This window comes from Labrus mixtus, chromosome 20 (assembly GCF_963584025.1).
Source record: "Labrus mixtus chromosome 20, fLabMix1.1, whole genome shotgun sequence".
Lineage (NCBI taxonomy): Eukaryota > Metazoa > Chordata > Actinopteri > Labriformes > Labridae > Labrus > Labrus mixtus.
In genome coordinates, this window is record NC_083631.1 from 720,238 (window position 1) to 864,416 (window position 144,179).

The 144,179-nt window shown below is 39.5% G+C and overlaps 4 protein-coding genes across 11 annotated transcripts in view; 2 read left to right on the forward strand and 2 right to left on the reverse strand.

Annotated features, from left to right (window-relative positions):
- Nucleotides 1-13,973: 13,973 nt before the first annotated feature.
- On the reverse strand, nucleotides 13,974-86,357 carry pdxdc1 (pyridoxal-dependent decarboxylase domain containing 1). Of its 3 annotated transcripts, none has more exons than XM_061026307.1 (23): nucleotides 86,143-86,357; nucleotides 77,688-77,798; nucleotides 77,307-77,375; nucleotides 75,860-75,943; nucleotides 75,360-75,509; nucleotides 70,799-70,988; nucleotides 70,529-70,597; nucleotides 70,359-70,437; nucleotides 70,137-70,221; nucleotides 69,966-70,014; nucleotides 67,757-67,858; nucleotides 65,198-65,323; nucleotides 64,135-64,185; nucleotides 62,937-62,997; nucleotides 61,844-61,914; nucleotides 54,056-54,161; nucleotides 53,486-53,660; nucleotides 50,062-50,180; nucleotides 49,846-49,967; nucleotides 36,987-37,079; nucleotides 36,410-36,506; nucleotides 28,041-28,139; nucleotides 13,974-16,048 (listed from the first exon to the last, which is right to left on the reverse strand). In XM_061026307.1, exons 2-23 carry the CDS (start codon nucleotides 77,759-77,761, stop codon nucleotides 15,756-15,758), a joined length of 2,364 nt encoding a protein of 787 aa, XP_060882290.1. In that variant the 5' UTR covers nucleotides 77,762-77,798; nucleotides 86,143-86,357; the 3' UTR covers nucleotides 13,974-15,755. The 3 variants fall into 3 exon arrangements, with proteins under 3 accessions (XP_060882290.1, XP_060882289.1, XP_060882291.1); XM_061026306.1 differs by having other exon boundaries at nucleotides 50,056-50,180; XM_061026308.1 differs by lacking the exons at nucleotides 77,307-77,375; nucleotides 77,688-77,798; nucleotides 86,143-86,357 and adding an exon at nucleotides 76,048-77,281 and having other exon boundaries at nucleotides 50,056-50,180.
- A 2,596-nt stretch (nucleotides 86,358-88,953) lies between these two features.
- si:dkeyp-72e1.6 (transmembrane protein 238-like) lies at nucleotides 88,954-90,697 on the forward strand. Its single transcript, XM_061027251.1, has 2 exons — nucleotides 88,954-89,590; nucleotides 90,530-90,697. The coding sequence occupies exon 1, from the start codon at nucleotides 89,047-89,049 to the stop codon at nucleotides 89,572-89,574; it is 528 nt and encodes a 175-aa protein (XP_060883234.1). The 5' UTR covers nucleotides 88,954-89,046; the 3' UTR covers nucleotides 89,575-89,590; nucleotides 90,530-90,697.
- Nucleotides 90,698-95,981: 5,284 nt separating this feature from the next.
- On the forward strand, nucleotides 95,982-109,769 carry rrn3 (RRN3 homolog, RNA polymerase I transcription factor). Its single transcript, XM_061027250.1, has 17 exons — nucleotides 95,982-96,460; nucleotides 96,629-96,685; nucleotides 96,777-96,866; nucleotides 97,406-97,535; nucleotides 97,754-97,813; nucleotides 98,380-98,443; nucleotides 99,396-99,465; nucleotides 99,756-99,854; nucleotides 100,296-100,388; nucleotides 103,701-103,824; nucleotides 104,107-104,237; nucleotides 104,694-104,824; nucleotides 105,153-105,340; nucleotides 105,597-105,705; nucleotides 106,385-106,537; nucleotides 106,906-106,990; nucleotides 108,103-109,769. Exons 1-17 carry the CDS (start codon nucleotides 96,365-96,367, stop codon nucleotides 108,241-108,243), a joined length of 1,821 nt encoding a protein of 606 aa, XP_060883233.1. The 5' UTR covers nucleotides 95,982-96,364; the 3' UTR covers nucleotides 108,244-109,769.
- Nucleotides 109,506-144,179, reverse strand: part of si:dkeyp-72e1.9 (syntaxin-binding protein 4) — a 57,024-nt gene continuing 22,350 nt past the window's right edge. For 2 of the 6 annotated variants that reach the window (XM_061027243.1, XM_061027247.1), the window contains exons 4-22: nucleotides 142,099-142,168; nucleotides 141,922-141,996; nucleotides 138,732-138,811; nucleotides 136,558-136,677; nucleotides 135,693-135,816; nucleotides 134,101-134,242; nucleotides 127,182-127,288; nucleotides 126,860-126,995; nucleotides 125,697-125,769; nucleotides 121,050-121,138; nucleotides 116,889-116,985; nucleotides 115,959-116,086; nucleotides 115,675-115,767; nucleotides 114,769-114,834; nucleotides 114,448-114,645; nucleotides 112,702-112,818; nucleotides 111,524-111,573; nucleotides 111,305-111,435; nucleotides 109,506-110,395 (exon numbers count right to left, since the gene is read on the reverse strand). In XM_061027243.1, coding sequence (XP_060883226.1) covers nucleotides 110,307-110,395; nucleotides 111,305-111,435; nucleotides 111,524-111,573; nucleotides 112,702-112,818; nucleotides 114,448-114,645; nucleotides 114,769-114,834; nucleotides 115,675-115,767; nucleotides 115,959-116,086; nucleotides 116,889-116,985; nucleotides 121,050-121,138; nucleotides 125,697-125,769; nucleotides 126,860-126,995; nucleotides 127,182-127,288; nucleotides 134,101-134,242; nucleotides 135,693-135,816; nucleotides 136,558-136,677; nucleotides 138,732-138,811; nucleotides 141,922-141,996; nucleotides 142,099-142,168 — 1,985 coding nt within the window. In that variant the 3' untranslated portion in view covers nucleotides 109,506-110,306. Of the gene's footprint in view, nucleotides 110,813-111,304; nucleotides 111,436-111,523; nucleotides 111,574-112,701; nucleotides 112,819-114,447; nucleotides 114,646-114,768; nucleotides 114,835-115,674; nucleotides 115,768-115,958; nucleotides 116,087-116,888; nucleotides 116,986-121,049; nucleotides 121,139-125,696; nucleotides 125,770-126,859; nucleotides 126,996-127,181; nucleotides 127,289-134,100; nucleotides 134,243-135,692; nucleotides 135,817-136,557; nucleotides 136,678-138,731; nucleotides 138,812-141,921; nucleotides 141,997-142,098; nucleotides 142,169-144,179 lie in introns of all 6 variants that reach the window. The other 4 variants (XM_061027248.1, XM_061027249.1, XM_061027245.1 and 1 more) reach the window with 3 other exon arrangements.

The window sequence follows — 144,179 nt, forward strand, 5'->3', positions numbered from 1 at the left end:
AGCCAAGATTCAGAGTTAGGGATACATTTGACGGTTCAAACTTGGCAGAAGGAGATTTTTCATCAGTAAACACAACTTACACAAGTACAGGACAAGATCAGCGAAGAGATAAGAGGTCAAACTTTGTCCCCAGGGGATGCTAGTTGTAGGATGTTAAGCTCTCAGGTTCACAGTCATTTTGTCTAAAAGTGGAAATCATCCTTTGTAATTAGCATTTAAAATCAAATGTCATTATATATAATGAGCTAAAATAAGTGTATAAAGAAGTTTCTTATAAACATGTTTGCATGATTGTTATCCTAATTTACTTTACACACATTTATGCCATCATAAGAATTGTTTTGTATCCCAGCTCCATTGGTTGCCTGATAAATCTGTCAACAAAAATAGCTATTGTAGCTTTTTTTTAACACTTTATCATACTTTATAATAAGGGTATTATAAAAACTATCCCTTCATCCAGTGTATCCTCTGGAGTAACTAGGGTTCATCTTAAAAGCATGAGATATGGTGACTACACACCATCTTTATATGACTGAAATACATTTAAAAAAAACTACAACAGGCTGTATGGCTGATGTACAAATAGACTATATGAAGTATATTTAATTTCTAAGAACTCAAAGTTATATATATCAATACTGTTTTTTAGTTCATTAATATTTCACAACTGATGGCAAGACAATGCTTTAATTTTTTAGAATGAAATAGAAACAATGTCATAGGTGACAATATTATTGAAAGCAGCGGGTTGACTCTGAGTGTCATCATATAAATCATATGTAAGATATAAAATATGAGACAAAATGTATTAGGAATAACTATAAAATATTGAATTATATATATATATATTACAGAATACAATTATATTGTGTCTTGTTGTTAAGTCTTAATCTGTTGTTTGTGGCCACCTCCTCCCACTTACACATCCATAGAGCCCCATTGTACCAGGTCGCCCTGAAATCCTGGCTGCACTAGTTTCCTGTTAGGGGCTGGTGACAGCATAGAGTCAAGTGAAAAGTCAAATAACTTGCTTTTATGTTGAGATAACAGTCTAAAGAAGATAAAAATGACATATTTTAATGTTTGATGGTGTCCTTACTTAAAAAATGACAGACTTTGATATACATACCTTTTGAATTTTTGTTTCAATTTTCAATTTCCGCCTAAACTACATGTGTGTTTAAATGTGAAAAATTCAAAAATTGAAAATGGTATTGATAAAAACTTTGCATAATTGAAACTAATAACTATCTGTGAAAATCCTTTCCAAATTTGGTGAAATTCTGATTCTGGTTATGAAAAAATATGGTTGTGCTTTGTTCTACCTCGGGTAGGGGTATCTCAAAAACTAAAGCCTTTTGGGGGGGTTTGTTCCTCTACTGCAGAGGTCTCAAACGGCCCGCGGGCCATTTACGGCCCCCCTCCCCCCAATCCCCGGCCCGCATGTTAAAAACATAATGTAGTCAGGCCTGCAAAATATTTTTTAAATTAAATTTATTTATTTTATTTTTTCGTTCCTTCATGCTAATTAAAAATACAATTTCTTATGAAATTCAAACAAAAAAAAAGTAATTCAATAAAAAATATTTTGACAAGGTTGTAAGTCAAAGGCCAAAGGTACCCACACATGCCCAGAGAGGTTCACGGAGTGAGAGCGGTTGGCGCAAAAGTGTTGTGTTGTTGTTTGGCTGCTTACGTCAAAAAGTAAAGTTGACAATGAACACAGACAGTTTCAAGAACGATGGACATTACAGTATTTTTTTGTGGAGTTTAGTGGACATGCAACCTGCCTGATATGTCAGGAAAGAATTGCCGTTTTAAAGGAGTACAATCTCAAGCGTCATTACTGCACTAAACACGGAGAGCAGTATGAAAAGTACCAGGGAGAGGAGAGGAAACAACGTGCCATGCAGCTACAGAGAGGACTTCTTTCTCAGCAAAATCTTTTCCACAAATCCAAGAAGGAGGCCGATGCTGCTGTTGAAGCAAGTTGGTGAGTGAATTAATTGCCAGAACGGGGAAACCATTCACGGAAGGACAGTTTCTGAAGGAGTGCATGTTGCAAGTTGCTGAAATTCTGTGTCCAGAAAAGAAGAGTTTGTTCAACAATATTTCTCTATCGGCAAACACTGTGGCAGAGCAGTTATGACCAGTTACGTGACAGAGCAAAACGTTTCACTGCATACTCTGTGGCGCTTGATGAAAGCACGGATAAAACAGACACTGCCCAGCTGTCCATTTTCATCAGGGGTATCAATGACCAATTCGAAGTGACTGAAGAGTTGATGAGTTTGTGCACGGCTGCTCTACAGCTAAGGACATTTTTCAGCAGCTCTCTGACGCGATTGAGTGCGCGGGTTTGCCATGGAATAGACTGGTTGGCATCACCACTGACGGAGCCCCGTCCATGACAGGCAAAAAAAACGGACTAGTAGCGCTGGTACAGAGAAAATTAGAGGAGGAAAGTGCAGATCCAGCAGTTGTTCTGCACTGCATTATACACCAACAGGCACTGTGCAGCAAATGCCTGAAATATGAACATGTCATATCTGTTGTCCTGAAATGTATAAACTACATCAGGTCCAGGGGTTTACAGCACCGCCAGTTCCAGGCCTTTCTAGAGGAGATTGAGTCAGCATATAGTGATGTACTTTACTTTACTGAGGTGCGCTGGCTCAGCAGGGGAAACGTTTTGAAGACATTTTTTGAGTTAAGAGCAGAGGCTAAGAATGGATGTTCCTGATTTGCATGATCCTAAATGGGTTATGGACCTTGCATTCCTAGTGGACATAACACAGCAGCTGAACATCCTCAACCTGAAGCTCCAGGGTCCTGATCAGCTCATAACAGCAGCATATGAAAGTGTGAAAGCCTTCTGCACAAAACTGAGATTGTGGAAAACTCAGCTCTCTGCTAAAAATCTCTGTCATTTCCCAGCATGCAGATCTCTTGTGGAACAGGGCACAGCATTCAGTGGTGCTGAATATGCCTCTGCTATTGACAATCTTCTGCAGGAGTTTGAGCAGCGTTTTGCTGACTTCAAGGAACACTGGGTCACTTTCCGGGTATTTGCAGACCCTTTTTCAGCTGATGTTGAGATGTGTCCCAAGTGTGTTGCAAATGGAACTTGTTGACCTGCAGTGTAACAGTGAAAAACACATTCAGAGAGGCACAGGGGAAGGCAGACCTGACTGGACAGTTTCTAAGAGAATTACCTGCATCCTTCCTCCAGAGCTATCCAAATTGTTCAGTCGTGTAATGTGCCTTTTTGGAAGCACATATCTGTTTGAGAAACTTTTCTCGACAATGAAGAGAAGAGAAGATAAATGCAAGTACAGGTCCAGGCTTAGTGATGCACACCTTGAAGCTGTACTCAGGGTTTCAACTGTGACCTCCATCAAGGTAAATGTGGCTCAGCTGTGTGAGCAGAAGTGCTGCCATGTGTCTGGCAAGAAATAGAATGCAGGATTAATGTATTGGTATTTTGAGTAACTGCATTTTCTGGTTCAGTGCAGGTTTTATTTATTATTTGATTAAGTTATTTTAGTTATTTAAGTTATAAAGCAAACACAAAAGACTTGCACTACTAAATAAAAACAGATGTTTGGAAAAATTTATATAAACTGCTGTTTGTGTTGGTGATGTGTGACAAAATTTTGCGGAAACAAAAAGTGCATTTGCAAAAATATTGTCCTTTTTTGTGGCGCTTGAACTTTGTAGTGGCCCTCCTTTAAGGCGACAGTACTCCCAGTGGCTCCATGCCAGTTTGAGTTTGAGACCCCTGCTCTACTATCTCTGTCCCTTCAGCATCCAGGGCTGCAGGCCATGGAATCCCCAATTTGGAAGCAGCTCGCTTGCACTCTTCGTACAAGTTGCTGCCCACAGGGGAGGCAGTGTCAGATGCACTGGGCGGTCTGGAGTGCTGGACAGGAAATGTGGAGTCATCCTCCACATCTTCCATCTCGTCCTTGCCGAGAAGGTCAGAGCTGGCGTCGCCCTCTGCTTCATTGATGACCAGTTCCACCCCAAGGAGGTCCTCGAAAAGTGGAGGCATATATGGGGACTCATCGTCCATCATGTCCGCCCAGCTGCGTGCACCTCGGTGCTAATTGTAGCCTGTGGTGTGGCTGCTGGCAGGCATGGATCCTGATTGTTGCCCACTGTCACTGTCAGTCTCTGTTCCAAAATCTTTTCTGGCATCAATGTGCAATGAGGACACGTGTGGGGGTCAGCCAGGGATGCTTGGGCATGTTTAGTGACCATGCAGGCTATGCACATCGGATGAGGGTCACTGCCTGAGATAGATGCCCCGCATAGGCGGGATGCAGCCTCTTTAGAGTTCGGTTCCGATCCTTTGGCAGTAGGGGTGCAGAAATGCAAAATTTTCTCTTATCAATTACTCTTCCCATTGTTAAAGCGAGTACTCGAGTAATCGTTTTGTAGTTCTTTTTTTTTTTCTGTGATTCTTTTCCCCCACGGGAGGCCCCGCCTCCAACTATGACGCGATGTATCTATTGATTCATTTGAATCTTCGGGATTTTAATAATTGTTAGTAATAGGCCTTTGTATTAACATTCAAATTAGGACATTTCTTACTTCGACAGCAAACCTCAAGTAAAAATTCACACAGACGTATCTTATGACCGTTTTAACACTTTATTATAATTAGAGCAGTGAGTGTGGCGAGTGGACGTGCAGACATCAATGCGCACTCAACGCACGTTGAAGCTGTTTTGACAGCAACATTCTGTTAACAAAGACAACAGTCTGCAGTGTAGAGCACACTTTACTCTGGTAAATGAAGTTACAATAGAACAGGTGTTTGATTGTCTGTGTGTTTCATCTTTCTCCTCTGTGTGTAATGACACACTCGCTCAATCTCGCTCCTCCGTCCGCTATGAGCTATTTCTCCCTATGAGCTATTTCTCCCTATAAGGTTGTTCCGTTTTGTAGTTATTAAAAGAATAATCATCTAAAATTCCAAAATATAGGAAAACTAGTTATGTTGCTCTGTCCTAGTAACGCTAGCGACCAGAGTTTAGCCCGAGCTAGCGTTAAACGAGAAGCGGGGGGGAGTATGCTCTTCGCAACACGTTAGCAGACTCGGTAACCCAATTAGCCAAGAACACAAAGCTATCTTGAATAAATGTAGGCTCGCCATGACATATTAGCCTCTCAATGGTACTCCTGCACAGTTACTAAACAGTGTAGCCTGAGAACAGTTCGCCTTGAAGCGGAGACTGTTCCGAGACAGACCTACTTGAACAGTGCCTGGCTAGCTTATATTAGCTGAGGGAGCGCCCCTAATTTTCTCACGGGAAGAGAGCGAGAATGATTTGAGGTGGGTGGGTCGACTGTGATAGTATGAGGGGGCGTGCCCCGAGCACAGTTCAACCTGTCTGTCACTGACAGACGTGGTGTCATTGGAGCTTCCAGATTGGTCACGCCAAAGTGATTCCCATAGTGAAACACCGAACAAAGTTAGAAAAAGAACAGTTGAGCCCGTCTTGCTACATTGATTACCTGTTTTGCGATTATCTTGGACACACTTCCCTGACTGAACACACAATCGATACTGGTCAGGCAAAGCCGATAAATCTCCCTCTGTATCGCACCTCTCCTGCAAAAAACAACTCGTAGGAAAACAGGTAGAGTAAATGTTGCAAGACGGAATCATTGAGCCGTCCAGTCTTGATAGTTATACATGACAGTGTCCTTTGGTTCTGTGTGGACTCTAGAGGTTTGAACCAGGTCACATAAAAATACTCTAACCCCCTACCTTCTGTTGACGTGTCACTTGATTTTGAAGAGGGCAGTTCATCACAACAGTGGACTTAGCTCGTGTATATTGGCAAGTGGCGGTTGCAGAGGAATCCAGATCAAAGACACATTTCAGGGACTAATAAACAGTCTACTTGTGGTCTCATTTACAAAACATGTGCTGTGTACCTTGACAATATTGTTATCGCTTATCCCCAATCAAACAGCACCTGGCTAATCAAAAGAGGTGCTCAAAAGACTCAATTCCAACTACGGCCCCACAGATCTCCTACTAGATTATCCTGTCATTGGCAGTCTGGATCTTCGCACCCTGCCCTGTGTTGCTGGTGGATCATTAACATGCAAACATGCTCTTTGTTTGTGAGGTCTGAATTTTAATGTCTTAAGTTGTTATATGTCTTCTATTTTATGAAAATTGGGTTTGAGTCTGGGATGTTTTGCAAGTGCTTCATTATTTTTCGACTCTGAGATCTCTGGAGCTTATTTTTTGGACACTTTAATATTAATTTGCTCTGGGTTTGCTGAGGCCTGGTCCTGCTTATGGGCTGTTTGAAGCCTGGAGTTTTTTCTGGAATCAACCTGGTAGTGCATGGCCTAGCACTGGACTGTTTGAACTGTCTGGACTGTTTTAAGCCTTGAGCCATTCTGGAATCTTACCTGGTGGTGTGTGCTAGCAGCAGCTAGCTTCCACTAGCCCTGCAGCAGCCAGCTCCCACTAGCCCTGCAGCAGCCAGCTTCCACCAAGCAACTAGCATCCAACCTCCAGCCACCTGCCTGGCCTGCTAGCATCCAGCCTCTAGCCACCTGCCTGGTCTGGTAGCATCCAACCTCCAGCCACCTGCCTGGTCTACTAGCATCCAGCCTCTAGCCACCTGCCTGGTCTGGTAGCATCCAGCCTCTAGCCACCTGCCTGGCCTGCTAGCATCCAGCCCCCAGCCACCTGCCTGGTCTGCTAGCATCCAGCCTCTAGCCACCTGCCTGGTCTGCTAGCATCAAGCCTCTAGCCACCTGCTTGGTCTGCTAGCATCCAGCCTCTAGCCACCTGCCTGGTCTGCTAGCATCCAGCCTCCAGCCACCTGCCTGGCCTGCTAGCATCCAGCTACCACCATCAGCAGCAGCTACCTCCACCAGCAGCAGCTACCACCATCATAAGCAGCTACCCCCAGCAGCAGCTACCTCAACCACCAGCAGCAGCTACCACCACCAGCAGCAGCTACCTCAACCACCAGCAGAAGCTACCTCCACCATCAGCAGCTACCTCCACCAGCAGCAGCTACCACCATCATCAGCAGCTACCTTCAGCAGCAGCTACCTCAACCACCAGCAGCAGCTACATCCAGCAGCAGCAGCTACTTGGGCCAACTAGCCTGAGCCTGCTACGCCCTCCTGGAGCCTGGGCTAACCTGCTGGGGCCTTCTTAGCTAACCTGTGCAGCTCTCAAACTATAAACTATCTCTATGGATGCACTATAAGTTAAAGACGATGGCATTTTTCTTAAGTCTAGTATGTTTGTTGGCTGTTTGGGACCTGAGTCCAAGCAATTGCCACTTGGTGAGTACCTCTAGCTATGTGTCGAGCATGCAAGACACTTACTATAGTGGCACTAATGCTAATGTTGCCGTGCATCTTCAGCAACCACAGTCTCATTTGGTTTTGGCCTTAAACTTGTGGTTGGACCCGCCTAGGGACTTACCTAAATTTCAACGTTTTTTGCTCTATATAATCTTACTCTTTCGCTTAAGGAAAGGCATTGCCTGGCTTCAACATATGAAAAGACTGCTTCAAAATGTAATGTGAAACGAGGACTGATGATTGTCCTACTCTTGCTTCTGTCTGGAGATGTGCAATCAAACCCTGGTCCTGAGCTGCAATGTATCCAGACCCCCGCTGATCTCAAATTAATGTCTGGTCTCAAATTTGTTCATCTTAACGTGCGCAGCTTATTACCAAAGATGGACATGGTCAGAATTTGGGTTAGATCAACAGATGCAGATATTGTGATAATTTCAGAAACTTGGCTGACGAAATCTATTACAAATTAAGACATTAGCATACTCGGATACAATGTTTATCGTACCGACAGGCCCAAGAAAGGTGGTGGTATAGCCATTTATGTTAAATCAAGATTTGATGCTTCAATTGTTCTGTCTGAGTCTATCTGTAAGCAAATGGAATTTTTGGCATTGAAGGTGGAAATAGCCAAGTCCCTCTCTATGACTGTTGTCGGGTGCTATAGGCCTCCATCTGCCACAAAGGAGGCATTATCGTCCTTGAAGCATCTTTTGTCCAAATTAAATTATAATTAACTTTTAATGGCTGGAGATCTGAATTGGGACTGGCTAAATGCAGTTTCTGATGAACTTAAATCTTTCTGTGACTCTATTAATCTTAGCCAGCTGGTCAACCTACCTACAAGGCCAAATCTTAAAAGTTCTGATAAGTCAACTTTGATTGATCTAATTCTAACAAATGTTCCTCATAAATTCTCATCCTTGGGAGTCTTCTGCAATGATTTGAGTGATCATTGTGTTGTTGCTACTTGCAGGGACACTAAAATCCCCAAATGTAAACCATGCATTATTTTCAAGAGGAATTCAAAAAAAAATAATGAACAAGCTTATCATCATGATTTGTCTTTGGTTAATTGGGGGCATATAGGTCTGTTGCCGGATGTTGAGCTAACTTGGGCATTCTTTTCGGAAAATTTTGTAAATAAACATGCTCCATCAGGAAATTCAGGGTGAAGGGACGAGAAAACCCCTGGTTTTCCCCAGAGTTGTCAGATACCATCCATCAACGTAATGTGGCATGGACCAAAGCCAGAAAAAGTGATTTTGCCTCTGACTGGTCTATTTTCAGGCAACTAAGGAACAAATGCACTTCTCTTATCAAAAAGGCTAAATCAGAATATTACTTTTTTATATTTATATATATATTTTGTAGCACAGCCTCTAACAGTCCTTTTTAATCTCGCAATCGAAAACAAAGAAATTCCATCCGTCTGGAAGTCAGCTTTTGTTACCCCCTTATTAAAAGGAGGTGATCCAGCAGCTTTAACTAACTACAGGTTACCAAATTCTTGAATTTCTTGTGTGTGATCAACTAAAAGAGTTTCTAACCTCAAATGATCTTCTCTCAAAACTGCAATCAGGCTTCAGGAAAAAGCACAGTACCATCACTGCGGCTACAAAAGTGATCAATGATATACTTGTTGCTCTTGATAAAAAGCAGTACTGTGCTTCACTTTTTATTGATCTGTCAAAAGCTTTTGACACTGTGGACCATGCTGTTCTAAAGCATAGGCTTCTTTGTTTGGGTTTGTCAGATCATGTAGTTTCCTGGTTCACAAATTATTTGAGCGACAGGACTCAGTGTATTAAATATGATGGTCTGTGTTCTGAATTTGAGTGTCCACAAGGGGGTGCCACAAGGTTCAATATTAGGACCCCTCCTGTTTATTATGTACATTAATGATTTGGGAAAAAATGTGTTAGATGCTAACATGCATTTTTATGCCGATGACACAATTATTTACTGTTTTGGATCAACTCCTGCTAAAGCTGTTGAATCTCTGCAGAAAGCTTTTCAGACTAGCTAAAACTAGTCCTCAACACTGACAAGACTAAACTAATGTTGTTCTCAAATAGGACTAACACTAAGAAAGTACCTCAAACTGTCCCCACAGTGTCCACTCTTGAGGGAAATGTCATAGAGGTGGTTCATATGTACAAATACCTTGGTGTCTTGCTTGATGACTCCCTCACCTTCAAGCCCCATATTGACAATCTTGTGAAGAAACTGAAACTTAAATTGGGTTTCTTCTTCCGAAACAAATTTTGTTTCACTTTTGAGGTGAAAAAGCGGCTTGTCACTGCAACTTTTTTATCCATTTTAGATTATGGAGACCTGATGTATATGAATGCCTCAGCTAAATGTCTAAGTAAGATTGATGCTGTTTCTCATGCTTCTCTGAGGTTTATTGCTAACTGTGGAGCCCTGACCCATCATTGTGAACTGTATTCTCGAGTGGGATGGCCTTCTTTGTCCACCAGGAGGCTGGGACACTGGTGCACTTTTATTTACAAGGCCATGCTTGGGCTACTGCCCTCCTACATCTGTAACCTAATCACACGGAGAACTGTTGATTCCTACGGTTTGCGTTCAAATGATCAGTTGTTGCTGTCTGTTCCATTTGCCTGCACAGAGCTGGGAAAAAGGGCTTTCGTCTACTCTGCTCCTTCTACATGGAACATGCTGCAAAAAGAATGGAAAATAACTGAACTGATTTCTTTGAATGCGTTTAAATCCAGGCTGAGAGCACTTGAGACGACCTCCTTTACTTGTAACTGTTTTTTATAATTTTAATTGCTGTCTGTATGTTGTGAGTGTGACTGTGTAACTTTTGCTGCTTCTTGGCCAGGACGCACCTTGCTAAGCTATAACCACAACCACCCCACTGCAGGTCCTCTTGATGGTTCAAAGGCTCTTGCAATGCTGAGGTTCAGGTTTTTTCTGGCACAAATGGCGGCAGATGTAAAGCCATCTGTCAGCTCACCATGCTGTGCCAGAGAAAACTGGCTGGTGTCATGGTTCCCATCTTGCCTTAGAAGCCCTGGGAATACACAGGAGTGGATTTTGTTGGACCATTGCTTCGCACTTCATCTGGAAATGCCTATTTGCTGGTCTTTGTTGACTATTTTTTTCAAATGTATTGAGGTGTGTGCAGTCAGGAAAGCAACAGCACAAGTAGCAGCTTCAAAGTTTTTCAGTGAGGTGTTTTCCAGACATGGTGCCCCGACATACCTTATCTCTGACAGAGGTATGCCTTTTGTGAGTCAGTTGTTTGAACATATTGTTTCAACCCTTGGAGCTGTGCACAGGTTCACCACAGTGTACCACCCTCAAACAAATGCACAGAACGTGGGAATAGTGCTTATGTCAGTGACAAGCAGACATCATTGGAAAAGTTTCTTGCCCAGATCTCGAACAGCCCCCCACAAGAGCATTGGACTCAGCCCTTGAGTGATGCTGTATGGTCGAGCTGGACACCCCACTCGACCTCATAACACAACCTCCCTGTGAAGGCGCATTACAATTCCTTGCAGCCGCAACATTTAAAGCGAGTCGCGCATCCGACCATTCACAAAAATTAACGATGACTGTAAAGGGATGCAGATCAGGACATTTTTAGCCAAATGATGTTTTATTCAACATATTTCATGCACTTAAGAATGCTTTGTACAGTTGTACATTTGTATGCTTATAAAATATGTATATGTGTATCTTGCATAATTGTAACAATTCATTTCATACAATCACACTTATTTTGGATTAATGTTGATTTCTGAGTGGACAGGAAGGTGATGGTTTCACTTTTGTTACTCGTAGCCTGGTAGCCTATATGCCTTTTATTTCAATTCCTTGTGGTAATTAGGATTATTTCACCGGTAAGAAGTCACAGGAGAAAGTTTTTTAGATGCCCTTTTAGAAGTCCATTTTCGGAACGTTGTAGTTTCACCACAGCAGACCCACGTCATTAACCTCCGCCGGCCCGTCGCATTTAATGACGTCACCTAGTGTAAATGCGGTCGGATTGTCAGAGCAACGCAATCGCCTTTCCCTAAGTCCTTTATGAATTCTCCTAACATCTTTCCTTAACCTTGTGACGTTTTCCTTGGGGTTAGTGGATAGGGGATAAGAGGGGATAGGAGGGACAATTCGGACGCACCCTGTGTTGTGTTTCTTGTTTCTACTTAAAAGGTTAAAAAAAAAAAAACAAGTGTCCTGTTTCCTGTTTTAAGTTGATATTGTGCTTTAGATTCCCAGTTGAAATATGATAATGATTTTTTGCTGTTAAATTATATATTATTGTTTTAGTGGGAATTTTGTTCTTTGGCCTCCCTTTATGACTAAAATAGTTTACTCCAATTAGGGCGGGGCCAAGAAAAGCATAAAAGTAGACTCAGCCAGAGTCTGGGGGGAACACTTTTTGTTTGTGGCAGGTTGCTGTGAGACTGTGTTTTCTTTCAGTTTGTTAAGTTTAGTTGTATTTCATTAATCTACCCGGGACTGTTCTTTGGTGCTAATTTGAAATGGCATTTTCAAATTAGCTTTATCATTTGAATTCTGATCACTAGTCGCTTCCATAGATGTTATCCTAGATTTTGGAGTTCTAGTTGAATTATTAATTAATAATTATTTTAATAACTGCAGAACAACCTCTGAAAGCGAGTGAGCTCATACAGATACGCAAGAGTGTACCATTATGCACAGAGGTGGAGAGACTTGAAACTGTGAGCACATAGGTGGAGAGATATAGAACAGAAACTTCAATTGATAATCAGTTCTAATGTAAATCAGTTTAGCACAGAATAGTGGGATCTGCCCTGCAGACTGTAGTCTCTGGTAACAGACTGATGCTGTCCAAACAGCTCCAACATGTAATAAGTGTGCACTGATGTCCGTGTGTCCGCTTGTCACCCTAACTGCTCGAATTATCATAAACTATAAACTGGTCATAGGACATGTCACAGTGAACTTCGGCTGTGAGGTTTGCTGTCTGTTGAAGTGCAAAATGTTCTGAAATCAATAGGAGCTGCTGTTAATACTAAGTATTAATAAAATACTTACGTGTTTATAATCCAGAGTAATCAAATTAATTTATTAAATATGAATTTGCGCAGCACATATTATGACCTTATCATATAGAATGACATTTCTCAACTGAAAACAACCAAAATTATACTCAGAGAGAGCGCGACAAAGATAGACGCATGTCGTGATTAAGTTTCATCAACCAGTTCCCAGCCATCCGTTTACCATTCAGGCACTACAGCTCCATACCAGTTTCAACATTTACCTCTGCAGCCTTATACCCAGCCTTTTTTGCATCAGCCAGCTCCAACCTTTTATGCCCCACAAATAGGAGCTCCACTTAATCCCAGTTTCTCTTTACCAGTGGCTCCTGGACAGCCACTTATAAGAAGCTGTTGGTCTTGAACTGTAAAGAATCATCATAGTGCTTCAAGTAGTGCAAGACAAATTTGCATGTTCAGAGAAGTTCCTATCAAAATATTATATTTAGTGTGCTGTCTAGACATAACCCATATCTTCTTCCCCATAATGACACCAGTGAAAGGTGTGGTTTCAGTGATATGACAGGTCTGTAACATGTCAAACTATGAAATAGGGCTTTATACATGTTGGTAACAACCTTTGTCAGACTGCAAAATATCAGTTTTGAGGGCAAACAAGCTATGTAAAAATGTAATGTTTGAAAGTGTCTTCTATGTCGATTGTGGTTGGCAGGTGTATCTCTAAGCATTTCTGAATCAAATCAACTAGAACAAAAAGGCAAAATACACAAAAAAAATAAAGCTATGATGTTTTCACCCCTTATGTGACATTTGAATTATGTTCAGTGTAATTTCATCAAGGAAGTTCTTCTTGCAGGATGTTTTGGCAAATAAAATTAGACAGTTTATACCTGTTAAGCAACACTCCTCCTTGACATATAACCAGTTTTACTGACAAAGGAAAAATTAAATGAACAAAAACATAAAAAGAAGCAAAAAAACCCCAAAAATACACACAAACCCTGAACAATACTATTACTCTCGCTGTATGTGCAATAGTAAAGGGGAAAATCAACTTAATTATAATTACCAAAGCTATGGTTACAATTATTGCCGTTTTCAGCAATTATTTAAGAGTTTATAGAAAAAGTGTCATTATTTTGGCCAATGCAGACTACTGCAAAGGACCATAATTGAGTGTTTAGTTGATTTCCCTTCCTTAATTGTTCAAATATTGTTGCATTTTAAAAGGGGGTAACCTGTTTCTAAAATGAAAAAGAGTTGGCCAACACATCTTTTTTTTTTTTTTTTACATTTTGTGATGCAAAAACATAATTTGAAACATACTTGAAATTCCCCCTGCAGTATGTTAAAACCAAGACATACAAAATTTGAAATGCATATGAAACAAAAATCCATTTGAGCTTTTTTTGTTTTTAAACCAAAAGAAAGTCCTCCTCTAAATTAATTAGATTTCAATTCACAAAATATGTTAATAGAGCACCAAATCACAACAAAAGTTATCTCATGAAACTTTATGATTACAGCAGGTCTAGACGAAACCCCTAATATTATTGACAGAGACCCGACTTAATAAATGGATTGGCAACAGCGGCAAGGAAAACTTATTTTATAGGCTGAGACCTCATGCAGAACCAGATGTGTGTGTGTGAAAGGCAAGTTCCTAAAAATATCAGTTCCCTAATAGGCTAAATATATCTAGCAAATATTATAAGTTCATGGAAAAATCTATGACGTACTTAAGTTAATTTAGATAGGAAACATACACAAGTTCTGCATAACCACATTAAAGTACTGCAGCCTCACAAGTGTTTGACCTCTACTCTGAGTGTACTCTTACAACACTCTACTTTCGCCAAATAATAGATCATCCTTTTAATATCTTGTTTTTTAAATAAACTTTAAAAAAGTTTATCTCATAACAACTTCAAACTAATGTTTCTTAAATCGTGGATATACATCTTTATTTTAAAACATCACAACTTGAACTTATATTCTATATATACTTTGCGTTGTCTTTTTATGTGATCTTTTTTTTCCCTTGGAAAAAATATAGCTGTATTTATCTAACAGACTTTTTTCTAATAATCTTTAAGCCTGTTATTCTTTTTTATCTTACACTAATTGTTGGGCAGTGTACATGTGAAGGGAGTGTTTAAAACTCGTAGGCACATTACTAGTAGTATCAGTTGATATTTATTTGAAGTTTTAATTTTAATTTACATTGATGATAGTAATTTACTTTTTAGTATTTTGATGGCGAGATTTAAATCGTATGTGAATTATATTTACAGTGAGGACTAAACATTTAAAGTGTCTCTGCTGGTGTTATGGTTCAATGTGTGACCCTGGTATCTGACGACTTGACTGAGCCATATGCCTCTGAGGTTGTTGACAAAACAGTATTTGTGAATGTTACTTTGTTTGGTTTTCATTAAATACATATCTGATAAGTATATTTTGATTGATAATGAAAAATAATCAAAGAGGCATTCAAGAGAACTTTTTTCATGCAGCTGAAGGCCGCCTGTTACCCGTGTTACTCTTTAAACCGTAACACATGACAGCAATATGTGATGGTATGAGACAAGCTTATCAAAAGTGAAAGTTCTAGTTATGATAAAGATAAATTCCCCTGTTTAAATGAGCTGGATATACCGTACATTGAGTTGTTAAACCAGTAGATGTTTTAAAGTCCCGTGATGCTCTGCTGATGTTGAATTGTGGAGTAAATGGGTGAGTTATCTTAACTCCAAACGCCCCCCTATTTTTGGAACAACTCCTTAAAAAGGAACAAAAAAACCTTTTTAATAGCTAAATAAATTCTTAGTGCAATAAAGATATAATCTGCTCTTATATACAACAAGAAACCCCCAAGCCATTTATTAACAGAGAGATTAGAGTCAAAATAAATACAACGTTGGAAGGAAGTCTCTCTGATGACTATTTCTTTCTACGTGTAACGTAAGGATTTTTCATTTACATTTTATCATCTGATTTTGTGCATTTTTGTTATTCTTATGAATGCATAGCCAATTTCTGACGTCGTTACATGTCAAGACTTTTCTTGTACAGCTACGAGGACATTTGACAGCAGGACATCCCAGGATAGTTTACCCATGATCAGACCATAATGGAATTTCTTATACAACTGCTTATTTCACTAGCATGTATAATAAAAAAGTCTGATGCCAATCCAGTTTTGAATTGAAGTAATACTCCCACGGCCATTTTTTTGCAAGAAGGTAAAAGGCATTCTTGAAGTATCCCAATTCAAATACCTTTGACATCTTTTGATTTGAGTCAGTGGGACAAAGACAACCCAAATATTGCCCATAAGCTTTGTCAGAAACTTTAAAACTGGAAGAGTTGAATTCAGAATCTTGCAGAAACCCCTATATCCCTCTCTGATCCATCTTGGTCTTCAGAGTGCTTCTTGTCAGAGATCACATCAGTCTCCACTTGTGTTTGCACCTGCACAGATAACTCCGGTGCAACATAACTTGCCGTGTGTGAGTTTTCCTCAGATGCAGGTGGAGATAACGGTTGGTTGATTATTAAGCTTGGTGTGGTACTCCCCTCCCTTGTTGTCTCCTTGGCTTGTTTGATGGAGTTTGTTTCACTAAAGGAGTCCAAGCCTGCCCCTGAGCGCCGGAATAACCTCTGACCTGTGAATGAAAAGTTCCCCAAGTGCATTAGATTTAATTGACAATACATTTTCTGAATTCTTTGTGCGTCACTATGAAAAAGAAAGAAAATGCTTGGAGAATACAGAGAAAAAAATGTTTTCTTTTTTAATGCCCCCTTAATAAGAGAACTTTCAACAGCTTTTCAAGAACTATAGGCACTAGAAAGGAAAATATTCTTGATATAAGAAGAGTCAAGAAAGAACAGGTGATTGCTCTGCTTTGTAAAAATGTGAGATTTGCTTTAGAAATAATTGGATTCTCTCTAGAACATGTGTTGTGAGCTCTGATCAAACCATGTGTCCAAAAGATAAAGGTTAATATACTGTACTTAATTAAATAACAATGACATTATACATATTTTACTTTGCATTAAGGACTTGGGTAACACTTTACAATATGGTACACAAATTTTGCATTATTAATGGGCGACGAATGAGGAACTAACTATTAGTTAAAATGTATTTAACAGGTAGAAAAGGTACACAGATTTTTCCAGAAAAACTCAGGGGGCTGTATATGTGAACGCGAACAGACATTTCACCTGCCAGACCCCTAGTATTTTTTCCGCAGGAAGTCCGAGTGAGCTGATGTGAGAACGCAACTGCATATTCTCCCGGAGAATTCAGCTAGAGCCAATAGGACCCAAATGATGTTTATATACTGTGACCGCTGCACGGTGTAAAGAGTGTCTGCACACGACCACTATGATCTCTGTGCACGTAATTTTCTGTTCGCCAGTATGTTGTTCGCCGCTCTTTTGTTGATGTCATTCCGTTGGAATATATTGATATAAAGGCAAATATTGTCATTATAGCGTCGTGTAGGGGACTCTGTTGCTTAGTCCGCTACTTCAGCGTTGTTTTTTTACATCACATCTTACCTCCCGTCTGACAGGGATAGTATCCAGCTATGAGGAGTATATGTGAACAGCCAGGTTGGGAGAATCTCTGTAGCAGTCCTCCTGTAATTACCTAGATACTATCCGGAGTACACATGTGAAAATGGCTTTAGAGAGTCGCTCCAGACGCAAGAATGTGAGAATGTATGGGTTGCGGAGAAAGAATCACCAACGATGGTGACATTCGTGGAAAATCTGCTTTGAGAGGGTCTTGGTCTATCCAAGGACGTGCCCGATTTGTAGATAGAAAGAGCACACTGTTCAGAGGGGGCCACTGCTGCCAGAAGCACACCGAGAAGCGTGCAGCGAGCCCTCTGGCAAGTAATGGGAGCAGAAAAATGTTTGACGCCGAGAATATCTGGTATGATCCGCTCCAAAAAACAGCTGCGTCGCAGCCTTCCGCTTTCTCAGTGAGATTGAGTATGCAAATATTATTACGCCTGCCCCTGTTCTCCAGGTCGTCCACTCTGTCTTTGAGAGATTGGACCTCTTTCTCCGACTTCACGATGTGCTTGGTGGTGTCTTTAATGTTGACCTCATTTGCTCTCAACTTGGTCAGCTAGTGTCGACAGCAATGTTTACATTTTAGAAAGTGAGGACTGAATGGAAGTTGTTTTGGTGTCTATTTGTCTTGAAATTTCTTCTTTCCTTACTTTCCCGAATGGCCGGCATAACTGCGCCCAGAGTGAGGCTTCCTTCTTTAGGGGAGCCGGTCGCCATTTTGGTTGCAAGCGTAGGTCTGGTTGTCAGCAATGGAGTATCCTTAATACCCTTGAAGTTGTACTGTGCCATGTACCATGTCAAAGAGGAAATTATCTCAGAGGTTTTAACAATGTGGTTTTGAGAAATATATTAGAAAATATAGGCGTTTGTTGAGATGCACCCACGGGGCTCACACTTGCATAACCTTCCTTGTTGGCTACAAACCGGAAGTCCCAAAGAATTAATACTTTGATGCACAAAATAGTAATTGTGGATGTGCGGAGAGAGGTGAATTCGAATGGACGAGATTATACACACTATTCGTCTGCTCACAAAGTTTATTCTTGGATAGACTAATTCTTTAGATTTAAAAAAGACCTTTACAGATTACATAAACGTGGGATGGGTCCCAGCAGTCTTTCCGACCATAGTCCTGTCTACATGTTGATAATAGGACTAGGTCTTCTCTCTTGAGGTTGAACTCTAACATTTTAAATAACCCAGTTTATTAGAGGCAAAAAAATAGCTATCTCCTCCTATGAAAAGAAAATTAGACAATGAAAACTCAGAGGCTTAGAGGATGAACTGAAGGAACGCCAAAAAGAACATTCAGAAACCCTCAAGAATGACACCAAATCCAAAATAATACAATTAAAAAAGAAATAGATTAAATAAATACGCATGAAATACAAAAAAAGCTACTTATTTTTTACAAAACAACAATATTACGAGACAGGGGGGAAATCACTGAAGCTCTTATCCTACAAAAACAACAAGCTGATAGAATTATACACAAAATAGGAAACCCTACAAAAAATGTAATAGAAACCGGTCCCAAGATAATTCAACAATGCTTCGAAAAAATATTACGAAGCACTATACTCCCTATCACATATGAACGATGGGCACAAGATTGATGCTTTAATATGTTCAATATACTTAGAGACGGTCACAAATTAACAAAATGATAAATTAATAAATATAACAAAATAAGTAATAATATCGGCAATTGGCACACTAAAGGGGTGGGGAATCCCCAGGGACAGATGGTTTCAACTCAGAATGGTATAAAACAATGCAAGACCAATTCGTTCTGACACTATTGAAAATGTTTAACTGGGTGCTGGAAAAGAAAACCATCCCCCCTCATGAAGAGATGCAATGCAGTAATATTCATCAAAATGGGTAGTTACTCAGAACTGAATCATCCTTAATTACCTACTTTCTTTGGAGACCAGTTTATATTGTCGTTCAACTGTGAAAAAACTTTTATTTTTAAATACCAAAATGCTGTACTAAATAATAGAGAATAACTTTTAAAAATTATAGTTATAGAGGATGATTAACAACACATCAGGTTACATGCTCATGTTTTTTTTTAATGGAGAAAAAAAATTGCCAACAGTTGAAAGAATTACATGGGAAATGGTAAATGGACTTGAGTTTATAGCGCTCTTCTAGTCTTCTGACAACTCAAAGCTCATTTACACCGCACACCTACTCATTAACACCCATTTACACACTGATGGCAGTGGCTGCTATGTAAAGTGACGATTGTAACTAATCCCCCACTTAACCCTGAATTGCTACCTCTGCTCCGTCAGCGGCAGCAATTCAGGGTTAAGTGTCTTGCCCAAGGACACATCAGACACTAGTGATGTGAAAAGCAGTTTGCAATGTACTGAATCAGTAGAATCAGTTCAGTAAAGTGATTCGTTCAAAGGATTCATTCACAGAATCTTTCAGTGCTTCACCGCAGCTCTTCCTGCGAATCAGAACTTAACAAGCTGAAACACGGCCGGACGTTCAGTTCTGCTCGCGATCGTACTGAGAACGGCTGGTGGTGAATAATGAACCAATGAGCTGAGAATTTAGTTGGATAAAGCTACAGTTTGCAAACTGAAAGCTGCTAAAACAATCATATATATATTTCCCCGACCGTTCTGTTCAGCACGTTCAGTATACGAATCACTCACTGACTGAGCGGGAGAGAGAGACTCAGGGCGTGCTCAGGTGACAAACAGGCGGACTAGAGAGAGAGAGAGAGAGAGAAAGTCGAGTCCGCCTCTGCACATTGGTGAACAACACAGAGAGCATAACGGCTACTTTACTGACTTTTGCGACATAGCCATAAATAAATTAAAAAATTAAATAGACGCGTGGGCGAGTCCGCAGCCGCACATTGGAGAACAGCACAGAGAACATGACAGTTATTTTGTGGCCTATATTGAGTCATTTTAGTCGGATACAGACATGAAACTTTGGATTTCTCCATAATGAAGGCTGTCAGCGTTGTGTACCCGCATGCTTGTGCATGAAGTGTACCGTGCTGAAGCACACCTCTCCGAAGTGTGCCAAAGCCAAGGAAGTATACCGTGCCTGGGCACAGAGCGTTCACACTGGCCAAACAAACTGAACTTTAGGGTTGAAGCGTGCTTGGCCACGGTACGGATGGCCAGTGTGACCGCGTCCTCACTGACTGATGCCGCGGGAGAGAGAGAATCAGGACTCCTGCAGTACTACAGTTCAGTTAACGTGCGAGACTGCGAGTCACCAACCCCAGTCACACACACACACTGTACTGACTGAAACATGATCGAATTGAGACTGTTGTTAGTGGATGTTAAAACAGTCAGCTGAGTGAAATTAAGCTGATCTAATCTGGTTTATATATGTCCTCATGCTCATCTTTGTGAAGGCTAATGCCATGGCTTTAAGATCATGTACATATAAAAGTGAGGAAACCAGATTTCTGCCCAAATGTAAATGTCCTAAATTTAAACAGATTTGTTTTCGTCGTGTCCCCCACTGAAGGCAGTGGTATCTTTTAATGTTTGGCCACTCTGTCCCACTGATGGGGTGTGATGAAGAGGAAAAGTGATGTCAATACATGCCTTCTATTGTGAAACCATATGTTCTCATCAGAGAACATAGAGAACAAGTTAACCCAGTGGTTCCCAAAGGGCGCAATGACAGGGGGGGGGCACGAAAAGTTTTGGGGGAAAAGACGAATTCCAATTTCCAAACAATGCACTACAGTTAGCGCAACCAGCAAAGCATGGCAAATATTGAGAGAGGACCTCCAGCAAAACGTAAAGCTGACAATGAATCTTCATCAGATAGCACATCAAAATCAAAGACAAGAAAGTATGACGAGTCATATCTCGGCTTCACCTGTACAACGGTGGGTAACGAAGAGAGACCACAGTGTGTGTTGTGCTTCAAAGTATTAGCATCTGACAGCATGAAGCCGAACAAGTTAAAACCCCATCTAGAAACAACCCATCCCACACACACACAGAAGCCTGTTGAGTTCTTCTAAAAGAAACGTCTCAGCTGTCATCAGCAGAGCACCTTTACCAAAGCAGCCGTTTTGCCGTCAAATGCTCAACTGGCGTCATATAAAGTGGCATATAGAGTTGCTAAGTGTAAAAAGCCACACACCATCGCTGAGGAATTAGTACTGCCCGCCACTGTTGATATGGTCTCTACTATGATTGATGAAGCAACAGCCAGTAAATTAAAAACTATCCCTCTGTCAAACAATACTATTGCAAGATGTATTTATGACATGTCAAAGGACATCGAGGAGCAGCTTAATGACAAGATACGGGACAAACGTTTTGCCCTGCAGATGGATGAAGCGACCGACCGCAACAAGGACTGCTTATTAATAACTTATGTCAGATTCATCGACGCTGATGATCTGAGGGAGGATTTGCTTTTTTGTAAACGTGTGATGAATAGAGCCACTGCAACTGAGCTGTTTAATATCATCGACACTTACTTGAAAGAGGCTGATCTGACATGGAACGACTGTGTGGGCATCTGCACAGATGGGGCCCAGGTAATGGCAGGGAAACGGGGAGGGCTGCAGGCGCTCATCAAGCGCGTCTCCCCCGACGTGCAGTGGACGCACTGCATGATCCACAGAGAAGCGCTCGCTTCTAAACAGCTGAGTCCTGAGCTTAATGATGTGATGACAGATATTATTGCCACGGTAAACTTCATAAAGACTAGACCCGTCAAAGCCCAAATTTTTTCTGCACTGTGCAAGGAGATGGGCTCTGGTCACACTGCTTTATTGTTCCACAGTGAGTCCCGGTGCCTGTCACGTGGAAAGGTTTTGTCCAGGGTGTTTGAACTACGGGATGAGATCAGAATCTTCTTGGAGAAAGAGGGGAATGAACTTGCCCACAAGTTTAAAACAACAACTTTCTCATGAAACTTGCATATCTCAGAGACATATTTCAAAAACTCAATGAACTAAATCTGCAGATGCAGGGCACCAAGACACACCTCCCACAGGTGGCAGATGAAATTACATCTTTCACAAGAAAACTGGAGATGTGGGAGCAGTGAGTTACAGATGGGAATATAGACTCATTTGAAAGCCTGAAATAATTTATTGAGGTGAACAAGCTGCAGAACACAGTGATCCAATGTGTAAAAAGCCACATCTCTGCCCTTCAAACACACTTCCAAAGGTATTTCCCACTGCAAGATTCTGCAAAATATGGCTGGATCCGAGACCCTTTCAGTGCAACCCCAGCTGATGACTTCAGCACTGCAGAGGAGGAACAGTTCATCAATGTCACCTCAGACTCAACACTGCGGCTGCAGTTCAAGACCAAGACATTGTCTGCATTTTGGATTGGAGTAGGAAACGAGTACCCACTGCTTGGCAGTGCCCTGACCACACTTCTTCCATTTGCCACATCCTACCTATGTGAGATTGTTTTTTCAGCAGTTGCATCAATCAAGACAAAATACAGATCAAAGCTAGACATTGAAAATGAACTGAGAGTGTCTGTCTCACAGCTGCAGCCCAGGCTGGAGAAGATCTGTAGCACAAAACAAGCACACACAAGTCACTGAAATTCTTGCAGGACCGGGAGAATGGAGCTTGAAAGAAGATTTTCATTAAGTTTCTCAGAAGGAGCTGTTTACTTTCAGAGAGTCAAGAAATTGTTAAAAACGATTATTACTGTTGCATCTTAAAAAAGTGTTCAGTTGAATGTTGCAGTTATACTCTTTATTGCTACTTTAGAATTGGCTTGATATTTTTGTTTAAGTTTAATCTTCACACGTTGATGCTGCCATTCTTTTTCTGTTTTGGCAAATCTCAGATAAATTCTAAAAATACAGATATTTGACTATAAAGGATGTTATTGTCAGTATTTTTTGTATACACACACACATATATATATATATACACACAAAATGTATTCGGTAACGTGTGGGGGGGCCCAAAGCCATTTTTATGTTCAAGGGGGGGCCTGGCAAAAAAAGTTTGGGAACCACTGAGTTAACCGAATATTTTCCGTCTTTGACTGAACTTTTTTAACAATGACAGAAAAATCTGAAGGCTGTCTGTAGTTTAGACGGATTAGAATCACCGGGTATCCACCAAACATTAACCACGTGTTGGGCCACGCAGGCTTAGGACAGTCAAACAATGGACTTGGGCCTGCACCTCATTTGAGTTATTCACTGAGATCGCAAAGAGGCCTAAAAGGACTCTTAATCCCAGAATCCCCTGCGGTACTTCACCCCTATGCGTGAAGTAAGGGGGGACCAGAACCTCTCTCTCCTCATTGGAGGGGACCTGAGGTAGACCCCCCATGGAGCAGGACAGGCTACAAAGCTCCAAGACTTCCATTGCTCTCTCTCTTTCCACACGCTGACTTCAAGTGTTCGGAGACACAAGCTCACCTCCTGTTTCCTGCAACAATCTTCCTTTGTTTTAAATTTTGGCGCGCAGATAATCCACGGCCGGCAGTGTTCTAAATTCCGAGCTCGGATTGTCAAGTGAATGCATCTCAGTTTCTCGGAGCACGTCAGACTATAACAGATTATCAGAAAGATAACGGTCTTATTCCGTCCTGCAACGAAAGGACATCAACGGACATCTTTCCACTCGACGGAGAACCAACGAAGCCGCTCTTGCAGTAAGGGACCCTCGCCACCATCAGACGCCTCTGCACCAGGACGGACAGAAGATCTGTTATATCACCGGACTCTTTTTCCCTTCACCAATCAAAGTGATTCACAAGTGAGGCTTAATTAGGTCTGGGCAGAATTAGCTTTAGAGAGTGTTTTTAACAATTGTTTGATTGATGCAGAAGCTGTAATTTTTATCTTTGTTGGACCGCCGCGTCCTGAGTTTTACCTGTTTAAAACTCTTGTTGTTCCCGTTTCGGACCGCTGCATTCTATATGTGTTTAGCGCAGGGGTGGGTAAACTTTTTGACTCGCGGGCCACAATGGGTTCTAAAATTTGACAGAGGGGCCGGGCCAGGAACAGATGGATGGAGTGTTTGTGTGAACTAATATAAATAACATGTAAAAGCCATTACATGAAAGGATTTGGCCTTTAACAGCTAGCAAAGCATGAATATGCAAGGCTCATTGTACAAATTGATTTCCAAATGCATTCATTTAATTAATTTAAATTTTGATAAACACAGTAGAGAAACTCACGTTCAGTTTCGGTGGGAACAGTGTTGTTGATCTCCCTTTTTTGCCAGTGCTTTAAAGTCTGGAGTTAGTTTTGTAGTGGCAATTCTCAGGATAGAGCCGAGGTGTTGGTCAGTTAACTTGGATCTGTGAGGGGCTTTGTTGATGTTCATGACGCTGAATGTCTGCTCGCATACGTAGGTCGAGCCAAACAAAGTCAGCAGCTTCTGTGCCATCCTCCGGAGGTTTGGAAACGTGGCTTCGTTAAGTGAAGCATAAAAGTCATTCAGTTTAAGAGAGTTGAACTTCTCCTTTAAGACGGAGTCAGACTGAAGATCGATCAGTTCCAATTGCAGCTCCTGTGGTGCTGTTTCAGGGTCTTCTGACAGGGGACAGGACACCAGCTGAAGTGACTTTTCAATGTTTTCAAAATCAGAAAACCGACGGCAGAATTCTCCGTGCAGGTCATCAAGGGATTTGCTGTATTTCTTTGCATTTCGCGTCGCCTCTTTCTGCATGGCAAGTGTGGGGAAATGAGCGAAAGATTTGTTTGCAATTTGTCTGGAGAATAAAGTTAGCTTGGATATGAAAGCCTGTAACATTTTTGTACATGTCGTGCACAAACTGATCTTTCCCCTGTAGTTTCACATTCATTCATGTGTGAAAATATGTCCACAGCAAATGCAAAGTCACAAAGCCAGTTCTTGTCGCTTAGCTCAGGAAATTTGTCGGATTTCCCCATTAACTCCAAAAATGCGCTGATCTCCTCTTTCAGCTCCCACACTCGTTAAAACACTTTGCCCAAACTTAACCAGTGGACACGAGAGTGGTACAGTAAGTCCTGATGATCCGCATCGGTTTCCTCCAGGAACATAATAAACTGACGATGCTGAAGTCCCCTTGCTCGTATAAAGTTAACAAGTTTTACAACTGGATTCACGACATGATTAAGCTGCAATACAGACTTACACAGAGATTCCTGATGGATGATGCAGTGAAGGAAAATAACATCCTGGTCAGGGTTTTCCTCTTTCACTTTATCCTGGATTCTTTTCAGCAGCCCAACATGTTTTCCAGTTAAATTTGGCGATCCATCCGTTGTGACATTGGCAAGTTTACTCCAAGGTAGCTTCATTCTCTCGATGACAGCAGACACCTGGTTATACAAGTCCTCTCCTCGCGTTTTTCCTTTCAGGGACTTTTCCATGGTCAAAAACTCCTCCGTTATCTCAAAACGGTCATTAATCCCTTGGATAAAAATGAGGAGCTGAGCAGTGTCTTTCACGTCATTACTTTCATCCAGCGCTAGTGAATATAACTTAAAGGACTCAGCCTTTTTGTTTAATTCACTGGCTATATCTTCGTCAATCAGTTCCACACGGCGAGTCACAGTCCTGCATGATAAACTGATTTTTTCAAACTGGCCTTGGCTCTCCGGACACAAGAGACCTGCTGTCTCTATCATGCATTCTTTTAAAAACTCGCCTTCGGAGAAAGGCTTGCTAGCCTTTGCTAAATTGAATGCCAGCAAAAAACTTGCCTTGGTAGTTGACTCTTGAATCGCAGTTTGTTGGTGAAAAAAATGTTGCTGAGTCTGTAAATTAGCCTTCAACCTCTGAGCCGCAGCCGCCCGTTCTTGCGTGGACTGCTTGCTAGCGTAGTTAGCATGCTTCGTAGCAAAGTGACGGCTGATAATGTACTCTTTGAAAACTGCGACAGTTTCTTGGCATATCAGGCATACAGCCTTTGATCGGACTTCAGTGAAAAAATATTTAGTTGTCCACTCCGTATTAAACACTCAGCATTCACTGTCCACTTTTCTTTTCTTTGATCCGCTCATTTTTACAGAAGGGCTCATACGGGTTCATAGGGCAAAGCGAAAAAGTGAAGAAGGGAGTAATACACCACACTCTGAAGTGCGCCATCTATTGGGGAAACGCGGGCATTACAGGGGAAAACGAACAAGGTTTAATTATAATAAAATTTTATTTAATAATAATATAATTTGGACAAGTTCGGCGGGCCGGATTAAAAAGCCCAAAACCGTATATGGCCCTCGGGCCGTAGTTTGCCCATGCCTGGTTTAGCGTGCACGCACGCACGCACGCACGCACGCACGCACACACACACACACACACACACACAAGCCTTGCTTGATAATGTTTGTTGCTTAGATTAGTTTATGATAGTTATTTGTTTGATTAAGTTCATTGACTTTTATTGATGTTGCTTTGTTTAAATAAATTCTGTTATAATTTTAAGAGAGCAGTGGTTTGTGATTACTGGTGTATTTGCATTGTGATATAAGCTGGGTGTGAAGGCTTTGTGTACGGATTCACGCCTTCAATTTATTAAATATAGTTATTAATTATTAGTAATATTAGTAATTAAATAACTAATTTGAGACTGATTTGAGTGATATTTTGGTACAGTACAGGGTGGTGCCCCAAAACGAGATTAAACATAGTTTAATGATATTTTATTTATATTATTAATAATTAAATATAATTGTGAAAGAATATAACCAAAGTTGACTTGATACAACCCCAACACATGTTAAGCACCTGCAGTAGACTCCAAGTCCAGTTGGTGGTGAGTGTGCATAATTAATTACTTATCGTTACTTACGTTTTGTCCTGTAGGCTATCTGACCTCATGTGAATGACATCGTTGTCTAGCTGGTGGTTGTTTTCATAGCAGGGTTAAGCTATGTAGCTGGTGTGCTTCGGGACGTTACAGTTCATGCACGAGGATAAACAATGTTCACAGCCTTTTATCAGGAAAAATGCCGGAGTGTAATGACTGTATCTGACTGAAATAACTCAAAATAAGCCTATAAGAAATATCCGTGCTCAGGCCCGGTTAGTCCTGGAGCAAAGCGAGTGCCGGCCAGCGGCGGAATGGGGAGGGGGGACAATCGTGCTCAACCATGGTATGGGACAACTTTGCTAGTGTGAGTGCGCCCTAAAATTGTTTTGCAAATTAAACGTTTGATCGACTTGTTTCTATAATCAAATGCTATAATAAATAGTTAATAAATAATAGGCAATGTCTCACTATCATAAAAAATGCAAAAGAAATGCAAATGACAGATCATTATAGATTATGACAGAAATTTTACGACCCTGTCCATCAAAATGACAGACAATAACAAAGACTAGCGCAACCTCTGGTTCTCATATTTTGAGGACATTTTGAATAAACAGTTTTGCGTAAATCACAGTCTTTTTGGCTCCACTTTAAATTTTTCAGTAATTTAGGTAGAGTGATGCAAAATATCACATTGACCCATGTATCCTGAATCCTTGAATTTATCTGTGTCCTTGATGATGTAATTCCAAATGGACAGCATAAATGGCTGTTCACACCTGGAATTAATATGCATCTTAAATGTGTTCTGGGTGACTACTTGTAATCGGATATTACTTTGCATTTCTATATGCAAATAAACATGTAGCCCTGACCATTTTCCTCACAATACAGTAATGAGGTTTGTCAGCGAGTGTCCACATTCAACACGCATCCAGGTTATAAATATTTGTTCCCTCACTGGGCTGCATTATGATAAACTTTGATGGTACTTTGATTCGGTCTATCAAATCCCACTCATGTAATTCCAAGCACATGGAGTCACAGTCTGTGTTACAGTGGACTGTACTCTGAAATGTCATTTTCAATAAAGAACATTTCAGTCCAAGAGTTATCTCACCCTCTTCCTTTGCTCCCAGCATAATTCAGTCATGAAATGTACTGTCAATGAATTGATCAATACAAGACACAGTTTGAATTTAATACATTTTGGGAATGAATGTATCCTGGGTGGTTTTACACTTGTAATCAATGCTGTCCACTTGTGCTCAGATAATTATTACGCATTATATTCCAATGTAAATAGCCTCCAAGACAATCCTACCTGGAAGTTTCTTCAATGAAGAATTGGCAGGGTCCTGCAGGGATGGCTTGCCTGTCTGGACTTTGGTGGAGTAAGTCATCTCAGTGGAGTCCAAGGAACCTGTTGACAGATACCACCCACATGCATATGTAATGCACAAATACTAGCAAATATTTACATACTCTGATACTCTTCTTACAATTTGAATAACAAACAAGAGCAGTCCAAAAAGCATTGCAGAAGCAAGTTAACCTGAAGGTAATTGGTTGCATCTGACTGGATGTTTCGGAGCAAAGCACTCAAACCTCAATGATACTGGGGAAAAAAAGGCAGTGCAATATCTTTTCTGTCTTGAGTTTATATGGACAATGTTGACAATTCCCTATTAAATCATAACTTAAATATTTTTGACTTTATGTCCATTCGGCCTGCATGAATACTGAAAAACATTTGATTTGCATTAATATTGTTCAATATTGTGATGATAATATGAAATGCAGTAACTAAAATTATACGAAGAACACCTTTTGGCATTTATTTATAGTTATATGCAACATGCAGCATTTAAAAAAAATCCGAAAAGCTTTGTTTCACCACTAGGTTGGCACCAGTTAATCTAAGAGTAACTGATGGCTAGCATGAGCTTAAATAAAATGTACACATGCTGAGTGAGAAAGCATTGCTATAAAATAATATAAATTACAGATTAAATGCGATATATTCAAACTTATTGCAGTTTATTGTGCAGCCCTACCTCAAACCTCACATTTTTATTTGTAAATAATATTTATATAGTTGAATATCCCCCTTTCAGCTCACCAGACAAGAATGGCATTTTTGCTATACAAACTTTATTTGTAAGAACAAAATAAAGTGACTTTGGAGCTGCCATAATTATGAAAAAATAGTTCTGACTTCTGAGTCACAAATAAATCCCAAATTGAAAAAGGTATTAACAGAAGATGTTTTAGTTTGAAAAAACAACAACTCCAACTTGGAACAGAATAATACTAGTAGCATTTAGACTCTTATGTCTTTCAACGAAAATAACTGTAATCTGAAATAAAATCAATAAAACAATGAATAAATTCCCCCATCGACATACACCCCTCTGCTCTTCAAAAGTCCACACCAGCCTGCCCCGCATCTTTCTGTTTCACCCTAACTGTGTTTTTCTGGTGACTTACTAAAACAGCAGCAAAATCTCCCTAAAATATAACTTGCATCTTACGTTCTTGGATTTCTGAGCCCCAATCATTTCTTCAGGCAAGGTCAAGCCACCACTTATTTGAGCTGCTTGTTCCTTGGATCATTTTGTCCACTCCTCAATTATACCAGGAACATTCGTTGATGTTGAGATTGCTCCTTGCTGATTCCTTGAGGCCAACCGAAAGTCCTTCTCCAAAGCCTCCCCGAACTCCTCCCACACCCGGGTTTTTGCTTCCGCAACCACTGAAGCCACACCCCTCCGATACCTGTCAGCTGCTTCCAGAGACCCCAGGGCTAACCAAGCCCAAAAGGCCTCCTTCTTCAGCCTGACGGCTTCCTTCACCACTGGTGTCCACCAGCGGGTTTCTGAGGTTGCCGCCACGACAGGCACCGACGGTCTTCTAGCCGCAACTCCTAGCAGCAGCTTCTACAATGGAGGCTTTGAACATGGACCACTCGGACTCCATGTCCCCAACCTCCCCCGGGATGAGGGAGAAGTTCTTCTGGAGGTGGGAGTTGAAGACCCCACGGACAGGGGCCTCTGCCAGACATTCCCAGTTCACCTGCACTACACGTTTGGGTTTGCCAGGTCTGTCCGGCAGCCTTCCCCGCCATCTGATCCAACTCACCACCAGGTAGTGATCAGTTGACAGCTCTGCTCCTCTCTTTATCTGAGTGTCCAAAACATACGGCCGCAGATCTGACGAAACAACTACTAAGTCGATCATCGATCTTTGGCCTAGGGTGTTCTGGTACCAGGTACACTTATGAACATCCCTATGCTTGAACATGGTGTTTGTTATAGCCAATCCATTACTAGCACAGAAGTCCAACAACAAAACACCATTTGGGTTCAGATCGGGCAGGCCGTTCCTCCCAACCACTCCCCTCCAGGTGTCCCCGCCGTCGCCCACGTGAGCGTTTAAGTCCCCCAGTAGAACTACAGAGTCCCCAGGCGGAACCCCTTTCAGGACCCCACCCAGAGACTCCAAGAAGGCCGTGTACTCTGAGCTGCTGTTAGGTGCATATGCACATACAACAGTCAGAGCAACCTGCAGTCGCAGAGAGGCGACCCTCTCGTTCACCGGGGAAAACTCCAACAGAGCGGCGCTCAGCCGGGGGCTAATGAGTATCCCCACACCCGCTTGGCGCCTCTCACCTCGGGCAACTCCAGAGAAAGAGAGAGTCCAGCCCCTCTCCAGGAGTTTGGTTCCAGAACCGACGCTGTGCGTAGAGGCGAGCCCAACTATGTCTAGCTGGTAGCGCTCCACCTCCCGCACCAGCTCTGGCTGCTTCCCTGCCAGAGAGGTGACGTTCCACGTCCTTAGAGCCAGTCTGCGCTGCCGGGAATCAGAATGCCCAGGTCTCCGCCTACGCCTGCCACCCGGCTCTGCATGCACCCTTCCCCCATGCCTCTCCCTGCGGGTGGTGGGCCTACAGGGCAGTAGCTCCATGTGGTTGTTTCGGGCTGAGCCTGACCGGGCCCCATGGAGGAAAGCCCGGCCACCAGACGCTCGCCTTCGAGCTCCCCCCTGGGTCTGGCTCCAGGGGAGTGCCCTGGTTTCCCTCTTCTGGGCGAGGTGGCTTGCTCCAATGTATGCCTCTTCATAGGGGTATTTGTTGGACCACTTTGCCTTGGGAGACCCTACCCTATGTTAGAATTAAAGTTTCTAAATTTCACACTTTGCATTGAAGTGTTCTTAAGCACTCAATATACATACACATCGATGTGTTAGCACCGTTTACAAATTAGTTCCCAGGACTGGTAACAAAGAACAACCCTGTTAGAGGCCAACATCCACTGAATACCAATGAGACATTGGACCAAAGATGCAGACACCTCTCTCCATTTAGTTTTAAATCTTATCTACACCTGGGATCCTGCCCTTAAGGCATTATTGTTAATAAAAAAAAAAACCTGGATCCCAGAACTCTGTTTCCTAGTGTCACAGCTCCAGACTAGACTGATCTCTTCTGCCATTCCCCCAGTGTCTCACACTCAAGTGATTACCTGATGTGTCTCACCTGTATCTTGTTGTCTCCACCTCCCTTCAGTATATAGTCTCTGTGTTTCCCTCCCTCACACTCAAAGTCTAAGCTTCCATGTTTTCGACACCCCTCAACTTCAGTTAATCCTTGGTCTCCCCTGGCTGAAACTTAACAACCCTCACATTAATTGGGCCACAGGTCAGATCATTTCCTGGGGGAAGATTGTAAACCGAACTGTTTTTCCCCTGTGACGGCTACAACGGTTAGCGTTACCACTACTGCTACCAGTAATCCTGATCTCACCCAAGTTCCTCCCTGTGTCTATGATTTGAAGGAGGTCTTCAGCAAGTCTCGGGCCAAATCTCTTCCTCCACATAGACCCTACGACTGTGTCATTGACCTGCTCTCTGGGACATCACCTCCGAGAGAACGACTCTACTCTTTATCCGGTTGTTAAACTAAAGCCATGACTGAATACGTGGAGGAGTCTTTGGCCGCAGGGATCATCCGACCCTCCTCGTCCCCTGCTGGCGCTGGGTTTTCTCTGTGGAAAAGAAGGACAACTCACTGCGACCCTGCATTGCTTACAGGGAATTGAATGACATTACCATCCATTATTTCCACTGCTTTTGAACAGTTAAATGGTGCTAAGATTTTCTCTAAATTGGACTTACGCAATGCCTATCACCTTTTTTGTATAAGGGAGGGGGATGAGTGGAAAACTGCCTTTAACACTTCTTCTGGACACTATGAATATTTGGGTTATACCTTTCGGGCTCACCAATGCCCCTGCTGTTTTTCAGACTCTAGTAAATGATGTTCCCAGAGATATGCTTAACCAGTTAGTGTTTGTGTACATGGACAACATTTAGATTTTTTCCCCTGGATGAGATAACCCTGCAACGTTTTCTGGGTTTTGCTTATTTCTATAGGAAGTTTATTCATAACTTTAGTACCTCTCCCCTCCTTGCCCTCACCTTTGTCAGTGCTGTGAGACGACGAAGAAGAGGTAAACGGGCCGGCTCGCTAGTGTGTCTCCGCCAGCGCGGACTACGCATAGCTTCACCAGGCATCTTTCTCTCCAACGTGCGCTCACTGCAACAAACTGGATGAACTTCAGCTACTGATGGGAGGAAACAGAGACTTTTATACATCCTGTGTTTTGTGTTTCATGGAGACGTGTGTAACACATGTAGGATAATGGACTACATAGAGTAAAACAGACGATTAAATTTTGAATTATTATACCCTAATGATTCTGCTTAAGAAATGGTGTGAAGTGGAGTATTTCTATTGTCTATTTTATATTTTATATTTGTTTTAATCAGATGTTCGTTCTTGTGTTTTCACCCAATGGGGACTTTTGAAAAAAAATGGGTGACTGTCATTTCAGCCAATCAGAAGCCACCAACGGCAATTAGTCCTGCCCACCTGTTCAGGTTTGGGGGTAGCAGGGTGCTGTGTCCGTTATGTGTGTACAGAGGGCATAACGTCGGAGCTGAGCTGATTGAAGTGTGAATTAAACGAGGGAACTAGGAGATACATTTGAGGCGGATTCTGCTGAGGATAACAGGTATTGCCGGAGTCGTCGCTTGTTGAAGTGATTGCTCGTGGGTTGGTTCAAATCGGTAGCTGTGTTGACATGTTAGCCCCCGATTGTTAGCGCTAGCTAAAAATGCAAATTTGCTAACATGGAGATTTGATAGAATTTTAATTACGTACTGTTGCAGAGAGGAAGAAACCCTGTGGCATTACTGGGTGCTGCCATATTTTGTGTCCGCTCAGTTCACTCAGAGATCGGTGAGCATGATTATATTTTTTTCAATGAGGGAATTCTCTGTATTTTGCACTTTATGAAGTGACTGATTGTTCTGTTCTGAATTGTTTACATACATTTGATGAAAATATTGTTTAATTATAAGGTTTTCTCAGGGTTTTGAAGTTTATTCTGCACAAAAAGTTATTTCAATGGCAGCTAAATGTTTAAATCCATGATTCGAATTGTTAAATGTATACAGAAAAATTTAACAAGTGATGTTTACAGAAATTTCATGATGTTAAATATAATTAAAAGAGAAAAAGGATTAATATTTGCATATTAATCATACATAGATATTAATCATATTCCTCTGACCGTGTCTTTTGACAGGTCAGGTTTTTGTTTGTTTGTTGGATTGTTCTGGTAACCCGTCCAGTGAAATAGATGGCAAGCCTTCCCAACTGGATCTGAAGAGAGAGACACCTTGTGGTCACTGGACAGGTTCTGCCTCACTTTTTGGTGTGGTAGGCCCAGTTTTCGCTGACACCTTCACACACACAGCCCTACATACAATTACCCTTTTTCCCAACCACTTATACACACACTCTGAATACCCCAGACTTACTTTTTTTTTTCCTTTAACATCCCGGGAACTTTTGGACTGACACTTTTTGACGTTTCTTACATCTAAGACTAGATCTAGACTATCAAGGACGATTCAAAATACCAGCACCTCATTCTGGGGAACTGGGGAACCTGCGTCTGGCCAACAACCTGAACGAGTTCTATTGTCGCTTTGAAAGACAATGGGACAGCCCGGAAACCAACGACTACACTCCACAACTCACCTTTCCCACCACAGCAGGGATTCAGGACCCTCAACGACTGTCCACCCCAACAGCCCTCTCTCCCCAAACCCCAGCGACACCTCTCTCAGTCACTGAAAGAGATGTAAATAAGATCTTTAAGAGACAGAACTCCCGCAAAGCAACTGGACCTGACTCTGTCTCTCCCGCCACCCTGAAGCACTGTGCTGATCAGCTGTCTCCAGTCTTTACAGACATTATCAACAGCTCATTTGAGACATGCCACGTGCCAGCCTGCTTCAAGTCCTCCACCATCATCCCAGTCCCCAAAAAGCCAAGGACCACAGGACTTAATGACTTCAGACCCGTCGATCCTGTTTGTGGATTTCAGTTCTGCTTTCAAAACAATAATCCCGGCTCTACTCCAGGACAAGCTCTCCCAGCTGAACGTGCCTGAGTCCACCTGCGATGGATCACAGACTTCCTGTCTGACAGGAGACAGCAGGTGAAGCTGAGGAAAAATGTCTCGGACAGCAGGACTATCAGCACTGGCTCCCCTCAAGGCTGCATTCTTTGTCCTCTGCTCTTCTCCCGGTACACCAACAGCTGTACCTCCAGTCATCAGTCTGTCAAGCTCCTCAAGTTCGCAGACGACACCAACCTCATTGGACTCATCTCTGGTGAGTCTGCCTACAGGTGGGAGGCTGACCATCTGGTGACCTGGTGCGGTGAAATCAATCTAGAGCATAACGCTCTGAAGACAGTGGAGATGTTTGTGGACTTTAGGAAAAATGCAGCCACCCCCAGCCCCATCACCATTGATGAATCCATAGTGTCTACTGTGGAGTCTTTCCGCTTCCTGGGGACCATCATCACCCAGGACCTCAAGTGGGAGCTGAACATCAGCTCCCTCATCAAGACAGGACAGCAGAGGATGTACTTCCTGCGGCAGCTGAAGAAGTTTAACCTGCCAAAGACCATGATGGTTCACTTCTACACTGCCATCATTGAGTCCATCCTCTTCTCCTCCATCGAAATCTGGTACACTGCAGCCTCAGCAAAGGGCAAGTGCAGGCTGCAGCGCGTCATCCGCTCTGCAGAGAAGGTGACTGGCTGCAATCTACCATCTCTCCACGACCTGTACACCTCCAGGACCCTGAGGCGTGCAGGTAAGATTGTAGCCGACCCCTCTCACACATGGACTGTTTGAGACTCCCCCCTCTGGTAAGAGGCTGTGGTCCATCAAGACCAAAACCTCTCGCCACAAGAACAGTTTCTTCCCCTCTGCTGTCAGCCTGATGAACAATGTCCCTGCCCTCCCCCCTCCCCCTCCTCCCACATAACCCAGACTCTCCTCAGCCCCACAGTCGTCAGCTACATTGCACATTTTGTACATTTTGTGTTTTTTATATATTTTTTTTACATTTTATCTTACATTTTTTAAATTCTATTTTATATATTATTCCGCTTGGAGGATTACAGCCTCCATACATGGGGTACGAGTACTAACCACTGCGCTAGCCAATGACCCCTGTTTCCTTCCAGGGGGTCAGTGTGGACATTGTGGAGGACTACAAGTATTGGGGAGAGTACTTGGATTATAAACTGGACTGGTCAAAGAACACCAAGGCCATCTACAAGAAGGGCCTGAGCTGCCTCTACTTCCTGTGGAGGCTGAGGTCCATCAGCGATGCTGTTGGGTGTTTTGAGTGTGTGATGGCCAGTGCTAGTGAGGAGGATACTGTCAAAGTTTCATGTCATATTGGACATTGTTTCACATTCATGATGTGCTGGTCAGATAAATGAGCACATTTAGTGTTAGACTCATGCCCCCAAAATGCACCACAGAAAGTTATTCCTGCCTGTGGCCATACAATTCTTTAACTCTTCCCTTTGAGAGAGTCATACACTTGGTCTGTAAAATTTCCTGGACTTCTTTAATTACACTCTAAACTGGAAAGTTCTCCATTGTTCAATATTACTACAACTGTGCAATCAGTCTGTAAACTGGTCAATAATTTTCACTGTCTGTATTACTCCATGCAATATCTACACAGTTCAACACTGCTCATGTATATTTGTAAATATTGTAAATATTTTCATACATTAAATTTATTGTGCTTGTATATAGCTTACTATTTATTTGGATACCCTGTGCTTTGGTACTTAGTTCTGCTTATTCTACTTATATTTAAATTGTATTCTATATATATATTTCTATATTTCCTACTTTTATAATTTATATTGTGTTTGAAAGCTAATGTTATCACCAAATTTCCCCCCAGGATTAATAAAGTATTTTTCTATAATATTCCAGAACTTCCTTGAGGCCAACCCAACCTGGTACATGTCTGCTGCTTTTGGTGATTTTACAGTAAATCTCAAATTTGACTTCAATTTTCTGGCTGGTCTGAAACCAAAATGCACGTCTGGTCCATAGACTGTAAATAAACATGGCTGAAACCTGAGCTACTGAAAGGGGCTTTGGAGGCCCGATGATTAAGCTGGAGCAGGTTTTTGCACTTCCACATTAGCTTAATTTTTCAACACTGGAGGTTGGTGCTTGGTGTAGCCTTTTTTAATTAATGTGTAAATCATCTATATTTTGTCACCATTCAGTAACATACCTGCAGCCAGATTGAAGGTCCTGCCTTTTACGGAGCTTTGAACCGGAGCAAACCAGTTTAACATTGAACCAACCAAAGGAAGCTGTCTCATCATGCCCTATATTAAAAGGAGACAAATTAAGTCAAAAACAGATTGGACATTCATGCACTCTCACCAACACTCCATAACACAATTAAGCATGGGTGAGATAGGTGTTGATGGTTGGGAGGGTGTTAAGCAATGAGAGCAAAGGAATATGCAGAGCCTGATTTATACTTTAGTGTTGAATTGGCAATGCATTACCTGTGTTGCTTGACATTCACCCAAAGCAATTGTTGTTGGTTCGCTGGCTTAAATTGCTATCATGTCACAGACCCTATGGTGGACACTGTGCTTGAAGCCAGTTATGAGGCAAGCTTCAAAAGTTGTTCATTTTAAACTGAAGCTAAAACTTAAATGGTGATTGCTGTGTAATATGTATCTACCTTGATCCTGAATGAAAAGGCTTAACTCTGAATCAATTAGCAAATGAAATCATCTTTGTTAGTTCAAAAGTATAAAATTGAATAAACTTTAAAAACACACACAAGCACCTACCTCTTCCATGAGTTTCTCCTCATTGGCCTTTAGCAGCTGCAGCTCTGCCTCAATGATGCCCTTCCTCACCACCTCTGTCATGTTCTCCAACAGCTACAAAGGAAGGAATCAATTATTTTAAGAAATTGAGACAGAGACTACAAGAACACGAAGATCGTAGCGTTCAAGGATGAGATGAAGAAGGTGACTGAACAAAGGTGGAAGATCGCAGAGGGAAAGGAATGCTACAGGAGGAAGCTGGAGAGCCAACTAGAACAACATGTGGGTGGTGTGGAGTGGTATGAGGTTACAATGTTACAATTCACTTAGCAGATGCTTTTATCCAAAGCGACGTACATCAGAGAGTAAGTACAACACTAGTCCATCCAGTCATACACCGCCAGCTGGGGATGGAACCCTCAACCTTTCGGTTGAAAGGCGACGACTCTACCAACTGAACCACAGCCGCAGCTGGTTAATGGAGGTATAACCCTCCATTAACCATAACCGAGTTCAGCCCTACACTGCATAAAGGACGTGCAGCTCAGCTGTTTTGGGTGTAACAGCACAATTTTGCCTGAGCCTAAGCATGGGGATTTTCCCTGAGTCGTTTTCACATATGCACTCCGGATAATATCTACATAATTATAATAACATATAATGAGAATATTTGCCTTTATATCAATCAATCAATCAATCAATTGAAAAGCATTCTATTTGTATAGCGTCAACTCATAACAAGTGTTATCTCCAGACACTTTACAAAAAGCAGGTAAAAGACCTTACTCTTTGTCTGTTAACATTACAAAATTACATTATGTTACAAAAAGCAGATATTGCTATAAAAAATAAAAAATGCGATATTACAAAGACCCGGCCTATCCGTAATGAGCACTTTAGCAAAGCAGCAAAAGTTACAGTGGTGAGAAAAAACTGCCTTATTAAAAGTCAGAAATCTTCGGCCGGATCCCTTGGAAAGGGATAGGGGGAGATAAGGGATAAAATACAGGAAGAAAGATAGGGAGCAACGATCCGGTGGGGAGGGTGGGGTTGTTCTGGCAGGCCGTCAACCAACGATCTCAAGGAGCCTAAGAGAGCTCAAGAGCTCCCAGGAAAATAGGTGGTTAGTGACTGAGATTTACAGATAGATACCTGCAGTAATATGATGTACTGTATATGCACAGTGTGAGAGAGAGACAGAGAAGCTCAAGGTGCCAGTTCCCCCGGTAGTCTAAGCCTATAGCAGCATAACTAAGAGCTGGTCTACACCAGTACCAGCCCTAACTATAAGATTTATCAAAAAGGAAAGTTTTAAGTCTATTCTTAAAAATACAGAGTGTGTCTGCCTCCCAGACCCCGGCTGGAAGATGATTCCAGAGGAGAGGAGCCCGATAACTGAAGGCTTTACCCCCTATAGTACATTTAGAGACTGTAAGTACCACTAGCAGGCCTGCATTCTGGGACCTTAATGTTCTCGAAGGGTAGTACGGCACTAGTAGCTCCTTAAGATAAGATGGTGCCTGGCCATTTAGCTTTGTAAGTGAGAAGAAGGATCTTGAATTCTATTCTAGATTTTATAGGGAGCCAGTGCAGAGAAGCCAACACAGGAGTAATGTGGTCCCTTTTCCTAGTTCTAGTCAGTACACGAGCTGCAGCGTTCTGGACTAGTTGAAGAGTCTTTAGAGACTTACCAGAGCACCCTGACAAAAGAGAGTTACAATAATCCAACCTGGAGGTAACAAATGCATGAACTAGTTTTTCTGCATCATTTTGCGACAGAATATGCCTGATCTTAGATATATTATGAAGGTGAAAATAGGCTGTTCTTGAAATTTGCCTGATGTGAGAGTTAAAGGACGTATCTTGATCAAATAGAACTCCTAGATTCCTAACAGTGGTGCTAGATGCCAGACTGATGTCATTAGGGACAGTCACATCATTAGAAAAAGTCTCTCTGAGGCCTAGCACAATAACTTCAGTCTTGTCTGAGTTAAGTAGCAAAAAAATTCTGGTCATCCAGGTCCTAACCTCCTTAAGGCACGTTTCTAGTTTACATAACTGACTGGTGCCATCGAGCTTCATTGATACGTAAAGCTGAGTATCATCTGCATAACAATGAAACTGTATGGAGTGTTTCCTCATAATGTTTCCCAGAGGAAGCATATATAATGTAAAGAGAATCGGTCCAAGCACTGAACCTTGTTGCACTCCATGGCTAACTTTGGTGTGCATAGAGGACTTATCATTAACATGTACAAACTGAGATCGATCTGATAAGTAGGATTCAAACCAACTTAAAGCAGTCCCTGTAATTCCAAGTAAATGTTCTTGTCTGTGTAATAGGATTTGATGGTCAATAGTGTCAAAAGCAGCACTAAGATCCAACAAGACGAGCACAGAGAGAAGTCCCCTGTCTGAAGCTAGAAGTAGATCGTTTGTAACTTTAACTAGTGCAGTCTCAGTGCTCTAAATCCTGATTTCCGTATGTGTGGAAAGAGTTCTGGAGAAAGCAGGCAGCACCGTTAGAATTAACTTCATAGAGTTCTCCAGTGCCTTTTACAACAAATGACCTGCCCTGCTTAGAGAAAAAAATACTGGAAATACAGGTGGATGCTCCCCTCGTTGCCTTGATTACAAAGTACTTCACAGGCCGCTTGCAGTATGTGAGACAGAACTGCGTCTCAAAAACCACAGTGAGCAGCACAATGGCACCACAATGGACAGTGCTGTTCAAATTCTACACGAGACTTCAGATTCCACTCCCCTACAGACAAATAGTTTTATGATGTGATTAAACTCAAATGAGAATATGGATCAATTAGTGCAAAAAACTACAGCAAAACATTCGAGGATCAGTCGACAATAGGTAAAAACTGACAAATCAGGTTTGACCATGTAAATCCTTTGTTGTGGACAGGCCTACTAATAACACTGTTGCCATCCACAAAAAGAGTCTGAACCACCTGCATTTCCTCAGGAGACTCAGGTGTATGCAGAACAATGCTGCAGATGTTCTATCACTCCGTTGTAGCATGTGTGATATTATACTTTGTAGTTTGCTCCGGCAGCTGGTTTAAGACATTTTAAGACGCTAAGAAGGTTGTCAAGAAAGCTGGTTCTGTCCTGGGAGGGGATCTTGAATCTGTAGGGGAAGTGTCTGAAAGGAGGATGCTGATAGAACTGGTCAAGAAATCATCGGCCACAACTTCCACCCCCTGCACGCCACTCTGTAGTCCTAACAGAGCTCCATCACTTGTAAACTGAGACCACTGAGGAGCCCCATAAAATGTCACAGGAAGTATTTTCCACCTGTGACCATCAAACAGTTAAACTCTTTCTGCAGCAGGAGTAAATGGAGAATAACTTCAATTTCTTGTGCATTTGTGCAATACTACTTTAGATTTTTTACTGGACTATATTATGTTCATTATTATGTTCAGTGACTAATTTCACATTATGTGCAATATATTTTTTCATTACACATGCAATATTACTTATTTTCAATTCATGTCAAATATTACTTTTCCACATAATCATAGTGTAGTGCTGTATTACAGGTGTGGTCGCTGCCTGGAGCTTGCATGATTTGAGCCTGGGTCTGTGTCTGAACTCAATACCACAGTCAATAATCCATATACTGCCACACTACACTTTCTTACTTGATGTATTCCTCGAATGATCCTTTTTTAAGGCACAATTGTCTCTATTCATTTAATACTAAATAATACACTTTGTGTTTTGGAGTTGACTTATATTTGATGTTTTCGTGTTACTCAGTCTCCTTCATGATAAATACAGTTCTATCTTATCTTATATAAAATTACAATGAATTGTGTTATTCTTATAAACATTTTTCTATGCATTCTTGAACCAATTTTCAATCAAACAACAAAAAAACTAGAATATTTCAATTGTATTTTTGTTATCAATTCTTATTACATTCTTGGTTATTTTGATAAATTAAACAGCATATGTAAACAAAGAAATCTGGCACATATCCCATTAGTTTGGGACCTTTTCTGTGTGGAAACAGAATTATGGGTAATTTTGCCAATTCAAAAAAAAGTTATTGTTTAAATCTCCACTCATAAGTTGTAGTTTTTGCCACCCATTTGACAGTTCTTTGTTAAATTCAAATACATTTCTTGCATGCATTTGCGAAATGTTGTCTTCTTATTTTCTAAAGCAGGTAAGCCATGACACGAAAGTCACTTTAATTTAAGTGAATGTATTCAAATAAATTTGCCTTAGGTGATTTGTGTGCTCCAGTAATTTATTTGGATCCTGTCTGAGAGAAGGAGTCCAGTGAAATATTTTTAATGCCTAATGTCCTTTTCTAAAAGCACTAACCTCCATTTGTGGAGTGGCTGAATCTAAAGACTTTCCTTCGACCATCATAATCACTGTTATCAATGCACTCTTTCTCTCTAGCGACAAACCTGCTTAACAGTTTTGTTTATTTTAGCTACCTACTCTTAGCCTAGCTTAGCAGTTAGCTTTATTTACAATGGCTTCTTTTTCTCTCTCTCCCTCTCCTGCTCTACGTGTCAGATGTTAAGTTACTCCTCATCTTCCTTTAGTGATAATGATACATGTAAGAAATATAGTTTATTTTTAGCTCTGGAGGCGAGGGTGTCTGAGTTAGAGAGACGGCTCTGCACCATTGAGTCAGAGTCATCGTATGCAGCAGTAGTTAGCCAGCCACCTGTAGCCGGTGCGGGCCGACATAGCTTGGCTTCCCCCCGGTAACTCCCGAGCAGCCGGGAGGCGGCGGCTGGGTTACTGTCCGAGGGAAGCATAGTCGAAAATCGAAGCACACGGTTCCCCACCAACCACTTCATGTTTCAAACTAATTTTCCCCACTCAGTGACACACCCGCTGAGAATAAAACTCTGATTAATGGAGACTCCATAGTCCGAAACGTGAAGCTAGCGAAGTCAGCGGGCATAGTTAGGTGTATACCCGGGGCCAGAGCGGGCGACATCGCATTTAAATCGCTCATTTAAAGTTGCTGACAAAGACTAAAGGTAGATTTGATACAATCGTAATTCATGTCGGCACTAAAGACTCCCGACTATGCCAGTCGGAAGTCACTAAGGTTAATGTGGAGTCGGTGTGTACTTTTGCTAAGACGATGTCCGACTCCGTAGTGTTCTCTGGACCCCTCCCAAATCAGACCAGTGATGACATGTATAGCCGCATGTCATCACTCAACCGCTGGCTGTTGAGGTGGTGTCCAGCACACGATGTGGGCTTCATAGATAACTGGCAGTCTTTTTGGGGAAAACCTGGTCTGCTAGCTAGAGACGGCATCCATCCCACTTTGGACGGTGCAGCTCTATTATCTAGAAACATAGCAGAGGTTATTAGTCCAAAACCCTGACAACAACACAGAGTTCAGACCAGGAGGCAGAGCTGCAGTCTTACACGCTTCTCTGCGCCTCCCTTAGATCAGTCTCCCAGTCACTCATTAGAATCAAAACTACGAATCCAATTTTGCAAAAAAATCAGAAAATTCACTGCGGACTTTTGAACATTAGGTCCTTAGCATCCAAATCTCTTTTAGTGAATGATCTGATATCAGATCAGCATATTGATTTACTTTTTTTGACTGAAACCTGGCTGTGTCGAGATGAATATGTTAATTTAAATGAATCCACTCCTCCCAGTCATTTTAGTACTCGTATACCTCGAGACACCGGACGAGGTGGTGGAGTAGCAGCTATTTTTAATTCTAGTCTTCTAGTTAACCCTCGACCAAAGCTGAATTTTTCTTCTTTTGAAAGCCTTGTTCTTAGTCTTCCATATCCAGTCTCAAGAACCTTTCAGCCAGTGATAGAATAATTGTTGTAGGTGACTTCAATATCCATGTGGATGTTGAAAATGATAGCCTGAGCACAGCTTTCATGTCACTATTAGACTCTATTGGTTTCACCCAGGGTGTAAACGAACCTACTAATCGTTTTAACCACACCCTGGATCTTGTTTTAGCTTATGGCATTGAAATCCAAAACCTTACAGTTTTCCTAGAAAATCCTCTTCTATCAGACCATTTCCTTATTACTTTTGACTTTGTCTTACCAGAATTATCTCTGCTTAATAAAAATGTGCTCTCTAGAAGTTTATCTGATAGTGCTGTAGCTAGATTTAAGGAAGCTATTTCAGCTGTTTTTGATTCAGTACCGTGCTTCAACCCAGTTGGAAACTCTTATGATAGCTTTAGTCCCTCTCAGCTAGATCAGTTTGTTGATAGTGCAGTGGATTCGCTGAGAGTTACTCTTGATTCGATTGCTCCCCTGAAACAGAAGGTTATCAAACGGCAGAGACTAGCTCCATGGTTCAACTCAGAAACCCGTACTCTAAAACAATCGTTGCGAAATTTTGAAAGAATATGACGCTCGACCAAAACGGTAGAATCTCGTTTATTCTGGCAGGATTCTGGTCATTGAAAGTAGCGGTAATCAAACCTCTACTTAAAAAGCCTACTCTAGATTCAGGAACTCTAGCTAACTATAGGCCTGTATCCAACCTTCCTTTTATCTCAAAGATCCTGGAGAGAGTGATAGCTAATCAGCTGTGTGACTTTCTCCATGACAACAGTTTATTTGAGGAGTTCCAGTCAGGTTTTAGAGTCCACCATAGCACTGAGACTGCACTAGTTAGAGTTACAAACGATCTACTTCTAGCTTCAGACAGGGGACTTCTCTCTGTGCTCGTCTTGTTAGATCTTAGTGCTGCTTTTGACACCATTGACCAACAAATCCTATTACACAGACTAGAACATTTACTTGGAATTACCGGGACTGCTTTAAGTTGGTTTGAATCCTACTTATCAGACCGATCTCAGTTTGTACATGTTAATGAAGAGTCCTCTATGCACACCAAAGTTAGCCATGGAGTGGCTCACATCAGGCAAATTTCAAGAACAGCCTATTTTCACCTTCATAATATATCCAAGATCAGGAATATCCTGTTGCAAAATGATGCAGAAAAACTAGTTCATGTATTTGTTACCTCCAGACTGGATTATTGTAACTCTCTTTTGTCAGGGTGCTCTGGTAAGTCTCTAAAGACTCTTCAACTGGTCCAGAATGCTGCAGCTCGTGTACTGACTAGAACTAGGAAAAGGGACCATATTACTCCTGTGTTGGCTTCTCTGCACTGGCAACCTATAAAATCTAGAATAGAATTCAAGATCCTTCTTCTCACTTACAAAGCTCTAAATGGCCAGGCACCATCTTACCTGAAGGAGCTACTAGTGCAGTGCTACCCTTCGAGAACATTACGGTCCCAGAATGCAGGCCTGCTAGTGGTACTTACAGTCTCTAAATGTACTATGGGGGGTAAAACCTTCAGTTATCAGGCTCCTCTCCTCTGGAATCATCTTCCAGCCGGGGTCTGGGAGGCAGACACAGTCTGTATTCCTTTTTGATAAATCTTATAGTTAGGGCTGGTGCTGGTGTAGACCAGCTCTTAGTTATGCTGCTATAGGCTTAGACTACCGGAGGAACTGGCACCCTGAGCTCCTCTCTCTCTCTCCCTCTCTCTCTCTCTCTCCCTCTCTCTCTCTCTGTGCATATACAGTACATCATATTACGGCATGTATCTATCTGTAAACCTCAGTCACTAACCACCTACTTTCCTGGGAGCTCTTGAGCTCTCTTAGGCTCCTCGAGATCGTTGGTTGACGGCCTGCCAGAACAACACCCCCCCCCCGCTTTTTGTAAAGTGTCTCGAGATAACACTTGTTATGAGTTGACGCTATACAAATAAAAATTGATTGATTGATTGAAATTGAATGTCATCATCATTATCAGTACCATCACTTTCATTAGTTACATAGGTGTTTGTGGAAAAAACTGTCTTTAGCCTTTTCTTGTAAGTGGAAAGGGACTGTGTAGAGCAAATGGAGGTTTCTAATTCATTCCACAACAGAGGGACTACAGAGGAGAAGAGTAGGTACTCCAGGTACTTAGGGTCTTTGATGGCTATAGCATCTCACAAAAAGATCACTGTCATAAGCGGGATACCAAGAACTCCTGCTTTGATCTACAGATTTGACCAGATAAGGTACATTTGGCACCAAGGGTAAAGTACCTGGTACAATCAAGAGGCAATTTCTGGTGTTGAAAAATTAAGCTGATGCGGAAGTGTGAAATCTCGCAGTTCGTCTAGTGTCCGCTTGAGGCTGGCTGCAGAAGCACAGGAAGTCACACACACCCATTCAAAAAGCCTGTTTTTTAAACATGCTGACAGCCTGATTCAAACATCAAAATAGGTCTGATAGCCTGAAACAACGACATCGCCCGAGCCGTCGCCCTGTAGGCCCACCACCTGCAGAGAGAAGCATGGGGGACAGGAGTATGCGGATGCCTAGGCATGCTAATTCCCGGCAGCACAGACTAGCTCTAGGGATGTGGAACGTGACCTCTCTGGCGAGGAAGGTGCCGGAGCTGGTGCGGGAGGTGGAGCGCGTGGGCTCACCTGAATGCACAGCGTTGGTTCTGGAACCAAACTCCAGGAGAGGGGCTGGATGCTATCTTTTCCCAGAGTGGCCCAGGGTGAGAGGCACCAGGCGGGTGTGGGGATACTCACAAGCCCCCGGCTGAGCGCCACTGTGTCGGGAGTTTTGCCCGGTGAACCAGAGGGTAGAGGTGGGCCATATGGGAAAAATATCATATCACGATTTTTTTTTTGGCAAAATCCCGATCACGATTTTATCACAATTTTTTTCATACTAATCTTTAGACAAATTTGTAAGTTACTGACCAGTTCAACCAAACTTATTTCCCCGTATAATGTTTTTAAATGCACAAAAACTGTGCAGACAAGTTTAATCTATTTGAAAAACACATTTGTAGGAGGTCTGGAGGTCTCTCACCCAGAACATCTTTAGCAACAGAAATGTCTTTCCCTCGATTTGATCAATATTTATGCACAATTTGAAGGTTTTCCTCACCACTTTGAAATTATGATTTAGTTATGTGTCCTCTTTTTATGTTCATCAGGAACATTGTCACAGTGATGCATTCATTTAAAAACATAGACTTCAAGTGTTTCTGTTCCAGTTAGCCATGCAGAGTTCCTACAGCTGGAGCTTCATACAGACTCTGCAGCCTTTGTTGTTTTTTATGACATCATTGGATTAACTTTAGTTTGGTTTATAACCAAACATAATACAGAATGTGTTCATTCTGTGACACATGATCAAAGTAAGTTTTACTGACAGAAGAGTTTAATTCATAGAGGGGGAGGGACATTGTTGATTGACAGACAGACAGTCACCATGGTTACTCACCTGCCTACTGCACACAACGTGTAACGTCGTTTAGCGTAATCCCTATAAATTCCGTAATCACAACAGGTGAGCTTCGGGTGGAGAAGCTGGATAGTAACTTTTAAAAACCGAGAGAGCAGAAAACAGCGACAGCTCATTTTAAACACCAGGGTTATATCTCCCCTAACTGTCTGTTTGTCTGAGAGCTCCGCTCTGTCTGACTCTCTGCAGACTGTTAAGGTCTCTCCAGCTCGTTAAACGGTTTCTTGTGTAGCTATCCGAGATGTAAACTTAGCTGTGCAAACTATGCAGATAAGTTAACTATTGATCACGCCGTGTCGGTTTGGAAATATATCAGAACAATTGCATATAACCGGGATGGAGTTGTTTTTGCGGACTTAACTTTTAAGTTTTGTTTTCGTTTTCACCACTGTGGAGCAAAAAAAGGAGAGAGGGAGACGCATTTGTGTCGGAGTATAAACTGCAGCATGATAGAATAAACACATAAGCCCGGTTCTACGATCTCCCTGCTTTGGCAGATCGTCAGCATGTTAAAATCCTTCATGATCTAATATCATTATATCGCCCACCACTACCAGAGGGTCACCTGTCTTCAACTTCAGGTTGCTGGGATCATGTGGGGGGTACTGCAGGAATATGGGGTCTCGGGGCTGCTATGAGCCATCGGGTCCCTTTATGAACAAAGTGGGAGCTGTGTCCCTATCCTCGGCACAAAGTCAGACACATTCCCGGTGCGTGTTGGCCTTTGGCAGGGTTGCCCCTTGTCACCGGTCCCCTTTGTGACTTTCATGGACAGGATCTGAAGGAGCAGCCGGGGGAGGAGGGTTTCCAGTTTAGGGGCCTCAAAGTGTCATCTCTGCTTTTTGCAGATTATTTTGTTTTGTTGGCTTCCTCATGCTTGGACTTGCATGCACACACGCATTTCTTGGGAGAGAGTGATAGTAACTCCAACACATTCCAGATTATCAGTAGGCAAATCCATTTGTTTACACTTAATCCCTTCTTTAACAAAGTTCACAAAGTTGACTGAAAGTTAGGGTAAAGACAGCATTTCTAGCATAGAAATCACAGCTTTCAAAGCCCCCTGCAGTAACAGATGGGTGACATCACTCAGCCTTCAGCCATTAATATTTACAGTCTCAAGTAACAACACCAGCAGACACAAAAAAAACACTGTGATCCAGAGCCAAATGTACAGGTACACACTGATAATTCACTACTTAGAAACCCCCAAACAGCCAGGAGACGAGCAGACAGTTTGTAAAAATTGTTAGTTGTTGTCTTTTTTAGGGATCCTAATAAATATGCAGTTTTTTATATAATAGATGCTTCTGTGTTGCACTCATTAAGATCTTATCTGAACAGATGTCTGTGATTCAAAAAAATAAAACTGGCTCAGGTTGGGTCGGATTTTTTTGGCCACGAACTATTGTAAAGGTATTACATGCAAGAACTGTATCAGTGAGGATGTAAACGGGGGGTCCCAAACATTTCAGCTTGAGACCCCCAAAATAACTGCTAGAGACTGGGGACCCCCCACTGTCCCTATTTTAGTAATTTATTGTAAAGAAGGCCATAAGCAGAATGGTATTTTCAAACTACTTTTATATTTCACAACAATGGGTCAAATATGCAATATAAAATCATTACAAATATATATTTTTATGGTAGGCATCTCGTGACCCCCTCTCAGTTTTTCACAAGCCCCCAGGGGATCCCAATCCCCACTTTAGGTACAGTAGAGTCTGGAGGAGACTCAAACCTGGACCCCTGAGAGATTTGACAATGTGGTGCAGTATTTTTTATTAACTGGTATATTAAAATCAACATATAAAGCTACTTTTAAATATACATGTAAAAGGGGGCATGGCCGGTGATCAGACGGCGCCATCTTCAGCCCCCCGCAAGGCATCTCCACAACCTTATTGTTTCCTACTATCGTGTGTTTCTGTGTGTGCAGGGACCTGCACTCATGCCCTTTCATGGCCATTAGTGGGCAGTTACCTATGCTAATTGGGACAACAACAAGCAACAAGCCTGCGCTTTCAACACAATGTAGTAAGAACACAGCTGCAAACAATTTAGTCATTTAAGAACAGGTAAGTGAATCTGACGTCACGTCTTCTTAGAAATCTTTTTAAGAACAACTTAAGAAATATCTAACAAAAATTCATAAGAAGATATTGGTGGATAAGGCCCAATGTCCCTACACCACTCTGACCAAAGTTGGCAATAATCAGATGAAACCCGGAGGATGAGTGAAACAAAAAAATAAAAAATTAACTGTGTACTGTAAATCGCCCTAATGTAAATTCTCATCAATATGGCAGACTTCCTGTTGGGTTTTCAACATGATAATCAGAGGCTTTTATGAAAGCCTAGGCTGGACACAAATACAGGTAATACTAGGTCTTACCAATAGGTGGCACTATAAACATGTAGTGTTTGTATTCAGATATGTTCAGAAGTGGTCTCCAATCAAACAATTTCAGATTTAGGTAGTTTGGACCGTGTACATTTGAGAAGCTGTAACTTCCTGTATTATGGCGAGGCATCAAACTTTGACAATTAATCATTGCACACACCCGTTTTTTCTTCAAGGGACCTCAAGCTCTACACCAACTTAGGCGTGAATAGCATTCATCCCCTAACCTTCGGGTTGAGAAACAACTGACTATCACTGAGCCACAGCCGCCCCAAGAGGGTGTCCAAGAGGCTCTTTGTAGGTGTTTATTTGCATGTTTGATATGCCTTCCAAATTCCTAGATTCAATGTGCTGCAGGGGCTGAATATTTTAAATGTTGAACGTCAGATATTTTTTTTCAAACTAACATTAAATATTTTTTCATATTTACCAATGTGCTTGAACTGCATGTTCTGTCTTAAAGACATGTCTGCCAATTTCCACATAGTCTGTGCGCTCTGCGTTCCATCAGTGCCATGGTTTTGCTCAGTCGGACGGGACGCTCTGCCCCACTGGGTCCGTTTCTGGAGCGTGAGCGCAGCGGAGAGCAGCCAATAGCAGCCAATAGCAGCTGTACACACATCATAGAACTACAAGAGCACACGGGAATAAAGAGAAAAATGCTCCGGAGACGGACCAGAGAATAGAGTCTTCGACTGGAGTGGCAGCAAAAGGTGCTGTATGGACTATATGGAAATTGGCAGTGACAGTTCACAGCAACACCGCAATTAGAAAGTTTTTTGTCTCATAAAGTCACCATTGCAGCAGCACACTTTGTAAGTCCTGTTGTGAGAACTCTTTACAGCTGCTTTTCTTTCTTAACTTTCAGAAATGTTGCACATTCTTTTTGATATGCACACATTTTAATCGGTGGATCTCTAATGCGAGCCAGCTACTCCTGATTCTGCAGATGAATTGATGTATTATACTGTACATGTGTTGCAAATGGTGCGGAAGAAGAAGCACTGTGAAAATACATACAGAAGGAGAACTACAGCTTAAAAAGTGTGCTTCAAGCTGCGCACTGTGCAAGGCACCTTCCCCAGTGTAATTGTTCCAATCATAGCTGATAAAGATACAGTGAACACTAATCAGAAGTAGGTTAAAATAGCATTTACCTTTTCGCTGTCTTCAATGTCCCTCCCCAGGGCTGCAATTATATCCACCAACTCTTCAACGTTAATGTCCTCACCGACCATGCCAACAAAGATACAGTCCTTCTCTTTTCCAAACTCTGGCCCTAGTGAGATAGATTACAAAACAATAGTTAGGGAACAAATACTGTGAAGTACTTTTTCAAAGGCTTCTCTGATGTGGACAGCTCTTACACAAACCATTGGAGAAGATGATGTCAGTGTCAAGGTCTTGAAGTTTTCTCAGCAGCTCAGTGTTAATTTTCTCCAGTTCCTGCATTTTCTTGCTTTCATCCATTCCTTCAGCCTGGGGCTCATACCTGAATGTTAACACATTTGTCACATCATATGTTTGAAATCTGCATACTATTTGTCAATTATCAATTGTGTCCATGCTACCAATCTTAACTTGCACTGAATTTATCCGTTGTTAATGTAAGACTTACTCAGCCACTTACATTTACACAAAGAAATGGCTAATCCCATACCAATCTTCTATGTGGCCAGTAACTTGCAATTATTTTACTTGGATAAGAGGAGATTGTGCCTCATTTTCATATTTGACTCGCATCAGGGGAGAGGGACAATGCCATTGCTTGTGTCTGTGCGTGACTTTTGTGCCCTTTTGCTGCATTACAGGCAAATTAGACGTAAAATCCTGATCCTGTGTCGGTGCCTTCCTTCATACCCAACAAGCAACCATCTTTTTGCTACACAAGTTCAGCCTTTAAAATTGTTTTTAAACTGTTGATTGTCGTAATACGTATTACACTGAGAGGTGAGCTTTCCGTTTGACTCTAGGGAAGACCGAAGTACATTGCTGGGCTTGGCTCCAGGAATCCTGGGGCTGCTCTATATTTAGCCTTCAGGTCTGTTGAGATGGACGATGACAGATGTGGAAGGGAGATGGGGAAGTGATTTCATTATCAAACAACATACCGATACATACCACTGGATCGACTTTTCTCCTGGGCTATATGCCCTACAGTCTATTTTGCAAAAACACACCTTTATAAATGTACAAAAAGCCATACAGCTTTGAGAACTGGTGTCTGTTTGTCAGATAGCTCTGCTAAGTTAGCTGACCGGCTACTGGTACTGTTGCCTGGCGTGAGCAAGGGACTTTAGAATGCCGGGAGATGGAACTTGTCAGGCACACGGTTCTTGGTGGGGAAAGTGATGACAGGGAAGCTTATCTGCAGCCAGGAGTTTAACAGCGAGTTCAATCTGGACTATCAAAGCGGGGATGACGAAGACATGGTTGGTCAGGCTGACAGTAGCTGGCAGGGGTATGTTTTGGAGCTAGAGCTCTTTAGCCCCACAGCCAACACTAGCTCTAGGCATCCCGGGGCGCAGTCCGGGTTCACTTTAAATCTCCTTGTTGCTGTATTATTGACGTAATTCTGTGTTGGTTGACGATGAAACTTTCCATCTAAACAAAACTTTCCATGCCTGCTATGGCCTGGACTCCTTCCCTCTCTCTTGTACATAAAATGTCCCACAGAGCGCCCCTACAGGCCTGGAATATATACTTCTGTTGTAAGGGTGAACTTGCAGCATTTCTCTAGTTGCAGTTGTTTCTGAATTTATGTTTGTTTTGGCTTTTGCAGCATGTTATTTCTTTTGCTGTGTGTTTCAGCCGTGGCATTTGTTGTGGATGTTTGTTACAATGTTACAATTTACTTAGCAGACGCTTTTATCCAAAGCGATGTACATCAGAGAGTAAGTACACTAATCCATTCATACACCGCCAGCGAAGAAGAAGCAGCGGGAGCAATGCGGGGCTAAGTGTCTTGCCAAGGACACATCGGACATGTTGCTCAGCGGAGTATTGAACCCTCAACCTTCTGGGCGACAGGCGACGACTCTACCAACTGAACCACAGCCGCCCGTATGTTTGCATTTGGTTTTGAAAGAGCAGCTTTTCTGAATACACTACACATTTCTCTAAATGTATGTCATTTCAGCTGTTGCCGAGCCTATGCATCTACAAGCCACCTCCAATGCTGGTTCAGTGGCGGAACATCCCTTCATTCCAATTCCCACAGTCATCCAAATGCAACAGGGACATAACAGTCCCACCTTGAAGTTGTTGTGCAGACAGGGCTTATCGAACTTAACTCTTACCCCCCCTCTAGCAAACTGTTCAATGGTTTTCTCATTTACTCACTTTTTAAAAGTTATTAGTCTTTACTTAATAGCACAGTGGATAGAGTATGGAATTGGGGCTGCTATTGTGTCTATGTGTATGAATGGGATTAGTTCATACTGATCAGCTCTTACTACATAGCATCCTCTGCTTAGTGTGTGAATGGGAAAGTCTGACCTGCAGTGTAAAAAAAACGCTTTGAGTAGTCAGGGGACAAGAAAAGTACTAAAAAAAGAAAAGTAAATTGTTAATGGACTTGAGCTTTCAAGTCCATTAACAATTGACCATTTTGTTTGGATGATAATGTGTTACATTTTGTGAGTTTTAACAGCCTGCATATAAGAGCTATTCAATGTGCTCCAAGGACTAAGAATTTTTAATGCATTCCTTCCCTTTTCCCCCCCTGACCAGCTGAAACAGAACAGTCCCTGTGTTCCAGGACCTCATGGTTTACAAATAAACAACTGAATATAAAACTTACGCTCTACCAAAGTCTCATGGGGGAAACAAAGCTTTGCATAAAAACAGATCTGATCCAGTATGCTTTCTAAAACAACAAAGGTATGCCTCTTTTTTTATCAATACTTTAGTAGCAGCTAAATATATGCAGCACTTGGAGTTCAAGACTTAATAATTCCCCAAGGGGACAATAAAGTGTATTATATTGTATAATTAAATAGTATCAGGTTGCTGGTTATTTTTCTCCCTGTGCAATCTCTCTCTCATTATGTGTGTCTCTCTCTACTGTACCACACTCTCTGCATTCAGTTGTTTTGACATCTGTTAGTAAATTAAACATCAATTTAAAAAAATTTTTTAATTGATTTCCAATAAACCTAATCCCAGACACACATAAGCATCCTCAGATATTCAAAAGAATTAAAGAAAACAAAGTCATCAATCATGAAGACTTATCCAAGAGGACACAGATTAAGTACACACCTTGTTTTAATAATCAATAGCATCATGTTATGGGAGATATTTCTTCCAGTGAGATATCGCCCTCTATGTTTCCCTCTTTTTATCCTCTTCTCTCTCTTCACATTCATTTTGGCTGTTGAATATAAATGTAGGAACCATTTTAAACTTAAATCACCCCTGTATAATATTGAAAACAGCCTGTTAAGCGAAGAGTGATAAATATGTATATTTAATTTAAGTATAAGTTGAGCCTTTTCGCCTTACAGTATGTATGGAAACGAGCCATATTACATTTATGAATCCAATCATTTGTAATTATAGATAGTTTATGGCCCTAATTTGAGTCAAATTTTTAAAGAATCAGGACTGACACGCAGCCAACTTGCATACTGTAACATGATGGAGCGAGCAGGATCTGTTACGCAGCCAACATACTATTTAGTAGCTGCTTTATCGATAATATACAATAGCCAAATACAAGGTAAAAATGCAGACAAAAGTCAGTGTCCATTCAGTCTATAATTAAGTAGTCCTTCCAAGTCAACTTATTCTTACCTGACAGCACCCAGGCCAGGCCAACTGAGCTCCTCTATGTACATTAGCATGGGTGAGTGTCGTTGGGTTTCCTCTCTGAAGTTCAGTCTGAGGGATATTGTGGAGCTCACCAATGGCACCAGTTCTGACAGCTTCCCCACCAGGCACTCAATGTCCTCCTGCTGAGTCCCCAGGACTTCAGTTGAGGGAGAAAGTCATAAAATGTTGTTTTATTTCCTTCTTTTTTTAAATTAAATACAGGTAAGCAACATACACACAACAGTATACAGGCTCATCCTAATTTTGAGCGTATATGTTCATGAAGGAAACTAAATCTTCCCGAAGAGTCTTTATGAACAATTTTTGGTGAAAAATTAACCTGTCTATGTATTAAAATAGAAACTCCCCTATTTCTGCCTCATTGGTGCGTTGAGTGAAATACTTTATTGGCCTAAGATTTGTTTAGTTTGTGGTGCTCCGTTTCAGAAAGTCATAAATGTTTGCTGGTGGTGTTTTAACCCTTGCTAGCAGTTTATAACACATACTTATATCTAATGTCTAAAACATCACCTGAACTTTAGTTTATCTTACCTGCAGCAGTCTGGAGGGGACTGAAGCTCACATATGTACCCTCGTCTCCAAACTCCACGACATCTACACCACTGATGGGAACTTGCTGGAGCAGCTGTTCACCAAGCTACAGCAACACATTTTTTTTTAAAGGAATACAAGTACATCAAAACTGTGGTTGATAAATGTTTAGAACCTTCACAACTAAATTATTATTTCTTTGTGGCTAACCTTTTATTTTTTATTTTTACTACTTACAAAATGTCATGTTAATTATCTACTGTTTAGCAGCTGGGTTATACATGAAAGTTCTAAAAGCAGTGTCATGGAATGCAAAACAGAAGGAGCTTTTAACTTTTCTTCTGATCAAATGGTTATAGTCTATGTAAAATAAATGTAAAATGTAAGGTTTTTCACCTGAAACAGAAAAAAAGAAAATTAGCATAAAGATGTCTGATTCAGACCTTTATTTTTATAATATAATATAACCTCTTCTTAAAAAGCCTACTCTTGATTCAGATACCTTTCTATATCTAACCTTCCTTTTATCTCAAAGATCCTGGAGAAAGTGATGGCTAATCAGTAATGTGACTTTCTCCATGACAACAGTTATTTGAGGATTTTCAGTCAGGATTTAGAGTCCACTATAGCACTGAGACTGATCTAGGTAAAGTTACAAATGATCTACTTCTACAGGGGACTCCTCTCCATGCAGATCTTAGTGCTGCATTTGACACAATTGACCATCACATTACAAAGACTAGAACAATTACTTGGAATTATAGGGACTGATTTAAGATGGTTTAAATACTATTTATCAGATGGATCTCAGTTTGTACATGTTAATGATAAGTCCTCTATGCACACTAAAGTTAGGGGAGTTCGACAAGGTTCAGTGCCTCGACTGATTCTCTTCACCTTGTATAGCTTCATCTGGCTAATATTATGAGGAAACACTCCATACATTTTTATTGATATGCAGCATGCTTCAGGGTCATTAGGACCTCAACGGCCGCTGAGAGTCGGCAACCCTAACCCGACTCTTTTTTCTTTATTTCGTCTATTTTCTTTTACTTTTATTAAGTATTTTTGCACTGTTTCGGTGTTTATTGTTGGACACTGCTGCAGCGTTTTAGTTGCGGTATTACTCGTGGAATTACGTGTTTCTTTCGGGACTTTTTTTTCTACTGTTGGAATGATCACGTACACTCGTGAGGATCTACTGAGCTTCAGGCATGGAGCTGGTGTTCCTCCTACACGCATCCCTGAGGAGTTATGGAGAGGTGTCCGCCGGGGGAAGAAAGCCGGCGCTAAAGTCAGGGAGCGGATCGAGAGAGACAGGAAATTTAAACCCTTTCTACCGTCGGTCATCATGGGGAACGTCAGGTCACTCACCAACAAAGCGGACGAACTTACAGCTTTAGTAAACAGCCAGAGTGTCTACAGGGAGTGCATGGCTACATGGGAATATACCGGACAGTCACATCGAGCTGGCCGGCTTCACGCTGGTACGAGCGGACAGGGGGAGACAGAGCGGTAAGAAGAGAGGTGGAGGTCTTGCTGTCTTTATTAACTCTAAATGGTGTAATCCCGGACATGTAACTGTGAAGGACTGTGTCTGTACCCCAGACGTTGAAATGCTGGCGGTGGGATTACGCCCGTACTATCTGCCACGGGAGTTCTCACATGCCATTGCTGTTGCTGTTTACGTCCCACCATCAGCTGTAGCCGCTAGCGCGAGTAACGTCATCTATGATCGCGGGACTACAAACCCAGCATCCCAGCGCCCTCATACTGATCAGCGGGGACTTTAATCATGTCTCTCTCCCCTGTCCTGACGAACTTTAAATAGTATGTGGACTGTGCTACAAGAGGGAATAAAACCCTGGACCTCCTGTATGCCAACGTGAAGGGAGCATACAGCTCTTCTTCCCTCCCCCCTCTTGGGGAATCAGACCACAACCTCATCCACCTTGAGACCACCTACAGGCGAAGGTGAAGCAGCAGGTGGCCAACTCAAGGACTTTGAAGGTTTGGTCTAAGGATACAGAGGAGGCCCTGCAGGAGTGCTTCAATGTCACAGACTGGGAAAAGTTTAAAGAGGAATATGGTGATGACATTGAAGGCCTCTCTCATTGTATTACAGACTACATCCATTTCTGTGAGGACACCATAGTCCCTACCAAAAAGGTCTGCTGCTTCTCAAATAACAAACCATGGATCAATAAAAACATTAAAGCTCTCCTCAACAGAAAGAAGAGGGCCTTCATGACTAGGGATCGTGAGGAGCTCAAGGCTGTACAAAAGGAGTTAAAGAAGAAGCTGAGAGAGGCCAAGAACAACTACAAGAACAAGATTGAGGTTAAGATGGGACAGAACAACTCAAAGGAGGTGTGGAATGGCATGAAGCAGATGACGGGCTGCAGCAGGCCGGAACCCAGAATTAAAAGAGACCCGTTATTTGCTGCTGAGTTGCACCTATTTTTCAATAGGTTTGACACATCCCCCGACCCAGTGAGCTCAAATAGTGGGTCTATGTCTCCCCCCACCACCTCAGCCCCCATTCACACCTCTGCTGGAGACTCTGCTCTTCCTCCCATCAAGGTCCTGACCACCTCCCCCCCCCTCTCAGCTCCTCACCAGCAGAGAGTTATGTTCTTTGACTTCTCCAGTGCTTTCAATACCATCCAGCCCTGCCTCCTGAGGGACAAACTGCTGGATATGCAGCTGCACCCTGACACCACAGCTTGAATTTTTAACTACGTCACGGGCCGGCCACAGTATGTCAGAGTCGACGGCTGTGTCTCTGATGTAGTGACGGGCAACACAGGAGTACCTCAAGGAACTGTTCTGGCGCCTTTTCTCTTCACTCTCTTCACATCAGACTTCAGGTTTAACTCTGGTTCCTGCCAACTCCAAAAGTTTTCCGACAACTCCTCCATTGTTGGGTGCATCACTGATGACGACGAGAAGGAGTACAGAGGACTGTTCGAGAGCTTCGTCACATGGTGCGAAAGCAACCACCTGAAGCTCAACATCAGCAAAACAAAGGAGGTGGTAGTGGACTACCGGAAGAAGAAGAGGCCCCCTGCCCCAGTCATCATACAGGGGGAAGAAGTGGAGAGGGTGGACTCATACAAGTACCTTGGGGTCCACATCAACAATAAACTGGACTGGACTCACAACTCTGACGCCCTCTTCAGGAAGGGACAGAGCAGGATGTTCTTCCTGAGGAGACTCAGATCGTTCAGTGTCTGCAACAGACTCCTGAAGACCTTCTACAAGTGTGTGGTGGCCAGCGCCCTCTTGTTTGCTGTGGTGTGCTGGTGGGGTGGCATCAAGACAGGTGAGGCAAACAGGCTGAACAAGCTGGTGAGGAAGGCCCGCTCTGTAGTGGGTCTTGATCTAGACAGTTTGGAGACAGTGGGTGAGAGGAGGATGAAGGACAAAATCGTATCCATCCTGGATAACTCCTCTCACCCTCTACATGACGAGCTGTGGCAGATGGGCAGCTCCTTCAGCCAACGCCTCATCCCCCCCAGGTGCAAAAGCGCAGGAGCGCTTCAGGCTCCTTTGTGCCCACTGCCATAAGACTGTACAACAACAGCAGCCTATGACAACAACAACAACAGTGCGTCCTTGACACTAAACTTCACCCCCATAAAACACTACCCACATGACCTGCTTCATTATTATCATTGTATTATTATTATTATTATTTAGCATCAATATACATATATACTGTACATTCTATATATTTTTATTATATTATTATACTAGTCTATATTATATAACATTTCATTATATTACACTATATTGTTCATATTGCACTATATTATATTATATTATACTACATTATATTATATAACTGCACTCTGCATTACTGTGGTACAACACTGCCTCTCTTCTCTGCTGTTTACATTACTTGCTGCTATTTATCATACCATCATCACTTTAATCATCACTTGTCACTTTATCTTGTCATTCTCTGCAAATGCTGTCTCAATTCTCAATTCCCCCCAGTTAACTTCATCATTCATTTTGTACTGTATATACCCCCTGTTTTTATTTTTCTTATCTATTCTGTTTAATGTGTATTTTTGAGCTTTCTTGTCTGTGCTGCTGTAACGCCCGAATTTCCCCACTGGGGATCAATAAAGTATTATCCTATCCTATCCTATCCTACCTGGATGCCCAGAATGTTTTTGCTGCTTAACTCAGACAAGAAGTTATTGTGCTTGGCCCTCAAACCTCAGAGAGACTTTTTTTTTAATGATATAACGGTCCTCAATGGCATCAACCTGGCATCTAGGACCTCTGTTAGGAATCTAGGAGTTCTATTGGATCAAGATATGTCCTTCAACTCTAATATAAAACATGTTTCAAAGACAGCCTATTTTCACCTTCGTAATATATCTAAAATCAGGAATATCCTGTAGCAAAACAATGCATAAAAAATAGTTCATGCATTTTTTTTACCTCAAGGTTGGATTATTGTCATTCTCTTTCATCAGGCTTCCCAAGTAAGGCTCTAAAGACTCAGCTAGACCAAAAAGCTGCAGCTCGTGTACTGACTAGCACTGGGAAAAGGGATCACATTACTCCTGTGTTGGCCTCTCTGCACTGGCAACCTATAAAATCTAAAATATCATTTAAAATCCTTCTTCTCACTTATAAAGCTCTTAATGGCCAGGCACCATCTTATCTTAAAGAGATAATAGTGCCGTATTACCCTTCAAGAACATCCCAGAATGCAGGCATGCTCGTGGTACCTAAAGTCCCTAAATTAATTATTGGAGCCTTACATCTAAACATTGAAGTGAATCTTAGAGCTGCTCAAATTCAACCTTTATAATTAATATACTTAGTTGTTACGGCTAATACGACACATACATACATACTAACCATTATCACTAACATTGTAGCTATACATCTATCTTATTCATTGTAGTTATTGCTGCTCTGTTTGTCCCTATCCTTCTTCCTGAATCTCCCTCTATCCCATTTTTCAAGCCCAGCACAGTTTGGCAGATGGCTGTTCATAATGAGTTCAGTTTTTCCCAAGATTTCTGCCTCTTAGTGGATGTGTTTTCTTGCCACTGTATTACAATGAGTATGGTCTTTTACCTACTTTTTTTTTTAACATAACAATAAGTAAGGTATTTTACCTGCTCATTTGTAATATCATATTTTTAAAAAGTAAGATATTTCACCTCCTTTTTGTAAAGTGTCTTGAGATAACATTTGTTATGAATTGGCAATATACAAATAAAGATTGACCGATTGATTTACTATTGGAAGAAGCGATAGGGGTAAAACAGCAGTGAAAAGAGGTTAAAAGACACAAATACTTGACGCTATTAAAGAAAATTCTATAAAACTGAAGATGGCGCATGAAGTAAACAAGTAAGGAATCTCCGACGTAATTTAACAGACCATCAACTCGTCAAACACAACATGTTTTGAAAACTGCATGGGGAAAGAGGGAGCTATCATATTGTGGAGAATCTACTTTGACCAGACTACTTAACAAAGTTACAAATGCAACAAAATGGCTTCAGAAAAATCCAGAACCACCTGAAAGAAAAGGGTATCATATCATTTAGTTTAGAGAGTATATTCATCAGTACACTTTCTATACAGCCTAACAGAGATAGTGGAAGTGTTGACCACCGTCCAGATCCCTACTAATATTTTGAATTATAATTTTGTAATTTGTATTATATAGGTTTTTTTAGTGATGACAGGATTTAAATGTTAAGATTTCTAATACCATCTTTTGGCCATTTAAACCCACTCTGTAATTTGACTGTTTGTGAAATGTTACCACCTATATCCAAAGCCATGGTTTTGTCAACATTTACGTTATAACCTGAGAGGAACCCATTCGTGGAAATAAGGTATTTTAAGTGAGGGATTGTAGTTGCAGGATCAGCTAAATATAAAAGAATGTTGTCTAGTGCATGTCCATAGGATCCTGTTTGTGCATGTGTGTAGTATGTCTCAATAACAGAGTGTAAAATGTAATGTATCAGTTCAGTTGTCACTAAGGTAAGGAACTCCTTCATCATTTAGATGTGATGCATTTAACCTCCATTGTTTGGTTGAAGGCCTGTGACCTAGATCCCATATTAGTGAGAGGTGCATGGTCAGACAGAGTAATAAATAGAATCTTTCTATATGCTATCCTGTGTATCTCTGATTTTGGAGTGAAAAAAATATAAATTCTATTAATTAAGATTGACTTTATTGATCCCGCAAGGGGAAATTCTGTTTTTACACTCTGTAGTCATGCAACACACACACAGGCTGAAATATACACAAACAGGATCCTATGGACATGCACTAATGGAGAGATGTCAGAGTGGCGGAGCGGCTATGATATTAATTATAGAAGGTGTTATTTAAAGACACCAACTTCTTTTCCTACTTTATTAATATGTCTTATTAAGAATGTTGACTGTATAACATGTTTTTGTTCACCTACAGGCTGGGATTAACTGAGGATGTTCCCAGATGGTGTGATTTTCATCTCAACATGAATCTGATTGAAATGTTTGTCTAAATATATGACATGAACCTACATCAACGTGAATCTGATAGAAATAATATCAAAATGAATGTATGGTGACGTATATATGTTTAGATTCTTATTCTTAATCTTATTGAGTAAACTCGGTTTAGTTCAAACAATTGTCCTCCAGTCAGAATGGGAGTGACTCTTCTCCTGCAGACCCCCCTCTTCTCATCCAGCTGATAAGAGTCCACACTCAGCTCAGATCTCCAGTTTTAGTTTTGTTTTTGGTTTGTGAAGTTTAGAGCTTCAGCTCTTGCTCTCTTCTCTTCGGACTTCAGTCCGAATCCCTTCTTTTAAGTTTGTGCCGTAGAGACGAGTCTCTGCCGAACTTTCTTTTTCACGCACAATTTTTGGAACATCAATTCTTTCTGGCTCAAGCAAGGTTTTTGAACTTTCTTCTCCAAAGTCTTTTCCAGGCTCTTCAATTTTGAACAGCAATTCCTTAGTTTGGATTCATCAAGATGGCCATCCGGTTAATCTGAATTGGAAATCGACGTATCAAAAGACTCTTTAATATTGTTTCCTGTTGGATCCTCTTGGAGCTTCTGAGACAACGGCTGAACCGACGTACAATCTCCATCCCAGCTGCATACTCCGACCAAGTTGTTAAGGCATCTAATCTGGCCCGTGGACCTCTCTGGGCCTGAAATGAACCGCTTGCCAGAGACTGAAACGCGGGACCAGCCGGCGGAGTTCAATTGAACACATCTCACAGTAAGACTGCTGGTGGCAAGGGGTGTTGGAAGATTGAGTCTTGAGTCGTGTCTATTCAGAGCCCTCCTTTAAATCCAAATAGAATCCCAAAATTCCTTTATCAACTTTTTCTTTTTGACCATTTTCTGATTAAGTCATTCAAACACCGCATCTTATCTCATTACTAAATATATAATGTCACCATACATTATAATTGCATTATCCTAATCATATTCTTTATCTGTTTCATCTATACCTCATTGTTTACCCTTTTTTATATTAAATTATACACATAAAATTCAGGACTTTGTGTGTTTTCTTGTTTAACATTTCCAGAACTCACTTCTTTCAGGATATGAAACTGACTGATTAATTAATTAACTTATACCATTAAAGTTATTTTCTTCCTTCAACAGGAAGTGGTGCCCCTTCTTAAATCCGAGGTTAAATAAAGATATAACATCTTAATAACTTAATTACGCTACAAAAACATTTCGGCCACAAAAACTAGCATTTGACTAGCATCCCAGTACACTTACCCATCTGTTGATGGAATCAAGCAACTCTTTCTCCCCAGTGCTGTAACCTTCGACTGAATGCCCATTGGGTGCTTACAACAAAGGGAAACAAGTCATTGGAGAGTCAGAATAGAACTATACAAGAGCTATACTACAATTAAATTGGTGAATAGTGGCATGAAGGATCAGTGAGGACACTCTTAAATATAAGCTCCGTTCTTTAAGGAGAAAGCCCTTCCCACACATCATTCATCACCTTAGGTTGCAGTTACCACCCTAATAGGGAAACTAATGCCATTGCCATCACATTACATCTCTTATAGATGTAGGGGACAACACATCAATGAAACTGAAAAGACCTCAGACAGGAGTCTAAACTGACACCAAAACAGGGCATTTGCTGTATGGGAACACAACACCATAACACCTCACAGAAACCACTGGGAATAGAAGAGGTACAAGGTTAATTAGCAAAAGTAATTGGACAGCAGTTAAAAGGAGAACTTTCCAATGTGGCAACAGAGGCAATCTTTTTGAACAGATATACTGTAGATACTTACTCTGTTTATATTCATCCCCCTACTTCATGAGACCATAGCTCTATATTTTGGTCATTTGATGACAACTAAGAAGGTTACAACTACAAATGATGCCCATGAGATTCAGTTAGAAGCTCTAGAAACTAGTAAGTAAACCTGTGTGCCAAGAATATAGAATTACACAAATCCTTCATTTAGTTTGAACATTTGTTTTCAGGGCTAACATAAAAAGGTTCCCTATAGAGATCATATCCAGTAGTGCATTACTGTTTCACTATTGCTATTTTTTAAATGAAAAAGGTCAAAAAGCTCCAGCAACACTTGTACTAAGAATATCAACTTTATTATCGAATTTGACCAACGCGTTTTGGGTTGTGGCGTTCATCAGGGTCATTGGCCACAAGCTGAAATGCGTCGGTCTAATTGGTTAATAAAGTTGATCTTCATACTACAAGTGTTGCTGGAGCTTTTTGACCTCTTCAAGTTGGTCTTTAGTTGGTGAAGTTGTGCCAGAAAATCCCACTCTATGGGAAAAAACATCTATCCATGACTGGTCAGGAGAGTGTGATCCTTACTTGAATTTACTTCCTGGGAAAACTTGAATAGAACCACAGGAGAGCTTAGTTCATCCTCCATCTGTTGGGCACAAAAAAATCAAATACATGTCATCTGCTTTATGACATGCACAACCACAATCATCAGTGTACAATAAGACAACTTACACTTATGCCATGTTGTAGGAAAGAGGGCAAAACAGATGTTCAAAAACGATTTAAACTGGCACATTTACTGTAAGTTGCATAATAAACTTAGGGAGACATGGCAAACAAAGTTAATTAAAAAAGGATGATATAAAAGGGAGCCTTAACAAGAAGGAACGTGTAAACGTTACATGTACACCTCCTTAATCCCTCAGATACCGCCGACCCTCCTGCCTCCACACTTCCCTCACCCCTCCTGACCTGTTTCAGTGGCTTTATTTAAGGAAGAGACAGCAGCTAATAAATAAAGGAAAAACCTATATTTTAAATGGCATTTCAGTCCAATAAATATTAAGAAGATTATCACCTGTTTTCCTTCCCATTCTATCTGTTGACTCTGACGGCCCGTACTGGCAATCATGCCAAAAATATAAAGTTTCTGGGTCTCTGGTTAAGTGTAGGGCAAGGCAAACTGAGCTGATGTGCTTGGTCAATTTCAAAGCCCCCGATGGGTTCAATACCATGTGCTGTCGCAATAAAAGTTGTTTAGAAAACCAACTGTCGTCCATCTCCACTCCTTCTGGCCTGCGCCAGCGCCCAGCAGTAGCTTCGTTTAGCTTAATCACTGACATGCACCGGGAAAGAGGAGGCAAGGATAATACGCGGTGCGCTTGTTGCATATAAAAGATTTGTTAACGAGAAAAACAACTGTGATCAAACTTTGGTTGCCCCTGGAAAGTGAATATTAACTGGTTCATGCTTAGACAGGCATACACATTGCTATATGGTGATTTTTTTGTTTTCATATCACACCAATCCGTGCACTATGTACTGTACGTCATATCACAACATTCTACATTCGCCATGGCATTATGAACAAAGATTTGGCCATCATTTCATTTCTTTTTTGCTAACCTCACCAACAGTTGAATATTTCTGACCTTGTGACTTTCCTTCTTCTTGATAGTGTGTTTCTAAAAGACGCTCAAAGCACATCTGAAGTTAAAAAAATCTCCTTTTGGTAAGCTAAACATTATGTTATTTATGCTCAGAATAAAAAAAATACACCTACCGATGTTTTGATAGAGGCCAGCGTTTTAAGCTTCCGTAGAAGATGCTGGCTCTAAAAGGGAGAAATACAGTTGTAAAATAACTCATATGACCTTATAGAGACAAAAAAATTTCAATAAATGTCAGTTTTTACATGTTTTTAAGGTACTTTTTCAATAAGGTAGGACATCTGCTCATTTTCTCTTCCTGTGAGAAGGTCAATCAAGATCCATCATAAAGGTTCCATTATAAATGGATTTCTAAATTTGAGACAGCATATGGAAAATTCATCCTTGTAAAAGAAACTGGAAGCAGGGGGTAGGACCGCAGTGAGGTGTCGGGCTTGGCTCCAGGCAAGAACCCCCTCTCATCTATCACATCCCCTATGTCAAAATCCAGACCGGACTCTCTGTGTTTCTGTTATATTGATGTTATTCTGTGTCTTTTCAACGATACAACTTTCCTATTTAAACAAAACTTTCAATACCGGTCACTCTTACTCTCTCCCTTAAATAAACAGTTCAACAGAGCGCCCCTACAGGCCTGGAGCACTTCCGCTGTGAAGGCTGAACATGCAGTGTTTCTGTATTTGCAGTGGTTTTCTGAATATGGGAGTTTTTGACCTCACTCATTTTTTATGTTAATGCGGTTGTTTAGCCTTTTTGCAGTGCGTTTGTTTCTTTTGCAGCATTGCTTTTGAATGTGCAACATTACTGAATATGCTGTGTGTTTTAATAAATGTTGTTTCAGCAGCATGCTGCACTGTTCATGTTCTAACTGGCACTGTTGGTATTTCATCTCAGTTTTCATGTAGTGGTACATGTGGAACTCTCCTGACAAATAAAGGGGCAATCTATCTATCTAATCTATATATTCAATCTATCTTGTATTTTAGTGCAATGTCGCTGGCAATAAAGTACTTTGCAGATATCTTTGGTGAGCGCCATTTAGCCTTTAATTCTGGTACCATACCAGAAAATGTCACTGTGAGGAAAATACTTCTAAGCTTGTGACAGCATGTAAAACCTTATATGTACAATAACAGTTGAGTAAAAATTTCAGTATGTGGTTAATGGACAGCTCACCAGTTCAGTGGCATATCTGATCTTATGAACAATTCCATTGTGACCAAGATGCTGCAGAGAGAGCCAGACGGGCAGTGCTCGAAGCTTCACCACTGGCTGGCTGGAGGTCAAACCTGCTGCCAGAGACTGAGACACAAAACCATATACTGTAAGATAGATGGTGCATCTCTACTTCCTCCAAATGTAAGTACAAAAAATCAGGTGTGGGCAAATCAATCTTGCACTGGTGACAAAATTGCAAACCAAATTCTTTGCAGCAGGGATAATTTAGAGCTAGTCTGCTCTGTGCAGTAAGGAAAGGTTGATCAATCAATCATTATTTGTATAACACCAATTCATAACAAGTGTTATCTTGAGACACTTTACAAAAGAGCATATGGGATAATATGCAGTAAGTATTTTTCCTTTGTATTGCTCCAGTTGCTGTTGCCCTGAGGTGGAGGTTGGAGCAGGCCATGCATGAATGAGAACGGCGGTGGTTGTGGGGATGACACCCCGTTATCTAAAGAGGGCTAGAGGGACGGCTATCACAGGGAAAATGTGTTTGAACGGTCTACCATCGTTTTGATCCCTAATGCGTGATATGTTATAGCATCGGGCAAATTACAGAATACTCTTGAGGTCCTGGCCTTAGTATATATGCCCCACCCTCAGACAATGATGAACTCTTATCCAAAATTTCCTGGGATATTCCTAACCTTGCTGATCATCATATAATCATTGGAAGGTGATTTCCTTTAGGTCCAGTAGACAAAACTTGATAGGTCATCCACAAAGCAATCTACCTAGTCTAAGTCAGCTAGTTTAAAGTTTCACACAGACCAATCAGGCTTGACAGATTCCTGGAGGACTAAGAGTACAAATTCAGCAAAGTCTTCTCATTCTTGTCTACTCAGTAATAGACTACTTCCAAATGCACTTTCTTGTGAAAACCACAGCATAGTTCTTTCAGATCATGCTCCCACTTCTCTCAATAATAACTTTCCTCATGGTAAACCGTGCAATGTGCTTTGGGGATTCAATTCACATTTGCTATCTGAACCTGAATTTAAATACTTTTTTGGCACACAAATTAAATTCTTCTTTGAAATTAATGACACACCAGATATTGGTAGTAATACACTCTGGGAGTCCTTTAAAACTTACCTAGGCAATCAAATCATCTCATTGTCACCAACTTCAAAAAATCAGAACAATCCAAATTGAGGGAAATGGTAAATGGACTTGAGCTTGTAAAGCACTTTTCTAGTCTTCTGACTACTCAAAGCTCTTTTACACCACATGTCACACTCACACACTGATGGCAGAGGTTGCTATGTAGAGAGACCATCAGAAGTAACTAATCAATTCATACGTATTCAGTCGCCGGTGAAGAAGCAGCCGGAGCAATTTGGGGTTAAGCGTCTTGCCCAAGGACAAATCAGACATGTTGCTGCAGGAGGTGGGGATAGAACCCTCGACCTTCCAGTTGAGAGACAACGACTCTACCAACTGAGCCACAGCCAGGAGATCAATCCCAATGCACTACGCCATAGTTCGCTGCCACTCTACTAAACCTCCCCACTCACCTGGTACAGTCCCAATCCCCTTGATGTGTTTGTGTACCCAAAAGCCTATGAGACAGTCTGCTGGTTTGGTTGCGATAACCGTTTCAGAAGTAAAAAGAAGGGTTAAAATCCTTACTGAGTTACAAATCACCAAGGCCGGACAGCTATACCACAGATTTTTATAAAACCTATTCTAAAGTTCTCTGCCCTATTCTGGTCAGAGTATTCAATGATTACATGAACAAGGGCCATCTACCCCCTTATACTCTTATGACCTTCTGCTGTATGTCTCCAACTCAGCCCCTAGTCTCCCTAAAATCATAAATGTACAAGATAAATTTGAGAAAAGCTCAGGGTATAAGCTTAATCCACTGCCAACATTAACTCTACTGCCAACCATCTTCTTCAGGAATGTCACAGTTTCAAATGTTTGGTGTTCTAGTGCCAAAATAATTCACAGAGCTTTGAGTTGAGTAAATCCTTCTTTCCAAGCTTGAACAACTGAAGATCTCTTTTTGGGTAATAATCAGGCACAAATCAGTCGAACGGTCCTTCACCTTCCCAAATCCAAAGGTGGGCTAGCACTCCCAAACCTCCACCACTACCACTGGGCTGCAATAATAACAAGCTTCTCTTCGTGAGCTAATGTAAAACTTTGGGCAAATAGCCACAGTGGGCTCAGCTTGGAATTTCCTCCTTGCTTTGGTCAGTGGTTTGCTTTCAGCTATTTCAGTCAGAAAAATTGCCCTAATCCGGATTGTAACAAACACATTCAAGATTTGGAGTCAGTTTAGGAAAATGTTTGGCCTGCACTCACTATCAGGCCAAGCCCCTATCTTTCGCAACAACCTATTCATGCAATCCTGCTCCGATCTAGATTTACTGACCTGGTCTGCAGACTATTAACGACCTCTATGTTGCGCGGTAGAACCAGTGGAAGCACACACATTGACTAGCGGTGTGTGTTTAGCTTGCTCTAGAGGCCACTTATGAATGAAATAACATGCAGTACCAGTGCTGGGTCTTCCTGTCTGTAAAGGGTGACAGCTGTTTTTGAAGGCAGTCCCAGCCATTGACATGGTGTCAGTGTCATACTGTCACTTTTGTTAGCTGCCTGGAGAGAGAACAATAAACACATTTATAATGTACAAATCTCAAGATGAATGCAACATAGATGGTATTTTCTGGGTCAATGGCTACTATGAACAAAATGATTACAACATAGCAACTCATAAAATTCAATTATTATTCATAATTTTGCAGCTGTGGAAAACTTTCTCTAAAATAACTTCCATATCTATGTTTTACATTTTGTACATGTGATTGTACCTCTTTTCACAAATCGAATATAGTATTCTTGCGCTTTTAGGCTTAACTTACATCTTTGTTATAATTGTATTTTTATTCTAACAGGACAGCACAGTGACAGAGAAATCGTGAGTGCTTATGCAAAATAATGACAGGAAGGCAGATCCCTTTTTCTCTGTAAACTACAAATGAGTACTAGCCACATTAAGGGGATTTTTTTTTTTTTGATTTTGAGATTAAGTCATACATTTATAAGAAGAAAGTTGTAAGAGAAGAAAGTCATACATTTACAAGAATATAGTTGTTATTTTAGTCTATAGTCTATAGCAGCTCCACTGCGAAAAAATGAAATCTGGAGCATCTTATACTTTATTTTCAAAAATAAGGAAATACTTCCTTATTGTGTAGTCTGTAACACAGGTTGGCTGAGTATTAACTCTCCGTGGACAATTTGACAAGTTCTCAAAATATCACATAAGTTGTGTTGGGGCTATACTTATACAGATATGATACATCAGCATCACATTGTCATAAGTAGAAGGACCCTGAAAAGATACTGCTAGAAACTGGGACTTTTCCGAGAAAAGAATAAGACTGACTTTGAGGAAAATGTCTCTTTATGGCAGGAGAAATTACTTTGAGTGTTCCCCTTTCTTCATTTTCGCGCAGGCAGATGGCTGCTCTTCTGATAGGCCTAAAACCTTTCAGAATAATGATTTTAACCATACCATATAAATCGATTTACGAATTCAATATGGTAAATTAATTACTTTATTCTCGTAAATTTACGACTAAATGCTTGGAGATTTACGACTTAGGGTGCATTCACACCTAAGCTGTTTGGTCCGTTTGAAACAAATTCTGGTGCGCTTGGGGTGGGTTGGTGTGGGAAGTGCGGGAAGTAAACCAAAAAGCAGTTCATTGTGGGTTAAATTTGGCCGTCTGTAAACAATGTCAATAGGTATGCCAAGCATTGCTAATGTTAGCAACACCAGCCCTTGTTTACTTTCAGGTCGAAGTGCAGCATTCAGACAATCTGATATGGCATTTGGAGCTCTTTATTCTGTTTTTGCACTTTAAAATGATTGTGTCAGATGTGGCTACAATATTTAATTAAGAATGTTAAACTGTTTTGTATGAGATTGACAAATTGGAGGGAGAAAATGGTAGAGATGCAGTGTGTGTTATCAGTTAATGTTGTGACCTTTTTGTTATGGTTCTATGCAATAATAGCACTGATTTAATGGTTTAATAATGTCCATGCACTTAAATTTGCTTCTGCCAGATATGTGACCAAACGTGTTTTATTTCAAATGTAACACAAAATAGTTTTCTGTGTGTGAATGGTAGACAAAGGAGGAAGAATGACAAACAGGCAGAAAGAAATATTGTGTTACTGGTTATTTTATGGTTCTGTGCAGTTAAGGCATAGAGTTAATTCTGTTTATGCCCTTTGATGTGCCTTCGTCACATATGTGACAAACTTTGTTTTTATTTTGTAATCATTTCAAATGTAAAACAAAATAAATGTTTGTATTTTACTATATTCATTTTAATTTATTTCAAATTTGTCCATAAAAAAAGCAGAAAAAAGTGATTGCTGCTGAAAATGTCCAGCCGGCTTAAATTTCCTGGTTTTCAAATCTGGCCCTTTTGAATTTTTAAGGATTAATCTTAAGAATATTGATTTAAACTAAACAATACATTTGTCCCTAATCACTTAAATTGAAATTGCCAAAAGAAGGCAGTTTGGTGGCAAGTGTGTCTGTATTATGTTGGTCAAAAATGTGAATCTATGTATTCATTATTAACCATGATGAAGAAAGTTTCATCAGTGTATTTAACTCTTGCTACAATTATCCTTAAAAATTATACCCTCAACTGGATTTGAGCATTTTTCAAAATTAGATTACCATGGTAGCAGAGGGGACCTGATCCAGTGCCAGGGTTGCCAGGTTGACACTGTTAAAAATGAAAGACTATAATTAATGATAACTTCACAGCATGGAGAATAAAGTCTGTCTTTTAGTGTAACATTAAGAAAATAGTTGAATACAGTAAAAGAACTAATAGAACTGACTCACCCCTCAACATGAAGCCAAATGCTGTACTGGTCACAGAGGTTCTTCAGACGACCCAACTTGTCTGTATGTCCTGCCCATGGGGTTCCTGTAAAAAAAAAAGAGGCAAATTAAGTATCATGAGCAATTAATTTTGTTTAAAAAAAATATATAATGTCAAACTCCTGTGATATACCAAGTCTAAAGAGAATAAAGAACAGTGTTTAAGTTGTGATTTTCCTTGACCTGCGTTGGCGATCAACAGTAATGGAAGCTTGCCAGCTTCTATGTCCTCACTGATAAGTTTGTCCAACAGAGCAATGTCCTGATAGTGACAAGCAGGATAAAAGTCAACATTATTTTTTTTGAACTATCACACAATGTTTTGTAAGTGTTTTCCATTTGTGTTCACCTACCATTTGGTGTTGCGATCCAAAGATGGTATTGCATGGGACTGTGCACAGACTAGAGAGTGGAAGGCCGAGCTAATGACACAGATACTTCAAATTTAAATTTCTCTATAATTTATGCAATCACATAGAATGAAGTACAATTTTTATGTATGATGATTGGCCCTTAACTGTACAGATATTTTACATGGCCATATACTGTAAATATACTGTATGGTATGCCAACACCTATTGTATATAATAAAAAGCAAACATTTTAAATACTTCAAGTCCTACCTGGCTGCATAGATGTTGTCCCAGTCCAGGCCTACCAGAGGCACTCTGGTAGACGACTGGCTGTTTGTAGCTGAGGACTGCATAGCCTTCAGAGGCATATTCTTCATAACGTGCATTGATGACCAGTCGACAGACTTTAACTAGGCCATCCCTGTCATCCTCATGAAAGTAAGCAGAGCCATTCTCATACCTGATGGGCAGATTAGCCAAATTTATGGCAATGTAGTGAGACACAGTCTGTGCAAATAGATTTTCACTCTTATGTAGCATTTTCTATTATTGATGACTTAAATCTACTGTGGACCTGTATCTTCCAAAATATTGAAACAGATTATTCTTGAACGAGAACTTCAAAATCAGTGAGAGCTGAAAGTTCAAGCTCAAAGTTGGGTTACATACTGGTAAAAAATTGAAAATGTTTACCTCAAGTCAATATTTATTCCTTGATGACTTGTTCATAACTGCTTGTTTATTTACAAGTTGTACACTGAGAACAATGTAAACCAGAGTCAAATCCCTTGTATCTTTACATACTTGGCAAATAAATTGATTCTGATTCTGATACCCTCCAAAAGATAGCTTAGTTTCCAGTCTGTCGATCAATCACATCTCTAGCTAGCTAGTTAGCTATCAGGCTCACTCAATTCTTTAACTGCTGGAACAGTTGTGTTTATCTTTAACCTTAACATGTGGTATCAACATGTTAACATTCTAAAAAGCTAAGATATCTTTTGTTTGTTATAAAATGCTTTCTTTGATGAATCGACTGCACTGGTTGAAGCAGAAAGCATGTGCTGAATGCTTTGGAAAAACTGGGTGGGGTGGGTGGGGTGCTTTACAGAAGATTATCTTTTTTCCAGAGGAAGTACCGTGAGTAGTGTGTACTTACAGAATCACCTTGCGAGTGAGTGAGTAAGTGTATTGTACCTCAAATTGAACATTTGGTTTTATTTATTTTTTCAATGTTTTAAGAAACAGAAAACATCTTACTTTGAAAATACAAAATTACTCTTCTCCAGAGTATATTGTTACAATTTACACTTGAATATTTTCAGCCCTGTCACATACCAATTACAAGCTAGTTGATACTACTTGACATGAGAGATTCAATTTGAGAGATTTCTGCCAGTCATTCTTCAAATATATGGCTTACAGACAGTATTGTCTCACAATGATATTGTATGGGTATATTATGCATTTCCTGAATCCCTAAAGTCCTGTGAGTATTCCAGTTTCTGAGTTTTGTGTCCATGATGTTCCATAGAAGCCACAGGGCTAAAAGAAAAACCTTATTTTAGGCGAATATTGTGGAATAATGTGTCATTGACTATTTGAAGAGCCACAGTTATCTGCTGTGAATAACCCTTATCCTTCATAAAATCAAAACAGATAAGTTATCAAAAAATTCACACCTCGCAATTTTCCAGCACAAATATCATGCACCAGGTATTACTCTAGGTGCAATCTGATACATGTTCTCATGGAAGGCGATGGCTGAGTTGATCAAACCAGAAACTGTACCTTCAACAGAGGGTGCAGCTGCACAGCATTCTCTCCAGGCCTATATCAAAACCTGGGACTGTCACTGGATTCTTCAGCACAGCATGTCTTTGGACCTCAGTAAATATGGATGGGTGGTAGGAATTCATTGTTATAAACCATTTCAAACACAGGATCCCATGGCTCCTGAGGAGCTACATTGGCTCACAAGCTGTAATTGTGATAGAGATTGCAGCAATTGGCGGTGCAGCTGCAAGAATAATAGTGTTGAATTTATCTCAGTATGCAGATGCTGTAAAGGTATTACACTCATCACTGATGATGTAGAGAAGGGGTTCCCAAACATCTCAAATCAGGACACTAAAAATAACTGTGCTAGATACTAGGGCCCCCACCATCCCCACATATTTATATTGTAAGAAAGGGTACAAGCAGAACACAACTAATCTCCATTTATAAACTGAAGGACAGGTGGACATACAAAAATTAATAAACTGACACACCGTTAATGTCTGTGTGTATTTTTATTCATAGGAGCAACAGACACCTAGATTGTTGCAGTTATATGCAAACTTACATTTAAATGATTTTCTTTTTTTTTTTATACATCACTTCCATTTCAGCATTAATCTTACATAAAGACTATAGTTGTATTTTAAATGTAACGACTTTTTGTATATTTTTTCACAATAATGGGTAAAAAATATGCAATTTAAAATAATTGAAAAGTTTTATTTGGTTATTAAAGGCATCTCCCGCCCCCCCATTTTAGAATCCTAAAAAAAAACCTAGTTTAAACCCCTCACAAGCTACATAAGGCAGAGGTTAACATTTTTAAATTTTCACCAATAAGGTTCTAGGTACCCCAACTTTCAGTAGCACTCGTAGATTTTCCTAGAGGAGTTAAAAGATCACATTAAATCATACCCTTGAATCTACGCTATTGATTGGTTGAATAGGAAAGAGACATCTGACACAGGCATTTGTGAGTGGAGTTGACGAACAGCTTCTAGATGCAGATTGAACAGTTCGTATTTACATGTAAATACAGTAGGTCCAAATGTGTTTTTTGATGAAAATTACAAACACAATTTATATAATATATTTCTGGATTTCTATTACATATATATTAAACAATAAATATTTGTGTGTGAATCAGAAATACGTTTGTGAACCTTATTTTTTTTACATTTATATACAATGTTAAGTATTTACGACGGAGGATTAGGGCCACGTTAAAAAAAATAAAAATAAAAATTTCGAGATTAAAGTCGTACATTTATGAGATTAAAGTCGTAAAAATTTATGAGAATAAACTTGTAAATTAACGAGTTTGAGAACAGCCTGCGGGAAAATGATGAAAGTAGAACTCTTAAAGTCTTTAAAGAATAAAAGAATAAAGTCGTTATTTTAGTCTATAACAGAAGAGCAGCAGCATCCTGTTCTCAAATGACAAACATGGAGCATCTTGTCCTAAAGATTTCACTCATAAGGAAATAGGCTACTTCCTTGTGTAGTCGGTAAAAACAGTTCAAGAGAAGTTTTCACTTCAACTTGCAAGACCTTGTTTATCTGTAAAATGATGAACAGGACACAAACTGTCTCTGTACATGAGACACTTTAACAAGGCAGACCGATAACAGACACAAATAGTTGAGTTGGGGCTTTACTTATGCAGATATGAAACTACACATGCTTTTGGCACATCATCTTAACTCATTAACTCTTAAGTTTTGTTTTCATTTTCAGCCATGAATCCCGCTCCGTTATGAAGCAAAAGGTAAGGGGAATAAAAAGTCGGAGACACTACCTACAGTTCCCTATATTGAATTAACTGTGTGTCTGTAATGAAGGCATGAAACAATTTAGCAAATAGTGTGATTTGGCTGAAAAAAATCTGCCGTGTATGAGCAATGTGAACTGTAGGCGGATACTATTTTCCTTCACGATAAAAGATCGTCCTATCAAACACCCCATTTATGATGCTATAACAATACCAGACTTAACAGTAGAAATAGCAAAAAGGGCTTTGGTCACTATAAATTAGCTTATGTCCACATTCATCACTACTGCGGGAGATGTGTACTATTATTAACACCAGTTTAAATGATATTAACACTGAAAGGGATACTTCAGATTTTTTTAATTGGGGTTGTATGAGTTTCTTGTCAATAGTAATGGCCATAGCATATGCCAGTCAGCTCCGCCCCTTTGTTGAAAAACCAGTTGGAGTGCAGACATTACAGCTAGGCTAAACACTGCTGGAGATGGTGTCATTTGTTCCATTTAATTTAGAAAATAAAAAAAATAAGAAAACCTAAATTAAGTAAAAATGTTCGCTACTTTTCGAAATGTTTAAGCGCTTGACATTGCCATCAGGAGGGCATTTTGTTTTAACACTACTTAGGAGTACCACATCATTACCACACATGAAGAGTTAAAGCATTTTTGACACTATGTTTATTTGAGCTGTGCATATGAGACAACTGGAAAAAGCTCTGTCCCAATTTCCCTCGTACAGTATGATTGTAAGGCCTTACAATCAGGTTGTTTGTAAATGGTAAAGCTTGTATAGCGCTTTTCTAGTCTTCTGACTACTCAAAGCGCTTTTACACCCCATGTCACACTTGCCCAGTCACACACATTCACACCCTGATGGCAGAGACTGCTATGTAGTGAGACCTGTAAGTGTCTATCCCAAGGACACATCGGACATGTTGCTGCAGAAGCTGGGGATTGAACCCTCAGCCTACCGGTTGAGAGACAAACGTCTAGTGTATACAAACGTACAGTGTACGCCGGGTTTTAACAGACATTTTAACATTTATTGTACTATAAATATTGTTTTAATAAAAGCATTACATTTGAATTAAAGTTACATATTTCAAAAGAATATTTGTTTATAACTGTGGTTCAAACTGCTATGCTGTGCCCCACTGCCATGTGTAGAGATACTGTGCTCCTAATTATGCTGGGTTTTAAATCCTTTCAACTTCACAGCTAAAAAGAAGTATTTACTTAAATCTAAAGTGGCATTGCATACTTGTAGTCACAGGCCTACCTGAAAAGTCTGCAGAGCCACAGTGTGGTGTCAGAAAGGATCCTGGTTGACAGCTTTCGCAGTCTTACTATGTCCAACACTGACACAAAGGCTGCAAGGCTGTGACCTAGCAGGGCCATGTATCCTTGTTCACCCAGATTCTGCATCCTACTGGAAACCAAAAGCATAATTGTTAAACTTTGTACTTCTTATATTTCCAACAACACTACTTTTGAAAAGCAGTAACAGTTCTTCTTCAATGTCTTTTCCTTTCTTTTAACATTTTTGCAATTTTTTGGTCTAATATATTTTAAGCAGCTTCTTTTGACACTGTCTCGTCATTGACAGAGCATTTCACTAAACAAATTCTAGATTTCTAAAACATTATTAGATTTGGACTCTGCATGATTTTGGTAAGATTCATATAAAAGTGTCCAATCACTAAATGGTTCTAAAACTCAAGGTAAAAAATGCTTACCACATTATGTTTATTTAATTTTTCAGAGAATATTTCCACTTACTGCTGGCTGAGCTTGTCCTCTTTCTCCCCCTCTTCATGAATAAGGTTGTTAACTAAGTTCAGTATTGTTGCAACATCCTGACCACTGCACAAAAAACAAGCAGAGAAATCAATTATTAGTATAATTGATTCACAACAATATATTAAAACACTTGTAACACTGCAAACCATTTTAAAGTAAAAACAAACCTTATGACAAAGTGTTTTGTCGGCCTCTCTTCCTCCTCCCCTCTCGATCAGCTTAAATCTTAACCGATGTGTGTTTTTGTGAGTGTGTCATTGTAAGTGGTGGGCAATATATCTGTATATATTGTTTGTTTTTTGTGGTAATGGTATTTTATAGTGGTATTACAAATCAGAAGAAAAGCTTGTGGTGCCATGTCTCATGTCTGTGCACCAGAAAAATATATTTTTGTAAGCCACTGTTTAGTCAGTTTTCGGGAGGTTGTAGCTTAAAACTGAATCTGTAAATTTTGTTTCTCTTCTAAATAGTTGGGTTAAGCTGTGACTGAAAACAACCCATTACTCGATTTGGCTGTTTCATAGTAAAAGCATTTTCAGAACAGAATAACTGTCTACTTTTATTCTGAAGAATTATTCAGATATAAAATGTGTTAATAATCAAATTAACTTATCTTAACAGCAAGTAGGAAATAACTGTATTTACAGCTGCTCCTTTAATCACAAGTCACAGACAAGTGAGTCTTCTGTTGAAACACAGCTAGTGTTAAAGAAATGGTAAATGGACTTGAGCTTGTACAGCACTTTTCTAGTTTTCTAGACTACTCAAAGCACTTTTTACACCACATGTCATCCCTATCCATTCACACAGTGATGGCAGTGGTTGCTATGTAGTGAGACCATCAGAAGTAACTAATCCCATTCATACGCATTCATAAGCCGACGACGAAGCAGCGGGAGCAATTCAGGGTTAAGTGTCACTGGGTGCCTTGGGGTGTCTTGCCCAAGGACACATCGGACATGTTGCTGCAGAAGTTGGGGATCGAACCCTCCACCTTTCGGTTGAGAGACGACGATTCTACCAACATAGCCACAGTCGCCCAGGCTGCAGGTAGAACTGTTGTAATGGGATTGCAAATCCTTTCAAGCACAAAGCTGGGTTGCTCATGTCAGTGCAAGCTATGCAGAAAACTGGGACTCAATCTGAGCTTTTGTACATCACAAATCACAATGTTACACTACTTTTTTAGCTGCCCCTGTGGCAGGTATTTTGGCATCAGTGGTGTCGGATGTATGCACTACAACTGAATGCAAGTTCAACAGGTAATAAAGGTATTGCACAAATCCATATTATGGCAGAACATAATAACCGTTATGATGTTGAAACCGGTTTACCGTCCCACTCCAGGTGTGTGTGTGTGTGTGTGTGTGTGTGTGTGTGTGTGTGTGTGTGTGTGTGTGTGTGTGTGTATGTGTGTGTATCTTACTCTCCTTGCAGGGGGCCAGGGATGCTTGCTCTACCTAAGTGCTGCCTCTCTGTTCTTGCTTGCAGGTCTCTAAACAAAAGCACATGCCAAAAAAATATATATATATTTGAGATTTTAAGGTGCCGTAATTTGCATTTACATTGATTCACAAATGCCTTGGTACGAAATTCAACTTTAAATAAACATAAAGATGATTTTTGTTCTGATGATGGTTCCCATCGAAGACAATTTACATGTCTAGAGACTGAAATAGTCCAGGTCCACCTCCACTGAAATCATATGCTTATCAGAAAATCATTGTTTTTCTTGTGGATATATTCCACCTTTAAGGTTTGATTTCATTTTCTATATCACATTATGATATAAGGCTTTTAAGCTTACCTCTCTCCATCTCCAAGAATTGTCATGGCTTCACTCAGATTCTTGCCCACTTTAGCCAGCATGGAGTCATCCATCTTTTGAAGAGTTTCTTTGGAGTGTGAGCTGTGTGTGCTGGGAAAGTGCCAGAACAAACAGATATATGAATATTAGGGAAAACATTTTCAAATCAGTTGTTTTAAATGCTGTTATCTGTGTGCATGTCAACTGACAGTTGACATGAAAATGAGTCCTTAAAAACAACAACTTTTGGATGGAAAAACTGTAAGTAAACGCAGAAATAATTTGATAAATAGGTGCCTAAAGGTACTCTGAAGAAAAGAGTCAAAACAAATCTTCAACTTCAAGTCTTTTTAAAGACAGAAGTCTGAAAAAGAAAGCTAGCTAACCGACTGAACACTTGGATCTGTTTGGAATGTTTGGCTCTGCCTCAGTGGACAACTGAACTAAGCTGACCAACTGGGGATTTTAACAAGGCGAACCTTAAGAAAGTTATGCCGAACTTTTTCCAACACGTCACTTGCTCCACCAGGATCAACAATACACTGGATCATTGCTACACGCCATTCAAAGAGGGCTACAAGGCGACTTCCCTGCCCCCACTGGGTAAATCAGACCATTCCGCGATTTACCTTTTGCCAAGGTACAAACAGACTATTGTACGTGAAAAGGTGGTGACGAGCCAGGTTAGGCGCTGGAACGACCAATCAGAGGCTACGCTGGGAGACGCTCTGGATGACGTCAACTGGGGCATGTTCCAATCCAGCTCGAGTGACGTAGACGAGTTTACGGAAGTTGTGACGGACTTCATAGCAACGCTGGTAGACGACGCCGTTCCCATGGTGTCTGTCCGGATTTTCCCGAACCATAAGCCATGGGTGGATAAATCTATCCGCACCGCTGTGAACGAACGGACCGCTTCGTACAACTCGTCACATCTCACCGGCAGGACGGAGGAATACAAAGCGGCGTCTTACAGACTGAGACGAGCAGTGAAAGATGCTAAGCGGAGGTACAGGGACAAAGTGGAATCACAGTTCCAGCAGCGTGATTCAAGGAGCTTGTGGCAAGGACTGCAGACAATTACTGACTACAGGAAAAGAGCCAATGTCTCGGTGAGTGCAGACGCTGCTCTGGCTGACGAACTTAATGACTTTTGTGCGCGATTCGAGGCTAGCGCTAGCACCGCTAACGTTAGCATGCCAATTGAGGCAGCCAGCAGGATCTCCGAGGCCGGAGCGGCACACTCGCACCCGCTCACTGTGTCAGAGCATGACGTGAGGAGGACACTGAAAAAGGTAAACACCATGAAGGCTGCCGGGCCAGATGGTATTTCTGGCAGAGTGCTGAAGTCCTGTGCTGACCTGTTAGCTCCAGTGTTTACCACCATCTTTAACCTCTCCCTGAGTCAGTCTGTGGTCCCCACATGCCTGAAAAAAGGCATCATTGTCCCTGTACCGAAGAATGCCTCTCCAGCTTGCCTTAATGACTATCGCTCAGTAGCACTCACCTCAGAAGTGATGAAGTGCTTTGAGAGACTCATCAAGATGCAAATCTGCTTCTTGCTCCCTGAGTCTCTGGATCCACTTCAGTTCGCATACAGACTGAACAGATCCACAGATGATGCTGTCTCCCAGGTACTGCACACCACCCTCACCCATCTGGACAGAAGGAAGGGGGACTATGTGAGACTGCTGTTCATTGATTTTAGTTCAGCTTTCAACACCATAGTCCCTGCCCACCTCCATTCCAAGCTGATCAACCTCGGACTTAACACCTCCCTGTGTGCTTGGATCCTGGACTTCCTGACGAACAGATCCCAGGTGGTCAGAGTTGGCAGACACACCTCCAGCCCCTGCACCCTCAACACCGGAGCACCACAGGGCTTTGTCCTCAGCCTCCTGCTCTTCACCCTGTACACACATGACTGTGTGGCCACAAGCAGCTCCAACATCATCGTGAAATTTGCAGATGACACAGTGGTTGTTGGTCGCATCAGCAACAATGATGAGCAGACGTATACAGGGGAGGTTGGAAACCTGTCACAGTGGTGCCAGGACACCTGATGTCTGATGTTTGCTAATGACCTGGTTCTCCTGTCTCCCTCCCCAGAGGCTTTACAACTGAGCTTGGACATCCTCCACAAGTTCAGCCAAACATGGGCACTTACTGTCAATATGAACAAGACCAAAATAATGACCTTCCAAAGCCGATCCAACTCTCAGATTCACATTAAGAAACATAGAAATCCAGCACACAGAACAATACACATATTTAGGCTTAGTCATCACTCCCACTGGACATTTTGGCATGGCTGTGAATGAGCTGAAAGAGAGAGGTAAGAAGGACTTTTTATGCCATCAAAAGAAAAATTCAGATTGACATTTCCAATTAGGACCTGGCTCAAAATTCTCAATTCAATAATAGACCCAATCATTTTATATGGTAGTGAAGTATGGGGCCCATTAACCAACCAAGACTTCCCCAAATGGGAAAAACACCCGCTGGAAGCCCTGCATGCAGAACTGTGTAGAAACATCCTGAGAGTCCACAGACACACGGCCAGTAATGCATGCAGGGCAGAACTCAGCCAATACCCTTTAATCATTAACATCACATTCTATAAACACCTCCAATCCAGTGACCCCCACTCCTACCAGTTCAAAGCCCTTCAGTGCCAAGAGTTGAACCCAGATAAGAGTCCCCTCTGCCAGCTGATCCTGAAGCTCCGCCCTCAAACACCAGGGCTTCAGGACACACCCCAAACAATCTGGCCCAACCAAATTATCTCAAAACAAAAAGACAATTATATCAAATATTGGAAGGAAAGTACCAAATCACAAAGTAAATTAGAATTCTATTTGAGCCTAAACAGAGAGTACAAGCTGGCAGAGTACCTGAGCACAGTGAGGGATGTGAAACTAAGGGAAACCATGACGATGTACAGACTGAGTGGACACAGTCTGACCATAGAAACAGGCCGTCACAGACAGAACTGGTTACCCAGAGAGGCCAGGCTGTGTTCACTCTGCCATCAGAATATCACTTCCTCCTACACTGTGACATGTATAAAGATTTAAGAGAGACTCTCTTTGATTACATTGATAATAAATATCCTGACTTTCTCCATCTCTCTGATCCTCAGAAGCTGTTCTATCTCTGTGGAGAGAAAAGTCTGTGTGCAGTACGAGCTGTTAAATATGTTCATGATTGTCACAAACTGAGACAAAATACACTTAATGTTTCTTAGAAATACTCCGTAAAAATGATTCATATTTCTGTTAATGTTTTTTATTTATATTTGTATACTGTATATATTGTAATCGTTTGTTGATCTAATTTTTTGTACTGTACTGCTTTGGCAACATGGATTGTTGATCAGTCATGCCAATAAAGCTCATTCGAATCGAAAAAATTAAAAATTGAATTGAGAGAGAGAGAGACTAAATTTACAAAGGGCATACACACATTGACACAGTGACGTAGTATTCACACTTGGGACATCCATGCAAGCCCTTTAAACTGCATGTATATCATGCAACAATACAGTTTTGATTGTGTGCAATATGTAACTGGCTGGTTCACTTTTAGGAGTAACAGAGGCTGAACAGGCTGCATGACCCTTCATTTTTAATAAATACAGTAATTCACTCCTATTTTGTTTCTACTCTGACACACCACCTCTGCTGATGTTTCCTTTAGGTCTGGTATAAGTGCACAATAGATCAGACAATAATAATACCAGCTTTAGAAATGTTAAGCTGCAGCACTAACATGATCTAACACAGCTAGGCTATATGAAGCAATTAAATGAATATGAACACTTAATTTAAAGCTGAGTACCCTTACTTTTTCTTTTTACTCTTTATGATTCTGCGCTGTTATTGGTCTCTGTTGTAGGACGATGCCAGTAAAGCACAATTAATACCTTTACAGTCATATATTTTATATGAAAAATAATACAGGAACGTAGGGGACTTGCTGTTCCCTTGCCTGAATTCCTGGAAAGAGCATAAGGACATTTATTGGGTATCTTGTAAAATAACTGGTCTTATTATCATTACTGTCAGCTGTCATCATTCTGGGGAAAAGCCAACAACAATCCTGACTCCTGTGCACTGATGGACAAATAAATACATTTATGACACTTATTAGGCCAGATATGGTGAGCACTGTAAGCTGTACCTGCTACTTTGTGCAAAAATATAAACACAATAATCAGTCCCTCAAGGAACTTGCGATTCAAAAAAATGAAATAGCTAAAAAAGTATTCTCACAAATTCAACCAATCCCTGCATGTTTTGCACTTTTAAAATTATTGTCAATCTATTAAATTTTTTTTTGCAATTTAGAACAATCACCATATTCCTCCAGCAGGTGTTAACATGTACATCGCCAAATTCACTTCTTCAACATTTAAAATATTGATCTCTCAAGGCCACAATATTGTTTAAATATCAGAGGGTATGATATGCTTTAATATTTTTTTATGTTGAATGCTTGAGATGTCACTTCCTTCTTTTGCAGTGAGACAGACAGCTGAGCCATTCTAACAAGAGCTTTAGTGTGAATGTTTCTCTTTCATGCTGAGCTCTAACTACAGAGTTTTAATTGGGACTCTATCCAGTAAATTCATAAAAATAAATACAATTATTCTTGTGATTATTTATCTTTGCTGAAAACTGTCTTCTTAGCCACTCCCTGCTGCCTTGTCTTGAAGTTATTGACCAGTCAGTCTCTGTGTGATCCCTCAAATAAAGTTATCAAACACTTGTGGCATTTATTTAATTGTTGTTTTGTTTAGAAAAATATGGTTTATAGGCAAGTGTCTATAGTGCTAATCAAAAGGCAACCATCAGTCAAAGGTATGTTCAATTCCCACAAGTCAGCAGTGGTCACTCCATCTGAGAGAAAATGTGCATGTGCAAGTATCACAGCTTTGCACAAACAGCACACCCTGCTGGTAATAGATGGGAAGAGTGTTGCCAGTGTAGCACTTACAGGCTCTATTGAAATGATGTAGGACTAGTAAGTAAACTTGACACCATCAGCACATATTAGTCAATATTAGCCGAAGCCGATAGTCAAGTTATATTCTTATATTGGCTGGCTAATAAATCGCTCTTGCCTAATCAAGTCACCTTCCAACTCAGGGTCACAGTTCCAAAATTATATGGGGACTTTTTCCATTGTGTTGCTTGCCCTGCTAGTTGCGGATGACTGATTTCTTGCTGTGGATATCAGTGGCTTTGGCAGCAACAGTGACAGAGGGATCTTCACAAATTCCAATCTTGGCAAAGCCCTCCAGGCAGATGAGCTTGATGTCCCTCCACCAACCCCCCTTCCTTCAGCACCAGAGCAGCAGTCAGTACCATTTGTGGTTGTGGTTGATAAGGGATTCCCTATGTAGCCTCAATTCCTCAGGCCCTATCCAGGGTGTCACCTGCAGGAAGACATCAGTGTTTTCAGTTACCGCCTCTCCAGAGCCCGTAGAATCATGAAGAACTGATCCTCACACAGTGCTGGAGGGTCTGTTGACATTTGTCTAAGTCGGTCCTGATGCAGCATGATAGCATTGTGAATGCCACTTGCATCATCTCCAACTTCCTGCTCCGTGCTGGAGCAGATCACACCCGGTGAGAGAGGCAAGTGATAATGATACTGGAGAGAGCACCAATAAGGAACCTGCAAGGGGATCAGGGCAAAAGTTCCCTGGCAATATGCCCATTTACACATGGTTCTGCTGCTTAAAGTAATTTCAATTCATCCTTATCAGTTAATTTAATATTCAGCCAAGTTATAAATATTTAAATATTATAAAATGAAATGCCCTTTGTACAGTATTGCTTTTCTCCTGTGTGCAGGACCAGCACACCTGTATAGGCGAACTAGGGGATTGCCTGATGCAGCACTGTGTGAAGCGCGGCTAAAAGTGGACCAACTCTGCGTGATGAAAATTGCTACATAACCAATTGCAGGATTCCTGCATGTAAGGTAAACTTAAGATGCTGATGTGACAGCTTACATTGAGTGTCTACTACAGGTTTGAAAAAATGTGTGAATTTAATGCATGAAAAAATACATCTGGTGTGCAAAGTCCTCTAGGTCTTAGACGTTCAGACCTGATTTCAACCTGTTTTCAAAGGGGCTAGTGCTAAATGATGTTCAAATTTGGTTCAAAAGTAATTTTCTGTAACTGACTATTGATAAACATATTTTGACCTTTTTTACAGGCATTTGCAGTTATGGCTTTTAAAGGTACCATATTATGCTTTTTCTGGTTTTATATGCTCTTTAGTGTGTTTTCCAAGTGTCCTGTGCATGTTTAGGCACATCTATGTGCAAAAATTCAAAGTCTACGGAAACGTGGCTTCTCCTACGTCCTCCTGTTAGCTGCATGTAACGCTCGGTTCTAGCCCCCCTCGATAAAAATTTGTCAGTCCGACGTCATTGTCAGTGTGAGATCACTGATCTAAGCCCATTGGCTCGTAATGGCAAGCCCAGCAGCTCATGATGAAATTTTCGAGAACCGTGCTGAGCAACTGACCAATAACGACAGAGCGGATCGGCAGACCAATCAGAGCAGACTTGGGCCACGTGGGGTCTAACAGTGGGGGCTCAGCAGAGTGTAGCTGACGGACTCAGAGCAGAGAGGGAGCAAGGAGGAGCAGTACATGAAAACAGACACTTTTTTCTAACTTTAGCTATTGTGAACGTACAAAAGTAGGTACATAGATTAAATATATGAACCCCAAAAAGGGCATAATATGGGCTCATCAGTGAGCAAAATAGATTATTAAACTTAAATATAATGATGGCCATTTATTTGCCCACTGCAGATTAGGAATGTCAAACTATTGGGTAGGGGGCCGGATTTGCTCAAATAAGACCTCATGGGAGCACATGATATAGAGTGCTAACTGATCTATTATTTTAAATAATTCCATAAAAGGTACTTAGACCAATCACTCCTCTTTAGCCCTGACAGTAAGCTCTTTCACGTGTCCATACTATGGTAGTCCAACTTTGACACTGACTTTTCTTTACGCTCCATGTCCTGCATGGGCCATCTTAATGCGTAATTCAAGAAAGCATTGTATCGCTACCCCTCAGCTCAACCAGCGGACCTCTACGTGATAGGACAGCCAGTGCATTTAATTATGATGAAACTTTTAAGCCAGTGTATAAGCGTTGCCACGCTCAAATTTTCCAGTGATTAGGAAAACAATTCCACCTCTGGTTGACCTAAAAACGAATCCTATAAATCCTCTAAAAATGATGTCCGTTATTAAAATGAACATGTCGTAGAGCAAGACCAATGGTATTAATTTGCATACCCATCATGGTGGTATGCCACTGGCAACAGCACAAGTCACAGAACGAAGGGTAAATATGCCATTACTGGCATGTAACTGAACTACAGGCATGTGCCACAGCTCCCAAAGTGGCATGCCAGATGCAACTTTGGGATCTTGCTGTCACTCCAAAAAGTATTGATTCACCACTGCCACAGGTTCAGGATATATACACCCCCCACTTCAAGAGGAAGACATTACACATCCAAAACTCTACCCACCCACTTCTGTTTTCATACCTTGCTTCAGGTAAACAGCTTCAAAGCGTTTAGAGCATAATCATAGACACCTTTTATCCCCAGACAATCAGTTTCCTGAACAGCAGGACTCAGTGTCTATGTGTCTCTACAATTCAGTTTGAAATGTTGTATTTTCTGTCTTGCATTATGCTGCCATTTATTATTTATCTATTATTTTTATAGTATTTGGTTGTGATGGATTGAGAGGGGTGAGGGCAACATAAATGTTATAGCATTAACTGTGCACTACTTGTAATGTACATGACAAATAAATGAAATGAAATTGATTTGAAAATAAAGTAAATAGCTGTGTAATAAGATAATGTTTACTGAGTAGTTTAAGTGGAGCAGAGTTTCCCACCTGCTCTCTGTATTATATGCTTTTCACAATCCAATGTAAACTGCTTATAGGTAAACTAAGATGAAATATGGTAAATGGACTTCAGTTTATATAGTGCTTTTCTAGTCTTCCGACTACTTAAAGCGCTTTTGCACCACATGTCACACCCACCCATACACACACTGATACACACACTGTGTATTGAGAGGCGACGACTCTACCAACTGAGCCACAGCCGCCCCAAGTCTTTTATTAATTAAGTAAAAGGTGTACTGCTGCTGTCACGTTAACGGAAGAGGCGGTCAAATGACAAGCAGTCCATCTGACCACAGTCTCCTTATCAGAACAAATTCACCAGCTGTCAGCTTTCAGATTTTAAGGCCAAGGCAGCTTCGTGAAATCATGGAGCTTTCTGACAGTAATACGACACTAAATAACTTGAGTGGTTCGTTATCTGCCTGTCACAAAGCATACTCAGAAGTATTACACTTACAGCTTTATGCAGCTGATCGAGCTCTTCTTACCTTCACTGCAAAAAAATGACAGCTTAAACCGGTCTGCTGACCAGGAAGACGCAGACAATCTGTGGCAAGCAAAACGTTCCTGAGGTCCCTCAAGAAATCTTCAGAGAAGACTGTTAGAAATTGAATTTGACACGGGTAAATCATAAATGACTCTACCTTCCCCTCTGTATTCCGCTGTTTGAACCGGATACTTTACTTCCTGGACTGACGCGCGACGTGCGTTCCACGCTGGCAGCTTAGACGTCACGACGAAATGCCGACTTTTATTAACCCTGCCACACATAGGGCCTGGCTTTTACTTTGTAGATACTGTATCATAAACAAAGCTAAAGAGGTACAATTCAAAATTCTACATAAAATTTACCCTGTTAACTGCCTCATTGCTAAGTTTGCAGATATTGAGGCTGAGTGCACTTTTTGCAAAAACGATAGTCTATAGAAACAATCTCCCACGGATGTCTTATGGAAAGACATCGAATCAATTTTTTTCGGCTACTAAATGTGTTCATTCTCTAAACCTCAAAAATGTTGATTGTTTCTATATGATAATAGAAAATATTGCTCTCGAAAATGTCATAAACTTCATCATAGGCTACTATATGCAAAGTTTTTCATTCACAAATAGAAATTCTCAAAGTCACTCCCAAAATTTAAAATTTATTTCACTTAGAATTCAAGACCCTTATTAAAGCACTTCTTTTAATCAACGACAAAAAATGCATCACATTTATGAATTATTATAACACCTTTTTCACTGAGACCTCTAGTTAAATAATGATTTACCTAGTTATGTATGCATCTTTATTGGTATTTAATTTTATATATACTGTATCACTGCTGTCTTGTCTCCTGTATGTACTGGTTGTTATTTTATCTCATTATTTAATCTATATTTTCTTGATTTATATGCAGTACTGTATGGCGGTATGGAAGGTCGAGGGTTCGATCCCCAGCTGAGCAACATGTCCCATGCGTTCTTGGGCAAGACACTTAACCCTGAATTGCTCCGGCTGCTTCAGTGGTGGTGTATGAATGGGATTAGTTACTTCTGATGGATGATACTACATAGCGACCACTACCATCAGTGTGTGAAAGGATGTGAATGGGTGGGTGTGACAGGCAGTGTAAAAGCGCTTTGAGTAGTCGGAAGACTAGAACCGGATCTGACGTTTAGTGGGAGTTCCCCTTGATGCCGACTTTATATCTATTTTGTTTAGCAAAGCAGTCCAAGCCACACCTCCTCAAAAACACGCCCATGTTCAGTGTGACAACACAGTCTTTTATGAACCTTTATCAACATTAGGATGTAAATGATCAGTCTTACAGTAGCCTATATGAACCTTTATAAACATAATGAACATTAGTGATCAGTCTTATATTAAACTTTAACATAAAAAGATCATTAATGATCAATCTAATATTAAACTTTATTTACATCATGATCTTCAAGGTTTAGTTGACTGTAATCCACACAAGACCAAGAGACACAAACTATGGCTGAACAAGAGAGCATGTGAACGCTCATGCAGTTAAACACACGTATCAGCCTCCGCTCTACATTTAATAAATTGTGAGGGCTTTACTTAGATATAATATAACAAAAACATGAACACAGACTTTATCAGTTAATTAGTTTGAGTCCTCCTTTCCATCTGAGCCCAAATGCAGTAAATGCTCCAGTCTGAGTCATCAGTGTATGAGGCTATGTCGAGTCACGAGTACTGAAAATCAGGGCTCGAGCATTTAGACTGTAAAATGAATGGACGTAGCCTGAGTGACGTCACCCATCTGTAGGCTCCGGAGGCTCATCAGCTGCTGCTGCCGCCATGCTGGAAATCCTGTCTCAGGCTCTCAGCCTAACTTTCAGTCAACCTAACTTCAGCCTAAGAGATGGAGCTGAGGTGGAATTTAAGCCTCTTGACAAACTGTTACATCCCGCCTTCCTGTCAATCAGGTCATCTACGAACTATGGATGACATGTAGGCCTATTGTTCATAATATCAAAATGGTCGCATTATAAAAATGTATACCCCAGTGCAGTGTGTGCCCTGAGGAAGATTGAAAAAGGAAACCATTGCAGAGTTGCAAAAGACTGCAGTTCCTCAAGTTTCCAATTGAGGCTGGCTCCAAAAGTCAAGTCAACTTTATTTGTACAACTAAAATCAAGTAAGGTGGACCAAAGTGCTTATTGAGTAACATGAAAACAACAATGCATCATCTGATAATTAAGTCAGGATTGTTACGTTTTATTTCAATTGTATAAATGTTTGTTCAGAGGTAGGCTATTTTTCTTTTTTCTTTTAAAATAAAGAAATCCCTAAAACATAAAGCTGTATGCCAGTTTTCTTAAAGTGTATGAATATTGTGATTGGTGGTGGTGGAATTGGCGGCAATACAAGGGGAACCAGCTGAAACCTTGCCTATAGAACACCAAATTGGGGGCTCAGAGAATAACAGAATAAACGTGAGCGCACTATGTTAAACCTGAAAAACCCAGTAGGCCTACTTACGTTTAACATTGGGCCAATTTACTGTTACAGGCTGTGCTTACTGAAGTGAAGGTAAGTCCCTTCCCTAGATCTGTTGAGAGGTTGTTAAATCAAGGTAATGGCCAAATTAAGGACAGTGGCAGAGGAAGATTAAAAAAATGTGAAAACAAAACAAAAACAAACAACAACAACGACCTGTTGAACATGCTGTAGCCTATTTCGTATTTCAAAGGAGAGGGGACACAAAGACCTTATGCGCCAGGTAGGCTTTCAGCCCCTCCTCCAATGGGCACCACGCCCCTGTGAGTTGGAGGCAGGATACCTCAACGCCTCACCTTACTTCCAACTGTGCTAAAGCACCTGGATATAGACAGCGTCTCCTGGAGCCAGTAAGACTTATTTTCTTGACGTGGACATGGAACCAGTCTACAGAGGCTTGGGTCGCTGTGTGTGCTGTTTTTGGCTCGCTATAGCATTTGACATTGTGGGACTGGCCGTACTTCTCATTGGGCTGTTTGTGAATGTGTTTTTCTATGACTTGCTCATCTACGCGGGCGCCATCGTCATCTTCCTCAGCCTCATCTGGTGGGTTTTCTGGTACTCTGGGAACATCGAGGTGCCCCCGGCAGAGCTGGAAGATGATGTTGGTTTACTAAAGAAGGACAAGAGTGGTATGAGAGGTATTAGGAGCGCGGTAAGGCGCCTCTCGAGCCGTATGTCCAGCGGCATCAGGAACTCGTTTCGCAGGAACGAAGGACCGTCCAGCTCCCGCACGGTCCGGTCGCATAGGACAGCAGCTGGGCCGCCCGTGGACTCTCAGTTGGAGCATGGACGCGTTGCCATGGCAACGATGACACTTCAGGAACCTATCCCGCACACCACCTCAGGGGCTGGCTTTGTTGTAGAGATGCAGCTAACCACAACAGAGACTTCACCAACATAGTGTGTCCAACCCAAAGGTGAGACCTGACGCACACAACACCAGCGTATAGGCTAGCCTATGTAGGCCTAGGCCCTTGGAGAAAAATGTGCAGTCATCAGGAAAAGTGATAAGTTGTATCAAGGACTTAACAAATTTGGGCCCTCGTAGCCTATTTTATTATATGGCAGTGACTGATAATGGCCAAAGTTGTAGTAAGGATATCAGGTGAAAAATAAAAGTAAATATGCTTCCTGTGATTAATGGTACATAAACAACATTATCCCCTTTATGGTACCAATAGGCTACCATTTACTTTTTCAAAATGAAAGTTTTATTTTCTCCTTGACTTCCAAATCATCAATCATTTAAAAGAATACAGTTTAAGATCAAACTTTGATTAAAAAAGGCTATAATTATAGACTATTATAAAGCCTTCATAAGTGAACGCAAATATCTGAACATAAAGAAAGCTATTCTTGTATTGTATTTGTTGTTTGATGAAAAATGTACCTGTTTAATTGTATATGGGTTCTGAACACAAAAGGAATCATGGTCTTTTTAAATCATTTAGGCCTAGCTGATTTTTATTCAGTTGGTGAATAGCCATTCTGCATACTATTATTAAAACGATTTTGTTTAAATAAAATGCCCCTTTGTTACTTTCCTATTCTATTTTCTTTTAGCTTGATAGTGGTTCATGCGGAACCATAAAGACGACTCTCTGTGGCAATGGCAGTAAAAAATCTTATCAATGGGTAAATGATTGACTATGGGTCAGCGCTCACTAAAAGACAAGCCCTTATTTCAAACAATACCAGGCTTACATGAAACTTCCTTGAAAACCTCAACATCAACATACTAAAAATGTCTGGAAAAACATATATGCCTTTCCAAACTCCTCTTTTGAATGTAAAAACAAACTCTAAACTACTGAGCATGTGCTTTTTTAATAATTTTAAATCATTTTCTTCCCCAGCAAAACTTGATACGGGACTACTCTACAGTGTCTTTGGTTGATTCCAGTTCATGCTCTCCTGTTCTCCTGATGATATCTGTAAAACATAATGTTGGCATTTTGGGGTTGATAATAAATGCTTTATTCAAATAAATGTTTTCCAAATAAAGTTATGTTTTATCAAAATAACAGCATGGAATCAGTCTTTTAATATCGACAAACATGTTTACAATTCTACAAGAGACTTTAAGCAATTGACAGTTGAATATCAAAGCCCAACCTTCCAGGAAATGTACAGTTATGTCAGATGAAACATGCTTGCATCTTGTTACTGCAAAACATCATGGAACATATGCACTTAACCAGGACTGTTTTAGCCCTCTACATTAGTGACCAGAGACATTTTGATTCAGGGTTTTCTGTCTGTCCATCTGTGGAATCACAGATCCACTTGTTTTTTTAATTTATATTTTATTTAAAATGTATTTGACCAGGAGAAACGTCATTGAGATTAAAAACCTACAAGCACAGATCAACATGAGTGAGAGAGCAGAAAGTCATTAGTCAAAACATCTACAACCTGAAGCATCTTCCTCCAACACCAAGGCAGATATCATCCTGCAGGAGATTCCAGGCTGCAGGAGCAGTGTACCTGAAACTCCTTTTCCCCATTTCAAGACGCACTTTGGGAACAGGTAACAACAATAACTTTTGTGACTGGGTTGCAGAGTGAAGACTGTGGCTTCCAGCACTTTTCAGATGAATAGAGTTACACAAGTATGAGGGAAGCAGGTTAAGTATGAGCCTTATAAATAAGGAAATGCCAATGAGTTTGTCTACGCTTGGACAATGCAGGCCAGCCGACTCGATCATACAGAGAACAATGATGAGTCAGGGCCCCGAGTGTTGTTATGATTCTCAGCGCACCATGATATACAGTATTCAAAGGTTTTAGGTACTGAGACGATTCATGCATATAAACATCACAATCAATCAGGGGCATGAAAGTAGCAACAACAAGTTTTTTTTTTTGCAGCAAAAGAAAAACAAGATTTGTTTCTGTACTTGTACTCAGATGGATTGATTTAAGTCACATTCAATCACAATTTGTGACACAATTTCATATCAATATATATATACTGTATAGATACCCACTCACTGGGGTTTCTATGGTTCTCCATCAAACTTGGGTTTCTTCTGAGCCTGACTGGCTGCAGTAGCCTTCTTTTCTAACAGCTCCCTCTCGTAACGCTTCTGGTCCTCTGCCGCCTTCTTGATCAACGGTATCTTCTCCTTCCTCTCCGTAGAGTTCCAGGCTGCCTCCATGCCCACCTGTGGCTTCCTGCAGTCACTTCAGTATTTGGCCAGGTAATCTCAGATCATGCTATGCTGCCACATTCATGTTAAATGATTACATTTCTTAATCTCAATTATGCTTAAATGTATAATAATGTAGAATTTTATAAGAATGTTTACATTAAAATATCAAAATTAATACAAAATTGACTAAACCTTGGTTATTTTATATATATATATATATATATATATATATATATCTTTTGAGTATTTACATTACCTCAAATATTTCCAACAGTTATCAAAGCTAGAGAAATCTTTCATTTTAAGGTGTAACGGGATCTGTCTTGTCGTGGCAGCCACCATGATAGGGCTGCCATGACAGACACAAAGTGTTTATTGTTGCCAAGGAAACACCAGATGTTTTGTCAAAGACCGCTGCATAAGGAAGCGGTAACTGCAACTGAAAGCTGCCGTACTATTGCTGTATGTACTGCTGTATTAAAACATAATGTTAATTACACTTTGATACATTAGCTTGTCTGTATAATCATCGATGTATATTCTCTTCCTCCGGTCTGTTTCGCCCGTTCATCTTTGAATTTTGAAATTTTAATTTCCCTCGGGATCAATAAAGTACCTATCTATCTATCTATCTTGACTATGGTGTAGTTGGAGTTCATTTACATGGGGGGAGTAGCGGTAGGACAGAGAACTACTATGCTGCCCTACAAAGGCAAAAGGCAGTAACTTCAATTTTTTCGAAAATGAGTTTTTGTCATTTTTGGAACATTACAGATGTGCTTTATCATGTGGACAAATATCTTGAGTCAATTGTGCTGTTCTTTTGAGAAAATAGTAGGTTGTATTTGCCTTAACTTCCAAAAGCCCTGGAGAAACCAAGACAGAGTCCAGTAACTTCACTCATAAGGGTCTTTGTACTGCAGCATTCCGGAATGCTCAAACTGAGTTAAGGTCTTCTGCCTTTGTTTTACTGCAGATCAAAGTGAAGTTACTGTTTTACTGCAGTTTTAATATCTGTCATCAAGCACTTAATTGTGCCATGATCACTAGATTTCATGTATATGTTATCATTATTTATCATATACTGATTTAATATAGTGATCAGCAACCAAGGGAGCTAACAAATGGAAGTTACTGCCTTTTGCCTTGGCATGACGCCTTATTATTGTACAGGCAATGCAACGGCAGAGTACCTTAACTTCCAAATAAGGGTCAAAGGTCATGTTTAAGATTAAGATTTTTATGTACATTAATAACCTGATTAAAAAGACAAAGAACTGCCACATTTCCAACATTCTGCCTGCAACTCATTTGGCTGGACAACAAAAAGACTTTAAAGTCATTTTTCTCAGTTCTACACTCTGGCGAGTTAAGGTCTTCTGCCTTTGTAGGGCAGTATGATTCTCTGCCAGTCTCAACGTCATCTTTTTGTTATTGTTTTTGATAGAGAGCCCCCTGGCGACGGAATTTACATAATGTGCGTTTAAATTGCAGTAGTCATCTCGATTTATCGCATTTCGAATTAGCATGTTTTGAAATTCCATTGTTTCACATTTAAAAATAAATACAAATTGTTAGGCTTTTATACTGAAAATGTGTACTGTATGAAGCTGAGAATAATTCACTTGCTGTTTGAATTCAACTCTTCTTTTATTTTGAAAAAAGTAAGGAACTTCTGGTAGATCCCAGGTTTGCGACATTAACCACGGAAAAAAGAAACGCATTAGGGTTAAAAAAAAAACCCTCAAATTTAAACAGCTCTAAGGAACGGTCAAAAAGTGAAATGTTTGATTTGATAAAGTCGATATTTCTTGTGACTCGTCAGCTGAGCTGTCTAAAGTAAAATGAGAAATTTAAAGATGCATTGATTTCCTAGCCTATTGGCTAGGCTATGTATATATATACATACAGTACAGACCAAAAGTTTGGACACACCTTCTCATTCAAAGAGTTGTCTTAATTTTCACGACTATGAAAATTGTAGATTCACACTGAAGGCATCAAAACTATGAATTAACACATGTGGAATTATATACTTAACAAAAAAGTGTGAAACAACTGAAAATATGTCTTATATTCTAGGTTCTTCAAAGTAGCCACCTTTTGCTTTGATTACTGCTTTGCACACTCTTGGCATTCTCTTGATGAGCTTCAAGAGGTAGTCACCTGAAATGGTCTTCCAACAGTCTTGAAGGAGTTCCCAGAGATGCTTAGCACTTGTTGGCCCTTTTGCCTTCACTCTGCGGTCCAGCTCACCCCAAACCATCTCGATTGGGTTCAGGTCCGGTGACTGTGGAGGCCAGGTCATCTGGCGCAGCACCCCATCACTCTCCTTCTTGGTCAAATAGCCCTTACACAGCCTGGAGGTGTGTTTGGGGTCATTGTCCTGTTGAAAAATAAATGATGGTCCAACTAAACGCAAACCGGATGGAATAGCATGCCGCTGCAAGATGCTGTGGTAGCCATGCTGGTTCAGTATGCCTTCAATTTTGAATAAATCCCCAACAGTGTCACCAGCAAAGCACCCCCAAACCATCACACCTCCTCCTCCATGCTTCACGGTGGGAACCAGGCATGTAGAGTCCATCCGTTCACCTTTTCTGCGTCGCACAAAGACACGGTGGTTGGAACCAAAGATCTCAAATTTGGACTCATCAGACCAAAGCACAGATTTCCACTGGTCTAATGTCCATTCCTTGTGTTCTTTAGCCCAAACAAGTCTCTTCTGCTTGTTGCCTGTCCTTAGCAGTGGTTTCCTAGCAGCTATTCTACCATGAAGGCCTGATTCACAGTCTCCTCTTAACAGTTGTTCTAGAGATGTGTCTGCTGCTAGAACTCTGTGTGGCATTGACCTGGTCTCTAATCTGAGCTGCTGTTAACCTGCGATTTCTGAGGCTGGTGACTCGGATGAACTTATCCTCCGCAGCAGAGGTGACTCTTGGTCTTCCTTTCCTGGGGCGGTCCTCATGTGAGCCAGTTTCTTTGTAGCGTTTGATGGTTTTTGCGACTGCACTTGGGGACACTTTCAAAGTTTCCCCAATTTTTCGGACTGACTGACCTTCATTTCTTAAAGTAATGATGGCCACTCGTTTTTCTTTACTTAGCTGCTTTTTTCTTGCCATAATACAAATTCTAACAGTCTATTCAGTGGGACTATCAGCTGTGTATCCACCTGACTTCTGCACAACACAACTGATGGTCCCAACCCCATTTATAAGGCAAGAAATCCCACTTATTGAACCTGACAGGGCACACCTGTGAAGTGAAAACCATTTCAGGTGACTACCTCTTGAAGCTCATCAAGAGAATGCAGAGTGTGTGCAAAGCAGTAATCAGAGCAAAAGGTGGCTACTTTGAAGAAACTAGAATATAAGGTGTATTTTCAGTTGTTTTACACTTTTTTGTTAAGTATATATTTCCACATGTGTTAATTCATAGTTTTGATGCCTTCAGTGTGAATCTACAATTTTCATAGTCATGAAAAGAAAGGACACTCATTGAATGAGAAGGTGTGTCCAAACTTTTGGTCTGTACTGTACATATATATATATATTTGTTTTTGTTTTGTTTAATGTAATAAATAAACTACACACAGTATGCTGTGAAAAAAGGTGCTGGTGCCTTTAATTCCTTTGTCCCACCTAACCTGATACCTGCCTCAGCGATTAACCTTTGGAACCAGTCGCTCTATTACAATGCTATTTCCTTTGACTGTGGCTGTGCCCAACTTCATCACTATCAGCCTACAGCACTTCTTTTCATTACAAAGTCCAGGCAACACATTTTAATGTTGAATAAGGAATAACAACGTTTGTATAGGTAGGGGGATCAAAATATTTGGAGAAGATCAAAGTTTGGGTTAAATAATAAACTGTTCAATGATAAGTCAGTTTAAATAAAATAACTACCTGGTACTTTTTGTACATACTAAATATTCTAGAAATGTTCTAATATTAATATGGTCGTTTGATCTCTTCGTAGTTTGCAGCAAACAAATGAGGCAGAGAGGGAATACTGCATTCAACACACCTCGTTTGAATTCCAAGTAAGAAATTATGATTTGCTTAGTTAACAGATATTGCATAACACAATGGTCAGTTTTGTTTTTGTGGTTTGGGCAGAAAACGGCTCGCCCCGTGTTCGGGAGTAGGATTAGTTCCAAAAAAGGGGCTTATGTGAATTATAGACCACATATACTGAACCTTGCATGTGCGTCGAAAGCCAACCGGAACGCAATAAAATATCGGGTATATGGGAAGACTTAAAGTGTGGTACCGGTATCTCGTATGCACTTCCGTGAAAACAAAACCTTCCTTTAACAAAAACGATCTCACACATGTCTATGAGCTACGGACTCGTCGGATATTCCTTTAAGAAAACGTTCTCATCAGTTAACAGAAATCTTTACCATACCGTCAGCGTTAACCATTTGACTGCAAATTGACCACACCGAACACAAATGAGAGCTTGAACTGAACGTGAGCGTAAAATATAGCGTTTAAAAACAAGTGCTAACTTCCACAAGAAGTGTGGAGTATGGAGACAGATGATCGGGACTTTTTGAACACCCCTCCTGTTAAGACTGTAAGGTTTGGAGGGAGTGTTGCGGAAACTCTAGCTAAACAAAAACAGGTACGTTCCAGTTCCCACTTTGTTAAAGTTATCGAAGCACTACACACTGCAGTACAACTATCAAAACGACATTTCTTTCTGCTTTTAGTTTAACTAGATAACAAGAGACATTAAATTGGTGGCAGCGCATTGCAACATAATCATTACTATTCATCTTATTGTTTCAAGGGAGACAAAATTGACTATGAGCTGCTAAAACACCAGCTGGCGGATCCCGAGATAAAGGTAGGCTACAGTAAAGCATCAGTGTGTCCGAAGGTAACCTGAAATCTGTATGTCACATGTTTGTTCCACAATGAGCTTTCTCCTCTGACAGGATGCTCAAATCATCAACTGGCTACAAGAGTTTCGTAGTTGTGTGACCCAGCTAACCAAAGAACATGAACAGCTCATCTACACAATTTTGGTGAGGTTGAAAAGACAACAGGAAGGACATTGTAGCTCTTCATAGCTTATTGTGAACTAAGAATGGTAGGGACCTGTACCAAGCTGAGGGGATATTTTTTTTATTGTAACAATTAATCATACATTTGTTATTCAATGGAAAACGCTAAACGTTTTCTAGTACCAACTGTTGGAGTTTTTTGTACATGATTGTGCATTTGATATCTTCATGTTTTGGACTGTTTGTTGGCAAAAACAAGAATTTTCACACATTGCCCTTGGTTCTGGGAAGTTGTTATTTTCTTTAGAAATGTTTGTAATGCTTTATTTATATTGATATCATAAAGTTAGAAAACGCATACACAATAAGTTTATAGGATAGAGCGAAAGATGATAGACTGTGCAATATTCTGAAAGATTAACAGTCACTTCATCTTTGTGAAGCATTGTAAGAAAAGTAAATTACCAACATGATTATTTTCAGTATTTCAGTATCTTCCTAAATATTTTAAGTAAATAATAGGCCTCTGTTAGAAAACTGAAACGCTTTTTTGTTTTTAGAGGCTTCCTTGGGTAGGCCGTAGCCAGGCTGTAGTGGAGGAGTACATGGCCTTCCTAAGTAACCTGGTTTCGGCACAGACTGTATACCTGTGTGCCTGTCTCAAAATGGTGATCTCCCACTTTATACCAAGTAGGTTCCCCTTGACTGCTTGCATGATAAACTCATATACTAAAAATGTGAATTTATTAAAGTAATATTGACTATCTTAACAGAAATAGTTTGTTGACTGTATTTATTTATTTTATGTTAAATATATGGTGTGATTTTAAATAAAAACATTTTTTTTATCGTATCCCAACATGTTGTGATGCAAAGAAAAATAATATGGTGCGTGCGTTTGTTTCCAGAGCGAGTGACAATCTGTGAAGGAGGCATCGATATCTCTGATTCAGATGATGAAGATGAAAGTAGGTGTCATTCCTCTAATTCCTTTTTTTTTTTTAAAGCATGTCACAGAAAGGCCAAAGAGAGTGAGGGATGTTATGCAGCAAAGGGCCTGGGTTGTTTTAATGATCAGAGCTATGAGATGTTCTATATCTGATCAGGGCTTTTGTCATTGTTTTTTGCAATTAGGGGAGGTCAAGAGGTACAGTAAGTGTGAAGGCGAAGAAGGGCCAGTGTGAGATATCAGTTTACCTTTTTAGCTGGCTGTTGTAGAGTCGGTTGTCTCTCAATCGGAAGGTCGAGGGTTCAATCCCCAACTCCTGCAGACACATTTCCGATGTGTCTTTGGGCAAGACACTTAACCCCAAGTTGCTCCCGTTGCTTTGTCAGCGGTTTATGAATGGGATTAGTTACCATACTGATGGATACTTGACTTAGCAGCTTCTGCCATCAGTGTGTGAACGGGTAGGTTTGAATAGTCAGACTGGAAAAGGGCTATACAAGCTCAAGTCCATTGAACATTTACCATTCTGATTCTATATGTAAGAATACAAATGAATTAACTCAACTGCCCCTTTGATGTTTTAAGACCTCCCAAGAAACTTCGATCAGTGTCACCAGGCGTTGCAGCTAATCATCAGATTCGTGCCATCGTAAGTCCCTGCCATTTTTTGCCTTCTTGTCTTGGTTTTTATTGTTTTCAGCCATCAAAAGTTAAGATTGGATTTCACACTTCATTAGGTGAAAGAAATATCAATTTCATTAAATTTAACAAATGTGATAAAATTGTGTAGATCAAAAAAAGATTTTCTTGAACAAGGATGCGTTTTCTATTTTAATACATTAAATTGTTAAATAATAATGCATAATTTAATAACTCTGTATCTGTTATATGCATGCTGGCCTGTTCCATATGCAGGTGCAAATGAGGCTGGGTTATAGACGTTTGCTAACTGCAAAAGGCATTTTGGGGGGGTGGGTAGTGGTTAAGGGTTTCTTTCCCGCGACATAAATTGTAAAATCTTATTTCTAGAAATATTGTTTGAAAAAAGAAAGCATGCCTTTAAATTATAATAGACTGCAATGCTGGACTGCTGCTGTCTTTGTATAGCATCACTACACAAACCAAAAGCAGATACATAGCATCTTTTATTCTTTTTGTATTTCCCTACTTTCTATTTTACTGACTTTAAATATTTCCCAAATTCCAAAATCCAAATGTAGTACAATCAGCCAAGCTATCTATTAAGTAGGCGGTTATAATAAATATACTAGTAATTAGAAACAAATTATATGGAGATATTATGGAGACTCCTGATAACTTTGACAGGTCTAGTTAATAGAATAGAATAGAATTACTTTATTGATCCCAGACTGGGAAATTGTGGGAAATAATGAACCCAATGTGGTCTAAAGGAATTGTCTTTCTTTAAGGATAACCTTAGAAATATACATTGTTACAAAGCTAGACAAGAGACAAGGAGGAAAAGAACTTAGAACTTCTACAAAGATGTACTAACATTTGTTATAATCCTGTCTTGAACTTTTATTTTATTATCAAAAAATCCAATTGCATTGCATTGTACCAATTTCTATCTTTTTCAGCACAAGTCGCTTTCTGATGCCCATTTTACAAGACAACTTTCCTTTTATACAGAAATCATCCAGAACGCTGGTAAGAAACAACTGAATTATGCTTCAACTTATACAGAACAGCTCAACTTGACTTGAGAGTTGTTATTGTTGCACCACTTGATATTTGACAGGTGACCTGGGTATATTATAGATACAGCAGCTCTGTATTTTTTTTTTTTAATTGTGTGTGTGTAGTGAACAATCATCCAGAATTCTATCAAACATCTGTCAGAAATACTTGGGCCTGGAAAACAAATGAAATATTAATTTCCGATTGACATCATTAACACAGTCTGGTTTTTTCTTTTGATTGTTTTTTTGTCTCCACAGGAGTGTTATGTTCACAACCTCTTGAGGGTTACCATTTATATACCATCAATTAGACGAGAAGTACTGGAAGTGATCATTGGCAAAATGCTTAAACTAGATGTAAGTGTTTGAGCTCACATTATTCCACTCAGACTCAGATTCCACACACGACAACTGAATTTAAAAGGATGAAAAAAAACAGTGTTTTCTATTTAGATTTGAAATGAACCGTTGAAAGTTGCTCTTTGCAATTATTTATTTCAAGATCCATGTTGGTTTGTGGTGATATTGTCACAGAACTTGATTTACTTTATTTTTTATTGGTAGCAAAGTAAGAAGCATTTACCAGATTGAAAATGTTTCCTGTTATTCCTGTCTAAATTTGAATTATTGTTTTTTAATCTAAGTAGTTACTGCACATTGGTTTTATATGTCATTTCATTGTTAAGAAAAGTCATATACTGTCTCAGAGTAACATTAGTAAATAATTCACAATATAATTCACTGGAAAATAGTGCAGTTTGTGAGTATCTTACTGTCTGTAACTGTTGTATGTTTTAGGTGAGTGCATCCAGGTCAGACATTGATGAAGCAGAAGAAAATGCAGTGCAGCAGCAGGCAGAGGGACTGACTGAGGAAGGACTATTTGACATGGTAAGAACTTGAAATGGTTTGCTGATTTATCTGGGTTTGAGTTCATTTTTAAATTAGTAAAACTCAGTTATAAAGGGCTAGAATCTTTCAGAATTTAGATTTATCACATGAAGATTAAGGGCTAGCATTTTACAAATGATACAGTATGTAGTATGTACACATTTTAAGTTTTTGCTAATGACTCATGAACATATGGTGTAAAAAATATTTTCACATTGTGATCCTTGGATGAAAATTAGTCATTGTCTCTCTTATGTTCATTATGGAAGACATCAATATTTTTTTTAAATATCGAAGTTGATAGACATCAATAAATGAAAAGGTCTAGGTTTGAATTGTTTATAGATCTTCACAAATCAAATATTTTAAATTGTATTAAGAACATTCAGCAAACGCAATCAGTAACCTATAGTCATTTCTATGCAAATCATTTTCTGATATATTTAAAAATTCAATCCAATTTCACTAATGCTTTTGACAACATTACTAAAACTAGAAGAAGTGTAATTTCCTTTTAGAATTGTATCATCAGTGCTTTATCATCTGTGAAAAGTGTGAAGAATGTAATGTCAGAAAACCTCAGGATTTGCACGTTTATATCATAGCCTCATAACTATGCATAACTGTAAAGGGAATCATGTCTCCACTGTGGTTCAGTTGGAATGTCCATCAATTCGTGAATACAAAGAAGGGTCATGGCCAATTGTATTTGGTAATAGTGCAGTACATTTTGAGTGTTAATTAGGCAATATCAAGTGAAAGCTTTTAAAGACAATTGAAAGCCCACAAGGTGTTACAATAGCTTAACTAACTCGTCTGTTAAATTTAGTTACATGAAACTTGGTAAAAAAAAGTACTTAATAGGCAGTCCATAACATATTTTAACATGGTACTAACTGCCCCATCATAAGGCTTACCCTCCATATGAAATGATCCGTCTCTTAAATGTGATATTCAATTATAACTCAAACATACTGTGGTTGTTATTTTATGACCTACTATTTCTATACATTTGAATGTCCGTACTATTGTTTATGTTAACTGTTAAAAGGAGGTAGGATTAGTCTTTTAATTGGATTTATTTTCTTCTTGAGATTTCCCTAGGTTTTCTTTAGACAATATTGTTGCCAATGCTATGGCAGAAGGGAAATTCTCTTCCCGAATGAACCATTCTTAGGTCAAATCTGTCTTTTTTTGGAGACAATACATTTGTTGCCAGAGAGTTTGTTTTAGTTTGAAATGGGTTATTAATAAATGATAAATAATTAGCCAGGGTTACCAACTTGAGTTGCATCACGGGGAAGTATCAAGTAGATGGCTTGACAAAAAAAACAATCAAAAATCAAGAAAAAGCTAGTTTTTTTAAGTTAATGTAGTTGTGCTCTTCCCTATAATATTGATTTTTTTTCTTAAAATGTAAATTTGTAAGGGTTTTTAAGTATTTTTAAGTACCAAAAAACTACAAATTTATGGAAAAACAAAATTTTCTTTCATCCAAAAATCTACTTCTCAATTAAAAAGCATTCTATATAATGACATTTGGAACCATAAAAAATGCATATGTATATTCCAGCCCACTGTAATCTCTTATAAAGATGGCACTCCTCTTCATAAAGTTGAGTATTTTAAATATCTTGGTGTTGGGCATGATCCAGAACTCCTTTTCACATCACTTATTATGTCCTATGTAAATTATGTACATTTTCAGTGTTTTATCAAAGTGTGTTGCTTTTTGTTGTCTGCATTGACAAAAATGTTTTTTTCCCTGTCATTTAGAATCTGTTGTCAAGGTCATGAGGTCACGTTTTCCTCAATAAAACATTGTAATATCACTTAGTAAATTCAAAACAAACTCGGCAAAATTGTGCAGATCTGCTTCAACTTAACTCTTAACAGAAAGAAATCTATTTTAAGTTAAAGTTAAATCTGTTTACTAACCACACTTATCATGGATCAAGCTGACATGGATCAAGATGCTCTGTAACAACTCTATATACTCTACAATTATTTTACAAAAGTACTTAAAAGTAAAGCACCCATATGTTCTTTCAAAAAGTCCAACTAAATTATTTAACACTAAATTGTTTTCTGTAGAAATCGATAATACGTACCTGTCAAACGATAAACAATTCAGACACTTTTCTCTCCCTTCCCCATGCTCTGTCATTACAAATATATTTTGTAGATTCTTGTTTAAAGAATAGCTCTCTTGCTAAAGAATACATTTTTAAATTGCACTAAAAAAAGAAAACAACCTTCACTGTTCATGGCTTTGTCCTAAAAGAATCAACTAATCCCTAAAGCAAAAAACTGTGACGAATAAATGTATCAAAGAAAGGAAGAATACATAAGAACTGGTTATTGAAAGATTTCCCCTTGTGTTCGTCAGGATGAAATGGAGTTGGTGAAAATAATATGCATGAAATGCTAGTTGAATTTGAATGTTTAAAAGGAGCTGAAATCTTCAAATAATGAACTATCCAAAACAATCTTAAGTGCAAACATTCAAAGAAGTTGAGTGGCAGCTTTACAACTGTTGTTAAGCTGGAATTACTTGCTCCTTTGAATGAATATAGCTTATATCCAGTTTGACAATTTTGTAGCTGTAAATGATAAATTGCATGGCAGTAAATTACAGAGACTTTTGAAAGTCTTCAAAGTGCCTAACAATATAAAATGAATTGTATTTGTATGTGTCTACAACAAAGTTAATAATTATTAGCTAACAGTAAAAACAAAAAATGAGAATTTTAAAAACTACACATCATTTTGGAAAGGTGTGTTGTCATTTTTATTACAGTCTTATTAAACCATTAATCTGCCTAATACAAAGTAATTTCACACTGCCTAATGCAAAATATTAGTCAGATTAAATGGGTTGCAAATGGAAGTCCTCACCTGTACATTTTATTTCGAAGACTTGGTTAAAGGTTAGGCAATGTTTAGGCAGGTAGTGGATATCCGGGTAATTGATTAAGGATACTTAGGCAGAGGCATCCCATTCCCTCTGCAGATCCCTGTAACAACTTTGACTTAGCAAATTGAGATACAAGAATGAAGTTGGACTAGAGAGTTGAATTCTGTGACTTTTATCAGCTTTTATATGGAGACATGGGTTAAAAGAAATTAAGGAAAATAAATCACGCAGTAGGCAATGGGATTTATGATCACATTTAGACCAGTATGCGTACCTATATGTATTCTTTATAGAGTCTAGGATAAGGGTAAGTCTCCAGGATACTAATATAAATCATTATAATATCACCTGAAATTATGAATGTTTAAGGTCTTTTTTTCCTGTTTGTCTGCCAGGATGAGGATGTGTCGGAAGATCCCCCCTCGAGGACAGCTGTGATGGCCCATCCAGTGGCTGAGAGGCTGGACAGTCTTATGGCAGTTCTGTTGGCTTATATCAAAGACATCTGCAATGTCAATGGTAGCTGAATAACTGCTGTTACAATAAGAAACAGAGCTGAGCTTACATTTCTAAAACAGGTCTGAAGGTCTCTTAAAAGAAAGGGAGGACAAGATTAAGTAAAATATTAGAAATAGTATTATATATATAAAGAATATTATATTATAATAATATTATTGAACCAAACAATAAATAGGGTGGACTTTGTGTGCTTAACAGCTTTTGCAATCTGAATCTGGTATATATGTTATATACAATGTATAATATGTTATCATGGTCTCTCCTTTGTGTTTTCTTTCTCAGGCTCTTTTGTTGTGGAAAGTACTAAGGAGCTGTACAAAGATTTGTTGAGTGTGTTTGACAAGGTCATTCTGCCAACACATGCTTCCTGTCATGTCCAGTACACACTATTTTACCTGTGCAGCTTCAGACTGGTTAGTACTTCTTACTCTGTGCTTCAGTGTTTGTCTAATTAAAATGGAATGTAACATTTAGTGTTTCCATCAGTAGTCACACTTATGATCAGTTTCTTGGAGGTAGGTCGGGCAACAGACATAAATAAGATGGTTAACTCAATAGAGCATTTCAAGAGCCAGACCTTTTTTAGAAGTTGGGGGAGACCAAAGTTGAGCTAAGAGACAAAACTCCAATTTCATTTTAATGTTGAACGTGTGAATTGATACTATGCGCTGAACAATGTGATATGAACAACTTTATATGGTGCTGATATAAAAGTTGCTCTGTTTTGAGAAACTATCATTAGCTTTAAGGGAAAAATTGATAGTTTATGATTTTGGTTCCATGAGTGTTCTTCTATACTTTGATGAATGTACACCATATAAGAACAGAGTTTCTGGAGTTCCATATTTCTTGCATTTTCTATTATACAGGCCTTGGCCGAGGCATTCTTGGATCATCTTTGGAAAATCTTGCAGAGCCCGTCTCAGCCTGCTGTCCTCCGCCAGGCTGCTGCTGGATACATGGGGAGCTTCTTGGCTCGAGCCAAGTTTATTCCTGTGCTGTAAGTGTTATTTTTAATTTTCCTGCCCCCCCCTAAAAAAGTATGACCGGTAAAGGAAAAAATGTTTTCAGTCATCACTGCTGACACACCTCAAGAGAGTGCGCATGCGCCGACCGCACAAGTCACATAGTGACCACTGGCCAGATCATAACTAAATTGCTGGTTTTAATTTAATTAACTCTGCAGGATAGATCATTTTGAATATTGTATTTACAGACTGCAAGTGTCAAATCATACTTATTCTGACCACAGAGCCAAAATAGTACTTTTTTTGGGACCATGTTTGTCATGCTGTTACTCCAATTCACTGTTCTTCTCCCTCCTTCAGAACTGTGAAGGCATGTCTGGACCTGCTGCTCTCCTGGATCCATCAATACATTGACAGCCAGGACAGCAATGGAAAACAGGCCTGCTGTGATATTGGTCTGCACGGGCCCTTCTATACTGCCTGTCAGGCCGTCTTCTATACACTCATCTTTAGACATAGAGCCATTCTGGAGGGAAACATGAAGAAAGGTAAGAAGCTCTGAAGAGTACTAACATACACTTATCCCAGCATCACATGCTATTCAAACATTACTCTGTAGAGAGTGGATACATTTGAATCTTGAATTTTGTGTATACTATTTTAGGTATTGTTCCTTTCCTTTGTTGCTGTTTCCAAATTTCTAAATGTTTATCCAAAACATCTGATGACATGACAGCAGTAATAATAGCATTATAACAATTATAAGCTACTAGAGGCATACTGTCTTTCTTCTGGGTTTGTCAGGTCTGGAGTACTTGCAGAGCCTGAATCTGGAGCGGGTGGTGATGTGTCAGCTGAACCCACTCAAAGTCTGCCTGCCTTCAGTTACTAGCATGTTTGCAGCCATTACAAGGTACACCCCCTATTTCAAATTTCTTTAGTTCAGTTCAATTATTTAACTCTGTTGTTGAGACATGCTACACACACCTAGGCATAAATACACACACATGCACAAACAGGATACTATGGACATGCACTGATGGAGAGATGTCTGAGTGAAGGGATGCACGTGAAAGAGTGCCTGAGCAGTTGGGGGTGTTCTGTGCCTTACTCAAGGGCACTTCGGGCTGAGTCCATTTTCAGCAATTGAACAAGCAACCCTTTTGGTTCCCACCCCAAGTCCCTACACAAACCCACTGCAGCAGCCCCTTTGACACTGGCTCTAGACATTTGGAAATGGTAAATGGACTTCAGTAGTACGACACCCTGATATGCAATGTTCATTACAACTATTGATGCTGTATCTTTCTTAATTTTTAATAATCTCTCACAAGCTTTAACGTTTGCGACCACTGGTTAAGTATGCAATGGTGTTTTAAAAAATAATAATTTTAATGTAAATCCTAAAAAGAAATTGTGACCAGGATGGTTTTTATACATACCAGACCCTCAAGAGGGAAAATAATCCATGTCTTTAGTATATGCAAACCTACAAGTGTGATTTTCCGGTTTTATTTACAAAATAATAAGAAATAAATTTGGTCTGCGCCATCACTAACAATACATGACAGTTGATGTGTTTTTTTTTTCAGAAAGTACCAGGTGGTGTTCTGCTACACCATCATAGAGAGGAACAACCGTAATGTGCTTCCGGTGGTTCGCAGCTCTGCAGGGGGAGACAGTTTAACGACTAACACCAACCCTCTGGACAGCTTCTTCCCCTTCGACCCCTACCTACTTCAGAGGTACACAGACTCATTCTTCTTGACAAGATAGCAACTCTTTACTCTTTTCTATGGCTTGTGACTCGATTCCCTCTCTGCAATAACACAGTTGCATTTTTGCTGAAACAAAATAGATTGCAGGAGTCAGAAGTTGCGGGAAAATCACATTTTTACAAACTACAATTTTTTTTTCCTGCATTGCATGCCTTGATTAGAGAGAAAGTATAGTGGATAGAGTCAGAAATAAAGGGAGAGAGAGAGTAGGGAATGACAAGCAACAGAATTACTTTCAGAGATGCTAGGAATACTGCACAAGTTAACTGAAACTACATGAACGGAACTCAACAAACACTATCTCAGAAACTTTCTGTGGATGTTTATGTGTACAGGTCTGGTCAGCTGATTGAGCCATTGTACCAGGTCTGGGAGGAACTAGCAGACACGGAGCTGCCTCCCACCCAAACAGGCAATCAGGTAAGATGACAGAAGACTTCATGGGGTACTTCAGTAACGTCCTACTGCCATATATTGGGACATTTTTAATATTTTAGGCTGAACGTAACAATTATTTTAATTGTTGATTATTTTCCGTTTATTTTGTATATGAAATGCCAACTGTGGTCAAAAGTAGCATCCAATTTTCACAAAGCCAAGGGTGACTTTTTTGTGGGGGTTTGGTCTGTTGGTTTTTCAACTTCCACCAGTCCATTGCTATGTTTACGAAGCCATTAATATCACTAAGATCACTTATAATCGGTATGACAGCGTGATTAGAATAAAGTGCTTCCTGGTAACACCTCAAAATCCAAATCCGGCCAGTTTTGAAAGATTTCTTTCTGATCCGGAGGGTGTGTTTATAGAAAATCTATATACTTGTTTTGATCATTTCTTCCTGGTTTGGTTAAAATCATTCTTGCTCTCAACATTTGCACATGTCTAAAAGTCCTCCTACAGACAGAGCGGCAACCTCTGGTGTTGAAAAATTGAGCCAATGCCTAGGTTCAATAAACTGCAGTTCCACAATGTCTACTTGACTCCAATAGCTCAGAAGGGGAGAGGTTACTCTGTGTTGAACCACAAACGCTTGTCTGCTACTGTGTCATTCACTCTGAAAGAGCATCCCCCTTCCCCTTATATTTCATTCTGGATCTTTGGATGGAAACAAACCCTGTCAGCAATTTTATTCAAGTTATTGAGAGCTCTTCTCCACATGAAAACCCCCAAAAGGGCAAAGCTCTTTGCTTTAAAACTTAACTGACATGTTTGCTTTTGAATATAGTTAGATAATAAAACTTTCAAACCCGACCTTGAGATGGAGTAAAAAGCAATTTGCAGTGGCCATCTTTTTGGGATAATTTGCCTCTCTTATGGAACTAGAAGACATAGAATGCCCAGGTCGAACATGTAATATAAAATATAAAAAGCCTTTCTGTATCTACATAGGTATATCGTGAGAGCATATAAAGTTAATCATCCAGTCTTGCTTTATGTTTTTTCTGGACTCTATGACATGGATTTAGAACTTCTTTGATGTTTATGTAGTGTTGATCACCAAACTGATGTTGTGTTTGTTCCTCCAATGTTAGGGCTCAAGGGAGGACGAGGATGACTTCCTGTGTGGGGAGACTCCCAAGACAGAGGGTGTAGTGGGAATGACACCAGGCTCCTACGACTCAAACTTTTGTTGCCCAAGCAGCATGGGTTCACCCCCAATCACCTTCCAATGACCTTAATGCTTCGTCATCTTCTGTCCTATTTAATGGATCCCTGTGGGTTTGACAGAGACTTTCTGCTCTGTGACTCCAGAACCTTTTGAAGAACAGATGTTCTTTTGATATCATCAAGGTCACTCCCAGAGCGAGCAGCCACACATGGGCAGGAATCTGTAATGTGACAGTAATCTTCCCTTCATAATTCAGATTGTCTTTAATCAAAAGAATTGCAGCAAACAGTAGAATAATTCACAAACCAGTCAAATCAGAAGATATTGGACTGATCTCTATTCATATCAGAATACATAACATCAGTGTTAATGAATAAATAATCGATATCTGTATCTGTGAGAGAGCCCCAAATTTCTGTTAATGACTGACAACATATCAAGTATCAAAAATTGAGTTTCTTGAATTTCCACATTAGGCTGGCTTCAAAATTAGTCCAAAGCCAAAGACTACAATATTAAAATACCCAATTTTACAGCCAAAATAAACATGTTATAGCCTGGCTTTCTATTGTTTATTTACCCATTTATGCCATTCAGTGTGTAAGATGTTATAGACCCTGAACTTTACAGCCATTTCTGGGTTTGTTGTGTGGTCTTTTTTTGTACTAACTGAGCGACAAGTTAAAGAAGAAGAAGTCAGTGCTTTTTATTTTGTTTTTATTTTGAGCTACCTGGCTTGTTAAGCTTTTTTTATATATTGATTTATTTGTTTTAATTCTGACTTCCATGCCCCCTGTGAAAACACAGTTGATTGCTTTATGAGGCCTCGATATTCTGTTAAGCAATCAAGTGACATTGACATTGGTGAGACTGTGTCTTAACCTTGGCAGAAATGTATGCACAGACAGAAGAATTTGGATTTGGACTTATATGAGAGTTATATTTTTGGCAGTAAAGTGAGTTCATACAAGACAGACTTGAAAAAATGTCAACATACATCTTATGACATTTGAGTATTTAAAATTTCTCCAATCTAATTATTCCTTTACTGTTTACCTGTCTGTTAATGGTTAACATGTTTGTGTTATGTCTTGTCTTATGTCAGAGTTTTATGTTTAAAAGTCAATTATGTTTTGGCTTCTCTCCATCACACCTGTCTTTGTTATTTGTCTTATTACTTCAGAGCGCCAGAGTATTTTTATTTTTTGTACAAATGCTATCAGTTTCTGGCACAGAATTACATTGCATTTGCTCCTGAAACACATATGCAATCTTTTCTCCAGTACAGCTTATAGAGTATGTTTTATTTATTTATAATTTTTACAATTATTACAGCATTTTAACAGAAAACTGTTACAAAATATATCTGTTTTTTCAGAGTGAAGTAGTGTAGACAGTCATCCTGTATACTTAACACATAAGTATTTTTTGTCTGCAAAATTACTTCTGTGGAAAACTGAGCTATCAGACTGCATGCTGACTGATCCAGATATTTGCCCCACAATTTATGAAATTGTCAACCTGTGAAAAATCACTGCTTTAGCAGAAAAATCTAATTTTAGACAACTTGAATAAACCGCATCAAATTCAGTCGTCAGTTATTTAATAGAAAAATGAAACAGATGTGGCCACATCAAAGATGCAATATTGCAGATATACAGGACGTGTCAGTATTTTTGAAAGCATTTGCAGCTGTTGATTTAAATAAAAGGTAACACAAGATAAAGCAGGAGCTACAGCAACTTGTAATTATCTCCTGGATGTAGGACACATCAACATGAACCATGCAGTGAAATGAAATGGCAGATGACAAGCACTGCTCCGGCCCAACTATTATTTTGCCTTTAATTTTTAGTGAGGGCACGGGATGAGTTGCCAAAATAGGCAAAAGGGACACTTGCTTTTTCCCTGTATTTGCTCAACAGTTCACAACTTCTATGACAGAAGATAAGCGGTGTGATGGAGAGACATGGCAGTGTGGTGCTCTGACAAAGGAAGACTCTTTAAACTGACCATGTCTAGATTATCCTTTTCAAGGAAACAAGTCCTCAATTACATACATTAGTTTAGATTCTATATTGCCAGTAAGTTTCATTTTGAGCATTAATGGTTGTCTGTCCTTATGTGTCAGACATGGGATTGATTGATGATCTGTCCAGGGTTTATCTTGCCTCTTCCCAAGTGTCTGCTGGGATTGGTTCCTCTCCTTAATGATCCTGCAAGGGATAAGCAGTTGTAGCTGATGTATGACTGGATGATTTATTGGGTTTCTTAGAGACTTCTGCACATATTTTATCATCAAAAGTCGGAAGTCCTCAGTCCAAAACTTCCCACTGCTGAACCTCCTCAATAGACACAGTTGAATGGTTCAAAGGAAGACTCCCATTTCATGTGTGAGCTAGCTTTGGCATTAAAACATTGGTTGTGTTTTCAAGCACTCAAATCAATTTGTTGAAGTGACATCATTTAGAGAAGGTATTGGATGATGTCCTGTATGTTGACTGAAGTTTTGTCCGCCATGGGTTCAACTTTTTCTTCAGCATCTTCTGCTTGTCCAGGTACTCTCCAGTTCTCTGTTGCTCATACATGGTGAGGGCTGACACCTGGGGCTGATGCTGCCTCAGATGCACTCACTGAAGGTACAAGTCAATCGCAGTGAGACAGAAATAGGTTTTAGTAGATACACAATTAAATCATCATCATGTGACATAAGTTAAACTTAAAAAGAGAAATCTACTTATACTTTCTCAATTTCAAATTCACACCATATAATCCACTTGCTAAGCTAAATTTGGTTGATATGTTGTCTCGTAAGTGTATCTATTGAAATAGAAGTTGGTGATCCATGTAAAACCACAAACCTAGTGTAAAGCACGTCACCTGAGATTTCATTTTGTATGGAGAGTATATCAGCAAGACTCCATTAGCCAATACACTGATCCAGGAAAATCAGCTATTGATATTCCTTGTCACAAGGTGAGAAAATCTTGTGTTTCTCTACTCTTACCAGCAAATTGGGCCAAATTCTGAACTTTTATCCGCAATAGAAAAACATGTCTCCAGACTAAAACGAAATGATCTCTCTTTTTTAGCATGTTCAAGTGTATTCCATGTTGCCTATGTACCTTGGGCATCAGCAGTGAGGGTACAAGCTCCCACTACCAGCTCTTTGGCCTCAACAGCCAGTTGGAAGGCAGGATCAGGAAGTGGTGATGGGGTGTCAGGACTGTCAGTGCCTGGGGATGACCTGTTGCTCCTGACAGAACACATGTACAGGATAGTGGTTACAGCAGGACTTGAACTGTAGGTGTAATCTTGAGCTTTAGTATTATACAATCTCTTACCCGCCCTCTCCTCCAAACAAGCTGGGTGTTGTCAGGACTTTGTGGACATTCTGAGGACAAAAATAATGTAGTGTGACTCGTGTGAAAACATCATTTTCATAACAAAACTTAAACAGAACAGATGACACCAACACAATGCACCAAGAGGCACAAAGAAAGAGAAGGTGCTATAGTGGATTCAGAGATCATTTTTGGTGAGGTCCGCTTTTAAAACGAATGCATGCCTAGACCGCTGCAAACCTGACCTAACCAGTGCATTGGACTTGGACTAGACATTATTTTTGTAGAATTAATTTCAATTGTTTATGATAAGAAACATGTAGAATAAACAACGTTCACAATTTTTCATTTGCAGAACTATGTCTTTAAAGAATAAATGAACACTTGATTCAATGGTACATGCAGCTTGATGTCAAATTTACGTCTTCCTTAAAGATGTTTTTGTCATCAGTATTTTGGCAAGACAATTCTGTTTCTGAAGTGTGTCGAGGTCTAAATACAGTTGTTGTCAGCTCAACCACAAGGGGGCATCCTGGCTCCATAACAGTATAGGAGTGGGTAACAACTGGGAATATTTGGAACTCTAACAAGATTGCTCCAGATTGTTAAAGAAGACATGATCAATGCCATCAAATGGGATTCAATCTATAGACAGGCCAACAGGCCTTATTAGTAATTCATTACTTTTATCGGACACCACAGGCATCTACTCAATTCACATAATCACAAAACTTTTCTCCAAAAAAAGCAACTGGCATTTGGGCTACAGGCTAATTTAGAAACCATACAGGCGCTTCAGAGATCCATAGCCAATTAAGGGATCGCTTTTTTTTATCTTTAATTCTTACAACTTAAAGATAGAAATTACCGTATGTGTGGGTGTGCAGATTTTCAGCAGTGGGTTGCATGATGCTCTAAGTAAGTAAGGGGCAGCAGGAGTGGATGTGTGGGACTAATTCAAAAGACTGCAACTGTGGCTGATGTTTTGAACAGTTTCATGACAAAAATTGGCACAGAGCCACTAGATATATCATGCATTGATACAGACACAATACTTGATACCTGCATTCTTGGTTTTAGCACAAAAAAATATATCAAAGAATAGGAAAACTAGGTTTGAATCTCTTAAGTCAACATGTAAAATTATCATTATTTGAGGTTTTTAGTTAAAGTTCTACCTGAGCAAAGCCGAGCAGTTTTTTGTTGGAGATCTCTAGGTGTTTCCTGCTCAGCTCTGACTTCCTTAGCTGGCAGTCAATGGTTGTCAGCCTCCTGTTCAGCTCCAACACCTCCTCCTGACAAACACATGACACACACCCAAACAACATTTAATGTGTGTGCACTGAAACAGTGCCCTTACATTTTTGTGTAGAAGTAGGTTAACAAGACTGTCAAATAGCGATAATGAAAGAAAATTCAAACCATGCCGAGACTAGTTAAGAGAGGGTGACTTTAAATATTAAAGTATTAATTAATTCATTTTAAATATTCATTGTAAATTATTTAAATCTGTCTAAAATGACAATATTACTTTCAATAAAATGAAGGTACTTGACAATCAAATATTCTAAAGTGCAATAATAGAATGGACAGGTGTATAAACAAATATGTTGTCATTAGAGAAAAGAAAGGAGGAAATACAGAAAGCATTAAGGAAGTAGGGAATAAATATGAAGGAAACAAAAAGACAGGAAGAATGTTCCAAACGTTCGTTTGATAATTTCTAAGAACTAATCTAGCCATTGGCAGCAATCACATGTCACAATCACTTAATCACAATCAAATCTCTTTTTGTTCCTCAAAGGAGAACAATTTCAAACAGAGTCTATCCTTATTTCTACAGTGGGGTTGTGCGTCAGTCAGAGTATTTACCACCTGAAATAAAAAACCACAAGAGCCAAAGGAAACATATATAAAGCCTCTTATTCATCAAAGCATGGTGGTGGTGAAAACATAGGCAGAACTCTGTGTCTAGGTCTGTGGGGGCTGTGGAAGTGCAGCTTAATGTGCTTCACAAGGATCTGGCAGCAAAAGCAGGCACAACACTGACGGTGCTGCAGGGCCTCCAGCTCATGACAGAGGATGGCAGGAACACAGATGACAGGAAACATCTTGGCTTAATGCTTTTTAAATCCCACACCAACTCATATGCAGAGGAGAGAGTTCATATTTGGAGTCAATTGTTGGCTGTGAGCCAGAAAAAGAGGCTTTTCTTACACACATCTGCTCTTGTAGATTAACTCTTGTCTGCAGGTGATACCACACCATGCATCACATTTTCAACAAGTTTATGCAGTGCCCTTGAAGGTGAGAGATCAATAGCTGTTCATAATGGTGTATGATACGCATACCTGTTATGAGCACATAACATAACACACCACACATTGGTTAATAACCAAATATTGTGATCAATTGTAGAAACTAAGAACTGTGGTTAGTCTTCTTGTTGTTAATCTAACTTTGTTTAGTTGCTTGAAGAGATTGAAAGTACAGTGAACCAGGTAGCATCGAAAGTTAATGTGTCTCACTGGCATCAGATCAACAAAGTGGACCAGGGCAAATGTTTTTTTTGATAAAGTGTAAAAGTTAATAACAGGAGACTGATGAACAAGACACTCATACTGATTTTCACATGGGACAAGATAAAACTAATGTGTGCATTCTTGTAAGTTAAATCCAAACCATGCATTTTTAATCTTCACTGAAGTCTCAATTATCCCAATGATAAGTCAGGGCAAGTATTCATTTAGCTATTTTATGTATTGTTGATAATGTATTTCTTACACTGATCAGATGTTTTGTATGAAAAATCAAAATCCACAAATCACTATCCGCTCAAAAAAATGTTGTAAAAACTACTGAGGAACTAATTCAAAACTTATTCAAAATAAAACACTGAACACAAATACCTGACTGAGACTTACCTTAGTGGCCTCCAGTCCTTGTGCTTGCCTTTTGCTAGCCAGTTGGTTCTTCAGGTCTCTGATCTCAGCCTCCAGCAGCTGGATGACCTCCTCGTAGTCCTGCTCTGCACTGCTGGGCTGGTGCTGTCCAGCCTCAGCCTCAGCTGCCTGCAGACGACTCTTCAGGTGGCTGTTCTCCTCAACAGTCAAACATGCTTTCTGGATGGAGGAACAACTAGGTTCAACACCTTTACTGATAAATAAACACATTTTGCCTTGTGCTCAGCTCAGCTTAGACACAGTGTTGTAGGTCTCCACACATTGTTTTGACTTGTCTCTCACCTCGGAGGTCTTCAGCAGCTCCTCCTCCAGGGTTTTCTTGCTGTGTTCCATGTCCTTCAGCATCACCTGCCAAGAGAGGCAGCAGATGAAGCATAGCAGGCTTTTACTGGCACAAAAGGCTTAGGACCCTCAGTGGTTCTGAGACCAAACTACTTAACAGAAAAAAATCAATTAGATTAATTTTATATGGTTACTATGGACCTGTTGGTTTTTAGTTAGGGTTAGTGTAATGCTTTGGCATTTTTCTTTGTCTCAGTAGCTCCTAATTATGCTTGTGACTAATTTTAGTCTTTAAGTAATTCTCAATATACTTCCATACATTTCCAGTTTTTATACTATTAATATTTATGGCCAACATTTATTTGCCTTCTATATTTACTTTACTAATAATGTTAATTTCTGGCGCCTAAGTAAATTTTTCCCACAAGTTCCAAATAGTGCACAACATCAATGGGATACACAGGATAATTGCATGGTTTCTGATATCATCAACCTGATAGAATTCTTGCTTTTCACCGATTACACTACTACAATTGTTTAAGAGCTGTACTCTTAAACATAAAGTTACTTCAAACCCAACTTTCCTTTTACTGCTGCATTACTATTTTTAGAACTCAAGTCCTGCATTTTTACAGCCCGAGAAAATGCAATGTATATAATTATGTAAATGTTCAAACAAATACATCTCTTTTGCTCGTTTACAGTCTGGTTGTGCATAAGCCTCATATAAACTCAGTTTCTTGCTGCAATGTTCTACTCGTCACTCAGTCTTTGTCTGAGTTAAATGCTCAGATGATCCAAGATAATCTATGAGAAATAAGTGATTACATATCATTGTTTGATATAATATGAAGTCTACCATCCACCAACATCTTGTGTATGAGTGATATTAGTGTTTATGTTCACCTTGAGCTGTTTCATCTGGGTTTGCAGCTGCTTCACTTCTGTCTGAAACTGCTCCATCTCCTCACTGCTGTAACTGCATTCTGATTCATATGTCTAAAGACACACACACACACACACACACGCACACACACACACACACACACACACACACACACACACACACACACACACACACACACACACACACACACACACACACACACACACACACACACACAAAATAACGTACCGTTATTTTTATTGTTAATCTGTGTTAGAGTGCTTCATGTGAGGGGACTGCTTACAGGAGAATGGAAGGCTGAAGTGTCCATCAAGCTAGCAGCTTCGTGATAGGAAAACAAGAAGGGACCCACAGCTAAACCAAGCTCCTCAAGGTTCTCTTGAAAGATATTCCGGGTGGCATCCATGAAATCTTAGCGTAGACAGACATGCAAAAAATGAAAAATGGCAGTGTTACTATTAGCAACAAGAACACTGCCACAATGCATCTAAATGTATAGATGAGTCTTTTATTAAGAGAAAGAAAGAATTGTCTAAATTCATAATATCCTAAATCAGAGTGATCAATGATAGACAAATATATTATTCTCTGTCCTACTCCTCCTACTAGTAAGTTTCCTTACTCTTTTTGCTTTAAGCAGTTGATGTATTATATTGTATGTACTGTATTTTGTAATACATACAGCACATATTGCATGCTATAGAAAGAATTAGCTACCCCTTAAACAATTAATTCATAACATATTACAAGATACAATATTAGAAAATAGTGTCTTGCTTTTTGTACTTGTCATTGGGTTTCATAATGTACACTTTATTAAACATGCTATTTTTATTATTTATATATATTAAAAAAATTAACTTATGACCCATTGATTAGCAGATTGTATTAGTAATACATTATTAAGTAAAAAATATAATCCAGTTAATTCAAAACATTTACTAACTTGGTCCTGTTATAAGTATTAAATAAATGGAGCACTGAATACAGAGGCTTAATTTTGGACTTTGACTGTCTACATGTATATAATCAGACACAGCTACCCTATGGTTATGCAATGTGACACCATACACAGGTGACACAACCAGATACTGACATGCCACCGTTGCAAGGATCCTGTGATCTGACAGGATTTCAAGACAGATATTTCAGCGTGCTGTTGACACAAGTGGAAGTGTGTGTCTTTTTGTATGTTTCTGTACTTGTGTCTCACCTCCATAGGCCACAGTGCCTTGTGGGTCTATATTCAGACTTTGTTTTAACTCCATCCTCTTCTCTTCTGTGACATCCAACCCAAGGAAGGACAAAGCCTGAGAAACAGAGACCAAAAGGTTATCAGAGATATCTTCATCATGATACCATTGATGCAAGAGGTAAACTAAGTCGTGCCATTAAACTGTAGCCCTCTGCCCTCTGAATCACAGTTAAATACAAAAATATTAGAAATTTTAAGTCTTGATTGAATGTTTCATTACACAATTTCCACATGTAGATCATGACGCTTCTACTGAAAGATGTTGATATACAATGGTTAAACAAACAGATCAGAAAATATCAGAAATTTGGATGCTACATTTATGTATGTTGTATTGCTGTATTAAACTGGCAGTTGATAGCCAAATACATAGGATAGGATAGTACTTTATTGATCCCCAGAGGGGAAATTTGGGAAACATACACATGTATTTAGGTGTAAATGTTCTGTTTGGTAAATAACATTACATGTTTGCGGGTTTCTGCAGATTAATGCATTCCTAAATTCTTGTTTAAGTCCTTAGTGTCAAAGAGTACCAATGTACATCTGACATCATAAGTTATTAAATCATTCATAACGCTGCCTTAGACAAATGTGGGTGTTTTTGAAACAAAGAGTCCTTAAGCAGAGAAGAAAACCCTCCCTATCAAATTTTGACTATGTAATTAATTACTTTAAAACATTTATATATGTAAACTTTTTTTTTAGTAAAAAGACTATTTAATAGAGATGAACTTAAAAACACACTTGTCTTTTCTAGATTAGGGGTAATATTCTCAGGAATAGATACAAAATCTCTGTGTTGAAATTACAGTTATTTAAGCATATTATCATAAAACTTTCAAATATGTCTTAAGAAAATTGACACTAAAAATGTGCTAATTGTCCTGAAAAACTCTATTTTTTGTAACTATACAATGTTATTTCTCATAAAAAACACAAATTTGCAAAAACAATACTGCATAAATGTACTCAGTGTTAGCAACTAATGCTCGACATACTAACTGCCAGTTCTGGTCTAATCCAGATCTTTTTGTAATCTTAATCTTAATCTAATCTTTTTGTAAGAGCAAGAAACACGAAACACTGCCTAATTGATGAGCCGCGGTGGATTCCTGACACTGGCTGTAATTTCTTTCCAATGCCCTGAAACAGCAAAAGGGCATCTATCACTGAATTGACTAAATCTGTAGCATGTGTCATAGGTATATATTTCAATTCAGACAATGTGACCTTGCTCCCAAGTGGCTCAGAATAGGGTCCTGGCTTCTCATTGGCTTTGAAAGGTTCATGCCACCTGACTGGATAAGAGAGCTTGATCCTGATCGGCTCAGGCAATGTCTAGCTCATGATTAGTTAAATAAAAGGGTTGTGACTCCTGATTTGCTCAGATTGAGGGCTTTATTTTACATATTTTAAAGTACACGATCCAAGCCTGGTCATAACGAGCATGCCTGATGATTGATGGCAAAGTGCAAAAGGGTTGTATGAATCACCATTCATTGGTGTGTCTTGTGAGTAATTAGGAGCTACTGTAAGTGTTGTCTATAATTCCTTATATGAAAAAGTCGCGCCTGCAGGCAAGCATGTTGCTTTATTGGATGTAGTTATATCTACTGTAACAAACCTGTAGACAGTTGTACTGTTATACTGTTGTGTCATACTCATTCTCAGTTTGTTCTTCTGGCATGCTAATGTTCATGTTATTTAAAGGTCAGTTTGGAATTTATTAATACTACAAACCCCAATGCAGAAGAATGACAAGTGTCCTTCCAAAGTATGAGGACCTTGTGTACATTGTGCACATACATTATTTATGTCTCCTGACATGCCTTAAGTATCATACAGGATCCTATGTTAACTAATGTTTCATATAACTAATGTCAAAGATTACCTGACTGGCTCAAACAAAGTGGGTGTGCTCAAGATTCAATCAGAAAAAGTGTCCTGGTTTCTGATTTGTCAGACTAGCAGACATTTTCCTGATTGGCCCATAATCAGAAGTCAAGATGCTCCTGGTTTGCAAAGCCTGGCCTCTAAGGGTGCACTCACACTTGGCAAAGTTGTCCCATACCATGCATGAAGCACGATTGTCCCCCCTTTCTATTCCCCCTCTGGCCTGCACTCACACTGCTCTCGGACTAACCAGACCTGAGCATGGTTACCTCTTGTACATAACGTCGTAATACAACACATGCATGGCTTTACGTATCAATGAATCGTGCTTACAATAAAGACAGACTTGAAAAAAAAGAAAGAAGGGCAGTCAAGTTGGCATCAGCACATCTGATAACAACACAGAGAAGATGACAGCTACTTAACTGACTTTGTGGCTTATTTTGAGTCATTTTAGTTTTACAGCCATAACACTCTGGGATTTCTGGATAATTACGACTGTCCAGGTTCTGTACCCATGCTTGTGCTCATGCATGAACTATACCATGCCAAAGAACACCACTTTTAAGCGTGCCAGGGTCAAGGAAGTGTGTCGTGCTTGAGCATGGATCTGAGCACTCACACTGGTCAAACGAACTGGACTTTAGGGGTGAAGCTTGCTTGGGCAAGGTACAGATTGCCTAGTGTGAGTACGTCCTAAGTGCCACAGATACTGTCCTACTTCCTAGTCTGTATTGTCTCAGACTGGAAACCGGCTCTTTTTGGTTCAGTGTGTCCTGGTTTTTGATTTGCTTAGTCCAACTGTCCACTTTCCAATTGGACCAATACAAGTTGGTTCAGACTGAGAGCCCTGGCTCCTCATTAGTTCAAATAAAGTGCAGTGGTTCCTGATTTGCTCAGATAGAGTTTTGTGCCTGACTTGGAGCTTCTTCAACACAAAAAGGGAAAATTATGGACTGCCTACTTCAGGTTAAACAGCTTTGTAACACTGAAAACTCTGGCTATGGACTAAATATACCTCATCTTTGTCATGCCTCAGAGAACACCCATCTGTGAATACCTCAAACCAAACACTGTTTCAAGCTCTTCTTTAAAGTTACTCAATAATGGTCATCTCTCAACAAGATGTTGATCCCCAGCTACTGTAACCAGTTTACTGTAATCGCGATTAATGACATGCTAATTTGTCCCTTTAGGCGCACTGTGGATAAGCCTCCACAGTGTCTCTCAGTAGTCACAGTGATGGAAAAGAACGACACTGCTGCTTTTTTGATAAAAAGCTCAAAGTTCCTTTTAGATGTTTTCATTATCTACTGATCCATTACGAGTTCCTTTTTCAGTGGTTAAGTTATAACCTTTGATCTACCATAAGGGCCTTACTTTATTTCAAAAGAACGGGTTTTAAAAAAAACCCAGCAATAATAATGGCATTTCAAACATGCAATTAAAAATCAAATTAAAAACGGTAATCGTTTGACAGCCCTGATATATTTATACACTTGATAGTTGACTTTTAACATACATTTATCATTTAACGACTAATATATAAATCTCTGTGATTTATAAACCACCGGACAAACTAATATTTTCATCCAGAAGGCTACAGCTTGGTCTAGCAGAAGTTAAAGAAAAACTTATCACATTTCTTTTAAGGTTGAGAAATTATCCATTTGTTATTAAAGCAGTCAAAATACTACCTTGGTAACTTGATTGTTATTCATTTTTTGTATTATATTCAATTATATTGTCATAATCATATTATATTATTATGTAACAGTTTCTTCACAGTATGTCATATCAAATTAGCCTACTGCTTAAATGACAGTTATTATGTTGTTCTGTCCACAGATAAAGGAAAGAAATGTGTCTGCCAGTTGCCCTAAACAAACTGTAACCAACTTGTCAAAGCTGATTGGAGCAGTATTATTCATACCCCATACAAATCAGGAGGCCAACCCTTGACTTGTAATGTTAGGTCTTTTGTCAGATGTACTTGATACAGTAAAACCTGCCCTGAAACTAATGCATTAGCCTACATGTTGCATGACATATGCAATAAATCAAAGCTACATCTTTTAATAAATTACAGTGATAAAATATTAACTCTGTTATCAGTAAAAATGGCAAACTACACCTTAAGCAAGTGGTAATCCCTTCATGGGATGCCAACAAGAATATTTAGCATCACAACTCTAAATCCCTTAACCACAGAACTGGACTCACCAAGTCTAACTTGTCTGATTTGAGGCGTATGTAGGGGTCCAGTGTTATCTTAGGTTTGGCCTCTGTTGGGGATATTTGGCTGGTTGAACCTTGAGAAAGAAAAAAGAAAGGGAAGGGGGTTGGAATGAAAAAAGAAAGTAAGATGAATCAAAAGGAAAAACTGATGCACATTTGTCAAGGACAAAGGGAGAAAACAAAGCCAGGAGTAACAAGGTATTAAATATTTCCCATGAATGCTTGTTGGAAGAGTTGATTGTCTTTCAACCGGAAGGTTGGGAGTTCGATCCCCAGCTCTTGGAGTCACATGTCCATGTGTCCTTTGTCAAAACACTGGACTTCAAATTGCTACGGCTGCTGCGTCACAGGCATGTGAAGCTATAAACCCACTATTCATTGTGGTGTTCTTGTTGCTCTGTTTTTTATCCTTCTTCCTCTTTCTGCATCTCCCTCTATTCCACTTTCCAATCCCAACACAATTTTGGCAGATGGCTGTTCAACATGAGTCTGGTTCTGCCTCTTAAAAGAAGTTTTCCTTTTCACTGTAACTTGTTGCTTAGTGCTGTGCTCGTGATGGATTCATGTTTAGTCTTTGGTATTATTACAAAGAGTAAGGATTTTTACATATTTTTTGTAAAGTGTCTTGGGATAACATGTTTTATGAATTGGCGGTAAACAAATAAAGATTGATTGATGGATTGACTGAATTAATTAATGAGATCATTTAATACAGATGGACACTTTACATAGCAGCCTCTGCCATAAGTGTGTGAATGTGCTGTGAATAGGTAGGTATGACATTCAACAATTGACATCTACTGAGGCTACAGTATATATAGTTCACAACTGGGGAAGAAATAATCTATAATATGACAGTCGTTAAATAAACATTCTCTATGGATCTGGTTGATCAGAATCTTAATCAGGAATACTTTATTAATCCCAGGGGGAAATTCGGTAAAGCACGGTAACAGGCAGCTTGAGGGGTCGGCCACAGTGTTTTGGTGATAACGGGGATGTGTGTGAGCATGTATCTGTTGGCTGGGAGATGATTAAAAATAGAAAAGTGGAGGCAAGGTGGATAAGGATGAGTGTGAGGGACAGTGAGAGAGGGGAGGGCAGAAAGCCAATACTGTTATTAATTTGATGAGTTTGTCTGTCCTAGATTTGTGTTTGCTTGCTTTGGTAACAGGAACATTTCCTCTGAGTCTGCATACCCACGGTTAAGGGATATGAGCTGATTTCCATGACTAAACTCCACCTCCTCCTCGTACCACCCAAAGGATTTGCAACCTCCCCCCAGCACTGACTGGTGGTGAAAACAGACAGACCTGCTGTCGTGGCAGCAGCCGTGCTTTACGCATGGTTGCAGCAGAATACCACTTGATAGTGCACAACTTGCTGTTTTTTTTACAATAGAAATATTAATCACAATGTTATTTGTACTCCATACCTGAACTAAGGAAACAAATGACTAATGCTCAAACTAATTTGCTAATTTGGTTGTATTAAGCTACATGATGGAAGAAATATTGTAGTTTTACAATACTTTAAGAACTTTGACAAAAAAAAACTGTGCTTAAATATTATCAGTGACAGTGATTCCAAACAAAAAAGAGAAGGGTAAAAAACAAGTAAAGCGTGTGACGTCGAAATCAATTATGCACATATTCAAGAGGTCTACAGTTTTGATTTTTTCCTTTTTTGTGAGCCATGGCCACATTCTTTAATGAGGATTTGCAGTGCATTTTTAAAGGCTGTATGTGAAAGTATGCATTACTGCCTCTGCAGTGCACTGAAAATGACTTATCCCAGATACTAGAGTCCCTAAATCACACTGTAATCTCCTCTAGTCCATCACTGGAAACCTCTTGAAGCCAATTTCTATAGAGATTCCGTAGACACTTTATGCACATTTTAAAACTTTCAGGAATCACTGTTCCCACTTCTATGGTAGGGCTTAGTTGTACAAAAAAAATCAACAAGATCAGAATGATTGGGAAATCTCATCTTTTGCTGTTGAGGATCAGTTAATCTTACTTTGTCTGGTTTTATAAAGCAGCATTGAACAGGATCATCCTGATCTAGACACAGACTTTTCAGGATAACCCTATCTCGATATCTAGTGCTCTAAATTGGATTACATATCACCGTGGAGGTACTAGCTCCGGGAAGAACAGGCAGCACAGGGTCAACTTCAGTGCTTTAATTCAGAGATCAAAATGCAATAAGGTAATATTGCATTTTTCTTTACAAGTTATAAATTACTTCTGACTGTCCAATTGTTTTAAGCAAAAAGTGGGCCGATTAACTTTCAATGAAAAGTTAATCACAAAAAAAAGCAAAAAAACCCAATAAGAATAAGATATTTTGTTATCAATACTGACATTATTTGGTAAATTACTATTCTAGTCTAACGCTCCTCTACCTACAATGTCACAATAAAAGTTATTCAGGGGCGCCAAGTGTGCAGAGTCTACAGCCACTGCTGCAGCAGCCAGTTCCACTCTGCCACTCAGCCTGTATTCTTTCCTCACAATATTACCTGTCTCTCTTCAGCTGTCCTATTGAATAAAGGAAAGTACCCAAAAATTAATTTCTTAAAAGCAAAAACATCAAAACAAATCAACTTGCTATTGAAGGGAAAAATAGTAAACCAGCAGCAGGAGCAACACTTGATTTACATAATCCTGAAATCATCCAGCAACTACTTATTTTCATCAATAAAAGTCACTCTTAAGTTCTAGGTATTTAAAACCAGTATTTGTAACTTATCTGCTGAAAGCTGTCATGGCTAGCAACTGGCCTAACATATAAGAGCCTACAGAGCTAACTGGTCACAGCACCTGGGAAATAGCATCGACTAGGGTAATCCAGGCCAATAGGATTTGGACAGGATGTTGGATGGCTTTGAGCTGGGATCCATGGAAGACCCTTAAGATAGATCAACTGGACTAAAATTTTCAAATTATATCACCTAGAACTTTCTTACATTTATAAACAAGTGGTTGTTTTAATACTTGTTTTTTAGTCTTTAAGTTTTAAAGTGCCATTTTGGGATCCCACTTGTGACCTGTTACATTAAGGTAACTAACTACTGGCGTAGTTCCCACATCTTGACTAGAAAAGGTAAATAAATAGCATTAAAAATAACAGGAGGATAACATAACTAACCATAAATTGCAGATCCACAAATAAAAAGAAAATATTTCCAGATAATCCATACATAACTATTTGTATCTAATAATCTGTTATTCATGCCGCTGCCATCAACATGGGCCATGATTACACGCCTGTGGTGTAATGACAGAAAATCTGTAATACATTTCTTTAGGTATATACGTATATACAAGGGGCCATAAAAGCCATATTTCATTCTGGTTCTCTCACAAACTTCAATTCCTCTGCTCTCTCACATTAGCTTTGTTGACACTTGCAAAAAATCATGAACACTTTTATCCATCTCTTCTTTCTACATCTCCCTCTATACCACTTTCCAAGCTCCACACAGTTGTGGCAGAGTGAGTTCAAATCTGCTCAAGGTTTCTGCCTGTTAAAAAGGTTAAATAAGCAAAAAGTAAGGCCTGAGTTGCGTGTAAAAAGTTACATGCAACATGCAGATGTTACATGTTAGTGTCTTGAAATTACATCTCATTAACTCAATTAACTATTTAGTTAAAGACATCTCATTGTAAAATACTTCAGTAATATTTTCTTGCTGCATTTGCAGATATTTTTTAATTACAAGCAATTCAGGCCATATCTTCAGCTTTTTTATGTCTTGAAATTAGATATTTTTATTTAGACTTGTCAGGCTTATGTGGCTTATATCTGACTTGAAATTAGACTAATACATTTGCTAAGATTTGATTTTTTGCAGTGTGCCATGTAATTCTGGCAGTTTTTCCTTTATCTGAGTTTCTTTTTTAAATTCTGTTTTTAATAATCTATCCAGTTTTTTTTAATTCTGTTTTTAATAATCTATCCATTAAAAAACACCAGTGATTATTATAAATAAAATATTGTATAATTGTACAACAATCATTAAGTACATACATTGTTAAGAAGATGGAACTCTTCACTGGGATTCCTGTGAACTGCAGGTCCCCTTCTGTGTTGTGGTTTCGAAAAAGATTCCATGCTTTCCTATCTGCCTAATCCCCAATCTCGCTAAGGGGCGTGTGTGTGTGTGTGTGTGTGTGTGTGTGTGGAGGGGGGGGATAGAGTAGGATAGGAAAGTAGATAGAGTAGGACATCTGGAGAGAGAGAGAGGGGGGAATGACATGCTGCAAAGTGATGAGGGTGTGAGTCAAACCCGGGCCACTCTATGACTAAAGCTTCTGTATATTGGTGGTAGGACCTAACTGCTAGGTCACCCTGCACCCCCATTTGGGTCTTCAAATTGGCTTCATTGAAACAGAAAAACAAAGAATATTGCCAGACATAAAATAAAAGATGTACTTAGTTATATGATCTGATATTAGAAAAAGTATTCCCTGTTATGGGAATGTATCTTAGTACTTCCATTAGAAATCAATAGCCCACTCTGCACGACTACAGAGGTGTAAGCAGCAGATTGACAATTTTTACAATTAATTAGAGTAAAAGTGATGGTGGAACAGAACAAAATGAGTATAGTGAGGTGTTCACCTGAAATATGAATATCTGGTGGGCAGATGTCAGGAGAAGGAGAGGACACTGTGGCTGGTTCCTCAGTACAAATCTGGAAATATAAAAAAGACAAACATTAAATTCATGATTGTGAAATTTCCAAAACACATAAAATAACTATTATATTAAATTATGTCAACATTTGAGGTATTTCTTATGGATAGTTTGGATAGTTTTTTAGTAGGAAAAGTCTGATACCATAGAATAGTGAGGTGTTAAAGACCAGGGACACGTTCAAAATGTCCTTAAGTTTCCTGAGTGAAACGACCCAGAGGAATTTCAGTATCAGCCATGATAATAGCTGTTCGAATTCTTTAAATGAAAAGGAAAGGAGCTTAATTGCTTCCTTGATAATCTTCTGTAGCATAGGATTCCCTGGAACAGCCTTTATGAAAGATGAGCAGAAATTATGACCCACAAGTCCAAATGTTGAAAGAATTGAACTTATTTAGTGCCTTTCTAGTCTCCAAACAATTCGAATTGCTTTACTGTACACTATATTTTAATTCTCCCTTTAAACACACCTTGATTCAATGGTGACAGAGGCTGAGCCAAAATGCTCATCAGTTTTAACCTAATCCCCTTTACACACATTCAAATGCTATGCTCTCAGAAACCACATGTGGACAAGAGGCACTAGGGATTGAATCACCAATCTAACCGGCTATATCTCTGAGTAACAACTTCTTACTGGCATTCCCTCTTGTCAAGGAAAAATGGAGATAAAATATAAGAAAATAGTAATTGGTTGAAATATTGGTATTTATTTTCTCTTTGAAATAATTTTATTCAACTTAATCCTGATTATAATGCTTTAACAAGTAGCACCTGCATTACCCAAATAGGGAAAATCAGTCTTTTTTCAGGATGCCCACCCCTTTATTTAAAAGAAACTTTCAAAAGATTTTTCTCACTGAAGTTTTCAAATCTTGAGGAGTACTCGTGTTCAGTTTTACTTGCTAATAACAGAGAAAAGTTTTTTTGTAAGGCAGTGAGCCAATAATTGTTGTTTTTGCTGGAAATGATTTCATGACAATCATTATTCAATACATATGGTATAAATAATGTTAAACATAATTGGATTCTGCAAATGTATTCCTTTACATACTGTGGAATGCTTAGCTGAAACAAAGCATGCTCACCTCAGGTGACCTGATATGGACTTTCAAACGCCCAGAGTTGTGGCCTGCAGCACGGTGGACCCCATTGTGGAGAGATGTGCTGCTGGAAAAAAGTCCTTTCCCTGGGATGAAGGCTATTTCCAATGCACTGTCTTGGCTGGAGACACAATACATGGAAATACAAAGGCAAAAGTTGGTACACAATGACTTATATATATGTATATATATATATATATATATATATATATAAACAGGTAAAGTGTTGAAAACTGACCAATGTCCAATGCAACTTGAGTACCCCTTGTTTTTAATTTAATTTTAATTTCCTATGTACACAACCTACCTGAATTTAACTTTGTTGAGCATGCTTTTGGCCTCCTCATGGGTAACACCTATCAGTGATTCCTTGTTAATGGCAATAAGCTGATCTCCAGGCCTCAGACGTCCATCCTACAAAATAAGTAGACAACCTTTTCAATACAACAAGCACATAAATAGACATTAGTCCTAACCAAAGGCTGAAAAATGAGGATATCCTTTAGTGATCATGAATTTAGTCCACTGATGATCTGATGCTATTGATTTACCATCTGATGACCAGCAACAAGGAGGCAATCTTACTAAATCTGTTCTCTAAATACACCTCCTTCATATAACAAATATAGTATTGTGTAAAAGCGACAATATCGATTTAAAGGAGAGTTTTATCCATTAACAGTTCTAATACAAAATGCATAGCTTTAATATCTTCGTAGCTTAAGTAAACTGAACAACAAAGCACAGTGCTAGTATTTTTTATGAGACAGGTGATTAAGAGTTGGGATTTCAAGGAAAATACAGCTTGCTTAAAGAGAACAGTGTCTGGCTGTTTTCAAAGAAATTGGCTTAGTGTAGGCATGTAGTGAGGCCGAACAACTGTGGCTATCCAATTTTGTTTAGAGGAATTTATTATACATAATAAATATATCATCTGCTTTGAAACAGCTTTTTTCAAGAATAAAACATTTTTCACCACATATACATCTGTAGTTTACATCTCATCTCCCTTTTCATATTGCTCACAGTTGACAGTTAGTGGACAGAGAGGTGAGGAGGACTAGTTTAAGGGAATGAAAAGAAACACAAAGGTGGATAAACTAAAACTTACCCAACCTCCCTCCAGTTATCTGAGCTCCTTACCCTATCTCTAAGGCCGAGTCCAGCGACCCCTCTGAGGAAACTCATTTAAGCCACATATAGCTACATCCATGTAGCTTTGCCTTCCGGCTCAGCCAATCATCAACTCTCAACAGTTTCCATTTGTTATCAATTTGTACTATACAATTAAAGAATGATTGATTCATTGATTGATTCATGGATTTTATTCTTCCCCTTAGTCTAAAATTCAGTCAAGGGTTTTTAAAGTATGATGGATTTCTTGCCAGGTTTAGCTCCTGGCATCTAAAGGCTGAACCTGACCTAAGAGTCTTGGCATGAGCCCCTATATGAATTGTTGTAATTGTATTCTCAAAAAATGTTCTTGGACAGCATTCACAATCATTTACAGCAAGTCAGTAAACTCATTGTACATGTCAGTTGATGCAAGGCACATTTAGAATTCTACAATGTTTTCTGTTTAACATGAAAATCGAATGTTGACCTCTTGTGCTCTTTTTCCTACAACAGAAAAGTGAGTTTTTCTTCTGACGTTATGTGGTTGCAATACCAAGAACTTTTTGACTTGTTCCTGTCAAGCAAATATGACTTTGTTTCTTATACTCTGGAGACACAGTTGACAAGGGCACATAGCTCATCCATCATGTTTACAGTACAAGCAACCTTATGATTAATGGAACATTTACCTTTTCCTCTCTCTCTTACTTCCACCAAAAAACATACAGTAGCATATTTTCCTTCATTCTCAGGCTAGAAGCCTGTCTTTGGGCAAGAAAATAACATTATGGATACAAAGCATATAAAAACTAGATGTTGTGTAATCGAGACAATGTACCAGCAATGTTTTTTTCTAATTATCTCATGAAAACACCAAAACCAACAATGATCATGCCAAAAATATCAAAGGCTGACATATCAATCAATCATTCAACCAACCAACCAACCAACCAACCAACCAACCAACCAATCAATCAATCAATCAATCAATCAATCAATCAATCAATCAATCAATCAATCAATCAATCAATCAATCAATCAATCAATCAATCAATCAATCAATCAACCAATCAATCAATCAACCAATCAACCAATCAATCAATCAATCAATCAATCAATCAATCAATCAATCAATCAATCAACCAACCAATCAATCAACCAATCAATCAATCAATCAATCAATCAATCAATCAATCAATCAACCAATCAATCAATCAATCAATCAATCAATCAATCAATCAATATTTATTTGTTATTCCTATTACCAATTGATTACAAATGGTGACACTTAAAAAAGAGCAAGTAAAATACTTACTCATTGTTATGTTAAATATTTAATTCTTCTTTTCCATAATACAAAATTGTATTTCAAAAAGTACAAATAAACATCAAAGGAAATACTGTTACACTGTGTGACATGTTCTTTCATTGCGATGAAAATAAAAAACTGTAATTTATTTTAAAGTCAAACATACCAGTTCCTGTTTATATCACATATATCTTCTTCCATTTGAGTATTGTTTGCTAAAAATCGCAGCAATTTTTAAAGATCCTTATACTTGTATTCCACTCAAGACATTTACATAAGTAAGTAAGCACAATGGGTGCATTCGAATTGTCCCTCCTATCTCCTTTCACTATCCACTTTACCTTAACCCTGGGGAAAACGTCATGAGGTTAAGGAAAGATGTTAGGAGAATTCATAAAGGACTTAGGGAAAGGCGATCGTGTTGCTCTGACAATCCGACCACATTTACACTAGGTGACGTAATTTTGTGACGGCTGAGATTAATGACGTGGGTCTGCTGTGGTGAAACTACAATGTTCTGAAAATGGACTACTAAAAGTGCATCTAAAAAACTTTCCCCTGTGCCTTCTTACCAGTGAAATAATCCTAATTACCACAAGGTTGGAATTGAAATAAAAGGAATATAGACTACTATTATTGCAATGGTAACTTACATGATCAGAGTCCCTTTTCGGTCATTGTTAGTTTTCTTTTCTTTTTTTTAAATTAACATTTTATATTACAATTTCTCGTAGGAATCAACATCAAATAACAGCAAGGCATCTACACTAAACATTATACCAGAATGTAAAAGCAATGTTCACCTTCTTCTCCAACACAAAATAAAAAGAAAGAACGAAAATAAATACAAAGGCAGTAACAAATTATTAGTCTCCTCATTGCTCCTCCAACAGATCTCAGTCCATACCATAATAGTTACAGTCCATGGTTCATACAGGGTCATCGTTAGTTTTCATGAACGGTCGGATGAGCGAGTCACTTTAAAGCAAGGAATTGTGGGGTGGCATTATCTCATCTCCTTTCGTAAAGGATGGTCCAGTGTATCCTAAAGGAGGTTATAAAGGAAGCATTGACGCATCTTTCCTTAGCTTTTAGAGAATTGGAATGACTCTTATCATGGCCGCCACTAAGATGCTTCCAGGTCATTTCACTCAGTTAGGAACCTTCCTAAGCAAAAAAGACAATTCGGATGCACCCAGAGTCTCACACAAGCTAAGCACTGCAGGTGGTGTCCCTAAAACAAATGCAGTGTGTCTGTTTGTTTGTGCGTGTGTGTGTGTGTGTGTGTGTGTGTGTGTGTGTGTTTGTTTGCATGCGTGTGTATGTGTGTGTGTGTGTGTGTGTGTGTGTGTGTGTGTGTGTGTGTGTGTGTGTGTGTGTGTGTGTGTGTGTGTTTGTTTGTTTGTTTGCATGCGTGTGTATGTGTGTGTGTGTGTGTGTGTGTGTGTGTGTGTGTTTGTTTGTTTGTTTGCATGCGTGTGTATGTGTGTGTGTGTGTGTGTGTGTGTGTGTGTGTGTGTGTGTGTGTGTGTGTGTGTGTGTGTTTGTTTGTTTGTTTGCATGCGTGTGTATGTGTGTGTGTGTGTGTGTGTGTGTGTGTGTGTGTGTGTGTGTGTGTGTGTGTGTGTGTGTGTGTGTGTGTGAGTGTCAGTGAGAGATTTGAGAGCAAGAGAAGGGTGATGCCTTAAGCAGTGTCCTAGCATGATTGCTGAGCTTAACACTTAGTGTAGTGTGTCCCTTCTGGGACTCCAGGCCATCTTTAACAGAGCACCACCAATAAACATTCCAGCAGTTTTTAAAATCCTTGAATCCAGCATGAATTCCTAAATATTCACCAGGATATAACAAGACTGTATAATATTACTGTAACTTCCTTTAGGGAGTCTTGTTGATGCAGCAGATAACTAAAGAGATAAAGCTCAATGTATGTTCTGTGTTGTAGGAGAACAAGAAAGGAGTTTTTGCATACTATGATTTAGTTGTGCACTATTGATATTGTGAGTTACCCAGGATCAGCCTCGGAATTTGGACACCAGGTTACCAGCTCTTTGTGTCAGGAAGGGGGGGGATTGGGACTCAGGGGTGTCTCAAAGTTATCCCAGAAGGATAACCACAAAATCGCGAGCGATTGATTGGAAAGGGGGGAAAACAACAATATTGTATCGAGCCACAACAAGCTTCCTAAACGAAATAATGCCCCGAAAATGTGATTAACTAAACCACCGCTGACAAGCAGCTGACTCAGAACCAAAATTGCCCAGGAGACCCAGAAAACACTAAAAGCAAAAGGCTGCCAGGGAGCCCTTTGTTAACACTTTTGTGTTTTTCTGGAGTTTTAACTACATCTTACTGAATTTTTAAATTACAATTCAAGAATAGCTGCTGAAAATTCACTCATTTTTGGATTAGTTATCACTTAAAAACTTCCCTAGTTTCTTATGGAATTGAATATTAAAGTTTTCTCAAAAGAAACCAACGGCATATCAAATATTTACATTCTTGACATATCCAAATATTTTAGTCTTCACAAAGTCTTGCTTACATTAAAGCCATTACTTACTACAGAAAGTGTTTAAAAAATAGCCACAATTAACATTTAAATAAAATTGTATTTGTATAAAGCCTCAATTTGCGTGTTGACAGCTCTAAGAGCAAAATAGTGGGCATTAATTGCTTTAAATATTTCATGATACTCCAAGCCTTTGAAAGTTCCATTTTAAACGCCAGCATCAACAGGCGATTTAGTCTTTCTAAAGATACAATTGTTTTGCTGCTAGATTTGTGATACTGACCTTTGAGAAAACACATAAAACAGCTTGTGCCAGATAATGTGATCAAAACCCAAGGTTAACCGTAAATATGTACAGCTTCATAATGTGTGGTTCTATTGAAATTAGGTTGGGTTCATCTTAGCTGAATCTGGCCTGCCAGCAGGTTTCATCCAGCCCGCAAGAAGTTTTAGGGAGATGGGGGAATTTTTGTAACTCAGCAGATAATTAGGCTTTGTAATGTTGTTTATTTTCAATATTGTATTTACTTCTGTTAATCTGTCAATCAGAGTAGTGCAGATTCTGTTTTATTGAAAATGTCTAGCATACAGTTAGGCGACACCTGAAGAAGAGGGAGAGATAACAGGACCTCTGCACCAGGAGTATTACAGCTTTTGGCAGCTTCTTGGCTAGGTTCTTGAGATATCGTGTAAAACTCTTTGGATTCTCCTTGGCATAAGAGATGGCAAGCCAACCCTGAATCTATGAGAAGAAAACCATAATTTTTTCAACTCCAACACTTGAGTGTGGTAGGGCTGACTTTTTGATCTTTCAAACATAAGAGCTTCTCAACTGATGGACATTAACCTGACTAAATGCTAACTGACCTGACTTCACCACAAAAACATTTAAACTTTATAGGAAGAACTTTATGAACTCTAACTCTTAAAATGTGAACTTTGCCAACTTAATATGTTTTAATTGTTGACACTGCTTCGACAGCACTGTTACATTGAATGCCTTTTATACTGAAGTTACATTTTAAGAAGCATTTTTTGTGCTGATTAAAAGGGAAATTTAAATGTTGTTTTCATTAAATATATCCTGTTATTATGTGTCTGTAAAATTACTCTTTCAACCCCACCTAAGAACCTAGATACTGGTCCATAACAAATTTAAGTATACTGCTACCCCAGGGGATATGTTTTGAAAAATATCTTTTTGAGATTTGTATAAAATAAAATACTTTAAATACATATGTTGACCCAGTTGATATGTATAATTAGCAAAGGAAGACATTAATATGATGTTACAATAAATTCATTCATTATATCGTGTTTTGAACAACAGGGAGTGACAGCATAAAAAATAACGAGTTGCTGCATTATGTTAGCTCAGCCAACATGCTGTCCAAAAGAGAAGGGTTGTCACTGAATGCAAGGAGTTTTAAGGGAGAGAGCAGCATTTATTTTGTCCCTTCTGCTCACAAGTTACTGAAATTATCTAGATATTTTCAGGAGTGGCTGCACAGTGGTGCAGTGGTTAGCAGTTGTCTTACAGCATGGAGGTTACTGGTTGGAATCCCCCTAGGACAGGGCTGTGTGGACTTTGCATGTTGTCCTCATATATGCGTGGGTTCTCTCCGGGTACTCCGGTTTCCTCCCACAGTCCACAGACATGCTCTGTAGGTCAATTGGTGACTCTACATTGCCCGTAGGTGTGAATATGAGAGTTGCTGGTAGCTGTCTCTATATGTCAGCTCCACGATTGACTGGTAAACAGTCCCCACCTCCCAATGACAGCTGGGTTTGGAGTGCATATGTGAAAATGGCTATAGGGCCCTAAAAGTCAGAAATGGTTGTGTGCCTTTACATTTTTTGGGATTCAATGCTGGTTTAGCTAATTTGGTAGAGCACATGCCCCATTCGCAAAGGTTGTAGCCCTCATCAGACTAGTTGAGGATAGGCTCCTGAACCTGACACTGTTTGATGCATGTCACCCCCCACTCTTTCTCACCCCATTTCATGTCCCTCTTAAGCTGTTTCATCAAATAAAGGCAAAAAGCCAAAAAGAAATGTTTTGGATATTAATCTCCTTTTAATCTATATTGCAGCTTTTACAAAATACTATATATGTTAAAGCCCTTAATAGTAGCATTACATTCCTGAATTTCCAACTTTACCGTTAAAGAATTGCCAGTGCAAAAAAAAGTCACATGGTTTAGAAAACAAATTACTTTGCTACACTTTTATCTTTTCATCTCATTCAATAACTCTAGTTTTATGGTTTCAAATAACCTTGTCTGTTCTTACCCGATGACAGTCCCCCCCAGACAGCACCTCCTGGATGAAGATTGCTGGGCCGTCAGGCTTGTTGGAGCCTCCTCCGATGGTGATGCCAAAACTGCTTGATCGCGAAATTGAAATTAGTTGAATCACGCCTTCACCAGGATGACTGTGAACACAAGGAAAACATAACACTTCATTGAGAGTAAAAGAAGAGAGTTTTATTTAAATCAAAGGCAGCACTGTAATGTGCTCTGTGTCAGAGATGTTAAGGAAGTGAGAGCCCTTCAGTGCTTTTGTAGCTAGGGATACAAAGGCACAAGGGTACAAGTCAGTCTTTTTTATATGTCTTTGGCAAAACTGTTATAACTATTAATAATCACATGAACCATGACATTTATGAATCTGTCAGTATTAACTTACAACAGATACACCTGTTTGGGTGTTTATTAGCTGCTTAACTAGAGAAGATAGTGGTGCACGAATCAAAAATATACATTTAAGGTCATTTTCAAACTGTTTCCCATGCATATATAGTTATATGTAGTTATCTACTAGAAAGCACTGAGAAGTCTGCATAGCGTCATTTGGTCATGATTTTTATATTCTTCAAAATTACATTTTAGGAAACTTCACAAACATTTTCTATATAAATAATCAAGTATACGTCAGGCATTAGACCAGGGATCATGGGTAAACCATATGCTTTGCTTGTTGACCTTCTCTTATCAGGCCAGTTGACAGCAGTGCAAAACATGGGCAATCTCTTCTATTTGATCTCCAAATTGGACCGGTCACTCAAATGACTAAAATATCAAACTCCCCAGAGTTCTGTTGCTATTTGCATATATTTTTATTTTTATTTGCAGAAGAGAGCCTTAATGAAAATCCAATTCACAAACACCAGCACTAATAGCCACATGCAAGTGAGTGTGAAATTCGTTTTAACTCCAGTAAGTTGTGTGCACAAGTATTTTAAATGGCTGAAAGGCCCAGTCTCAATGATTTGATGTGTAAATAAAAACTGAAAATTACAGTTTGAAATGACTTTTTCTAGATAGGGGTTAAATTGGACCAAGCACATGGGAGAGTTTTTCAGATTTGCTGAGTCTGGTCTGGAGCTGTAATGCAGGATGTTGAAATGTTAGTATAACAGAACATATGGCTTATGCTGGTTTTCTAAGCTAAGAAAAACAGAGTCCAGGGAGAAGGCCCTGTTTAAGATGATGAAACTTGTATACATCTGTATAATGTTGGCTACACAATAAACTTAATAAGGAGCTTTCCTCAGCCCTATTATAAATTAGGGAATGGAATCGGGCAACATGTGAGATCAGCCCTGAAGGAGATATTGAGAGTGTCTAGTGCACGTAACAAAGGACATATTTCACTTAGCTGTAAAATTTCATTTAAATTTAACTACACCTTATAAAACTGGCACATTATCTTTCATAACGAGGACCTTAACAAGGGGCAGCTGGCTGTTGTTGCACAACTCACTGACTGTTTTCACATGGTTATGGCCATTATCATTTTTATTTTATATCATTTTGACCCACATCCCCATTAAGACAGGCAAATCAGTAGTTGATTTGAAAACTGTACATACATATTTTTACCTAAGAGAACGTAGCATGGGCCCACTACTGTTGGTCATGTTCTGAGAGCCTGCTGGGCTCAACAGCAAAGGACTCTGGGAGCGGGATGAGGAACCAGATGATGTACTATCCAGGTATCGGCCTCCTTTAAAATGACAAAAGACAACAAAAAACACAAAATGGAGAACAAGTTAATTTAGTGAACTTGCTTTGTTCTAAATAGTATACTGAACAACTGAAAATTGAAAGAGAAATATGACACTTCCAGATTAAGTTTTTTTTTATGAGTTTGTAAGATGGTGGTAGTAACTCAGACTGTATAAAACATGGACGTAGTCTCAGTTACATCACCCATTGGTTACTGAAGTGCAGTTTTAAAACAAACAGGGGCTGACGCCAAACTAAAATGCTCCCTTATCTTTAATTAAAATTACTGTAGTTATAAAGACATGCGCTACTGAGACCAAATTCATTTTTAGTCCAGTGGTAAACATGTTTACTTCTGCTGTCAAAATGGGCATTTTAAGTGGGACTTCCTGGGCTAATGGTCAGCCTCAAGAAGACACACAACAAAGCGCAGTTTTTTGCACTTCAGCATTGGCTTTATTTTTTAAAGCAGGTTGCCGCTTGGGTGGTAAGTAAAGGGGAGTGGGTCTCTTGTTGTCTCTGCTGCATAGACTGAATGGTGAAGGGAATGACCTTATCGCATTTGAGACATACTGTCCTGAACTAGAAGTCAAAAGCTATTTTCTGCTGCTACAGATAGTTGTCAAGGGAGGTCTTCCACTGAAAAACCTGTATATTTCAGGTAAACATTTCTTAAGGCTGGTTAACTCTAGGCACTGTATAATCCCCCGTAACATACTCCCATATCTGTAAAACTAACCACATGACTGCGATACAAGTCCTGTGATTTTATGTCTGCTGGTGTTTATGTTGCAGCTGTGGTTCAGTGGTTGAGTCGGTCGTCTCTCAACTGGAAGGTCAGGGGCTCGATCCCCAGCTCCTGCAACAATAGTTTGGCTGTAAACTTTACAAAGTCTAAACATAAACACAAACCAAAAAGCAATGTGTGATGGAAATGAGGAGGGATGATAGAAAAGGCAGCATGACATCCAACAACATTTGGAAGGGCTGCATTGTTATATTCTTCAGTGATGACTGTTGGACTGTTAATGAAGTTTGAAAAGCGACTCTTGAACAAGTTCACCTTCTGATGTCAAATGTGATAAGCTCTAACACTAGAAAAAAAATCATCATCATCATCACAGCCCACTTCCAAGAAACCCAAATACAGTCCAGTCTTCTTTTTTTATATCCACTAGTGTTAACAGTTGCTTCCTCCTGTCAAATGTGTTGTAGGCAGTTGTCATTAGGGTTCTTCATTAATATTATTCAGCAGAATACAAGGTGGTCAGGGATTACAATTTTCTGAACATTTTCTGAGCAATTATACTCGGAAATCTTGCTTCTGAGTTCAAAAGGAAAAGCAAGGCACAAGAAAAATATTGTCGAAGTTAGCAGAATATGAAATTTATTAGGTCTGGGGAGTCAAGATTTTTTAAAGACTTTTAGAGTCTTTGTTGTCAAGTCCAGTGAAATTCATTAACCAAGTTAGGGAATCCCAGTGAAAGTAACACTGCTTGAGTCATCATTCATGGCATATTTTGAACTTTCTTTTTTTTTTTCTTTTGTTGAAAGACAACATACAAATACACCTTATCTTTTTGCCATCAGATAAGGACAGGGCTTTGGCTGTACATTTTCAAAACCAATAATCCATCTGACCTTCAATTCCTCTTCATGCCATAATTGGACAGCTGCAGGGAGGTGAGAAATAAGCCAGAACTTCTCTCTTAAACTTTTTTTTTTATCTGAGCTGGCCTGAAAATGTGCAGTGTTATATACATAATAAAAAAAATGTGGTTTATACCTCAACCACATAGTTAAATTACACAATGTAGAAACAATTTATTTTCAATATCAGCCCATGCAGTAATCTCAATATATTTTTCCGTTCCTCGTATGTGTTGCAACTCTGCCAGTTCAAGTGTGTTAACAAGACCTTTGCTTTGGATTAACAGAAGGGCCCTAATTTCATGTATCCTCATCAAAGGGGCGATCTGCAATGGTATTAACACCATCCCCTGCACAGAGCACAGAAGGACTCACGTGCTGAAGCAATATTCAACTCTCTACCAGCCTACGACCTTCATCCCAACTGAAACAGATGTTTGAAAATATGTAATGGATGAGTGCACTTGTCATGCGCCATTTTTAAAGGTAACTCTGTTTACCCTTTAGGCTTAGTCTGTCAAATACAGAGAGGTTTGTAGCTTTTAAAGATAGAAGACAGTTCTGGTGTTGTGTGTTTTTAAAAATTGCAATGCTTTGTTTGATTGGCATGTGAACACATTTAGCATGTTCAGTTTTTGCCAAAAGGCATGGGCAGAAACAGAGGGTGCTATCACTTGTGATATGATCAAGTACTGATGAATATGAAGAATTTCATCAGCACAGGGATTACTCATAACTTGCAGTAACCACAAGCAGGGAAGTCCATCATCAGGAGGTCCTATAGTCTTGCTGGAGTTGACTGATGGAAGACATGCTGGAGGAGGTGTTTAACAGGAAGAGAGTCAAGTACAAGGGGCTGGTGGGAAAGTGCAAAAGCAGGGGATGAAGGGCGTGATTCTTCTGGAGGGTACTCAAGCTCTCTGGGATTTCAAAACTATGAAGTAGAAACTCCCTCAGTGAAAAAACACTATTTTTGAAGAGATGAAAGTGAAGAGATGGATGTCAAACAAGCCATACTATCCATAAATGAACTATCTGCTTGGACACATGTCAAGCAACCCTGGCTGAACAGCCAGAATGAGATGGCCCAAAACAGGGGATGGCCCAAGTGAATATCCATTTATTTTCCATAAATTTGATGTATGCTAGGCCATGCACACACATGTATATAAGCAAGAGATCTGATCACATCAATTCATACTGCTACTTGTTTAAAAAAATGTTTGATATATTGTACAAAGGATGAAGCAGGGATTTGCCTACCTTGCTGGATTGGAGAGTTGCGTGTCGATCCTGTGCTACCATTAGATCCATACTTCTCCAGCAACTCAGAAAATTCTCTCCTACCAAGAGGGAAACATTATTGGCATAGAAGATTGCCAGTCATGGACTACAGGTAAAGATATACTCATTTGCTATATTGACTGTGACATTGTCTAAGCCAGAAATTACCAGAAATGTACACTTACCAGTATGATCTTTTGGATAATAATGTTTTTTTTTTTTTTACTAAAAGGTAAATTATTTATTAAAATAAAACACATGGGTAGACTTCAGACTGTTTTCCAACTACAGTCAAATGTCTCATTTCTAACAACTTGAAAGGCCAGTTTGAGTCCAGCAATTGAAAAACTATGTCATAAAAAAAGGCAAAATTTTAAAGCATAATAAAGAAATCAATTCATTTTCATGTCAGCTATCAACAACCAAAGACCTGAAAATCTCCCATTATTGACTTTCAATCATGTACTCATATACTATGTATGAACCCTATGCTTTGTGTGCTCTTAAATGCTTGAATACTTAACCACAGGGTGTCTTATGCCTTGTCAGCATCATTCATTTTTGTCATAAACTGTACCCATAAATGTGAGTGGGAGATTGAGTGACAACTGAAGATTGACAATTTTCTGTAATGCCTTACTGACGTTTTGTATAAATGATCAGATTCTATTCAACTCCATACCATTACACAAATTATATAAGAATACTTGGCAATGGAACATTTGGAAATAATAAAAAAAAAAAACATTTTCGTAACCATTTCAGTATCATCTTAATAATAATAAATACAGTAACTGTATTATTCCTACCAGGAAACAAGACTTACTTTACATGAAAATAACCAACATCTGCACATAGGACCAATAATACACCAAACTTCCTCAACTGGTTTTCTGAGCTAATAGAAGAGGTGTGCTTCGGCATGATACAGTTGGTAATGCACGAGCACAAGCACAGGTACACAACGTGGACATGAAGTAGGCTATAATCAATCTCAACCTTCAATATCCCGGAGGGTTAAGGCTGTATCTGACTAAAATGACTCAAAATAAGACACAAAGTCGGTAAAGTTTCAATCATATTCTCTGTGTTTGTCTTCGACGGGTGTCCATTTTATTTATTTATTTTTCTTTGTTTGCCTGTCTTGTAAACTATGCTGCCAGCTCCATGATCACGTAAAGCCATGCATGTGTTGTACTATGATGTTATAAACAAGAGGTAAGTCTTGGAACAATCTGAGTGCAGGCTAGAGGTGGGAGGGTGGGGGTAATCGTGCTTCAGCACGGTAAGGGCAACTGGGCCTAGTGTGAGTGTGCCCTTAGAGTGTCCTTAAAAAAAAGGCCTTGCAACCATATCAGAAAATAGCTACTAAAAACATGCTAAACAAATGTCATATCTTCATGTCATAAAGTAAAACATTCAGCTGAAAAGTTCTAACATCAGTTGAAATGTATCTTGTGAAACCACTATAATGGTAAATGAGTATTCTAAACACCAGTTTTCCCTAAATTATTTTTTTTACCTTTGTTGGTTAGGGAATGTGCTTAAATAATAAGTTGCAAATGACAAAATGGTTTTATGAAGTGATTTAGTCTGGACTGTTTTTCTAGGCTCTTACCAGTTAGTAAGCATGTACTTGTTTTGACTTGGTTTTAAGAAAGGAGGGAGTCTGTTTGATGTGAGACACAAACAGACAGGCATAATCCCCCTCCTCTTCCTGCCATCCACCTCCTCTGATCTTGGCTGCACAGCTAAAGCAGAGAGCAGAGATTAACACGACTCATCTCGTCAGGAGCCCTTCCCTAGGTTAAGCTCCTCTCTCTCTGTCTGCTCTCATTCCAATACTGTGGAGGGGTGCATCCATGCTTCCCGACCACTGACAACACTGCCTCTATTAAACCATGAAGGAGGTAAATATACGTTTTTTTTTTTTAATACCTGGCCAAAGTACACTAACCTGACTATTCTTTCACAAATCACACCATGTACGCATGTATTTAGTAAAACATTATAACTTCTAACATTTTGACTCATATCCTCTCAAACAGACGTTACAGACGTTAATCCAGTCTGCGTCAAAGTCTCTTCACTTAGGATTTCTTTTACTGGCTTACATGTTCCAATGAGATGGTCCTGCCAGTTTAATTATGCAAATCCACTTCTAACTTTGTCAACTGACAATTAAAGATTGTGCTACTGGGATTACGTTTGATGGAAAACTGAGGGTTATGATGTTGGCAGCTGGCAGTGACCTTTATTCAACATAACTGGTTCCAGTAAAAGTAGACACCTGTTGAAAACTAAAACATTGATGAAGCAGAGAGTGATTTTGTGGCACAACCTCCCAAACTGGATGCATCTGTCTTATTAGTTAATAAAGATCAATTAAGTTGATCTTCATACTACAAGTGTTGCTTGGAACAGTTTGACCTCTTGAATACTAAAACACAACATGCTCTGCCACTGTTAAGGCCTTGGTCACAAAATCATTTCTAGTGTACATGTGTTGTATCCCAATTTTTTTTTTTTTTTATTGATTGTTGCCTAGTTATTTAGTGCTAACATCAATCATTTCTTTATCATGTAATTTGATGCTTTATAATTTTTGTGCTAGCAAGTAAGTTAAAAAGAACAGCTTTTGAGAATCTGTGTAATTTTCAAACATTGAACAGTTGTTTAAAAAAAATATTTCTGAATTGATTCAGGTTTGAAAAATCCCATCTTTTTTTCAACCAGGATGGTTTAATAGCTCTAACTTTGGTACTGGCTCCAAAGCTAGATTGGATTTGATCACCCTGATCCAGTTATCCAAACTTTTTTAAGATGATGATCTGCATAAAATGTGACCAAAAATTATAATGTTTTTTTTTTCATTCATTTGATATTGGTTACACGACAGGTCTGAGTGTTTAAAAGACAAATACAGATATGTTTGTAATTCATTATGGTTCATTATTTCCCCCTGAAAACAAAAGCTCTATACGATATGATGACATTTAGTCCCATTTACAGCATTTCAAAACAAATCAGGTTGATCCAATTCAAATGCTGCTCTCACAAAGTCACTCAGACGTAAAATGGATTAGCTGAGCCTGGATAGCAAATAATGTTTTTTTATGTCTGGAGAATTCACATCCCAAATAAACTTTTATACAGAATATTCTCTTACTTTGCTTCCTCATCTCTGGCTATGAGAAGGCGCATATGATTTGTTGCTGAGGCTGCTCTCAGGACGTCCACGGCTCTGAAGAACAAACACACGACACAAATCAATAATCATTTTGAATGCATAACCGGTGTAAATCTTGTAGGTAAATGAAAGACATGAGTAGTAGGAATGTTCTACCTTTCACTTGTGACTCCAACCAAACTGTCTCCATTGACCTCCAATATTTGGTCCCCTGGCATGAGGTTTCCTGTAAGAGTTCAAAGAAAAGGTCTAGTTATCCTTAAGGTATCAGCTACTATACAACACTATAAGAACGTATTTTAAACTATATTAGGCACATTGGAAGACAATTGGACAAAAGTGATACACTTTCTGTATGTCAAGATAAACAATTTTTTCTTTCAGATTAAAGTTTTGGGAAGGTTTTATTCCAGGACAAACACATTTCATTCAAAACATATAACACAGCTTCCAAAACAAAATCTATAACTATCGGATAAATAAGGTATGCTGTTCTACCCCCTGACCAAGGTAGCAGGCTAATTCATACAAAATCACAAATATTTTAAAACATAAACAACATTGGGAATTCACCAAACTTAACAAAAGGTATTCAAATACAAAGTTTAAGGAAAACAATTGTATCATTGTCCAGTTCTTCTTCAAGTATAGCAGCAATACACGTTGTTAGCATTATATTCCTTGACTGTATATCCATCCACCACAATAGACAGTCATGGATAGCTTAGATGCATGGAGGGCTGCCCCCCTAATATAATGGTAGGGGAAACATTGGAACACTTACCCTTCCTAAAGATCCAATAAAAACTGTTTTCCCCTTGGTTTCTGAACTTATCTTGTGCTGCATTCAATGGCCATAGCCCTAACATCCTATTACAAAGATCTGAACATTTAATTGGCATTACAGGAACCTCACTAAGCTGTCTGAAGTCCTATTTGTTAAATCGATCTCAGTTTGTACATGTTAGTAACGAATCCCCATGCACTGCCAAAGTCATTCATGGCATAGAGTTAGGAGATGTCTATCAAATTGGCATATGGTGATGACCAGAGTGAAACACTATGGCAGCTGCAAATTTTATGGAATTAACCGAAACCATAAAATACAAAAATTGTGACTCCAGTTTGGCTGCTCAATTCAGCCACTCCAGTTGTGAACCAGGTGGTAACAGTCCAACCCGCTATGCTTCTATCCACTGTGACTGACTCTTCAGCTGACAGCACTGTCAGTAGCCTGGCAGAAAAGGCATTCAGTGATGGGCTTGGATTTTTTGTCCGAGAATGAGCAGCACACACACTTTAACTTCCTCTGACCCTGGGGTCATCATTGATGAAAAAAGACATTTCATGGTAGGTATTACATGTTCTTTAGTGTGAACAATAAGGATTCATTGAATGATGAGTGGGCTACCTGAAGTCAAACTATTAACTCTTTTGCACTCTCCGCTCTGATTGTTTCTATAGCCATATAGAAACAAGAAACTCCATCAACTTTTATTGTCATGCAGATGATAGTGATAACAAGTAATAACTACACATTAAGCCAGACAAAGCCATTCAGTTAGCTGACATTTAAATATGCCTAAGGGACTTGAAACCTGGAAGAGCTATAGACATTGAAGTTAGCTTGATTGGGCCTCAATTTCTGAGAAGCATTGTCTGATAATGCATCAATAGACAAAACACTGAGCAAAAAGCATTGACACAGTCAATACCTTTAGGCCTTTGCCTTTATTTGACAGTGTAGCTGAAAATAGTTTAGAAACATGGAGAGACTGGGGATGATGACATGTACAAAAAGGCCAAGGGTCTTCATAAATTGTTAACTGCTCTAGAGAATGATAGTGGAGCAGAGCATTTAGCCATCAGGCATCACAAGCTCGGGTTTTCAGGAGGGGCGCTGAATTGATATTTTAAAAGTTGGAGTCTCTAAAAGTTAACTGTCTTATGGGACTACTATGTTCCTGAAACACTTACAGATGACCAGTTGACCAGAATGTGGTCTTTTGAAATACAAGCAAGCTTTCTCTTTTATAATAAGTTGTTGGGTGACCCTGCATTTACTGGTGACTGTTTTCTTTGGATGTTTCTTTGGATGTCACTGGATTCTGCTTAGAAGAACAGCAAAAAGAAGTGAAGACTGAAAGATCACTACCATAGAGTTGCATCATTTGGATTGACCTGAAATTTGTGGCCTGTATTTCTCATTAATGGCCTTAGAGAGAGTGGACCACAAC

Excerpts from the sequence above, each read along its gene's own strand:
- pdxdc1 (XM_061026306.1), bottom strand. The coding sequence starts at position 77,761 with ATGGATGACTCCATGCTGGCTAAAGTGGGCAAGAATCTGAGTGAAGCC. Across the intron at positions 61,915-62,936 it reads TTCCCAGGAAGTAAATTCAA|CACCCAATGGGCATTCAGTC; the intron begins GTAAGGATCACA and ends CTTTGTTGTAAG. Across the intron at positions 16,049-28,040 it reads TTCATTGAAGAAACTTCCAG|GTCAGAGGTTATTCCGGCGC; the intron begins GTAGGATTGTCT and ends TTTCATTCACAG.
- si:dkeyp-72e1.6 (XM_061027251.1), top strand. The coding sequence starts at position 89,047 with ATGGAACCAGTCTACAGAGGCTTGGGTCGCTGTGTGTGCTGTTTTTGG.
- rrn3 (XM_061027250.1), top strand. The coding sequence starts at position 96,365 with ATGGAGACAGATGATCGGGACTTTTTGAACACCCCTCCTGTTAAGACT. Across the intron at positions 97,814-98,379 it reads TTCAGATGATGAAGATGAAA|ACCTCCCAAGAAACTTCGAT; the intron begins GTAGGTGTCATT and ends TGATGTTTTAAG. Across the intron at positions 104,825-105,152 it reads GCCAAGTTTATTCCTGTGCT|AACTGTGAAGGCATGTCTGG; the intron begins GTAAGTGTTATT and ends TCCCTCCTTCAG.